Raw genomic sequence first — 121,896 nt, forward strand, 5'->3', positions numbered from 1 at the left:
CCAGAGGAACTGTGCACAACCACAGAGAAAGGGAAAAAAGTCTAGCTCAACTGGGAAACAGAAGAGCAGAACACAGAAGAAAATGCTGAGCAGAAGAACCCACGTTTCTGATGGGCCAAGATGAGAATATCTAATGCATTGCTGTGTATTCCAGTGTGTCACCTCAGCCTTAGGGAACACTCTCCAAGAAGAGATTTTACTAACTGAAGATGTTGAGAGCCAGCAGCAGTGCTCCCAACAGTCTCTCCATTCCTATTTATGGGCTTAGTGGTTTTTCATTTGTGTGCAGCCAAGGGAAGGCTGATTTAGTGTCCCAAAGCAGGGCAGTAAGGGGGACCTCTTTTGAAAGGCTGCACAGTTCCTGCCCAGACTAGCAAAACAAAGATTGAGAGGGAATTCTAATTCATCAGGGAGGACAGAGAGCTGGTTATAAGGAAGAGAATTTTTGGCAGCAGAATAAAGGGGGCTAAACTTGTTATGCATAAACTTCATGTATTTTGGGAATACAAAGGGTTACAGCTACCAGAGAAATCACATATTGCAGTCATCTTATACTAGGAGCTGGAAGGGAAGAAATCCCATTTATGATGATACTTAATAAATATAGAAAAGGGATTATCTGACATATAACAGTATTACCAAGGAATGCTTAAGGACCTGGCAGACCCTTCATAGTCCTCTGCCTTCTGTTCCAGTCCTCTTTTATTTTCTTACTCTTTTATTTCCCAGTCCCGATCACAACATACTCCCTCAGCCAGAGCACTGCAGTTTGTCCAAAAGCTACTAGATGATTTTTAATGTTTATCTCGGGTTTATACTCATCATTTCCTTACCTGCCACTGAAACTTCACGGCATCTGACAAGGTCACTTTTATTGCCAACCAAAATAATGGGGATATCTTCTTTCTGGCGTGCCCTGCGGAGCTGTATTCTGAGTTCAGAGGCCTTCTCAAAGCTTGCTCGGTCTGTGATGGAGTAGACAATCAAGTAGGCATCTCCCACTTGCATGCAGTGGTCTCGAATCCATTCTCCCTCACGCTGTTCAAATTGGATGGTCAGACATCGTTATGCCCAGAGCAGATTTTACTTAGAAAGTAAAACATTAGAGAATCCAAATGCATTCCTGCTGTAAACTGTAATGGGTATGGTTTGAATCACAGTTATACTACAAGTAATTCCAATGTGGTGATGGTATGAATGCTTTACCACAAAGGAGGGCAAAAACTTGCCCCCAGATAATTTATTGTGCTAGCTTTAGGCTGGAATGAACATGGTCTGGAAAGAAAGCTTGAATGTTTTGTTTTATCATTAAAAAATTGAAGACTTGCATTTCTTGGGCTCACAGTGCAGAGCCATTAGGCATTCTTGCCTTGATGTGGGGTTGGGTTAATCCTATATCTTGACTCTGATGTATGGAAACACCTATTTTCTTTCCCAAAGGAAACTTACTTTTTATATTAGCAGTTATTTATATACACTTTCCTTTCAGCATTGGCTAGAACAAATTAAAGTACCTTATTATCCCACATGTCGAGCAGTACAACAGTCGCACTTTCCCCATCCACCATCAGAGTTCTTTCATACGTGTCTTCTGGAAAGACAAGCAGAAATATATTGTGATATATTATTCTGTGTCATCGTATACATTACAAAAATCCAAGTTGCTGAATGTGGGGGATTTATTCACAGTGTTATTGAGCCAAATTTTAGGCCGGCTCACATCCAGTTCTTTCCTCATTTCCATCAGCACTGAATCTGCACTCTGTTCATTATTGGTTGCCTTACTTTCCATGATAGATGAAGGAGGCTGAAAGATCAGGAAACAAAATGTTCATTATTTTGGCTGATAGTCTCTTTATCTTATGTGGGAGAGAGAAAATAGAACCAGTGGAAGAAATAACCAAAGGCTGAACATTTGCCCCATGGGAGCAGCAGAGTCCAGCAAGGCTGAGTAATGGAAAATATTTGCTTTCGCTTTAGCATGGACAATTTACGGGTGAACAGTCACTGCTGCTGAGAGCAATACAGCAAACAGCCTACCAAGTGAGAAGGACAGGGTGTTGTGAGACAACAGCTATTGAGCTTGAGAAAGACAGACTTCTGTTGCACACTCTCTCCCATTACACAGTTTCCCACATCACCTCTGATGTCAAACAGCAGAAAAATTAAAAAAGCACAGGTCAGTTATTTTGTACTGCAGCCATAAAAATTCATACCTAGATTACAAATGCCATGTGGCAAAATTCTGCTTAGATCTAAGGGGTCTGTTGCCACTCTGAATTTTGATCAACTCTTGCTGTGAAATCTGCTTCAAACACCAATCTTTCTTCTTTTCCTCAAAGCTGGGGACATTAGGATGAGCCGTGAGGGGTTTGGACCCATTTCTAATCTCACACTAGTGGTCAGTGAAAAAAAAGCTAGTCCTAAGGTACTGCAACATTTAAAGGATCTGTCCCAACCACGCTTTAGATTGGGCTGTCTCTAACCTGTGCCTCGTAAGACTTCTGTGTATACTGATGAAGTGAACTTTCCCCTAAACTGTAATCAGAGCCTTTCCTCAAAGCTAGGGATCTACATCCCAGGAAAAGAATAAGCCAAAAATACTACACATTTAAAATAAAGTCAAACTGAGCCCATGCTTAAAATGTCAAGACTAAAAAGACAGAGATAATCATTTGGAGTGGTTTCCCTCAAGGTCCCAAGAGTATGAGGCTTGTGTTCATGAGTTAGCTTCATCTTACAGTCAGCAGCAAAACCTCTCCACAAAAGCAGCTGTACTCCTCTGTGAGCCAGCTACCCTGAAACTATCCTCTCACATAATGAAATTTCCAGTGTGTAAGCTAAAGTTCCAGTTTGTAAAGCTAAAGTAAATAATTTCTTCAAGTGACCAAGCGTCTGTGTGAGAAAAGGCTCCAGGCACAGCAGAGGACAAAAGAGTCCTTCTGTGCTTCATTACATATAGAGAAGCTACAAATGCACAACCACACTCCTTGAAAATATAATGCCTAAATAGTCATATTCAGCACTGATTTGCACCTTGGTCAGTCCTAAGGAACTTCCATATAATATAAAACACTGAAAGTGAATGCTTAGCTCATTTCATGCTGTTTTTGAAGCTGAGACTAAATAAGGAGAGGAGATAACAGCAAGAGTTCCAATTATCTCTTCAGAGCTGGCCTTGAAAATCTGTCACTGCTATACTCCAAGCAGTGCTGCTGGGAGTGCAATGGAAAGAGGAAACCACATGGCTTCACCTGAAGGAAAAGAAAACTGCCTGACAGGGGTGTGCAAAGCAAATCGGCTGCACTTTCTGATGGCTTGTCCAAGGATCCTACCCTACTTCCGTCATTTAGGACTAGGAAAGCTTTTATCAGAGATGCTCCAGGCTGAGGAGCTGGTAGAACTATGGAAAAAGTTGATAGCAGAAGCTGAAGGCAGAGCACACCTAAATCAGTGAATTTTAAATCCCCCAAAGGCACAAATCTCTGTGTACCCAGTCTGAGACAGCAAGTGAGGAAAACATGAGTTTGACCTTCCTGACACTGGGATTTTTTAGATCCTGGGCAAAACTTCCCCTAGCTGGAGAGTTAAACACACAAAAAAGAAGCTGTCCTTCCTGTGTCCCACTGAAGGCTGGAAGAGAAGCCCAGAAATTCTCTCTGGTAGCACTGGCACCATCACACCAAGGGAATACAGGCAGGAGACAGAAGGGACATGGGGGAGACAAAGAGAGCCCTGCATGGTGACAAACAAAACCCAGCAGCAAACTGCAAGTCCCCTGAAAGCAGCAGCAACTATGTCCTTAGAGACACAGCAGATTTCTGTGGCAGCACAGCCCTTCCACATCAACATCTTGCATACAATATAGTTCAGGGCTTGGTGCTGCAGCTTCACCTTCTGCGTGGTCTGATCTTTGGGGTTAAAGTACACTTTGCAATCCTAAACAAAGCAAGGGGGAAAAGCAAGGGGGAAGCATCAAAGAGAATCCTACAGCTTGTGTCTTTCCTCCAGGGGCAACAGGAGTTTTCCTACTCTATTGAAGGACCTTTATTTTTTTTTCCTCCTGGAGAAGACCATACTGTGCAAGTACCATGAAACAAGTTTTTTATTCAAAATTTTATATATTTTACTCAGAGTCCATTTAGCCTGTACTAAGGCAATGTGATTATACAGAAAGGCTGAGATGGCCTTCAGATGGATAGATAGATAGATAGATAGATAGATAGATAGATAGATAGATAGATAGATAGATAGATAGATAGATAGATAGATTTCTAATGGTAAATCTTTTGGAAGTGGCTTTTTCTTTATATATGATTTTAAAGTATTTAATTATTGTAAATCATTAGGACCTTCAGTTTCTCTCCCAAAAGGAAAGCTGGAGTCCGCCCTGTGATGCCAGTGGTGACACAAATGTTGGACCAGCATGAAAGCTGATGCAGACTCCTGTGCAGTATCATCACAGGCAGGAATGAGGCAGTTTCCAGCAGGTGTTTTGGAATAAAATAGCATGGGACTATTGAATTGCATTCTTTCAGGAGCTTTCAATCACTGTTGGAGAATATCTTACTCATCTTATTTTGCTTTCTTGCTCTCTTAAAAGAGGTGATTGAGTTCAATCAGTTTTGATGATCAGACCCAAAAGTTTGTTACTTTTGGTTTATATTAAACGGCCTCTCCCTTTTTCTGTGCCAATTACTAGAGGCAGAGCTGACTGCAAGCAAACCACCACCCCAGGACATCATTACCTACCTCCCAGCACCTCACAGTCACTGTCAATGCTGTCATGCACCCCTGCAAAGATGTTGGCCAGCGAGGACTTGCCCACGCCGTGCTCCCCGATCAGCACCACCCGGTAGCAGCTGCTGCCAGACTCGGAGGAGATGACGGAGTCGGATGACTCCGAGGACCAGCTCCTTCTGTAATATTCATCAGGACTGATGGTGTATCGTTTCTGTGGGTTGTACTCATTGGAGTCTTTCTGGACCAGCAGATTCTTTCCATCGGCAGGGATGCTCCATCGCTGCTGCTGCTGGTGCAGACTGCTGTTGTGGGTGCGACGCATGGTAACATTGTTCAGAGTCATTTTTAACCCCTAGTGAGAAATAGGGAAATCACAGATGTTACCCACAAAATATTTAGAAATGCTCCCTCACTAGCTTCAAGGGGAGACATCATGCTCCTCTGTAGGGACCTAGTATGTGAGGAAAGAAAAATTAACCTTTCTGCACTCTTGTGTACTTGGTGGTGCACAAAGAAACATTTCAGTTATTAGCTAGTGAGACAGAGCCTGTTTCCTAGGGATAACACCACCCTCACATGCTCAATCCTGTCTTGTTCAGCCGTCACTAGCTCAGGGCTGTGCGAGGTGCAGCCCTGTCCTGGAGAGAGGGAGGCATTGCTGTGTCCCTGGAGGAGAAGGAAGGGACGGTGCTCACCACACCGGTCCCACACAGCAGCTGCAGCCCTGCTGAGAGACTGCCTGTGGAACAGGCAATGTCCACCTCCTTTTGGCTCGACTGGGGACAAACAGACACTCGTCTCAGTTGCCTCCCACTGCCAGTGCAGCTGGGTGTACAGCACCTTTCTCCTTGTCTCAGCTAGAAGCTGGAACTCTTGGAAAGCAATAAGGCATTATTCACTGCACTCTTAGACAAAAAGTCATGCAAGCAAGTCCTGCTGTAATGGGGTGGATTTGAGTCTTATCTGTGGCCAGATAAACAAAGAATGATTCTGCCTCAGACAGTGACTTTTTGGCTGGTAAAAGGGAGGATGTAGTGAAATCCAACAGCTTTTCTCCGGAGGTACAAGTTATAGCTTCTACAGGAGATATAACTGGGAGAAAAGGCTCATTAATTTACAGATATTAAGTCAATAACTTCATTACCACACAATTAATTAGATAGGTTGGCTCTTCTTATATAAGCATAGCTCTTAATTACATTTTACTCAACAAACTCTATTTTGCCTTGCTTGGAGGCAGAGAAGAGTGATGTCATTCTCACAGGCCAATAGCTACCATTTTTAGGAAAGTTACTTTGAAGAATTCCAGCTCCCAAAGTGACCATTATTTAGACTTTTTTTCTTTTTGCCCCATATCTGATGTTTCTTGACTCTCTCCTCCATATCAGTAAATAGTAAAATTGTCCATAAAATTCACCCAACCACTTTCACACCTCAATAATAGGTGATGAACAATAAAAAGTGCAGTAAAGCAACATGTAAAAATTACTATTCTTCTTACAAAACTGCATGAAAACTTCTGTGAATAAATTCCCAGCAGGACCTAGGAGAAATATATAGAAAAAGCACTGTCTGAACTTACTGCAGCATGCACAATACTTTCTCTGTGATGTGCAGTACTTTGGGGCATAATGAAATCGTTTGCATGGTCCTAGTCACATAACTTTGTCAGCAAGGAATACATCTAAAGAAGAAATCATGCACTAAGCAAAGGCTGCTTCACAAACAAGATTCAATATGTACTGTGGTTGAATTCTAAAATCACTTTTTCCTTATAGTATCCACATTGAAAAGACCAGATGAACAAAGCCAGATCTGATTCAATCAAACAGAGAGTAACTCACAACCTGCAACAAGCAGTCACTCACAAAACCATTACAAACACAAACATTTTACAATTTAGCCTCTAACAAATTGCCATCCCTCATTAAGAAAAGCCAAACGAGTCCCTGTCACACACTGTGCTCCAAGTTCAAACTGGTTTTGCTACCCCATACTGCACTTAGCTGCCTGGGTCTCCAGCACCTCCTGGAAAAGACTGGGTCCAAATCCACTCTTACTTGTGCCAGGCTCCTGCAGCCAGTCCAGTGCTTTGCTCCCAGTGCCCTTCTCTCTCGGTGGGCTGTGACACACTGAGCAGCTCTGCCGAAGTAAATCCTCTCCTGCTTTGGGGCTGCCTCTTTAATTCTTCCTCAGCAAACCTGGTTTATATTAAGCCCATCTGATCAGAGACAGGGCTTTTCCGTGACGTGGCTGGCCTCTCCATACAACAGCCAGCCCCCAGCTGGGAGGAAGCAGACATGCAGAAGAAAAAAAACTTGCAAACAATCTCAAAAGACTTACTCAAAATCATGTGATTGTTTTAATGTTGCCAGTAAAATAAACACTTTTGGTTCTTGCATGATGAAAACAGGAAAGTGGAACAAAAATAAATAATACATGGCATTTTGCCTCAGACAGCGTTTAATTCAAATGTTATCAAAATTAATGATGATTTTAAAATTACCTATGTTTATTTAATGCATGACATTCTGTAAAAGTATCTGCTCTCTGTCTGCAAAACACAACCTCCTTGCTGGACAAAACATTTCTCTGAAATAAAATATCTGAATGTTATTTTGAAATTTTTTAGAAGTAGGAATATTATTCTAGGGGCTTTGTTGGGGTTTTGTTTGTTTCTTTGTTTTTAAAGCTCCAATATTTACACACCAGTTATTAATCTCTCTCAGCCTCCAAGTGACTGTACCCAGTCTCCTGAACTGCATAACCATCTCACTTCTACTTCAATATTTTACTACCAAGGGCTTGAAAAGACATCCAGCTATGAATTTAGTGTTACTGCAGCTGGATGTTGGCAAAGATGCATCAGAACACAAAGTCTGCACAAAGTCACACAGTGTTGATGCTGTGCACAGGAACAATCACTATATAGTGTACATGTCACAAGCCCAGGGTCTGGTCCTTAAATTTTTATAGCCTCATAGCTGCTTGGCAGAAGAAATTTTGCCAGAAGGAAAAAAATCCAAACCTGTTGAAACTTGTAACAACATACTGCTTCATTAACAAAGAATGAGAAACTGTGACAGAACTACTTGCTAGGGCTACCACAACTTTTTTATAAGTATACATAAACTCTCTAGTCAGCTCCAAATTATCCAGACTCTGGATTAAATATAATGAGGTCCTACAGCTTTCTTTTATATTTACATATTTACATTTTATATTTACAATTATATTTACAATCTCCTGGTCCCTGAACCTAACAGGACAAGTTCTTATCCTAGAAAGCCTGAACAACTTTGGTTTTAAACAGAGGATTATATTTTTTTGTGCTACAGGCCAGCAAATCCTTAATTGACAATGAACCTTTATTGAAGGGAACAGTGACATACAGAAAACATCTCTTGTTAACACTGCAATTGAAAGCTCCTTGCTTTGTTTCCTCTTTGGCTTTACTGCATTCCTGTGTCTTTCATGAGGACTATCAGGTACCTCCTGAGCCATTCTCAAGTTTTAAAAGCCAAGAGCTTCTCACAAAGTAATAGGTACTCATCAATGTACATGGAAATTATGCACATCTACCAAGGGTAGAATTTAGCAAATACATGCCCTGATTTTCCTTCACCTGTATTTCAGTGCTTGGCAGCAGCTAAACTGGCCCCAGGTCCTCATCTTCTCCTCAGCTGTCTCTTACACATCAGGCTCTGGGGCTCTGCTGCTGAGTGATAATCCCAAAGAGCACTAAGTGCCACATCCCTCTGTGTAGGTTGTACAGAGAGGCTTGTAATTCTTACTGCACAAAATGTAACTACATCTCTCTCCTGGAAGGTTTGTGGCATGGACAGTACTTTGTAAAAACACTTTTTCTGTTGGCATTCTCAGCTGAAACTGCTTGGTTTCTTGAAACATACTGAAAACCATGAAGGTGAGTGGGTGGTTGGAGTACAATGCTCTGCACCTCAGGTTTGCATAGCTCTCTATAAGTTGTCTGTAATTTGTCACTGTTGAGTAAAAAAGCAAAACCTGTCCTCTGCAGGACTGGAGAGATTTATGGCCAGAGTGATTGCAGCAAAACTGCAGGCTCTAATGTCTCACCCAAATGTTTAATATATATCACAGCAGAAAGTGCAGACAGAAGAAATAAACCAAAGTAAGAAAAGCCTTTGTGTTTAGTTGCAGTTACTGCTAGATTAGGAATCGTTAGAAAGACACTGAGTATCATCTTTCATATCCTCTTCATAAAATTCAAGGCAGACAAAGAAAACACATCTCTCCAGAACCACACAATATATCTCTTCCATAAAGCCATCAAGAAGGGTTGTCCCAACATGGCATGAAGTGCTTGTACTTGGGAACTTCCACACATGCTTTCCTTTGTACTGTCTCTTCTGAGCCTTTCTGGTTTTTGGACAATTAACTCTCCAGGTCCCATTCTGCACTACACACCCACAGGATGAAGCATTGTTGATCCTCACAAAATGCCATCAGCACTCATGAACTTCAGTCTGTCTGTGGGGGAAACATTTCATTACTTGCTTTTAAAGCTGGAGAGAGATGAAGCCTTTTTAGCCTCCAGGTACTTACAAGGGATAGCAGCAGATTGATTACTGAAATATATGAGCTGAGTCCTTCTCAGGGACAAAAACAGTCCCACAGATCGATGGAGACTGGTGCAGTCCTGGTCTGTTCAGCCCCTTTGCACTCTTTGCTGGTCAACACTTGTGCAAATCTTGTGCCTGCCCAAGACACAGGCACAAGAAGAGACAAACCATAAGGCCAGCGCTGTCACAAAGCACACAAGTGCTTGAACGTAACTGCCTGCTGCAGCATTGAAATTCAGAGACTTTGTTTTTCTTCCATCTTATCCACTCTCTGTTTCATTAATCACATCTTAAAGGAATTCTCCCTACAGCCAGGATGAAGTAAACATTGCAGAGTAGCAGCTCTGCAATCTTTCCCCAGCCAATTACAATTAGACCAGGTGATGCCCAGAGCAATTAGGCAGAAATTTTCCATTGGATATAAAAGCAGTGCAGTGGTTTTAGCTGACACTTAATTAGCCAGTTTTAATTTATTTATATTGTGGCAAAAATAGTTCCTCAGATTTTCTGGTGTAAGGGTTGTCCACAGAGAGGACATAAAACATGTTGGAATGGGACAGAAATTCAAGGGAGGAAAAAAATTGTAAAAAGCGGGAAAAACAAAATTCAGATTTCTTTAGATGAAAACTGAATGCAGCATATTTGAAAGTGCACTTTCTCCCTATGTATCTATCAGAGGAGTTCACCTTCATCTTTCCCCTCAGAAGGCCTGCCTTAGTAGACTCAGTTCCCAATGGTGAGTTGCCTGCACAGGCAATGAATGAGGTCTGCCTGCCTTACTCTCCTCCAGACCACTGTGCCATTCACATTTTGCTCTGCTTCTCACATCTGGCAGTGCTAGCAGGCCCCTGGCTGTTCTCAGCCCTACCAACAACAGAGAGCTACGGACAGAAATTAATGTGGGTGCTGAGCTGGATAGTGCTGGACACTCTGGGAGTGCCCACAGTCACCACATGCCCAAGGGAAGCTGCTCCATTGTCACCATTCCTTCCTACTGCACAGGCAACCACAGGCAGCCTGGTGAGCAAATGTAGAACAAAAGGCAAAAGTAGATGTGGGGTGAAGCAGCATTGGGCCCACAGCAGTGGGACTGCTGGATTATTTTCACCAATTTATGTCCACAGCATTGCCTTTGCCTATCCCAACTCACCACCAATGGCTAGGTATGAAGTTTCATACTGATTGTAAAGGTACAAGGGATCAAACACTCTGAGACTGGGATGTAGGAGGTAGGGAAATGAAGGATTATGTGCCTGAGGTAAATTATTGAGAGACTTAAGAGGGAGACAGTGCAGAGAAAGACACTGAGAAATTAAGGAATAATAAAATATTGATTCATTTTAAGGGAAACAAACAGAAGCACCTGAGAGTGCCAGCATACAGTCTAAAAAATAGCCTTTGCTCTTTTCAGTTGAGCAGATTTAGTAGACCCTGTTCCTAGAGTTGCTTGCAGAGAGTACTGTATTTGTTCCACCACCTTCTTTCCTTCCACATCACAGCAAAATTTCTACAATTCTTTAACTGAGCACTAAAAGCAGAACATGACCTTTTGGTGATGAGCCCAAGGATAGGGAAGAAGCACTGATCTGCACTCCTTGTGCACAAGTTAGCTGTAAAAGCCAGCATTAGAGCTCTTAGGGAATAGGATTGCCTTTAATCAGCTGACTCATTGGAGAAGCCCTTATTAGTCTATTACTTGCAGATAATCTGGATTCTGATGTACCTAAAGGAATGTGTGTTCTATATCTGTGCACTGCAGAGCTTTGCTGACTATAACTGGTGTCCAAAGGTATCTTCCCCATTAATGCATTAAGCCAGCACAGTGGAAGACTCAGCAGAAAATGAGAAATGAGCAGCCAGGGGAAGCAATGCAGTTCAGCTCATAACAAAATACAAGTTACTTTTTAGTCTAGTTAACTGAAATTATAACAGCTGTCAGCTTTGAGGGGAGAAAAAAAAAAAAAAAGCAATGATAAAGAATAAATGGCAAAACTGGATTATTTCAGTAAGAGTTGCTTAGCAAAAGGACTGCCTATTTCCCAGTCTAGCTCTCAATGACGTTAATGAATTCTGCCAGTAATTGTCCAGGGAATGGGATTTAGTCATGTATGACATAAATAAATGTGCCTTTCAATGCAAATTTTTAAAAATTATAATATACTAATAATAGTAGGATGTGAGCTAGCCATAAATGTTCTTCAAATACTGAGCTAAAAGAGTCTTTAGATGCATGGCACCAGCACAGAAGATTTTTTGCAGCTGGGATCTTTATAGTATGCCACAGACCTCAGTGCAATCAGGTTCAGGAGCTACTGTGTCCTTTGCAGCTACAGGATTCACAGAATTTTACACATTGATTTTATACCACTAAGTGAAGATGGTAATTTCACAATAGGCAACTGCTGCATCAGCAAACCATGAGTTAGGAACTTCAGCAGAACAATGATCTTGCTCTGATCTTCAGACCTGTTGAAGGGAGATACAGAAAAAGGTCTTTTGTTCCAAATGCAATTTCTTCTTCACTGTGTTGTCCAAGACTCTTACACTGAGTACAGCCAAAAATAATTATAAATACTCAGGCATACTCACACAGAAATACAAAGGAAGCCCTCAAAACCCTATCAGTAGAAGCAAATCTACTTTAAAATTATTCCGTGTGGTGGCCAGATCTTCACTTTCAGGTCCTGGTTGCATTTTTCTATACAGCAAGCCAGCCTGGGATGGCACTGAGCTCTCTGACCCACTTTGACTTGCAAAACACCTGTTTTGCATCATCGAGAAATGTTTTGGACTTGTTGTCTGAATGAAGTCCCATTGCTGGGTTGGGGCTGGCATGGGGTCCCAGGCAGGGTGGAGGAGCCCTGGAGGGTGGGCAGGCCTGTGGGTGTCCTCAGGACACCAACCCCCATCTGGTGCACTCCTTGAGGAAGGGTGATGGCACATGATTGAGGCAGAGGTGAGTTTGCTTGGGCTGGTTCAGTCCAGGTCACACCAAGTCTGTTACTCACATTTGCACCAGGAGAAAAGTGACATGCTAAAATGCAAATCACACAAAACACATGGCAGTGGCTAAAGCATCTCTTCCTCCAAACATCAGGTCCAAAACAGCTGGGGTGTGGTGTCTGGGTGTCATATCCTTCCCCAGCTCTCTTTACTGTGCAGTCAACCAGCAGAAACAAAACCACAGCTAAATATGGTCTTCTTGGAGGGAGCTCTCATCTCTCCCCGTTTACAGTATCGTCCACCCAATGTCCCTGGTTCAGCGTTCGGCTGCCTGCTTGCCACACTAGCACCTAGTAAAATGATGCTTCATGTGATTGCTCAGTGATTCACTGCCTTGTTTGGATTTTCTGGCTCCTGGGCTCATGTTTATCAGCAAAACACACACTCTCCAGTGTCAGGCTTTAAGTGGATTGGAGCCATACAAAATGCCTTTGAGCAAGGTGCTCTACACAGTCAGGCGTAAATAATGTCTATTTAATTGAACAACAGCACCTCTTTTATTTACATGCCCTTACCCTTATGTCATTCATCATGTACTTTCCACTTTCCAAAGTGTAAGATGTGATAATGAACATATAACTGAAAATATGTCGTTTATTTTCTTTTTGAAGATCTAATTCTTCATCTCTGTTGTACTGTGTTCATGGCAGGTCAACTGATCACTGGGCCCTGCAGGAAGCATTCATTTCACCTCATATAAACTGCTTGCCTTGTTTCTCAGAGCAAAACAGACAGGGTTAACCAAGCAGCTCCAGGGTGATTCATCTGACACAGGTTGCATGAATCATGGAGATGCCTCTCTCCTCACTGACAAGAGAGGGATGGGGAGATGAGTCTCTCTGCACTAATGTTGGTTTTAAACTGCACTGTCTGAAAGCTGTACTGGCAGTCAAGTGAAATGAAGAAACCCCTAATGGCCTAAAGGCTAATTTTTACAATGATTTTTATGATGTCCTTTTCAGGTGAGCAATAAGTAAGACAAGGTTTAAGTTTGAATCATTGCACATGGTTAGAACTTTCCTCCTCATGTACAGAAGGTGCAAAAAAACCACAAAAAACTTGGCTATAAAACAGGAGAAACCCATGCATGTGCCATGTTCACCGCAGATGGCAACAGGGGTCCTTTCCCAGTACCTGCTGAGATACTTCTGGGGAGGAATTACTTCTGCTGCCATCCACAGTGACCAAGCACCAGCTGTTTCTTCACAGCCTCAGACATTTGGCAACATGGCTTGTGGGGTTTTCTGTCCTGCTTCTGCAAGCTGGTGCATGCTGTCAGTGCTTCACTACAAACATGTCCTGCTCCATCCAGCCAGCCTCCTGAAAAAGGGAGATCACAGCCAGCATGTTTTTCAGGGAACATACTCAGTAAAACAGCAGCAGTTACAATGCTGTCAGCTTCAATCTTATGCTGTGAAGCCAGTTCCTTGGCACTGAAGGCTCTTGCATTCTGTAGGAGGCAGAAAGGGGTGGCAGAACTGCAGCAGGATCTTCTTGAGCCCTCTAGCTAGGACACACACATGCACACACGTATGGTGATGCTCAAGCTGCTGAGTGACCTCCTGCAACAACAACTAGTTTGTCTTTTGCTGTCTCCCTGTTGTTTTAATCAAGTTTATTCTGTTTGAAAGCAGGCAGTAAACAGAAGAGTTGGGCAGAGAAAAGAAAAGCTATCATTAATAACTCTAATCAACCATCTTGATGACTAGCAGAACTTCCAATAATTTCACTGCATTGTGCTCCAGTGCAAATCACGTTTCTGCAAAATGTGCCTCTCTGTGATAAAGTGTAGGACACCATCCTTCTCAGCAGTGGACTCTGCAAGGTCTCTGTCATGTTTTTCCTCCTTCACAGCAATTAACACATCATTTAATACTATCTGAGCATTTTCTACACTAAAGTTTCCCATGAATAAGGGAGAACTTTTTCTCTGGATCTCACCAAGCATGCCACTGATTAAACTAGACTACACTAGAAAAGAAAATGTGTCACTTGTGTGTCAAGCCCATTTCTCAGGTGAGCTGCTCTGAACTGGATACCTGACATGCATTGTTCCTGTGAAGTACAAAATTTGAGAAACTGATAAGAGAAAGTTTTGCTTTTTTGAGCCTGTGGAAGTAGATAAAGACCTGTTTTTCACAAATCCTCTGTGTTACTGGAAGTTTAACCAAAGGTCAGGCTGACAGTTTTAGAAGCTAAAAGCAAAATAGCTAATTCAAAGTCACCACCTCAAGGAATGTATTTCTAGCATGACTTATAAACTAGATCTGAGTGCTGATGCTCTACAAATCTCAGTTCTATGAGCTCACATTTGGAGCTGAGCAAACGAGGCAGACACATGGCCCCACTGTCCCTCCCACCACACTCTGCCCTCTGCAGCCCTGGCCTGACAGATTTTAAACAATTCTGTCACACAGTAAAGTAAGAGCCACAAATATGGACTGAGATGATAAAACATATCAGAGTGAACAAAGAGAGAAGCAAGGGGGAACAATACAGACACATCCCAGTGCAAAAGGCAGAGAAAATATTTTGATCTCCTAGTTACAAGCCCACTCCTGGTTGACTTCTGACCCAAGACTGCTGCTGACAATTACATCACCACTGCTGGCCAGTATAACACTGCCTCCAGTAGCTCTTGCCTCCTTTGCAGGGTATGCAGAAGAGCAGCTTCATCTCAGTGGAGGGAAATGGGCTCCTTCAGCAAGGAGAGCAGAGCAGCTAAGGCAGGATTTGGCACTGGATTGCCTCCCGCACTCTCTCTCACTCACAGCTTAAGGAAAAGATGGAGCTAAAATGAGAAGCATCCTTAGGGTACAAAATGTTATTTCATTAGAGGATCACGTGGAAAAACCCTGACAGCACACCTGAACATCTTCAAATATCTGCTCCTATGAAATATCTCTTTCTTCTCTCACACTAGTGTACATCAGAAACCACCCTTAAATTTAGTCAGTTAAGCATAATTGAGATTTAAAAACATGTCCCAGTTATGGAAAGGCAAAAGAGCAGTAAAAGGCCACATGTTCCAGAGGGGGTGAAGACTCTGTGCCCCATATACCTGCACATTTCTGGTTCAAGAATACTGCAGAACACCTGTGCTGGATGCTCACACTTCTCACAGAGAACAGAATGTATCTACTGCCTTTGCTACCCTGGACTGTCTCTGCTGTCTTTGCTCGCCTCATTGGAGGGCTTCAACATCACCTCTGGATTATTTTCTGAATACATTGTGAGTAGCTTGTTAGCTAGAAAAGTCACTTGGGCTGACTTTATGATGCTGCATTGTATCCCCATTCATCTGTTTAGCCCAGGAATAAGTTCTGCACCTTTAAAACTAGATCTGAGAGTGAGAGGGGGGAGAAAGAAAAGCAGTGGAATTTTTTACAGCTATATTCAAAACCTAGAGAGAGGCAAGCAGTGCTTTCGGAGTTCTCCACTCTGCAAACGATTGGGAAGCTTTCTCTTGCTGTTTTAGATGGTTTTTCTCTCGTTAGCTGAGGCCAGAATGTTTTTTTGGAACTGTTCAGCCACTGTTCAGTCTGGGAACACCAGGACTATCATCCAGGAGCCCCCAGACTGTGCTGAGGCTGGGGCACCGGACCCGAGCCCCAAAGAGACTGAGAGAAAGCCAAGGCCACATCCAAGAAAAGGACTCTGAACTACAAAAGGACTCTCTCTGAATTTGCCATCTCCTCAGAACAACGAGAAGTTCCATTGTTTAATATTATTCATTTTCTCATGTTTGTGAATGCTTGGCTTGTTAAATAAACCATTTTTTCCACTTTTCTCAAAGAAGTTTTATCTCCCGAACAGGTAGGGGAAAGGGCCACTTGAATTTGCTTTTTGAGGGACCCCTTTGGAGGTTTCCTTACAAATTTGCCCTAAACCAGGACACTTGTTAACCTTCTACTTGAATTAAAAAATAAAAGAAAAAACGATGGAAGAGGTCAAGAGACAGTCTCAGAGAGACACATCCTACTCATAGAATAGATTTCTTGAGACCATGTAGGTTCAAGAACTGTCCCTAATTTTCAGATAGTGTATCATTTGCATAGTGTAACTCACACTTTTTATACTGGAAGGATCCCAGGAAAGTTCTCTCTTTGGAGGCCCTGAGACTCCCAGTTCCCAGTGTCTCAGTGCTCACTGCTTACAGACATCTGACACTACTGGAGCCAAGCCTTCTGATCCCAAAGGAGCTGGGGGAGACCTAAGTGCTGCACCACTTCAGCTTCCCAAAGTGTTCCTCAGCCATCACTAACATAACAGTTCCTTTTCACCTAGCATACAGGCAGGGGAGGTATTTCTTCAGCTTCCTGATAAACCACAAGTTTCCCCATGGATATCCTTGCACTGGCTGACTCCCAAACCCTGACATCTCTACCTGAAGAGACCATCAGCTGCTCCGATCACATCAGGCGCTGTGAAGGAAAAGTACAAAGTCACGTGTGGGCTTGTTCAAATTCAACAGAAAAGGGAACCTGCACATTTGATCAACCTGAGGCTGAAAGTCTGCAGAATTGGGATAAAGTGGGGATGAGGATGTGGACATGAGGACAGCCTTCATCAACAGTTTTTCATCAGTGATGAGGGTTGAGACAAGATGAGGTTATTTCCCCCTCACCCAGGAAGCAGTCAAGATTTGGAGGTACCATACACAAAGTGCAACTTTCTGTCAAGGATGTGCCTGGCTGCTTGCTACTGGTTTTTGGATTTATTTTTTTTCCCCATGTTTCTGAATTTTAGAAAAGTGCAATAAAAAGTCGTGGCAGTGAAAGGGCAGACACTTAGCAGACAACAACGTGAGAAGTGAGCTATTTAATGGGCTGCTCAAAATCTTGAATGTACTCGGCAACACTCTGCTGTTGGCCTGACCACTCTAATTTCACCTCCAGACCATATCAGTGTTACCTCAGTGTCAGCTGCATGTATCACTGGTCCCTACTGAAGATGCCTCTCCACTTCCACCAGTTCAGCACCCAATACTAAGGGAGCTGCCTGATCCAGGTCCTGACTTGGTCCAGAAGTAATGGAAGTAACAATCACATATAATTTGTTTTAAAAAAATTTAAATCCAGTGACAGTCATAGTCCTGTGTGAAGACTGACAGCCACACCAGCTCTGTGCATTCTGTAGCAATGAAAAAGGCAGAATAAACCCAACTCAGACATGAGAGAGTAAGATATAGTGCCTTGCAGAGTCAAATGCAACGCACTGTCTCTAATATTAATTACTAATTATGTTAGAGCTGTACAAATCACCTGGTAGTAACCTTTTTATTTATTTAAAGTCTGCGTCACTACTTTAGTTATTGTCTTTCCATGATGCACTTGTGGAGTGTATACTTTCCTGCAAATGGAGCAGCAAGTTCCCAAAACCCACCTGTTTAAATACACAAACTCTCCTATGTGCATTTGAGGGAAAAGTGATTCATCAAACACCAACATACATGGAGAAATTCCTGAGCAGGTTGAACAGACCCTCCTGCTTGCTGTCACCTTGCCAGCTGCAGTGGAGGGAAGGAGCTGCCAAATTCAAAGCTTCATGAAAACACTCACAGCTGCCACAGGAGTGGGAGGAGTGCAGGGCTCAGGCAAGACAGGTACTGCCTGACTGGGAACATGCAGGAGGTTGCAGCTGAGCCAGGCCAACCCAGAAAATTTGGGGTCATCATCACATCGTTACATATTCAAGCCAATGTGGCTGTAAGTGACAGCAAACATAAAAAAGCTCAGTATAAGCTTTTATTTAATACAGCAAAGTCTAAAACATCTTAGCGCTATAAATAACCACTGCTAATACTTGGTGTTACCCAACAGCTGAACTAGGTTATACTGTTTTTTTGGTTTAATTGGGGATAGCCCAGTACATAAATAGATTGTTGTTATGTTTAGCTGGGAACAAGGATTAGAGGCTTTATACAGAAGTAGATCCTGATTTCCACTTTGGAAATAGAAAGAGATTAACTTGACAATAACAACAGAGCTCACACAGAGTGACGAACCAGCGCATCGTGGATTTCCCTGCTCAGGGTTTGTCATTGACAGCGGTCTGACATCTGTGTTGTTTGTGTCATTTCCTGTGCTTAAAAAGGGCATCCCTTAAGTATTACAAGACAGGTAAATACTCCAAGGGAATAACACTGAGGATTAATTATTGCTGACTCTGAGGGCATATGCCAGGTATTACGTGGCACCTGTTGTATCCCTTGTGCTGCCCCTCAGTAGCAAGGCACCCCCTTCAAAGCAGCACTTGGATTTCAGTGGTTGTACTGTGCAGTTTTATTCAGACATCTGGAGCAGATCTCTGTATCATTAGGTCTTTGGCTTTAAATCAGTAAAATGTCACAGCCATAACACAGTGCTTGTGAGAAGTATTGGAAAAAGCACTTAAATTATTTAAAGAAATCATAACTGATGTGGAAAATATTGTTTAAATAATAATTTGTTTCTAACTGTTTAAAAGAGGGCTTCTGAAATAGCTACAAAGCTGGAGACTAAAACAATTGGAAACAACATCATTATTGGTTGACATACACAGTCAGAGACCAAGCTGCATTGTGCCAAGCACTATACAAACATATATCAAAAAATATAACCATTGTCCCAGGCTCATTATTAAACTGTCAACCTCATTATTAAACTAGACACATGGGAAACAGAAAGAAACAAAGAGAGGGCACTGGTCAACAGGAAAGGCAATGGCCAGAGCAAATCAACATCACAACAAGCATCAAACACATTCAGAATAGTCAATTACTTTTGTGCGAACTAACAGAAGTAAATAGCTCTGTGATCTTGTAGGGATCTTTAAGGCATAAAGGACAGCAGACAAAAAGGTATGGAAGAATGAAAACTGTAGATAAATTCTCCTTCACTGTTATGGATAAGAGATTTTTTTGGTAGGGGAGCAGAGTTGAGTAGTTTCTAATACAATTTTAAATAGTTTTGGGGCTTTTAGGACTCCTTTACATTACCTATAGAATTTACCATCCAGTTTCAGGCCATGTTTGTAATAACACAACATTTGGCCTCATACAGTCTGTTAGTCTGAGTCATGCTTGGATTTCTCAGAAACAGAAATCACAGAAAAGAACACCTTGCCACTATTTAGATTTTGTGCATTTGTTTGGGGTTTTTTTTCACTTTAAAGAAATGTTTAGAACACCTTAATCTAAGTTTCCAGAAGTTAACAGTAATTTCTTGATGTCCTTGTACTTTAATACTTTCTTTAATTCCTTTCTTAAATCTTGTACCATAGAAAAATGAGTGTCAAAAAATTAGGTTTTTTGCCAAGCCTATTGAGCTAGGCACAAAAACCTGTGCCTGGAAACATAAAATCTTTTCTATTAAAAGACCAAAGACTTCCCTATGTAAGAGCACAATGAAACATAAAAACAACCACAATGGAAAAAATGGAATAGATTTAAAGTTTTAAAATAGCATGCATGATACATAAGTTCATGTGTCTATTTAAATTTCAGAAAAAAAACTTGGTTTTTTTCCTTTTCATTATTGCAGAATGCATTCATTGTGGGTTTTAAATGCCTCGATTTAGAAGTTGAAGGCAATTTTTATTAATAGCACATGTAATCCCAATACAAGAGATTCCTGTGGCAGATTCATTGGCTCCTTAAACAGACATCCTTGGCATCAGTAGACAAAAAGGGCTGGAAAGAACTGCTTGGCAAGGGGGGATCCCCATGGCAGCGGAGTCCCTGCTGGCAGTGCCACCTCAGGCTCTCCCACAGGCAGCCTAGGCTGGAAACTTCCTGAGGACAAGGCGTGGGTGGAAGGAAATTCCACACAGAGATACTCAGGAGCCACGAGGCTTCCTGGGTCTAAAACACCTGAGGCAGGAGGAGCTCAGGATGCTGTGCTTCTCGAGAGGACAGAGTGAGCATCATGCTCAGTGGATTGTGAGGAGGGAAAGGCCACCTTGTTGGCTGTCACTGGCTGTAGCTGACAGCTTTAATCTCTTTTGAATAAACCCTGTTTATGCTAAGAACTGACACACAGCACGTGCTGGCAGAATAGGACTGACACCATCCCTGCAGTCCCTCTGGTTACTATGTATGGATTCAATTTGTGTCAGCCTTTTCATGGAAATAGTTCTTGTGAGCCAAGCAAGAAGAAAAAATATACTCTTCCCACCTTCTTGGAAAGGCAAATAGCCACCAGGAAAACCCTCTGTCCAGTAGAGCTTGACATTATGGTAAAGGTGTAATCAAAATAAATGTCTCACAATTCATTTTATCAGAAGCCCTGGGAGATGTGTTTCCTGAACTTACAAATCCCCAAACTTCCCCTCTCAGAGACAGCTACCTTCCACTGCATGGTCACCAAGACAGGAAACCAGCTGAGAAACTGCTGTGGGCAACTCACCTCTTCTAAAAAAAAGACAGGATTCTATTAGGGAGCCCCGATGTTAAAAGGTAGCTATTAGTCCACAAGGCACCAGAAAGCTCTTGGGTAAATTTTTTAGACAGGCAAGGAACAGTGAAAAAGCAAAGGGAAGGTTTTAAGCAGACCATCATGCAATTACAGAGAGAGGGTGAAAGAGAGCCCAGAGCTGCAAAGACACATCTGTTCCTATGACTGTCCTTTGAAGGAATTTAAGGAATGCCAGAAATTAGTCTGATACTGTACTAAATGTTTATTTTTCTTCTTGTTATATACTTGATGCTAGAGTGATATCTGGTCCTAAGAGATTACTTCCAAGCTGTCCTGAAGGTAAAAGGGCAAGAACTGTTATTACCAGTGGAGTCTCTAAAATGAGCTACTTAAAGACTAAGAGATGAAAAATTCCAGCTGCTGATGCTCCCAGTACATAGAACAGAGTTGTCATGAGGTACAACAGCTCTCAGGAGAGGGGAGAGAGATGCCAGCATTGCAGAACCTCTTTACATCAATAATTTTATGTAAAGTTTCCAGTGGAAACATTCTGGCACATCTGCTCTTGAAAATGTCTATAAAAACCTTGCATGAAACATGTTTATGCTTTTCAAACTTTCCTCTCTTTGTCTATTCTCCTAATATCTTGATAATCACCAGTGATCTAACTCCAAGGCCATTCCAGTGTTCCATAAACCAGCAAGGAGTGAGGGAGTTTTTCTGTTGCTGTTATCACAAAGAGAATTCAAGGTAACTGCAGCTCCCTGGCAGGGATCTGAATTAATGTGGAATTCTTTTACTGATGCTCACTGCCCAGACATCCTCTGCTCCTTAGCAGCACAATTGCCTTCTCTGGTCATGGCATATATTGGTAGAGGCAGCTCTTGCTCCTAAAAAGACAGTTTTTAAAACTGTTTTTCAGTTCTCTGGAGGACCTAAGGTACAGGATGCCCTTGTGATGGAGGGGGCTTGGGGAGACGTCGCCCTGTGGCCAGGTCTGCGGCAATGTGACAGACACTGGAAAGCAGCATAGGGAGCCCCAGAGGCTTGCTTGGCAAATGGGAGATGGCAGAGGAAAAAAAAAAGGCAAACAGTGAATGAAAAAGGCACCTGCTGCAAATTAGGCATTGCTAAGCATGGAATAGTGTGGAGGGCAGTCCCTCCTCACCCAGGGCAAGAACTGGGCAGGGTCAGGGAGGGCCCTGCAGCCAGAGCACACAGCAGGGATCTTACAGACATGATAAAAGCTCAATATGTGCCAGATAAGGCCTGCAAGTAGAATAAAAGATCCATAGTGTCATGAGCATGACACTGTACTAAATGTATGCATCATTTTCCAAAGCCTTTCCAAAAATGACAAATTATCTCAATGCAGATGTTTCTTTATGTATTATTCCCTTTTCATATGTCTACTTTCATTCTTACAGGCATTTTCTGGCACTTAGGTAAATGATTAAGTAGATTGCAGAACTGTCAAAGGCCCAGGCAGTTGTCATGATAATAGAGATAACAGATATTACATATTCTTTTATCACACAGACTGTTCTCATGGACCTCACTGGTGAGATGAGTGTAAAAAAATACTGCATAATAAAACTAACTGTAAAAGAATTAAAAAAAGGAGGATGACAGAAGGTCAGAATAAATTGTGTGGAAGATCAATAAAATGTCACAACAGAAACACTTTTCTGTGTTTGTCTTTTTATCAACAAACACTTTTATGGGCAGTGGAATATTGCATCCCTTGGCTGCTTCTGAACCAGTGCTTGAGCACATGGGCTTTGCATGAATTTACATGTGCAGCAATGAATGTGTAAAATGAGATTTATACACAGTGGTATACTACGGTATGTGGGGTTTTTTGGTTTTGGGGGATTTCTTTGGAAGGCATCTTTTTTCCATAGTGCTAAAAGATGAGTAGAAGAATCTGTTAGCATTATAAAACAAGACATATAAGTGAGCTCATAGACCTAAAAGCTACAACTGTGGGCCAGAGGCTGGAACATATGCAAAAATATTTATATATTCATGTAGACACAGTCAAATTTCCATTCTAACTTTTCCTAAGTCAGAAAATAAAGAATTTCAACCAATTATACAGATATATTTGAATAGCTGTTCACTTTACGGCTTTCCGTTTTCTGTGGTCTTGCTTTATTTCATGTGTGCTGTTTACCACCTCCTGTTGCCAATGGTTTGGAACCCAGCTCTAGGAGCTTTCTAGGAGTTCACTGCTGCAGCAGGCACCGAGCAACAATGTTGGCTGTAACAGCACGTACACTCAAGTCATGATTCATTATTTTTAGTTCCTAAGAGTATACGTGATCCTAATCAAATTCATCTGTAAATGAGTCAAGTGTGCTTGATTAATGCTAACAAGGAAAATCTGAGGGCAGATAGGCATGTAATTTTTGCTTCATTTAAAAACATACTGGAAACTGAAAACCTATATTGGTGCAAAGCCTATTTCTAAAACATTAACTGTATTTTGTCTTTCTGCATCTGTCAGCTGTAAGTACTGGCAGGTTAGGAGCACAGTTTCTCCACTGCTGTGGCAATGTGATTTTTCTTGTGGAGATGTACGTGTGCCTAGTTTTGCAGCCACATTACAGTTTGTCCCTGAGGCCATGAAATATTTATAGGGATCCTTCTATGTATTTGAATTGCAGCAAGCAGAACAGTCCCACCTTCTGAAAAAATTAAATTTAGACATTATGTCCCCACAGATTTCAGTAGCAGGAATCTAAATTACTTGCAGAATCAGGGCTACCATCACTTGCAGAAGAGGTACAAAGCAAAAAACAGTTTGCAATCTTCTGCATTAAAAGCCACCATTAGCAGTGGCTGTTGGACCTCAGCAGCAGCATTGATCAGAGTTCCACCAGCCCCAGCTTTACCATGACCTTGGCATGATGTGTGTTCCCATGGGTGGGCATACAGAAACAAGCCCATTAGGTGTAGGTAACCACAGGTATGAAACAGAAGCTTGTACAGTAACAACTCTCTTATGTAAACCTCTTGCTGGAAGCCACGGTGCCCAGAGAGAGGTGCCAGCACCAGTGGGGAAATGTGTTATTCTGGCATCAGCATAACCTTCTTTTCCTGGAAGTGAACACGTGACTCCACAGCCTAATTTATCATAGCTCCAGTGCCTGCTCTGCAGGTGTGTGACTTCTGTCTCAAAGCATTCCAGTAACCCTGCTCATTACAAATAGCAGAGAGTGTCGCTGCAGGCTGAGGAACATCTTATCACAGGAGCAACACTCTGCTACTCCAGTGCTGCAGAGCAGTGAGAGCAGCAGCTGGGACATGATCCTGCAGTGCCTGGGCTCAAACCCCTTGCAGGGAACAAAACAGAACCTGCTCAGCCTTACCCCTCTCAGTTTTAAGCAGGGAGTGCTGCTGAGGAATGTGCAGCACACAAGAAGGGAAGTTACAGCTAGCACTTGCATTACTGTGAATACAGAAATGAAAATGGGGACTGTATCTGTCCTCATGTTTAGCAAGGGTACAAGGGAGAAAAATGTGTGCATGAGTTCTTACATGTAATACAAGTGGGAATTTGGGACACCAACACTAGTAAAACAAGCTACCAAACCCCACTAGAATGACAGTACACCTGAGGTATATAGGGTTTTGCCTTAATAATATTCTCAGGTGCTTAAGCTTCTGCACTATATGTGCCCTCAGGTGCTACTGCTGTGGCCAAGATTGTCATAACTTTTCTGCTGAGAATCACAGATTGGTCACTGTCATGACAGCCTGGTCCCTTAGGGACTCCTAGCACACACCTAAAGTATTCAGCAATATCCATTTAGCAAAAAAAACCATACAAAACCCCCACCCCAAACATTAGTCATTTTTGTCCTGAAATTAATTCCAGCAGGGTTTTCATAGCAGCCTTTTGGACACAGCATTCACACAGGAAAGGGAATTCCTCTCTTTCCCTGGAAGGGACTCAGAGCCATGTACACCTTGGGCTGCTGCTGCTCTCTACCCCCAAGGAAATTACACAGGCCCCAAAGAGGAAGCTCAAGTCCTCCCTTTCAAATCTTTTGATCACTACACTACATTCCTGCTTTTATAAATTAGACTGCTCCCATGAAGATTATCAGCCCAGTGTGTGAGTTTTGGCATACAGCTGCTCTAGGTCACCTGCAATTCTTCTATGAACCAGGGTTCAGGCATGCTCCTGAGAAGAGGAAGCCTTAGAGCTGAATTCCTTCAGAATATGGAGCTTCCCTATGGACAAATTGTGAAAGGAACTGACTGTTAACCAAAAGGTTGCCTTACCTTCCATGCAGATCTCTCTTTTCATGGCTGAGAGAGACACAAAGATAACAGAACAGGGTTCACACAGGTTTCAGGTGTCATTTTGTGGGTTGTTCTATTAAGGCTAGGCTCCCGTGCTTCCCCTACACTGCAACAGAAGAGTTCCCATGCTCATTTTTGGATCCAGCTTTCTCCCTTTCTGACACCCCCAAAAAGTGCTGGACATGCTGCTGTGATTACACTCAGTTAGCTTTTCAGGCACCAGAAAACACTGCTGGGGGACTCTGAACCCCAGTCTCACACAGCACTTACCAGGCATCACTTCTGAGAAGCAGTACAGAATTAGAGCACTCAATAGGGGCATATTGAATATGGGATGCTTGGGGCCAGGTATCTTGAAGTTCCTCATGCAAATTTCACTTTGCAGTTCACCTGAAAAGGGCATTTGGAGTCTGAACACTGTGCCTGCCTTCCTTTTACACTCTTCTCAAAGAGCTGAGCAAATACCAGACTTCAGCTGAGGGTAAATTAAATATTTTTGTTTGCATAGTACCTCCCAGGGAATGGATGCTTGGAGACAACTATCAGCAAGCTTGCTTGAATTTAGTGTCTAAAATCATTTAAAAGCTGTGTGGATTCAATCCTCTGTGTGTGTGTGACCAAGACTGTCTTGTGTCTACTACTGTTTGGAGCTTTGGGCACTCATCACTGTCGTGTTGAAGAGACTGTTCCAAGCTCCATTGGGTTTTATCATTCTCTTCATGGATTTTCTGTTCTGTCTGCTGACTTACTGTTAACTCCATCTCCTTCCCATCTATTGCCTTAAACTATATGGGTGGAACTATATCAGAAAGTGACCATCTGGGCAGCTCAACCAGCTACAGTAAAGGACATGCAACCTGAGGCAGCATCCCTTGCTCTTGCAAGAAGCAAGCCAAATCTCTTACTTGTGCACTAAGAAAGTTTAGGTTGTTGCTTCAAAACCAGACAAAAAAAATCTATGAGCTAAATATCAGCCTTTTTAACCTGTTTAGTGCAATGGGAAAGTCTTTTGGTACAGCAGCCTCAGCTCTTTCAGTGTTACTGCTGCACACAGCAATGTGGACAGAGGAGCAGCCTAGAGCAGACAGAGCCTCTTGAGGGCCTCACAGTTTAGATTTTTCCCTGTGCAGTATTTTGCAATGACTAACTTTTGCCACAACTGCCTTAATATGTGTTTCTATATGTAAATCTGTCAGCCTGACAAGAGTCCATCACAGCTTTTGGCTTTGAAAATCTCTCTTCTGTATCAGCAATGATGGCAAACAGAAGGCACAACCATCCTGATTAATTAATCCCCACACAGCACCTCCTAGCAACCCAAGGCTGTTATGATAACACTTCTAGCCAGAGTTTGTAAGTGTATAACTTAACCACATGGGAATGCACTATCTCACTCTCATGAGCTCAGAAGGCTTTACAGGAAACCTTACCTACCTCAACGCTTTCTCTGAGATGCCATCAGTGTCTGGACACACAGCATGACCAACAGACAGTCACAGCAGGCAGGAAGAGAAGGTCTGACACTAAAATACGTAGTTAATTAGCAACTCTTCCGTTCTTCCAAAAGGCTGATGAAGCCACACACTCAGTCTTTAGCTCTGTGTCCACTACAGCAAATGACAAGGAATTCCTCTTTGAAAGGCACCTAAACCACTGAATTTGTGTCAGTGAGTTTGTACAGCATTAAGTGCTGATAAACAACTGGACACATGCTCATCCAGGATGCAGGGCAAGTCACAACTTCCATGGATTTTTGTCACTCTGACATAAAGTATGAGAGAGGTCTTCAGGCTCCATATTCCACCACCACTGGAGCTTCTCAGATGCACTTGTGAGGGCAATGTCACATCCCACCACTTCCTGCAATAGGAATTTACATTAAATCCCTCTGCCTGACTTGGCATCGGCAGGTTTTTAAGGTGCTACTTCAGAATGTCTGCAACCTTGTGGTTTTAAAATATAACTTTTACTAGAAAATATTAGCTAAGCAAATTTAGCAGAGAGAGGCATCTCAGCCATCCTAAAGTCTGAGAAGTATCTGTCTCCAGTGTTTACACTTGAGACAAACCAGGGGACTCTGCCACCAGTGCTGTTGATTTCCTTCCAGTGACTGCTTTACATTGGAGTGCACATCCACCTGCAGTGCTGCCCCAACTAAGGGAGGTCAGTTTACATATCCTTTGTTGAAATGAATTAACATGAGGAGCAAAAATTCAAATAGCAATTAATTAATTTTCAACATGTTACATTACCAGAAAGCCCAAGGAATGTTTATAACCAATGGATCTCCAGGAAATAAGAATATGCACAGAGAATATTCAAGATTAAGACTCCTGCCTGGCATTACATGCTGGAGCATGAAATTGCACCTGACAGAGTGGGACAACTTTAACAGCTGCAGATTAATTCTGTGAGCCCAGAGTGCATAAAGGGGTGTGTCAGGAGTCCTCACCCATATTACCACTGGTTATAAATTGATGTTTCTGTTCTAACACTTGCAAATAATTTTTAAATTCTAGAAATCTGGTTTTTTTCAAGTTTTTCATTTAAACAAAGTAAAATTCATTTTATTGTCACCAAACTCTTCTCTGGTAATGAAAGGCAAAGTGGTCTAGGAAATGCTGGAACCCCTCCCTCCAGGCAGCATTTCACTACCCTCTTAGGAGCTTGGCACGGCTCCTCATCAGACTTGTCTTCTCTGAGCAGCGCATCATGTCAGTAGCTATAATGTCATCTTCTCTGCAGGTCTCCTCTCACACACATTTCCAGCACCACAAATGTGTGTCTCCCCTCCTAAAAAAGGCAGAGACCTTTTACTGTGGATAGCCTGACAAAAGATGGAGGAAAGTTGTTCTTTCCCAAGTCCAACCACTCACAGCAGCAGCATGTGGAAAGCCCGAGGTGGGCATGGGAAGATACTGGGGTGGGTTTTCACAGTGGGGTGTCAGAAAGCAGCAGCCACTGCCCCTGGGCTGGGATCACACCAGCAGCATCCCCACACAGCCCCCCAGCCCACTGCCACAGGTTAACAGGGATAGGGGACAAGGGACTGCTGCCCTTACTCCAAGGCAGTGCAAGATCAGAGCTCCTTATCAGCACAGCTCACCAGCACAACTGCTGTTCATTACAAGTCACATACTGAATTCTTTCACTCAGACTCCCTAAGGACAAAGGTCCATATGTTTCCTGGCCTGACAAATCATGTGGGAAGCTGGAGGAGGGGGTGAAATTGCTTTGAATATTGTCTGATTGAAAGGCAGCCATTACCCTTCCTACCCTGCCTTACTCTGCCGTGCCCAGGGCTGGCATGGGTCTCCATACCCTGACCTGGGTGCAGCTCCTGCTGGCCATGGCCACAAGAGGAGGGGTGCTCACACAGCCAGACAGGGAACTGGAGAGTGTCAAAGGAGCTCAGCAATCAAACTGCAGAGTTTCCAATCTAAGAGGAACACTTTCTCATTGAAACTTCTTATCCTCTCTCATTGAAACTTCTTATCCTCCTTCCCAGCTCCTGATTTTTTGCTTCCTGACCTATTTCCTTGTACGAAAGGACAAAGGAGAGAGAAAGGGTTCCTATTGCAGACATTCTGCAGGGCTCAGTAGAAGCCTGTAGTGGGTCCAGACACAGCTCCTGCCACTCTGGTAGCACAACTACCCTCAGCCACACCAAAATAGGACCTGCTGTTGACAGCTGCTGGTAGCAGCCAGGGCCTGGGCATTGGGTAATTAATTTTTAACTTTTCATTAAACTACTCTGTGCATTAGCCCCATGGCAGAGACTGTCTAAGAGTTGTACTCAGTCAAACACAAGCTCTCATCAGTCTCAGCTCCAGGCAGCTCAGCAGGTTCTCAGGGATTTGGACAAAGAAGAGCATCACACAGCTTTGGCTAATAATGAACAACTTCTGCAAGGGATTTCTGGTCAGCAGAAGTTATCTGCCCAGCATACTGCCAAATGAAATGGAAACAGCACCCACTTTGGTAGGCAGTTATCAGTGATGCAAGAGAATGTTTCCCCACATTTTACCAGACCTTTTCCTCATAAACTTTCTCAGGTGGTACTTCCTCAGTTCTTACAAATACACTTCAGATGTCATCACACTGGAATCAACTCAGTTTTGGTTTGGATGCTGTGGAAGATGTGTCTTAGTGGGATGTGTACTCACCACATGGTGAGCACCTGGAGGTGGAATAAAGTGGTCATGTCTGAGGAGACTAAACCAGCAAGACACAGTAGTTTCAGATACCTTCCACAGCAGGTCAGCCACCTGTATCTTGAATACTGTTCTATTTGCAGCCGAGCACTCCTAAGGTGCAGTGGCACACAGGTAACAGGAAAAAACAGCTGGAGAATGCCAGGCTTGTTTGAACTGACTCTGGGCACATTCATGATTCAGCAGAAAAACAAAAGGCCAGACTTGAAATATTGATCCTCTTATACTCACTTCTTACCCAAGGATTTAAGAAGTGTGGCCTGAAAGAAATTTTGTGTGTGGTCTCAAGATTTTACTGTCTAACTGTAATGCAGTAAGAATTAATTACGTCCCATGGGACTCTGACCCTCCCAAATGAAACTCCAAGATCTTGGATCCTGATAGAATGATGCAAAGTGGCCAAATTTGGTAATGGATAGTGTTGGGACCTTCCACGGCCTTAACCAGCACTGAGGGAAGGTCTGAATGTTATAATGTTGTGATGGAACAAATTCTTCAAACTATTACAATACATTGTAATTTATAGAAATGCTCAGGCTTAAATCACAAGATCCTACTGACTTCTGCTGGCTCTGGAAGTGAAAGGAACAGAGCAGTTCTATGCAGTCATTTCTACTTTTTCCTCTTGGCTTGTAACCAAACCTTGGAGAAGGATGCCAGCATCAGCCAGATGTGCAGAGACACAGATGCTCTGAAACTCACTGTTATGGCACCAAGATTTTCAGAGTTCTCCCCACTTTCAGAAATGAAACTGAGTGCACAGGCATACTCTGCAATGCCTGGGGGGAGCTGAGTACCTCAGCTGGGGTCCAAAAATGCCTACAGCATGAGGAGAAAGGAAAGACACAAGAGCATTTTAGTCACGGTGCCAAGTCTTTGACAACTAAACACCGACCTCAGATTATCCTCAGGGAATTTACTGGTTGGGGTAGGTGTTCAGTGTGTTCTGATGTCTCACAGCTCAGCCTGCAGCTGCAAAGTGGTTTCAGAGTTTTTCAGTGCCTATAGCAGGACTAGGGCAGTACTCAGGTACCCAAATTCCTTTGCTTCTGTAACCCACAGTGTCTGCCTTGTTACCTGGAGCTGCCAGGTGCCCACGGCCAGGTGTTGGCTGCAGCTTGGATTTACAAACTCTGGTCATTCCCATCAGTTATCAGCCTGTGTGGCTGGACTGTTCCTCGCCGGGAGGTATGCTCCCATCCTGACTCAGGACAGAGCCGGCCACCAGATCGAGGTAGCAGTTTTCAATGCAGAAACAGAGAGACTCTGCTTTACTGCTGCCCGGAAGGAGCGATCAGATTCACACAAAGTCTGCTTTATAGCAAAGTCACCCTCCTGGTCGCAGGCTCTCCCGATGCAGGGCTGATCTTTTGTCACTTCTGGAGTTCCCCCGGGCCAGGTGTCCCTAACCCGGCTCCCCCCGGCCAAGGCTCTGCCGCCTCCTCCTCGCAGCGCTGGGACCGACGGACCGTGAGCTGCTGCTGCCACCCTCAGGTCACCCTCTCAGGAAACCTCGCCTTCTGCCTTCGCTGGAGGCTCCTGAAAAGAAAGGAAATGACAAGCGAACGCAGCAGAGCTGCTGCTGATTGGACTCTCGCACCTCATCGGAGTGCTGGCCCCGCGTCCTGCGGACGCACCAACAGGTTTAATCCAACATGTTCTGTGCAGGAGCAGGAGCAGACGCATCTCTGACATAAAAGGGCGGAGCAGGAGGACCGGCAGGGCCACAGTCATGGAATCATAGAATTGTTTATCTTGGAAAAACTCCCGAGATCATAAATTCCAGCTATTAACCTGGCACTGCCAAGTGCAGCAATAATCATGTCCCCAGGTGCCACTCCACCCCTTTCCCAAGCAGACTGCTCCAGTGCTTGAGCACCCTCATGGTTGAGTTCCAGGTCCAGGAATGGGGCTGCAGTGCAGACCTGCAGGCAGGGAGCAGCACACAGTCCCTCCCTGCTGCATGATGCCTCAGCTCTCCCAAAACCAGCCCAGCACACCTGGGCAGCCAGCCAGGCTACTGCATCCAGCCTGCAGGAGCACACAGTTCAAAACAAGCTGTGCCTGCTCCAGGAGCGTGATATCTGCAAGGACTGGAACCGCAGGAGGGAAACTGGAAACCAGAGCTAGAGGTGGCCTCAAGTCACCTTAATTCTCCCATACCAACACCCCAGGTAAATCCCCAGCTGAAATTAGACACTCACACCCTTACACTTCTCTTACCCAGCAATAGTTTTGCATTCGCAGCTATTACTACTGCTGTGGCCAAAGCTGGACAAAAGCACAGCATCAAGCAATCCTAATTGCTTTTTAACTAGTGTTTTGCTTGCATTTGTGCCACCAGACATCACCTACATCAGCTTGTACCAGCTGAGGGGCATAGGCCTTGACAAAGGTGAGATGAGAGAGCAACAGGGGAGAGAACTTCCAGTGCTGTGAGGCAGGGTATCACTCCAAAGGCAAGAAATGCGCCCTCTCACTTCCAGAGCTGCTGTGCTGCAGGAGGAGGGATGAGCTTGGTGGAGAGAACTTGGCTTATGGCAGCCCTTTGCAGCCAGGGGCTTGGCTTTTACTGCCTAGCCAGTAAAACAAAAAACAACTTGAAGGTGAGCCAAATCTTTGCTCTCATTGCTCTCCTGCTATATCTCTGGTCTTTTCAGCATTGTGATACCTCTGCAATTCTCCTAGGGAGAGGAAAAGGAATTGTCTGAGGATAACTTTTACAGGTACATCTCAGTGCAGAACTAAATAAGCCATGTTCTGGGGGAAATTTCACGTCCTCTTGACAATGTATGCTCAAGCTGAATGCTGGTAAGATTTTTCTTGGAAGCTTCTTTACAGAAGTTGCTTGTATGCCAAAGTAGGGGGAAAGCAGAAATTATTTTCCAAACAAGTTTGTTCATAAGAGTGTCAAGTTCAGCAATATTTTTACCTCCATCATGTTCTTCCCTTCTAATACAGTATCTGTTGGTTTCTGAGACCATCAAGGTAATTTTGGGCTGTGTTTAGCTTTCAAATCAAAGGTGAGATGTTTTGCAACACTTCAGCTGTTTCTTCAACAGCTTCTCAGACCATTAAACCTTGCAACATCTTTGGGAGGAGATGCACAGATTACTATTGCTTTTGAGTTGAGCTTTATTGTACAGCTATGCAAAACAACATAGTTTTCAATGGCTAGACAAAGAGTAGAGTCATTGCTAAAAGCCTCTTGATGAAAGCTGGTGCTACAATTTCAAGTGGCTCCCGGGTTTAGGCAATCTTCCACTGTTCATCTGCATGCCGCAGGCTCCTTGGTTAACTCTGGCTTCTGGAAGCTGCCAACACACAGTAAAAGACCTCACAAATCTTTTCAGGCTGCTGATTTCATCCTGGTCATATTGAGTTTTCCTCCACAAAGCAGGATTCCTGAACTCTTTCATCATATCAGGTTTTAAAACCTCACTCCAGAGCAGATTCTTTTGTTCTATGCCTATCACAGGCTTTAGACCCCAAGGAGCCCTTGACAATAGTTGGTGACCATTAGTCAGTCACATGCCTTGCTGATCTGTACTTTCTCCATATTCCTAATATAGCCCAGGAGATCACTTACATTGGAAGGAGCCTTAGGAGGTCCTCTAGTTTAACCTTCTACTGAGAAAAGGACCGACTTCAATATTAGATCAGGTTACTTGGGATTTTGTTTCAGTCTGGTTTTAAAAACTGCTAAGGATAGAGCTTCCAAAGACTTCTGGGAGGCCTCCTTCTATGTTAATACATTTTGCAGTGTGGGGTGGTGGTTGTTGTTGTTATTATTATTATTAATTTCCAGTCAGATTTCAGACTTTCTCATTCTGCAGTCAATAACTGTCTCCTCTTACTCTTCTGTTGTGCACCTCTGTTAAGAGTTCAGATCCACCTTCTCTCTAAACCTCAGGCTGATTACTGATTTCTCCCATATACAGCCAAGTGTTGCATGGAATTTGACTAATTTATCTTACATCACTGCTATCTGTTGAAGAGTTCCTAACTGCACTTATGAAGTGGGGCATAGATACTTAAAACAGCAATTAAAAGTCACAGAATCACATAATAAACTGAATTGGAAGTCAGCATCAAGATCAGTGAGTCCAGCTCTTGGCCCTGCACATGACCATCCCCAAGAGTCACACTATGTGCCTTAAAGTGTTTTCCAAACACTTTTTGAATTCTGTCAGGCTTGATGCTGTGACCACTTCCCTGGGGAGGCTGTTCCAGTGCCCAGTCTTCTGGGTAAAGAACCTCTTCCTGACATCCAACTTAAACCTCCCCTGACACAAATTCACACAATTCCCTTGGGTCCTGTCACTGGTCACCAGAGAGAAGAGAGCAGTGCCTGCCCCTCCTCTTCCCCTCACGAGGAAGCTGCACACTGCTGTGAGGTCTGTCCTCAGTCTCCTCCAGGCTGAACAGACCAAATTACCTCAGCTGCTCCTTCCACAGCTTCCCCTCTAGGCCCTTCACCATCCTTGTTGCCCTCCTTTGGATGCTCTCTATTACTTTAATATAACATTTCATATATTGTGGTGACCACAACTGGCTAATTTGGAATGACCACTATGAAATGATACCAGATTTCTGTATATGTAGAAAACACCAATTCCATTCACATCAGCTGCAACACAATTTGTTCCCAGGTTGCTGTCCAGCCTCTTAGCTGGATGAAGCAAAGAAATAGAATAGGTGTTCACACAAGATTTCACTCTGATGCATATGTGCAAGGCCATTAAACGTCCACAAGGCAACACTAATTCTGAATGTCCAGAGCTTGCAAAGCAGTATCTGTGTCTTTTAAGAGGTCATGCTGCAAGGTTGCAAACTTTTTCACCTGGATTATACTTTCAAATTCCCAGTGATTCACAAATCAGTAGCAAAGTCAATGACTCTAAAAGCTTACAGACATGATGAAGGAAATTGAAACTGAAAGGAAACAATTGCTTTGCCAGTGACCCCACTGGTGTACTGGGTTTGAGTAGGAAGATTCTGGCAGCAGGAGGGCTCCAGGTGTGACTTCTGTGAGAAGAGCTTAAAGCTTCCTGCATGTCTGATAGAGCCAATGCCAGCCAGCTCCAAGACAGACCTACAGCTGTCCAAGGCTGAATAAATCAGGAATGGTGGTGACACCTCTGGGATAATGTGTTTAAGGGCTGGGGCAGAAAGGAAGGGTCTGGAAATATAGAACAGCAGCTGGAGGAGAGAAGTGAGAGCATGTGAGAGAAACACTGGCAGAGAGGATGAGGACGAGGTGTTCCAGGTGCTGAAGCTGAGGTTCCCCTGGAACCCATGGTGCAGAGCATGGAGGTCCACAGCAGAGCAGAGATCCATCTGCAGCCTCTGGAGGACCCTACACCAGAGCAGGTGGATACCTGAAGGAGACTGTGGCTGCCTGGAAAGCCCAGGTTGGAGCAGGGCCCTGGCAGGACCATGGTGGGAGCAGCCCTTGTGGAGCATGTTTGCTGGCAGGACTTGTGACCCTGCAGGGGTCCAACACTGGAGCAGCCTGTTCCTGAAGGATTGTACCCCATGGAAGGGACCCACTCTGGAGCAGTTTGTGAAGAACTGCAGCCTATGGGAAGGACTCACATTGAAGCAGTTTGTGGGGGATTGTTTCCTGTGGCAAAGACCCCACGCTGAAAAAGGAGCAGAGTGTGAGCAGTTCTGTCTCTGAAGAGGAAGGAGTGCCATAGACAATGTGTGATGAACTGACCGCAATCCCCATTCCCTGTCCCCCTGCACTGCTGGAAGGGACAAGGGAGAGAAAACTGGGCGTGCAGTTGAGCTCAGGAGAAGTGAGGATGTAGGAAGTTAAGATTTATTTCTCATTAACCTATTTGGAATTTGATTAGCGATAAATTGAATTGATTTCCACAAGTCAAGTCTGTTTTGCCCATGACAGCAATCAGTGAGTGATTTCTCCCTGTCCTCATCTCAACCTGTGAGCCTTTTGTCATATTTTCACACCCCTGTCCAGCTGAGGAGGGGAGTGATAGAGCAGCTTTGCTGGGTACCTAGTCTCCAATCAAGGGTAACCAGCCACAACAAGCATTTATCGAAAGCAGAATGTGAGACCAGGAATCATGGAGTCCATTACAGGTCCTGGAGGAAACCACTCTCATTCCTTTCACCAAGCTCACCTTCTTTCTGTTTAGTATTGGTATCTGGTTCCAATCTTAATTATTTATTTATTTATTTTATTCCCACACAGTCACCAGGTCACCATTTAAGCCTTTGTTTGCCCAGGTCCTCTCTCCTATCATCATCTCCTTGCTTTTCTAAGTTCCCTCCACTTCCTCTTCTCTCTCCATGACAATCCCCATCTCACCAGTTTCCTTATCCCCTACCACCTTGGCTAAAGTGCTACTGCAGCAAGTGACATGGTTTTTTTCCCTCCTGGAGGTGGATGGGATGGCTGATTTAGGACACAGATGAGATAGTTCCTTGTTGTGGCCCTGTGCCCTGCCCAGCAGAAAGCAACTGTAGTCAAGAATTGTAGAAAGAATCTCTTGAAACAGCTTTGGTCAGACTGCATTTAGTCACTCTGTCAGATGTGGGGCATTCAGGGCCTGATCATTGGTAAAAGCTCTCAGGGAATGAAGCTTGCTCAAACTGATAACACTTTGCAGTTCTGAGTCTCATAAAAGCCTAGTGTAGAAGAAATCAGGGAACATTTTAGCTGCTCAAAAGAAAGAATATTCCTACTGCCTGTTTTTTTGCAAATATTTATAAACTGGTGCAGAAACTAAGGAGAACAGTGAAAAACATGCTAGTGCCAAAGCCATGCCTCTTCCTCCTATTTTTTCCCACCTCTATTTTAAGTCCTTATCCAAAATATGAAGGCAAGAAGGCATTTCAGCAGAAGGGTTTCTAGTTCTGGAATAAGAACAAAACAAAGTGGTTTTTCCTACCCACTCTTAGGAACAGATCACATATTTTTTGCTGATGGTTTTGATGCAACACAAACATAAATCAGCCTGAGAGCACAAAACTGATGGGGGAAAAAAGAGGAAAAGTTTCATAGTAGCAAAGGAAAGAGGAAGGTGGTGTACAGCAGGAAGTCCTGGCCAGCCTTACCATTAGGAAGTAACGTTAACTCCTCCTACATTTTCAATATATACATCAAATGTGACATTAGCATGAATAACACACAAAGGTTCTTCTACTTAATTCATTGTTTTGGGAAATGAATTTAGAACTTGGGTCTGCGAAGTTTTGGATAAGCCTTGACTCCTGCACACAACTCTGTTGACTCAATGAGGCTGTGGAGACCTGTGTGTCCAAACCACTTACAGGATGCAAACCCCATCAAAGGCAACATGTTCCAAGTGAAGGAAGGAAATTTCAGACTGCACTTCTAATGTTGAGCAAATCTATCCCTTAAGAGGAATCTTGAAAAGTCAAGGGTCAAGAGGGAACTCACATGTCGTAACTAACACTCTAGAAAACTAAAACCTGGGCCAAGGTAGTGATACAGAGGGAAAAGATCTATGACTAGTTGACAGAAAACACCCAAAAAGCTAGCTCACAGGGCTTTTGTCACAGTGACTGACATTTTGCCTACTTGGAAGGAAATTAATTAGAGGAGAATAAAGAGTATATGTTGTCAAGTGGGTGTAAATCAAACTAAGCAAACAAAGGAATACAGGGAGAACTCAGGCTGACATCAAGGCTGAGAGAGAAGAAAAGGCTGGAAGCAGCAACAGCCACAGAGGCTTTTAGACAGACATGTTTCCTTCAAATCTGCTTCTATTTCCACATGTTGATGAAAATCTGGGAGAAAGGTAGCAGCAACCAACGTACCCGAGAAGGGAAATTTCTAGCACAATACTCACAAGTTGGTTGCAGTGTTCAGGATTACTTATCTGGTCCTGACTGGTGCTGCTTGTGCAAACAGGTACCACCTTGCAGTTGTGGAACACTGTACCATACATTCTAAGTCCTGTGAGCACCTATGCCTACAAAAGCAGTCTTGCTTTTGTACCAAGGAAAAGCACACAAGGCCTCGTTAAAAACCGTTTTCAATTCAGCTTATCCTTCAGTTACTCCATAAAGCCCAAAGTGGTTTTTCTCATTGTTCTTTACAGCCTTCCCAGATCTTCTAGCCACAAACACATAATTTATTTAAGCCACACATAAACAACCATGATTTACGTCAACTTTTCATTCAATGGAAAGCACATGAAAGAACTACTTTCCTTCTGTGTGTTACTTGCCTGGAAGGGCTGGAGCTTGTCTTTCCAAATTCCTGGTGGTAAACCCAATCAGTCATCAAAGCTTGTTCCATATTTGGCATTTTAAGAACTTCCCATGAGGTTTTTTTTCCATTACAGAATCATTCAGTCACCATTTGGCACCTCTCCGTACCAGATGACAAGTGAAAGAACTTTATGACCTCTGAAAAAGGCAGACCCTTAACCAGACTCGATGTCAACCTCTTGTCAGAGTGCAAGACATATCTATGCCAGTTGCCATATAAACTTGTATGGCACCCAAGTGAATGGAGTTATAATTCACCTTGCCCTTCTTTAAGTGAATAATGACTAGGAGTCACAATCTCAGTGACAAGAAAACTCATGCCAAGATGGTTAAAAGCTGAATCAACAAAAACAGTCATATGAAACCCATTAAAAAAAAACAACTTTGCTACAGTATACAGAAATAAATAAAACGCCACTCCTTCTGCTTTTTAAAATCAGGGTTGGTCTCAGGCAGGAACACACAGTACACTTGTCTCTCTGGCAGCATGCCCTGTACCAGAAGTAATTGAAATCCTCCAAAATCCCCTCCTCCCATCTAAGACCTGGAATGGAACAAACACAATATTGATTGCTGTATCTGAGGACTGGCTGACAGGCCTCTCTGCCCAGTGTGATTCAGAGACCTGCAGCAGCCATTCTAAAATTAGCAGACCATTCCCTAAAGAGTGTCTTCCTGATCTCTCTTCTGGCAGGATGAACGCTCCTCTCTGGGCCTCTGGTGAAAACCAGCTCAAATCAGTGTTATTCCAGGGAATAACAGGGAGTTATCAGAGTTCCAGGGAGTGCTCTAAAACAATCTCAGCTCAGATGCAGCACACCCTGATCTGATAACCCTCATTATCTCACACCTATAAAGGCACTGGGATGTTTAGCTGGCATTGTACCCACCACCTGCTGCCCCAGGCATACCTCTAGACTGTTCCCACAGCACTAATAAATGTCAAATACTGGCAATCTTTGCTCAGCAGCTGTTGAAAGAACATGCAGCTTGTCACTGTGCTTACACCTGTAGTATCTGCTGTTCTTCATACTGCAATGAAGAGGCAGCATTTGAGACCTGTTGTTAGGCAGACTTGCCTTGCTCCTTGGCATGTGTCCGTAAGAACTACCATTTGGTGGATGAATGCTTGCGTCCTTCAAAAACTGGGAAAGGCAACCAAGTACATTAATTAACACCTGGTATTTCAAGCATTGCACTAGAACACAGCCATTGCTTCAACATCCCTTGCCTCCTCCTTTCTGCAGAGTATGTCTTTGATCTGAGACACTAAGGCTGATTTGTGAGACCATGCAACATAAACTACATAGGGTTCTAGAGCTGGCGTCACTGGCAAGGAATCCAGAACCTGCATCTATGACCATCTGCTAGACCAAGTATCAGGTCCTCCTGATATTTGTCTTTCAGCAGCAGCCATCTTCCCCGTTCTCTAGGGTTTCACACTAGCTACAAGAAGGGGCAATGTGGCATAGCTGGAGCCTCAAAATCCCCCATATACCTTACCAGTCAACAGTTAGATTAGGGTAAATTCACCATACGGACTTTTCCTAGGAGACATTTTTCTCCTAAGGATGAAGAAATTCACATGTCCACTTGCTGCTGTCTGTATGGAAATGTTGATTATACTGTGATAAAACATGAGCAGGATGGGCTGGTCTCACTGTGAAGGCTGTTACAGACTACTGTGAGAGAATCACAGATGGCACAGTAAATTGGAGTCTGTATTCATGCTTCCTATATATTCCTTTCCCACAATGTATTCTTCCAGTGAGAAACATAATTTTTCAGGATAAATAAAATTTCTGAATCAGATTTTCAATCTGCATCACGTGTCATGCCATGTGCAACCTGCTACTTGGACAGTGCTGTCTTACCCACACAAGCAAGAAGCACATGCATACTTCCATCATGCCCTGAAGTCGTGACAGGTGAGGGAGGAGACACACTTGGCTGGCAGGGTGGATGCTGGAGGAGCTGTCCCCTGAGCATCTCCTTGCTGCCACTGCCAGAGATCTGGGGCGGCTTGGCATAGCTGGGCACAGACAGGGAATTGTACTGAAGCTGTGACTGGCACTGAGTGTGTCTGTATGGGCTGTTTTGGCCTTCCTGACCTTGAAGCAGCATTACTTAGTGTGACAGCATCAGCAGAAAAGGCCAGCACATGCTCCTACAGACAGGGACAGGAGCAAACTTACAGAGATTTATGGGCAGCACAGATCTAAGTATCAACAGCCTCAGATAATTGCTAATTACAGTAACCATCATTATACACAGTTCCCAGAATCTCCACCTTGAGTTACAGAGCTGCAAACCTTGTCCTTCCTAAGCAAAATAAGCTGTGTGAACTTTGCCTGACAGCAAATGGGCAGCACAGCAGCTGGTTAAGTGTGGCCACCACACCACCACTCACAGGGTGAAGAACAAGCTCTTTAGCAGCCAGCCTAAAATGTTAAAGATTTAAACTCTACCTATTAGCATAATTCTAATTACTACCAAGAACACAGTATTCATATTCAGAATTGGTGACATTCTCTTCGGTCTTTATTACTTCCTGGTGTCATCCAGCATTAGAGTCAAAGGAAGTCAAAAAACCCACTGAAATAAATATGGATGGCAAATAGAGGTCAGTGCACATGGCTTTCAAGATCCAAAACTGCATCAAAATGCAAGGAGAATGTCTGATGATGGGTTAGAATGGGCTGTGAATTCAATGTCAGTTTAGGGAAATAGGTAGTACTAACAACAACACAGAGAATAATTTTAAATGTTTCTGAAATTTGCTTGGGCAATTAGGCTCTGTTGTCACATATACCAAATATCATGATGTGACACAATGCAGGATTATGACAATGGAGCCCTCTTCTTGCTCACGGTCTTTCAAATTCTGTAAATTTGCAGTATTTCTGATACTCACCATTCTCCTGCTCTTGTGAGCATTTCAAAGTACTCCATGTAAAAGCTACAAACTGATTTTGAATGTTTGTGTCTTCAAAGAAGGGAAATACAGTCATTAAAAAATATACCATAAAAATGCTCAGTACTTCAGTCTGGAAAAACACATCCTTAAAACAAAACAAAGATAATCCTGTACTATGTATGTCTGAGAAATAAAGCTTATTTTTCTAAGTAAAAGCAATAGAAGAATTTTAGCATATTTTGACACAATATCAAGCTGTGCCTTAGATTTTTGGACATCAGTGATACTGCTCTGAATTTCATTAAATTGTAAATTCAATGAAAAAAAAAATCTACCTAGTAATAAAGCTGCATTTATAAAGACACATAACACTGTTGTAACAAAAACCCAACCAGAGTCTTGTTAACAACATATACATGTATATGTCTAATTTATAAAATTTGGCTGAAGAGTTGCCAGCTTTACAAGCAATAAATCATTATGAGCAAATGAAAACTATAAACCAAATTAGACAGTAGGAATGTGCATAAAATCAATCTTATTATATCAAAGGAACAGAATACTGGAAAGCGAAGTTAATGATCTGTATTATAATTACATCAAGTATGATTAACTTAGTAATAACTGCAACTTTGTATAAACATCACAAATCACATTTACCCAGAAACCTCATGAGAAACACACAATCCAGAACTGGGCAAAAAGAACAATAGGTAACTGCACATCACTTGTTTACAAGGCCTACAACAAGGAGGATGCAGAAAAAGACACTCAGGTTTTATTAGGTGGGGAAGTAGGATTGGTTACATTCTGGAAAATGAAAGAAACATTCTCTTTTATCCTTTCAAGGAAAGGATCAGCCAGAGTCTGATGTTGCCCAGAGAAATGCTTCCATTGCATCAACTGTGACATGGAAAGTGGTTTCCTTGAATTAGGCTTCCCATGGTTTTGTTCAAGCTGGCAGCTTCTAGATATGGAAGGCTTTTCTGAGGAAGTATCTGAGAAAAACGATACAGTAGACTAATCAGAGAAAACTAAGACAGAAAATTTTGGTCAGAATCAATAAGACAGTTGGTGATAACAAATGAGGAAAATAGAACAGCACATATAATCATTCTGTACCAACAAAATTCAAACATACAACGACAGTAAGAGAGGGAAGGCTGTTTCCTGCTCAGTGATTGAGGTTATCAAAATTACCATATGCTAGCATAAAGACAAATCCTTTTACACATGGATTTGAAAGGAAATATCTTATCTGCTAATTTCCTTTCCTCTGTCTTCCTAATTCTGTGACATGTGGCCTGCTCTCATTCTTTAAGTAAATCTGAATCTAGATGTATGTTGCAGCAAAATTCACACTAGCTTAAATTTGTTCCCAGAGGAATCACTCCAGCCAGCTTAGAATAATTTGAGTAGCTGTTTCATTGACTCAGCACATTAGATCTGTACAGTCTGTACATCCAGATTATGCCAAGTTGTTCAATATACACAATACTGTATCTCACAGTAAGGAAAAGACTATTGCTGTGAGATTAATTCACTTTTAAGAGAGAATCCTAAAGCCCCAAGGACCAAAAGCCCAGGTCACTGCAGTCCACATCACACATTGATAGCTTTAGGATTCATCCAATGCATGGGATAAATGAAGAAATAATTTTGTATGGAAAAAATGGCATCATTATTGTTACTGGTATAAAACTTATCATCAAATATTTTCATAGCAGTATTATGTGCTCATTAGGAAAGACCAGTGATATGAGCAGCATGACTCAGACTGTTCCTGGTCTTTTTAAGTTTCTGGGAGCTCATAAAGACTCATAAACACAAAACTTTCCTTTTGACTGACATATGATGTTTGAAGTAGATTTGAAATATATTTTTTTACTGACCAGAAGAAAATTTAGAATAGATGCTTTTACAGATTCTGCCTTCCTAACTCCTAAAGTACACTATGATCAGGGAAAACAACAGGTTTAGAGCTTTGTAGCTGATGTGAATGCCAGCAGAACGGCAAACAACCCATCTGCATGATCCATGCACAGGAAATTTCCTGCTTTCAAGACCCCTGTAGTTTTCTAAAGATGTGTGAATGGACCACGGGAGATTACGGTTGTGAGACCTGTATTATATAGCTTGGCTCCTCTTTAGTTTATCTTTTGAAACATACTTGCTAGAAATGGAGGATACAAATCACTGAAAGTTCCTGGCTTTTCTGTGCAGCAGAATCTATGCCCAGTAACCAGGAATCTGGTTCCTTGATGCAGTAATTTGACAATTTTCTGTTCTTAGGAAAGGCAAAGAGACCAGCTAGTGGTAGCTGCATTCTGGGGTGATTAAACTGAAGCCCAAGACTCAGAACTACTGGACTAGGGAGACAATGAGACAGCTTGTCCTCTGCTCTTTAGGAAGTCAAACCTTCTCCTCACTCTATCATTACCACCACTTAAATCTAATAATTGCCTGTAGGATTTTCCTTGATTTACTGCCAAGGTTTTGTTCACTGGGGCCAGGAACTACCCTGGAAAAAGTCACAGAACCCAATAGGCCCCAACAGTGTTGTGACTGAATTGATGAAACCAAAGTGTGTTCAAGGCATATGATAAGAAGTCAAGATGTTATGACAGTTGTAAGCTCCTAAATAAAATGACAAGCACCAGTGTTCATCACAGTAGCAACACAAAATTTCTCTGGATTTCTGCAATCCAGGAGCCACACCTGCCTCACTACATACCACTGGGAAAACGTGGCTAACATTTAACACAAAAGGTGCCTTTCCCACAAAGATCCTGTAATAGTACCTAAGTGTAGTACAGTAAATTCAGGAAATCACTTATGCAGAAACAAAAGGTCTAATTTTTCTATCATTAAAGAAAGACACAAAGATGATTTAATCAGCATATGGAGCAAAAAACAAGGAGATAATAAAATTCTTATGGCTACAGAAGCCCTATGCTATCACTAGCCAAGTCCTCCCCATTTTGGGTAGAATGAGATGAGGAAGTACAAGTCTAACCTATTACCTGGGAACATGCAAACCATCAAGCAAAAAAGTATTAGGTTTGCATTATTTTTTCTTGCCCTGCCTATTGTGAACACATGCTCTTGTACCCATTTCTTGAGTTCTAAAAAGAACTGAGGTTTTTGTGTGCATTTACAAAGATATCAGAATTGGTACCACACTATCACTCCTGTAACTAGTGTACAAGGATATTTCATGCCCCGAAAGAGGGGCACGAGTATGTTTCAAAAGAGAAACATACCAAGGCAATAGACACTCTTTCCTTTAAGAAACTACATGAGCTATAAAAACTAAAATGGATAAGATGCAAACATAATTTATGATCGTTTATTTTTTTTAATCCTGTTTCCAACTTAAATCTATATACATGTACACTGCAAAATATGAAAACAACTTTGATATGTCAAAAGAACAAAAGACAGAAACGACAGATGTGAATATTTGCTACTTGCATGATAAATGAATTGGTTGTTACTGCTAGGAATTAATCTTCTTCCTCCTTCTTTCATGAAGGACTCCTATGGATTAGATAAATCAGCCAGTATGTGGAAGATTCCGTCATGAACCTCATTATTTCAATCCTCTTTTACTGAGCATCAAAGTTTTCTCCAGAGATAGACTATATATTAAGAATGGACTCCTCAGGAGTGCCAGAGATAATTGAAAACAACTCACTTTGATGGTCAATCTTTCCCATGCAGTCGCACTCAAGCAAGTCATGAGTAACACAGCTGGAATCTTCATGTAGAGTAAAGAGATTTTTAAGCTCCTCAACAGAAAAATGTGTGTGTTCAGATGTCTTGGAAAGGTCTACAACTGCCCCAGAAAGGTCTTGTTTGCTGATCTGTCGCTGATAAATCTTTTCTTCTATTGAGCCTGTATTGAAAAGAAAAACAGATAAATTGGGGTCATTTTTGACCGATATTTACAAAGAAGTCAAATCCATTTCTTGATAACAATATACATAGGAAATGCTAAATCACTATTTTCAATTCTTCAAGAAAAAGCAAAGCAAAGGCAAGTGAATCAATGTGATGTCTCCATCTTAAAACTCAGAACAAATATATAATTTTAAAGAACAAATAATATATATTTTTAAAGAACAAATTATTTCCAAAAACATTTCCTCTCTTTCTTTTATGGACAAAATGCCAGCATCTGTCTCACTCTGGGTAAGCTGAGCACCATCTCTGACCTGTGGTTAGCAGCCTGTAGATATGGACAGTATGTTTCTGACCATCCCTCCACACTCTAGCCATTGCCTGAGGAAAGAAAGAAGATGAAGAGCATTAACAGCCTGCTATACAAGGATACTTTACTAAAGCCTGTAGCCTCCACTGATCAAATTGTCAGTTCTGCTCACTTGTTCAGAGAGATGTTTTCTGGATAATGCATTCCCCAATAACTCTCTGTGATTGTGTAAGTTTTCTGGTATTAATTGTAAACAGTTTTGAAAATATAATTTACTTTCTGCCATTTATGCTTCTCTTCCTTTCTGTATACTTAGAGTAAGAAAGTAGGTGCTTCAATTATTTCCCCTTTTCATATTTGTTTTCCAAGCATTAACAACTATTTAATATTTCAGGAATACTGATCATTCTCCCCCATCTCCAAAACTGCTTTTTTTTTTGCCACAATACATCTTTGAAAGGCTACTTTTACATTTCTATTGAAATTCTAAAAATGATTGTTTGCACCTCCTTTATTTCTTAAACACACAAAATATAAATCTGAGTACTGCTATATGATTTTTTTTCCAAAAATGTATGGGTTACACCTACATCCTTGGTACAAACACACAAAACAGGGTTTGCAGACTCTCGCAACCTGTAGCAATTTTATCTGATTTAGCAGACTTTTTCAAGCAACAAGACAAGTGGCCACATGAGGGTACTAATTCACCCTGGGAAGAAGAGCAAGGCCAAGAATCAGGGCTTGTTTCAGGTATTAAGGACACAGCATTACTCCACAATAAAAAGTTTCTTACTCAGCTCATAAAAAGATTTTTTTAATTGTTATTTTTAAGTAATATTTTAACTGAAGACTCTTATGCCAGCTAAATAATCCCTTGAGGCCAACAGTGCCTTTACAAGAACAGCAAAGCATTGGCTTTCTTTTCTTTCTTTTGGCATCACTGCCATGTGATTTTCTCATTCTTGCAATTCTGATCAGAGTCTCTCCCTTTTTTTCAGGGATTGCAAATCAACGGCAACATTCGCTATGCAATCTAATCCCATTTTCCTTTGCTTTTTAGAAACACAGCAACTCTCCAGATAAAAAGACATCAAGAGACAAAGAGGATACATGACTCATTCCTCCTAAGAAACAAGAATTTAATCTTTTTATGTTTTGCTGCAAGAAGACTTCTACTGATCCAAATATATATAATACGACAGAGAAATATTTCTTCTTTTCTTCTTCAAAAGAGTTTTCCCTCATTGTTGTACTTATCCAGATACAATGTGATAAGTGGTAGCATTAAGACATGTAAAGCCATGCAATTCAAAATTAATCAAGAATTCATTTGATGCCCATCCCAACCCACATGTACACAGTTGTTACCAGACCTGAATATCTGTAGCTGGATTCCAGTCGATATCATAGAGGACCAAATGAGATGCTCCAACCAGGTTCAATCCCACTCCACCAGCCTTTGAACTCAGCAAAAAGATAAAAGCTGGGCTGAATTTACTGTTGAAAGTATCAACAATATGTTGTCTCTGGGAGACAGGAGTATGTCCATCAAGTCTAGTATAGGAGTATCCATAATGTTTGCATACGTCTTGTAATACGTTTAATGTCTGAGTGTAATTGGATACCAACACAACTCTGTCAAACAGTAAAACAAAGTCATCATCCTAGACCTTGGTAATATTAAAGTTCAGTTACAAAATACTGAAGGTATCTAAGATAATAAAGTAAGAGTGAAAAATGACACATCAACCCAGGGTTACTTATACTTTCTGTAAAATAAAACATTTCCAATTAATTAGAAGCACATACCAGATCTGGATGCCTTATATCTACTGTCAAGCTTTCAAATGGTAAATAATTAATGTCTCCTTTTGTGACAGAATTTGGCATAATGCACAGATTGCAGGCATTCAGAACCAATCACAAAGATAGATTTATTTTTTTTAAATCTCTGTTTATACAAAATAACTGTTGTTAAGACAGCATTTGCAGAGGATGTTGTAGGAGCTAATAAATAATATATATATAACTCTACTTACTGAAAAAGTTACTATGAATTTCTACAGAAAACCTCAGAAAATTCTAACAAAAAGCATAACGAAAGTTGAGTAGGAAAGCAAAGACTCTGTCCTACATTTCATGGTTGAAAACAAAGGGGATAAAGACTAGTACAAGATAGACACTGGGATTTTTTAGAAAGCAAAATCAGTCTGATCCCTTACAATAATGGTCCAAGCTGTGTTGGTCTATTTTCTCTGAAATTTTGCCTAATTAGGTTTCAAAGGTCTGAAAATCTAGCGTTTCTATTCTCCCTAATATAGAAGATGATTCTAAGTACACAAATATCTTTTGAATTTAAGCCATAAGTAAAAGAATTGGGCATTTCTGCCAGATCTCATTTGGAGGTCTTTTGTAATCCAAACTAAATGCAATATATTTCATTGGTTTTTAAAAATAATTATACATTTCATTATTTTTTTTAATAATTTTGATTAAAAACAAGTTCTGAAGAACTACACAAATAATTTCAGGGTAAAATGAAAATATTAACATTTTAGGAGTGTTTTAGAATATTTTTATTATTACACTTTACAACTGAACTACTCCATGACTCCAAAGCAAAAACTCTTGTTTGTAAAGACTTTGCAAGATTTATTTTTTGGTCAATCAACACAACATTCACAGCTTTGTCTGCACTCAAAAATAGAATATAAACTGTAGATTAGGACTGGAATTGAGTGTGTATATTGCAAAAATTATTTAGTATCAATGAAAGCAGAGAAACCAAAGAAAAATAAACATGAGCTGCACTGAATTAACACAACAAAACTTAAAGGCATAAAGTAATGCCTCAACTCAGCAGCTCCTAAAATACTGCTACAGAGATACACATCATACTGACAGCCCTGGTGTCACCGACCTACATGAAATAAGGCAAGTACATTAAGATATTAATCTGTCATTGGTTTCAATGGATGGTGAGTATATAAACTCCAGCAACAGGCTCAACTTTCTGATTTGTAAAAAGAAAGTATCTTCATATTCCATTACATCAGTGTCAAGAGATCTGCTGTTACTTCCTGCTACTGAATTACAGTGTGTCCTATTTAAACATCAGTTAAAATAAAAGTTAGAAGTTAAATACTTTTGGAATAGTTGGGCTTTAAGGCATGAGCCCATAAAAAATTTTCCTGGGCCACCAAATCATATGAGATTCCCACAAATCAGCAATTGCACAGAAATTAATCATTTGCATCCTATTACCCCATGATAAACAGAAGTTTTTCTGCATGTCAGTGGCATTTACCACAGGGGAAATAAGCGGTTCATGGGCAAGTTCTTCTGCTGAGAATGGTTGTCCTGAACTTTAGAAAAGGCAGCAATCAACAAGAAGTTAAATGTGATTAAAGAGGAAATAATTCATAATCTAATAATGAAAAGATTTCAGTGCAATTTAATAGATTAATACTTCTTCTCATGAAGATACAAAGCATTGGAAAGCCTTTCAAGTATAGGGTGCAGTACAAGGGCTGTAGCAAACTATCTTACTTGCTTTGTGTAAAAAATACAAGTGTCACTGCAAAAAATATGAAGAGCATATTCAAAACTTATATGGGCTGCAAATTCTGTTTGACAGTTTAACAAGAAAGCCAGGACTACAACGCTTAAATCAATTTGGTACCCCTGCAAACACCTGCAATACTTTTATTTTGAATGTTACACTCCCATGCATTTGAAAAGCAAATCAATGTCCAGAAGGTCACTCCCAATACCTCCCTTCTACTTTTTTTTCACACTTGCCTTTCAGAAGAGTTGAGCTCATGGATTGCTGCTAACAACTTCACCAGCACCTGCAATTTTCCTGAGTCAGTTTCAGAGAAAGTATCTGAAGTATAATCTTGTGGGAAGACATCTATTACACCTTCATAGAGGCTGGACTCATCATATTCCTCAGACATAGGATCACAGCTTTTCTCCTATTGAAAATAAAAGGATTAAAATTCTATATCCCCTCTAACCTATTTTGTTTTTAAGATTGCTATAGTTTTATCACAAAGACAAAAGGAGGCATAAAAAACTGCCACAAAGCAATGCATTATGTGAGCATGGGCATGACAACCTCCCAACACAGGACTGAAAGCAAAGTTTTAAAATACTTGTACTGTTAATTTTAGTTTACACTCTTTAATTTAAGACATTGTTTGCAGCTAAGTAGAAAGTTGAAATACTTAAAACTGGAAACTGTGTACAACTTCTCTACTTAACCACAGAAATGTATTTCCACAGTAAAGATATATTTAAACCTTGGTAGTGAGGAGGAAATCAATACAGTGTTTATTTTTTCTAAATCCCATAATATCTTGTTATGATACTTCCCAATCATTCACTCTGCTTAGGAAAATACAGTCATTAAGATTAAGTTATCCTACTGGAAATGAAGAAAAGCTAGCAAGAAAAAACCAACGAAATAGCAGAAATACAAGGTAATATTTTGCTGTACTTAGAAAATCAATATTTCACAGGGAGAAAGAAGCCAGACCACTCAAATGCCAAAACCACAATGGCCATAAATGACGTGCACATACAGTCCTCTTCATCCCCATATTTAATAAAGGCTTGTGTTCTTGTGTATGAAAAGTTTCTGATGTTTATATCATGAAATAAAGTATAAAGTATATGAAAAATAAAAAGTATATGAAATAAAGTATTTGGCAGCGCTGAAAGTTACAGGGATACTGCACTATGGATGTTCCACCAAAGTCATGAAGTCTTATAAGAAAGATTTACATTTTCAGCCACCTTACTTGGACTTCAGCCAGCAGCCATAGAAGTTACTATTACCAAGTTCTAACTATCATACTATTTGCCTATAGGAATAAGAGCATTTCTTTATGTACAATCCCAGGAGAAGTGGTAATGGAGACGTCTAATACCACTGACACCTTGAGCCTGCAGTGTCATTAAGCCTGAAAAAGTGAAATTATCATGTGGACAGGAAGGTTTCAGAGAAACCAGCAAAGTACATACTAGTAATCTAAAGTAATAATCTCTAGTTAACAGTGTTCTTTGTAAAATTCACATTTATATGTATTTTTACAAATATTCAGAGACAAGGTTAAGATGGAAAATATATTAAGAAAGAGAAAACAGCACAAGGCAAGAGGAAACTTGTGAGATACCTTTCCTGAGTATATTAGGATTTCCTACCACTTGTGCTTTTCAAAGCAGTCTTCCTAGAGCAAGTTGTACGTGAGAGTATGGAAATAATCTTAAGCAATATGTACATTGATAACACAGTTTTAGTTACCTGTGTCTGCTGAAATTGCACTAACTGCAAGCACACACCCCCATTCAAATAGATACCTTTATAGCTTTAAACAGAAGACATGGATGATTGCAAAGTTTTTTCAAAGCTCCTATACATATTAGGTGTGGACTATTTTCCAGCCTGCCTTGCAGACAGGATGTAATAACACGAGAACTAAGCAGTTTTCTATACAATTCAAGCTGCAGAGCTGTTGGTCGGCAGAAGATTATGCTCTCCTTTTTGGGGGGCAGAAATTTGTTTATAACCTCCTGTGTTCTTCTTAGAATAAAGAGTCCAGTGAGGCGTGTGAGTTCTGCTGCTCTTTTTTCTCCTAATTCCTTTTCTTCCTAAAAGAACAAAGCACAAAATTAATTACAAAATCCTGCATTTCATCAGAACAATGTTCTGTATGATTTTAATTAGGTATTTAAATAACCTTTTAAAAGTATGATACCACTTTCTGGGACTGTAATGACCAATTCTTCTCCAATTAGTATCACTGCATTAGTCCTATGTCTGGTTTCTAAAGTCTTAAACAAAGGAAAACAATGTCCCAGATGACATCCAAGCCTTGGATTATATTCTTGAGATGCAGTGAAAGTGTGCAGACCTTGCAGTACTGTAAAGAAGCTAAGAATGAATAAAGTATCATCACACAGTAATGCAAATGGCCTTTTGAGGAATGCAGGTGTTGGAAGCATAATTGTTGCCTGATAATTAATAGGCAGCCAAAATGAAGTGATTTTAACATATGTTCTCTTTCTGCTCCCTTTGGAAAACAAGTGACTTTATGTCAAATAGGAAGGTGAAAAGCTTCAGGTACTATTAATAGTCCCAAGCTTCACTTTACTACATAGAATGCAAATTTCACTTTACTATGAATTTTCTATGGCTGAAATTTTTAACCAAATACCTCTGTTGCGGAAGGTTCTCTAGATCTGACAATTGGTTCCTCATATATCTTTTTATATGTGGATAAAGAACCGAGTATTCCTGGATTCACAAACTCTATTAATGCATAAAATTCTTGCAAGTCATTTTGGATTGGAGTACCTTGAAAGAGGAAAAAAAAATTCTGAAATTGGTTATTTTTTTCTTTGAACTGATGGAAGTACAGATTGAATGCAGAGTTTAATATTGGGAATGGATGTTGAAAACAGATGTTTTATTTCAATGTGAATTATTCAGAGTCCTGAATTGATCTAAAACTTTACCATGAATAACAAGATACTGTACTCCTAACTAAACAGACTGCAGATATAATTGTTCTGACAAAGGAATTTAAAGAGTCAAATTCTAAATCAATTTTATTAAATAAGTACAAAGGAAAACACTGAGCGTATATAGAGTCCCGATTCCCTTACAGAAGATCCAAGGATCCTTGCTTGCCCCTGAAGACTGACAAATTTTGCCTTTCCCAAAAAAAAATTGAAAATAACCTGTTTTTACAAGACTTGAGATTTCTTCATTTAATATCCTTTGCCAAAGTTCCAACTGACCTCACACTGTATTCAGAATATCTTTTTCTTTTACCCCAACCTAGCACTATCAACATAAAAAAATATTAGAAGTAACTATAGATACTAACCAGTAAGAATAATTCTCCTCTCACAAGATAGACTAGTAAGGGCTGTAGTTGTCTTAATAGTGCTATTTTTCAGACGATGTCCTTCATCACAGATGAGGAGGTTAAATTCTACAGCCTGAATTTGATCCAAAGATCGCAACAGCATCTCGTAACTGATTATCATAACTGAATAAAGTGGAGAACCCATGAATTCTTCTACTTTGTGGTCCTGCAGGAATAAAGGAAAATACATTGGAGATCACATCCTTAAAAATCATCACATTCCTTAAAAATCCAGTAACTACAGAAATTTCTTCTCACATGACACAAGATATTTACTATCTCCTTCATGACTTAAGATTATTGATTCTTTCCTAATTTTCAGAAGAGATCTGATACAGCAATTTAGACTTTTACCACCTCATTAAAAAAAATTTATTATTCTTTTAAGCCTTCAAATTCTCTGAGACACATTACCATGAAGGTGAAAAACACAGAGTTCCTGTAATAGCTTCTCACTGCTGGCATTTGGCTAAGCTTCAAATGAATAATTAAAGCCAAGATAATGAAGGGCCACAGGTAGCTCCTTGTACATTCACTTTGGGTCTCAGCCTGGTAATGTCCAGTAATGTCCAGTAGGAAGTTACCACATTCTACCAGAATTCCCATTGTAGTTTTTAACTGAATTTTATATTATTTAATATGATATTATATTAATATTATTTAACCTATTGAATTGTTTCTAGGTATCAGATTTAGAAGAGCAAAGTTCCACTTGCTCAGAGCTCAGCTGGGAGGGATTCTGCAGGGAGCTTTCATGGAGGCCAAAGGAACTCCCAAGTGCTGGGAGTTTTTCAAGAATGCTCTTCTGGAAGCATGAAAATAGTTCATCTCCTTCAAAGAAAAGGGAAACAGGTGGAGGAAAAGACCTCTTGGCTTAACTGCAAGCTTCTGAGTCAAAATTAAAACCAAAGTTTGAGTCAAAAGCATTACCAGTGATGGAAATGTGGATAAATACCTGTTGAGATCTACAAGGGCATTTCCAGGGCCTGGAGAGATGCAGACAGAAAACCAAAATCTCAGCTAGAAATTATTTTAACCAAAGATGTCGAAAACTGCATGAAACAGCTCTTCAGGTATGTAAAACTCAAGGAAAATATTGGCCCACGAATAAAAAGGAGAGATGAATTAGTCAGACCACCTTCTTCACCTCTGTCTTCACCAGCACTGCGGGTCCCCCGCCCCAGGAACAAAAATCCAGGCTAATGCAAGTAAAGACCCACCAGTGTCAGTGAAGGAAAAGTGGGGGTCAGCTATTGCAGGAGCTTGACCCCTAGGCATTAATGAGCCCTGGCATTGCCAGGGGTATTAAGAAAGCTGACTGACATCATTGCAAGGCCACTCTGCACAACTTTTGGAGAAGTCAAAGGAAAGCAGGGGAAGTCCCAGAAGACTGGAAGGATATCATCATCCCCATCTACAAGTAGGGTTTAAAGGAGGAACTTTTAAGATATGGGACAAATCTTCATGGGAGCTATCACACATCAGATGAAGCCTGGAAAAGCCAACACAAACTCACCAAGGACAAATTGAGCTTGACAAACCTGGTCACTTTCTGTGACGAAGTAAGCTCAAGCCATTTTCCTTCAAAAGGCACCAAGAATTTTCATGTCTATCGAAGGAAATGGACACACTAAATACTCACTGTAATGGGACAGACAGTCTCCTCCAAAAAAGTTTCCTAGAAACAGCTGCATTTCTGTGCAGACTTGTAAATGTACTAGGATTGTTTACCTGTCTTGCAATTATGCATAAAACTGGAAAAATCTACTGTGGGCATGTCCCTTACCTTTCTACTTGGCTCCAGATGGCAATTTCCTGAATGCTTCTTCCTATGTCCTAACAGTGTCTACTAACTAAGCAGGCTATGGGTGCAGCTGACAAGCTGAAGAACCTCTTTAATTGTGAAAGCAAATCAGTCTAGAGTCTTAGAAGGTATTTTTATTTCCAAACAAGATCAGTTACCAAACACAGACAACTAAGTCTGCAGCCAGATGGTGTAATACATTGTAAGAGCAGCACCACTTAATTATCACAACCTTTAGAGCCTCCTAGCAGGCGATTCAGATGAATCTATGGGATGAATCCAGCACATTAATCTCACAAAGATGCAGCAGCTCAGTCCCCCACATTCTGCTCATGATGAGGCCCAGAACATCGGAGGAAGCAAGGAGTAGTAAGGACCAGGTAACAAGGATATGCACCCATTTCTCCAGCTGTTTGGGACTGGACTTGAGCTCTCCTGTTGTTTCCAGGACTGTAGTTAACTGCCTGTTTTCTTGTTGTATTTTTACTACCATTTTAAAAACAGGAGCAGAAAATTTCCCAACACAGGAACAGAGACACAGAGGAGCCCTGTAGGAAAGACGCAGTGTTGTCCCAGCCCAGTATACAGGCTCCACATTGTCTTGAAGACAGAGGCAATGCCTCTCTGAACTTCTCCTGACATGGTCAAGCATCAGAAGATGCCCAGGGTTCAGAAACCATTTTCTTTTCCTACGCTTTCAGGCTGTGAGCTGAGATGGGAAAAGTGCTGAGGCACTGGGGAACAGCCACCAACATCCCTCCCTTGGAAAAATATCAGGTGTGCAGGAGAGTTTGAATTCCTTAAAAAAAAAAAGCAGAAGAGTCCCTTACTAGCCTCCTGCAGTCAAATATAATGTATTTCCTATTGTATGTAACAACAGCAGTGGATGATGGATGAAAAATTAAAATAAATTTACAAGCTAATTTCAAGTAATTAATTCCTACTCTTAACTGGCTGCAAGATATGTCTATATTACAGCCTCCATTTCAACAATTACCCAAAGTGACTTGACAGGTTTAAGTCAGTTGCCTGGAGCCACATATGGAGCAATTGTCAATCAGTATTAAAGGTCCATAATGTCCCAGACTTCCTATTTGAACAGAGCTTTCTTTGCACTAGTTCAAATCCAATGTAGCTGTAAAATGTAAATTCAAAAATGTTTAATCATAAAGCAATGTAGGCCTGTAATTAATTATTTTTCCAGATATTTTGACTTAAAAACCAAATCAAAACAACTCCTGTAAGAAGTGATACTCTGCAGACAGATAAAAGAATTATTCTCTCAAACACATTGCAAATGCATATAATTGGAATTAACAAGACCTAAAAGCAAACTTTGTGGGGATGCCTTTATTTTAAAAGCAATGTTCTCTACATGGCATTTGCATTTTAACATAATTAAACTGTAATCACATTTTAAAAGCAGATAATATCCTGGTGTTTTAAGAAGTCTATTACTGAAGGGTTAGGATCAGTTTGTGGTGTTTCAGTGTGAAAGTGAGGAAAACATTTTAAAAGTCTACCAGTCCTCTGAATGCATTCCTTATAGACAAGAACAGAAAAAATGCTTGAGACAAGCTCTTCCTTTTAAGTTATACTGGAGAAATAACTGTATAGTAATTGCTGTTTTTCCAAAGAAGATAGACAGTAAATTATTTTAAAATACCTCATTATATCCCAGGCAAGTCATACTGTGCCTTCCTTTTGCATGACAGTGTATTCTGTGGTATTTGGGAACACAGTCATTAAAGTGCTGCTGAGTGTCCCCAATCAAATAGGTCCAATAAAATGAGTAAGAGTTTTAAAGTTATTTGGATTTAAAGAAAATTAAAGCTACTGTTATTTTGGGGCATAATAGTTGTAATCAAATTCAAGCTTTCTCCTCCCAATATTGTTAAAAAAAAATGTTTAATTATCTCTAACTAGCCTTTTAGGTTAAAATGTTGCCATATTCTATTTTGCCTTGTATCCATTTCTTTTAGGAAATTTCGTATGTCCCATCCTAACCTGTATTATATTACTGTTCCTGACAAGTCAGTTTGATTCATTTCCATAACCTGAAACAAGTCAGTAATAAAAGAAAATGATGCAAAATGCACCTATTACACATGCAGTGTCTTCAGTGGAAGGTCAGCAGTTTCAAGAGTTCGGCAATAATGAGTCAAAAGAAATAATTATTGTTACAGAATTTTGTACAGTCTACCAAGAAGTAAACTTTCATTGAAAACTTCTGTTTCATCAGAAATGCTCATTCTTCCGCTAAGAATAATGCAAGAAACTAAAGGCAAATCTGATTGATATAAGAATTGGATAACCTTTAGAATGAAGGTTATTTCTTTCATCAGTCTACCTGTACAGAATTATTAGATTAAAAAATAATTTTAGAATATAAGTATCCTTATCTTTGTTGCAAGCACCAATGGAGGTGCTACAAGCTCTCCACTTCCCTGGAACTTGTGAATGTTAATACCAGCAGGAACAGCTTCACTCTAGGAGGGGACAGGGATCAGTATCATCCTGCTTCTTAATAAGATTTGTACTTGTCTGCACTCTACTAGAGATGAGAAGAGACAGTCTCATTACCTAACACTGAGACTCTAGGCTTGGTAACTCATGAGACTTTAAATCATCCCAACAGAAACTCTTGAAAGTGACAGTAAAGGGAACAACCTTCTGAAGTACCCCAAAACAGGCAGCCAAAACAAATCATAAATTTTCAGTACACAACAAAAGCAACTTACCATAGAAAAAGAGTACAAGGCAGATGCTTTGGTATGTAAAGAAGGGTAGGTGTGCACTTTGATACCTAACAGAAAACTCCTTAAGCTGAAGAGGTACAGGGAGGAGCACACCACCTTTACAACTCCACAGGTGAAACCAGAGGAAAGATAAGACAGGCATATGCTACACATGAGCTTGGGTTATGACCTGGTGACTGACAGCAAAATACCCATATGGACAATTATCTGAAGAAATATAGTACTACAAATAAATATTAACAGATAATTACTAGGCTTGGTCTCTAGTTGTTTGGGTTTTTTTTAAAAAAAAAAAAAAAAAAAGAGGAAAAAGCCCCATAATTCCTATATTTTGAGCCAAAAATGACCAAATCCCCTTTTGGAAATAAATCTTACCTGATCAACTGTAAAGACTTTGATCCTTTCACTTCCCAACCATTTCTGAAACTCTTTTTTCCAGTTTTTCACCAGACTCCCGGGGGTGACTACCAGTGCTCGCTTTAGTACAGGTTTGCATCCATAGGGCCCTTGACGCAGAAGAGTCCAGACAAGTGCAATGCATTGCAGGGTTTTTCCTAAGCCCATCTCATCAGCAAGAATAGCTCCAAATCTGCCACTAACTCTGCAAGATGTAATGAGGTGCTGGTAACGTTTTATAACACATATCTATAACTATTCGCAGGTGCTTTAAGGATTTGCTTCTGTGCTTGTTTTCTGAAGTATAAAGAACCTATTTATACTTATTATGTCTACTGTAGGTTTTTACTCAGTTGTACTACAAGATCTCAGAATGAAAATTCTCATTTTCTACAGTAACTCATTAGTCCTCTAAAACTAAAGGTTAAATCTGCTTTAAGAACTAGAATTATTATCCAATACCTTAAGGAATCTATTACTTGAGAAAAGACCTTCAAAAACAATGCTGTAATTTTTTTAACAGGTTGAAATAACATCTTTTTTATTCTAAATGCCTGAATTATAACTTACATTAATAATTCTGAATTATATGAAATATAAATCCCAGAAAGCAGTGTTCTTCAGCATGGCTTTGATTATATTTGTGTTTGCAAAATTTGGTATGTAGAAATTACAGGCCTTTGGGTGCACTAGCTTCTCATGACATCTGGCAAAATCATGGCAAGTGTAATGCTACATTTAGGTCAGAAAAAACTTGTGCAGCTTCTTTTGGGAAAAAATTACTAATATTAATTAACTGAACAATTGCTCAAAACTTCCCAAAATGTCACATTTCAAACATGAGCATAAAAATGTTCTAGGTATTAAAAGCCAAAAGGACAATTATTACCTTACCTCATTCCCATTACACATTCATATAGAAATATAATTCCTTCTTTCTGATGTGGGCGGAGATTACTTGCAATGTAAGGATCTACAACTACATCCACCACAGGTAAACCAGCCTTATTGAACATCCACTGATGACTTCCATTTGGTCGTGGCATAACTAGAGAATCTTGAAGTTCAAAGCATAATCAAGTATTACATAAAAGCATTACTTTTAGTCTGTTAGCAAAACCTGTTAAAGTCAGTGATATAATTACTGCTAAAAATACTGTTTATATTGACATTCTCAGACTGAAAATACATTTATAATTACCTAGATTGCCTTCTATATAAAAACATTATTTTAAAGATGTTTTCCAAATAGTTTGTATTTTTCTCAAAGGTAAAGTTGATAAACTGAGAAATACGAGGGTTTTTTTTCTGATGAGGTGGAACTGCCTACCTAATAAAAGTTGCTTGATGCTTTGAATTCATAGAGTTAAGTTAGAAGTTCCAAAATACTTCTGAATTGAAAGTCTAAGAAAAAAACCAGAACAGGGACCCACATAAAATCTAAATACCACATTTCAAGGGGATATTCTTGCAGTAGAGAAGACTTCTTTGCCCAAGAAACAAAGATAAAAGCCACTGAATTACTAAAGAAAAATAAGGAAGAATTGAATGCAAGCTGACAAAGACTGCCAGAGTGCATGAATAAAAGAAGTTGACAAGTTTGAAGACATACAGAGGCAAAGAGAGAATGAAGCATTAAGCAACATCTGAATAACAGTTTTGCTTGCCATAATCTGTTTACAAACATTACACTTTTGCTAGACAATATCCATACTGGGTTGCTTCTGCTGCTGCTACACACCTTCACTGAAAAATTGTATTGTCAGAGGACAGAATGAGTAAGCAATTTATGGCTTCTGGTATTTTTATGACACTAGAGTAGATCTATTCTGATTCATTCATGGGAATAAGTTGTTTGAAGGCTTATATCAGTCAGGGAGATTTTGTTTCCTACTGACAAAAAGCCAGCTGAGTTCTGATGGACTAAATCAAATTGAAAGGTGTATATATTTAAGAGCCAGTGGTGACAAAAATACGACTTTTCTGACAAAAATTGGGATGAAAATGAGAACAAACAAGGCTTGGATAAACACTGGACTAAAAGCTTAGAAATCATATGTGGAAGACATAGCTTTACATCCTTGTCACTGTGCTCTCTTCTGCCAGCTTTCCATTCTGTAGAAGCTACATTTTAATCAACTATAATCATAGACTTCAACATGAAAACCTCTGACTGTTCCAATATCAAGGTCCTGGTCTTGTAAAGTATCTCAGTAACTGCTGCAAGAGATTATGCAATCAGGCATTAAATAACATGATTCTCCTGTGTAAGCAAACCTAAAGACTGAGAGAGTCCAGCCTATTAAAGCGTTGAGAGCTCCCGAAACCTGACAGGAGGTATTCAAATTCACCTGAAGTCACAGAAGACAACTAGAATAAAATGTAAGTTCTTAACAAACTGGTGCAGAAACAGCAGAGAAGTTAATTTACGTGCTGAATATATTGGCTTTTTTTGGTCAGATTTTTGGTTAGAATGCTAATGCAGCATCTTCTTGCAGCCTCAGGAAGGAACATTCTTAGATAAAATGTACTCAAATTAAGACCAGAAGCTGGTGTTAATAAGGATGTTCTACAAAAGGGCCAGTGATATCATTAATTACCACTTGTTTAAGATTTCATTGTTTATTTACATAGCAGCCAGATAACAGCTTCAAAAAGTCTCATAGTACCAAGATATGAGGTAAGAACTCGAATTGAGGTATTATAGTAAGAATGCAGAAAAAAGTTGTACTTTTTTAAATAAGCATTGCTCTGCTTAGCAACATATTTTTTATCTTTTATCTATCTTTTATCTTCCATCTAAAAGATAGAGCTACCAGCAGAATATAGCTCCTAAATGGTTTGTAGACAAAACAATATTTCTGCTTAGATAATCAACACCACTTCCTGCAGCTATCAAATGTTAATAGGCTCCCTCTTACACAACTGCTTAACCAGCCTGTTCCTACACAATATGTGAACTCTTAAGGCTCTTCAGCACACAGAACTTCTAGCACTATAAAACTAAACATTTATTCCAAAACATGTCTGGTTGAGTTTGTGTACACTAGTTACACTCACTGGCTGTGAAGGATCAGGCACTGACAGAAGCAATTCTCTCAAAGTGGCACAACTTTTCTATTACTGATCCTCCATTGCAACTACTGCACTGCCACGTTATGGCTGTATTTCACTGACCCCAGTGGAAAGCTGGAACTCATCTAGAACTTCTAGTATGATCAGTAAACTCATTTTCCTTGGCAAAACTCTCAGAAACTAATGTGTTTCCACAGCCACCTGTAACGAAACTATGAAAAACTATGCAGTGCAGAGTATTTCACTAGTTAGAACACACATGACAAAATCCTAACATGGTTAGACACTACTACTGTATCTCTGAAGAAATTACTGAAGAAATACTTCAGTAATACACTGACCAACATGAAAATTTTGGTTGCACATTCAATATTTCTTGAGAGCCAGATGATGTTTAAAGTAACTTAAAAATTTCAATCTTACTTGAAGCGTTTGGATCATGGCGAGGTTTGCAGCTTTGAGAATCTCTGAGCATATTCTCCTTAGTACTGGGTTGACAGACATTTTTGAATGGTTTACAGAATGGTTTTGTATTAGTCTGAGATAATGCAGTTGCATCTGTGTCATGAGTCCCTATTCCAGCCTGAAAACACCTGCCACTGCTGAAATCATCTGCTGAAATTACACCCATCACTTCAATTTCTTTTCCGCCAACGATCAGTGTTTGACCTTCATTGAGATTGTCTAGCTCTTTTGCTTTATATCCAGTACCTAAAAGAACATAAAAATGAATCAATTAAGACAACACAGCACGTACTACTTCCTTAACACCAGTACTCATCCACAGGAAGGAAAAACTGTGAAAAAGTAACTGATTCTGAAGCATTTAATTGTTACACACAACGCCTTTATGTCCTTAACAGAGTGGCAGGCGAGTGCTAATAATCAGAATTAGATAGCAAAGTATATGAGCAAAGACTCAGTCATACTCATCACCAACCAAATCTACTGAACATTAAACAACTGTTCAAGAGAACTTTTAAAAATTAGCCCCATATGATAAAAAACAGCAGTTTGCCTTAATAACCATCCTATATATTTTTCCCTTTCTTTCATGCCCCAAAAGAAATTTCCTAACTCCTCCTTCTATTGATCTAAACAGTGTATTCCACTTTTAAAATAATTCTAAATTAGTTTTTTTACACTTAAAGATTCAGATGCATCTGAAATCTTCACTTCTACATATGCTCTGGAACTTGCTCTGATTTATTGACAAGATTTATGAGTAAGTTCCATAGTTGTTGGGCTCAGTCAGGTGGGCATTCTCAGTGCAGCTACAACAAATATTACTGGTCTCATTACAAAATACAGCTACAGCTGCCACTTCCTTTTAAGACAACAGTGTAGGAAAGAGTGGGGGTTCCTTCTTTTAAACAGCATTCTATTGGTTGAAGCTCTCACATAAGAAACAGAGGACATATATAATTTATTTTCTTAATTCAGAGAGGTCAAAGCCACATCTCTGTTTCAGAATTCTTCACCTCAAATGATGAATTTGTGTAAACTTGGATAAACAGGCTTGGATCCTCAGTCAGGTCAAACAAACAAAAAAAAAAAAGGCATGACTGTGTAGGCCACCACTTAAATCACTCAGCTGTGAAGAAAGAAGCAAGGCCTCCCAAGGCACATTTTATCCAACAAACACTTTATATAAAGACTCCTGGAAGCTATTTGCAAAGCTCAGGTCTGCCTCTTCTAGGAATGTGAAAGATTGGAAGGTGAAGGTCTGCATTTGAATTCCTCTAAGAGGAAAAAATTACTGAGGTGTTTCACAGTCGAAGCAAGTGCTGAAAAACAGTGGCCAAAAGGGAAAGAGAGATACTTTTCTTACTCTCCTCTGAAAGCATTCAGAAAGCACACAGCAAAACTCGTTTGGCTCTTGAAGGAACACTTGCTTTCAGGAAAGAGCTGAAGAGCCTGAACACAAAAGAATACATGTGTCTTCCTAAATAGGATGCTTAGAAAGAGCATTTATGATCTCCTTTGCTCTCCTTTTTATTTTTTTTTAATCACCTCTACATAGCTTCACGCTTAACATATTGAATACAGGTGTATCCCTGTGCAGATTCTGGTCAGAAGAGTCTAATTCTAAGACAGGATAAGATTTAAGGGTAGATGTAAACTGGGAAGGATCAACTGTTTTGTAGCTGCCAGAAATAACTGTTTCTGTAACATACAGCAATTTACAAGGAAGCGCGTCCTAAATTCTTTGCAATGCATTATTAAGGAATTAGGACATTGCAGGGGAGAACAGAAAGATGTTCTGCTGCCTCAAAAATGAGCTATAGTCTGTGCTGATTTTAGGTTCCCTTGTGCCATCCTTGATCCAGCCCTGGTAAGCCTAAGGAAAAAAAGAAAAATTCTTCCTTTGCCTTTTTCTTCCCATTTAAAAATAATAATCCTGAAGGCTCATATGCATTCACTATAAACTTCCCAGTATTATATACAATTTTGGAGGTAAGCACCACTACTGGACCTTTCCTTTCCACTCAGTGAGCTAAATAATTGCAGAAATTCAAAACTCACACTGCTTAAATTGGTCAATTTATTATTTTCTTAGAATCAACAAGGATTGAAAGCAACTCTGAATGGGCAAGTTAGCACTAATGACATTTGTATTGTGCTCTCTGACACCATCAAACATGGTTAAAAAACTTGTACCAGAGAAAATCACAATGTTCATTTTTCTATTGTGTTTGCTGCTAATGCAAGAAGACAGGACTTGAAAAAACACAAGAACAACAGGGTGGTGGCTGATGCATTCCAGGCATTACTCTCTTTCACTCTGCCTTTTCTAAAAACAAGCAAGTCTGTACATATATTGCTTTGCTATAAATAAATTCAAATTAACTTCTAAGCCACAGACTGATTTGCAAATCAAAACTGCCTGGTCCTAACAAGGCTCACAGTGTCATGATTATAACAAAAGAGCAGAGAAGCCATCTCTGACCTAAAATAAATCAAATTATGCTGCGCAGAAACATTGTCCAATGTACTGTACTCCCTTACAGAATATCTTTGGTTCCATTAGCAAAGTTAATTCTTGCTTTGCTTTCAGTAAAAAATTACTGCTACAAGTTGACGGCAGCCTATGGTTTGCAAGTCTTATTTTTAACTCTGATATCAACCCAAACTATGTCTTACAGCAGCAGCTGCTGCTAAAACTACAAGACTAAAAATTGCTACACAGTTGACTTTGGCTGGGCTGGAAAATGTTGCTGTTTGCCTGTCTTTCCAACAAAGATAGTATTTTTAGCTTTTTGACTGGCTGAAAAGTAGAGATCCAACGTCTGAAATTCCTGATTGCCCTACTGCTGACTGGAATATCTACAAGAAACTTACCTGTATCTTTTTCCCTAATTTTAACTCCTTCACTTTTGCATTATGTGAACAACCAAAATCAACTACTCATCTCTCATTTGGCATTTCTGCTGAATTAGTACAGCCGCTGATTTCCAGATCCTCTCTTTGGACTAGCATTTGGTGTTTCTGTGAATTATGTTATTCAGCCTGCTCCAGCCTCCCCCATGCATCTGCCTTATATGTAATAAATATAAAGCTTTTTTGCAGTCTTCCCCCCACCCTGAGAAAAAAGACAAACCAAAAGCAAACCCAAAATCTCTACTGTTTTTTTTATCCTGTGGTCACCATTGGTATCAAGAAATATCTAAAGAGCTGGGTCTCTGTTAATTCAAAGCACAGTGATTTTCTGCCAGGTGTTCCCTTGAGCAAATATGCAAATCTACAGTACCTCTGCCAATGTCTTTGCCTTCCATATCTTTCAATATTACTGACTTTCCTTTTGTAATAAGAATAGCATCGCCTTCCCACTTCTTGTGCTTTTTCTTTGATGCCTTACACCACACGACACTGAAATATTTCACAAGGCAGTCAGGTGCTTCCTGAACTGCTTCTTCCTTTGCAGTCCTTGATGTTGGCAAATACAGTGCATCTAAAAGGGAAATAAAATAACAAAGAATATCTCAGGGTCTCCTGATAAAGCGTATAGTCTTTTGCATTTCAAAAAAAAAATCAAGGACTATCTATACATTTTGTCTCATATAAACAAAGTGGTATATTTCCTGTCCTTAAGGTAAGTTTGGATTGAGACAGAACATCACATACGGACTCATCCTGAAAAAAAACCTGAAACACCAAAACAAACCAACATTACATTGTTTCAGAAAGTACCTACTTCCAGGGAAATATGATTACTTGTTGCATAATTAAGTGACCTCCTAATTCGACATATATACAACACCATAAGAATGGGAAAAGAATAAAAGGAAAGGCTGGAAAAAAAAAAAAAAAGAAAAAGGGAAATGACCACAGGAGCAAATGAAAACAGGGTTCTCGTGAGATGGTGCTGGGTAATGTTCTGAAAGCAAGGACAGGAACATAGAACCCAGAAAAAGGAACAAAGGAGTCCAGGAACCAAATCCAGAGCTGAAACCATGTGTACTAAGTGGCAGAATAACCATAACTGTAATAATACCAAATATAATTTCAACTCCTTTCCTTATACCCTTCAAAAAGAAGTAATTGTGAAAATCTTGAAACAGACCATCTCTTGAGTATGCACCAATTCAAACACTGTTACCAGGCTTAGATTGATTTAGATTAGTCAGCAGTTATAAGTGTCATGGATGTAAACATTAATAGGCAATGTTTAGGTTAATAAGGTTAAGAAATGATAATAGAATGGACAGCAGTTGATTATAACATCTATTAAGAACAAACACATGCTTCCAAGAGTTAGCAATCTGAGACAAGTAATGGTAGAGAAGTCACCAGCATTACCTAAAGGAATATCTGCAGCATTCTTTTTCAGCACATGCACAGCTTCAAAAGGAAAATCAGACTAATTTTCATTAAAATACCCTTGCATGCTGGTTAAAAGCTTAAATCGGTTTGCTCCATTGATTCCATCTGGGATTCAACACTATACAAATCTGTTACAGAAAAGCACTTATGGCACAGACTAACCTTTCCAAAATTTGCAAGTGTGCTGGTATTTAAAGGAGAAGCAGCAAGAAGAAATTCTTGCTCACAGTAATAGTCCAACAAAGGAGCAGCTTTACCGCTTCTACATCAAGTCTACATATTCTTAAAACTGCAAAATACTTCTAAGTTACACGCCTAAAATGAGTGTAATTTTTCAGACTAGTGTTTACAAGAAAGGTATTATCTAAACGAAAAATGCTGTATTTATTAAGTTGAATTTTCTTTCCAAAACACTCCAGAAGTTGTATTGTCTGTATAGAACACTATGCTAATGCAGTGCCTAAAGCAGACAGGATTTTCCAGACATAGATGTTTCTTCAGTGCATTAGCCAACATCTGTAGTTTCATGCAGCAGATGTGTCCCCATCTCCAAGGAATCACAGAGCAGCTACTGAACACTGGCATTTCACAGAAGGATAAGAATATGGAACAGAACATTTTTGAAATGTAGGGAATTCTTTATAGATGAATTTTGGTAAATTAACCAGACAGTAACAAAAAAGTCCTTGCAGCTCTGTAAAAAGAGTTAAAAGGCTCTATTGAATCTTCAGTAATCACAAGTGATAAGACATAGAGAAGTGAAAGAGAGAGGGGGGAAGAGAGAAAACCTGTACCTTGCAAAAGATTAATTTTATTCTATATTGAGCTTCTAATTGCAAATTGAATCAACAGATAAATACAAGTTGTTTTTCTTTTTGTTTTTCAAATAGATTCTCTTAGTTTAATCAACAATTATTTTCCTAATACTAAGATTTTAAATTATTACTGCAAGAAATGGAGATTTCACTGTAGAATTTTCTTCTCTCTTGAAGGATGGCCATCCATAAACAAATGACCACTTCTTTGTCTCCTTCACTGACCTCCCACATAAGTTTGGTGACCCCTGAGATCTGTTTTATGGTCATTGCTCTTTTACTCAAGGCATCCTGAGGTATTATCTGAATCACCAGTAGCTTAACTTTCGAGTCACTAACAAGTGTTCAAACTTTTTTTATCACTGCTTTATTCAAAATAATTAGGAAGCCAATAGTTTAGAAACAAAGCTGGAAATTTATAACCTTTTGTTATAAATAGTGACTTTTGCTGAAAAATATTTCCAAAGTGACTTGTCCCCAGAAGAAGCAAACTGGGCTCCAATATTCCATGCAATACTACCATGTTCCTATGGGGAAAATGAAAAATTATAGCCTCTGCAGAGGCTATATGTTCAGATTTCTTCCCTCAATTTGTCTTCAGAATTACCATAACTTCTGTTTACAGAAATATGCAATAACAATTTGTTTCTATGCTACATAAATGATCTTCCTTTTACCAATAACTACAGTATAGTTTCAAATAAAGTGTAAGGTGTTTTTTTTTTTAATTAAATATTTTTATGTAAAAGTAATTACATCCTCTTAAAATTATCTTCCATATAATTTCCTTGCATAGAAAACCTAAACCTATTCACCAACAATGCTGATTAGGTACTTGCATTCAACCTTCTTTTTATCTTATCATTTTGTTTGTATTCAGCTTCACACCTATTTAAAGTTATTATTTCAGATTATTCCAGCGCAATAGCAAAATATTAAGATTCAATAAATGCAGCGTCATGAGCTTTTCAGGAATGGAAACAAGAATGGTACATTATGCACAGGAACAAAGTTCAGTGTTTGATATAGGGGTACAGTGAGCAGTGGATTCAACAGAAACCCCCTGCTCAGAGACCACAGACAGTATCTGAAATAGAGCTGGATTTGCCTCCACCCTGGAAGACAAACTGCAACTGTACCTTTTGAGCTCTGCTGTTAATCAGTTCTGAGTGAAAATAATAAGTAACCGCAACCGTGCATGCACCATGGTATGAAAAACATCAGGAAATCATGCCCACTCATTTCTCTCCGAGTCAAAAGCCCAGCCTGGCAGTGAGGCTTGCTTTACCATGAAGAAACAGTAGCAAGAGGCATGGCTCTCCCCCAAAGGAAGGGCTTGGGAACTTCAAAGACATGGCTAACAAGGCCCTGAAAAGCTTCCACAAATAAAGCTTTCTCTCTGAGGTTGAGAAAACAAGAGCTTAGGTTTCAAGATATAAACCTCATAGCCTCACTGATATGAGGAAAAGTTTCAGCAGCCTCAGGAAGGTGATGATTTACAGAAATCAGGACGGGATCCAGGAGAGGGGAAGGGGAACATTCCAATGGCAAACTAGTTTAACCAGTTTCTGATGAGCAGGATTTAGAGAAAATGCATCGATTACGTGTGTTAGGTTACTCCCAATGCAGCAAGAAAGCAGCTGCATTATGAAAACTACCCAAGGTAACTCAAGCGTTCATTTCCAGGGCACTGTGGGCTGCAGCACCGTAAGTACACACGCGTTGCCGAGAGGAGCTGGGCACTGGCACCTTGGCCTGGGTGTGGTTTAATGGATGGCTTAACCCCATCCAACTGCAGGCTGCTGCCAAAGCCCACGAGCTCACCTCTCCTTCCCTCTCCCACTCTGCTTCTCATCCACCAGCTGCAAGAAAGCCAGCTCAATGAATCCCAGCACCAGCTACAGTCAATATGGGGAAGGGGTATGTAGACTTTGGACCAAGGAGACTGGGAGGCTGCCCATTTTCTTCTAGAAGCTACTGTTAGGTTGGGGTGATTTTAAAGCCATGGGTCCTGTGTTACCCATCACCTCCACACCTGAACCTCCATGACGTAAGCATGTATAAAATGACTGGCAAGTTTTCCCTCAACCGCGCTGGATCTTCCCAATAAAAAGTACTGTCACAATGCAAAAATTACAGCTTAGAGAGGACAGCGTTGATTCAGGTTCACTCTGTAACACTAGGGAACAATTAAGAAATAGAGGGAAGAAAATAAAAAAATCTGAAGTTCAGTAAAAGAAGACTGGGACTTTGAATGAATCACAGACCAAACTCAATGCCAGTGCTCTGCTGCAGCCTCTGCAGTGACTCTGCTCAGGTGCCATCAGTCCGCTCCATGGAGCAAGCATCATCTCTTTCTTCTGAGCAGAGGAAGTAATTGAAAAGTTCCTTAATTGAATTAATTCATAACATTTTGAGAACAGACGTTTACATAGCAGTTAAATGTCTAGATGCCTATGAAAGATCTATATGTCACACACTCCTAAGATATCCCAGGAATATTTAAAGAAATATGAGTCAGATAGCATTATCTTTCACTTGCAAAGCTATTTCAGTCTCATCATAAACTTAATACTATGCTAACATGTAAATGTATATCAGTGGGCCTCCAAGATGGAAAAATATGTAATAATTCTTCCCATGGGACTTCTGTGAGACTTCAGGAAGAGTGCAAACAGTAAGAGTCAAGGCTTGCCCTAAACCTACAGGAATCAATGACAGTTGGGATTACATTTCAGAGTAATTTCATTAAAACCCAGTGCTTTGTACCTCTCTTTCCAAGACAAAATGTATTTGTAATTAATTTTGCATGTATGAGCACAGATAACAAAATCACATACAGACTGATATTTCAAGGAGGAATATCTTACTTGGAAAACAAATCATTGTTCTAAATCCAAAATTATTTTAAAACAAAAATGCAAATGATAAATTTTTAAAATATTTTTAATATTTTTAAACTTCTGTTTCAAAGACACTTAATAATCTGAAATGCCAATCAAACTGGCTTCTAAATTCCTAAGCATGCAATACCTTGGGGATTTCCTTTAGTAGATTTTATTTTACAAAGCTAGTAACTTTGCCAGGCCTTCATGAGTCCATAGTACATCTTCCATGCTAGCTGTCTCAGGTTAAGCACACATATTCACACACATGCACAATGTCCATAAAAATTGGCGCTGAAAGAAAAATCACTATATAAAAGAAAAAAAATCACAGATGAATCCACTCTTAGCTACAATGAACTCTCATTCCTTGTAGAAACTCTACTAACTCAATACTCTGGAAAAGAATCTCAAAATCTGTGGAGGAGATAACACCTTTTTTTTTTTTTTTTTTTGGCTAAGGTAAAACTTTTTCCATTCCTGAAAGCTAAACAACTCTCTTAGAAAGAAATGCAGTTTTCACAGTCTCTACAGCTTAATTTCTTGAGGATTACACACTGGACATGCTCCAACTGAGGCTGAGAATAGGTTTCTCTGTAGTAGTCACAGCTTTCACTGCTCAGACCAAAGTTAAGTTCCTTCCACAGTTCCAGAAGGGAATTTTTCTACAGTCCTCTCCTTCAGACCACCTTTCCCTCTCCTGGCCCCAAACAAGTAAGGATGGCAGAAGGGACAAGGAAAAGCAATTTTGGAGATGAAGCCTGACAAGGAAGACAATTGCTGGAAAGGAAGTTTGATGCTGAACCAGTGGAAAATTTGCAACTGGGTAAAAGACTGGAAGTCTGAGCTGGAAGCAAAGCATGCAGGAAAAGGCTAGAAACCAGACAGGGAGTAAAAGAGTAAGAAGGCAACAAGATATGTTAGGAGGATGGTTGGGGAAAAAACCACTTGGGCAGACTGGGATTGGGGTCCAGTATGAGTCAATGACCAGATAGAGTTGGAATTTTCTGAGTAGGAGGTGGTGCAAAAATAACCTTTCTGCCTCTCATCTCTGACCCTCAAAATGCAAGATTCACTATGGAAATGTACAGCTGGCAAACACTGAGGGAAATCACAGGACAACTTGGGAGGAAAAAATGATAACAGGAGCTGATTAGGCCAATGACAGGGAAAATAGAAGTGGAAAATGATAACCAAAGAAACCAACTAAAGACAACATGGTACTGCCACATAAAAAATGGCAAGCAGTTGAGCACAGAAGAGCACTGACCGCACAAAGGCATGAAGGGCACTCACATAAACAACGTTCTGGTAAAAAAGGCCCATTTCCCCCATCCATCAACTTTTTCCCTAATTCAATATTTAAGACTACCACAGCGGTCTTAAAGGTAGTAAACTTAAAAATACTGTAACTATTACATTGTTCTATAAAATTTTACAGACTCAGGTTTGGTAGATGCTCCACAGATGAACAGGGCTGCAATGGAAGATTTAGGTGCAACATAAGAGATGGAGCTAATTAAGCTCCTGAGCCAGATTCATTTCACAGATCATTCCCTGCAAGACAAACCCAAATCAACTCTGAGTTTAGGACCAGCAGAAGACCCAGAACTTTCCTTTAAGTCCCCTCAGTACCTTTTGCTCTTCAACCTGAAAAATTTTCAGTCTTTCAATTTCTTTGCTGTAGCAAACACATGCAAAACCAACTGGGCAAACACTGCAAGCCTTGATATTAATAGTTTACACTGAATTCAGTGATGTCTTAATGAAGTAGTTTGCTTTATTACTTTAAAGAGGAAAGATAAGGTTTTCAACCCTCACTGTCTTACATAGATGAAAATATCAAATTATATGGAATAATCTGTTTAGAAATGTTAATTTGCTGCAAAACTCAAAAGATTAACAACTTTGTGGTACAAAACCATGCTACTCACCTGCTCACCACCCCTATGACCCATCTTCCATCAAGTGAATAATTCTAAGGTTGTGAAGTCAAGCAAAGTTTGAAGATGTCAAAAATAAGGTGTTCCAATGACCTGATCTGCCCCATTGTGCATATACATTCATGATGAAGTCTTTAGGGAAAACAAGCTGCACTACACTGCCATGGGACCGCTTGCTCATTCAGTGCAGAGAACTGAATGCTGGAAAGGCAGGAAAAGTGGCATGAAAAAGCTGCTGTTGCCTCTGCCATCTCTGCACTGCTTTATTGTAAACTGCAAAAGGTGTGGGATGGACGAGGCTACAAGGACAGATAGTCCAATCTTGTGGTTAGATAAGATGAATAATGCCTTAAAGAACTGGACTTTACTTGCATGTCTTCCGGAGTTTCCCTGTGATGTAAAGAAAGTCATTTAACCCCAACTTTCAGCAATAAACATTTGTCTAAGCACCTGACTTGTGATTCAGTCTCATTTGTACTAAGAGTGAACACTCATGGGTGTAACTGGAAGTGGTGGTTGGGAAAGATTAACTGCACAGTATCCTAAAGCACTGAGACAATGCTTTCATGATTCAGTCTGCACCTTCCATAAAAATAGGGCTTTTTTGTGCTGTTCTCCCTGCCTCAACTTGCGCTTTATCTCCTAGAAAGTGGAGATTACACCAACTTTTTGTCTCACAAAGATGTTGTGAAACGTAATTACATCTTGTAGGCACTCAGATACTATCACAATGAGCACCAGAGGAAAAAAAATTAGCTAATTAAATAAAATAGTTTGAAAAATGTGCTGAGAACAAGGCGTAGCTCTATAACTGAACAAAGAGGTGGAAAGAAAATACTGAATAGTGACTCACTGAGTTGACAAAGTCCATTCTGTGAACTGGCAAGGAAGCCTACAGAAATACAATCCTTAATAATGTACTTAATGACTATACCCAACAGAATGTGAAACGTGGTTCAGGTTGTGCTGTTTGTGAGTTTTTGAACACTTGAGTATGTAACCTTTATTATCAAATAGGAACCTTCTATATTCAGTAACAGAGCTGGTATATGTATTTAATTCAAACATGTAGGAACAATCCTCTCATCACCATTTAATGAAACAGCTGTAGAGGAAGGAGGATGGAGAGCACATACTTTCAAAATTACAGCTCCACTGCAGAAAACTATTCTTCCTAAACCTCTCAGCTGTCTAAAATTCCAACTGACTCCAGCTTTCACTGTAAAAATTTAATGAACTAAGCTGAAAGCTTCTGTCAGGTCCACAGAAATAGATGTGCAAGTCCTATTATCAAAGGAAAAAGCAGCATCATTGAGAATTCTAAAAGGCTGCAGGCATCATTCGGTGCAGTGAGCCAGATCAACTCGGTAAAACATTGGAACCAGTCAAATGCCATCCAAATCGACTGTTTACTATACTTCTTAATGTTGCCATCCACATTGAAAGTTGTTGTGATTATTTTGTCAAGTAAAGGGGTTTTTACCTCAAAAAATAAATGCAGAAGTGATGCCTGAAAGCAAAATTTATTCTTCGGTTCTGTAAATATTAAATGGTATTGCAATAAATTATAATGTAAATGTGATATGAAAATATTCAAAATATTTAAATTATCAAAAAACCCACATTATTTAAAAATGGTTAATAGACTGTTACACAATCACAGGCTAATTGTAGCCTTCTCAAAAAGCAGTCATTTTTGGAAGCAGTTTGCAGAGATATAAGTGCTCATCCTTTTGTGTTTAAATGTAAATGGAAGGTACTCAGCTAAACCCATATGTGGGACTTTGAAACTATGCGGTTTGACATTCTCTTAAGCATTTCTTATTACTTCTGTCATTTTTTTAAGCAAAATAAAACTATTTATGTATTGTTCAAAATCTCTGTTTCTAAAATGCGAAGACTTAGATCTGTAAAAAAAGCAAGCAGGCAGAAAGGGATTTATTAAGATTACATATTCTTCATATTAACATCTGTTTTAGCACATACTGGAAGTAAAAACACTTTTAATGTCCTGTTTGTGTTTGTTAATGGCTATCTTTGATTTCCCTGGATTACAGTAGAGTCCTTAAAATACAAGTAATCAATAAAACTTGTGCCCACTGTCACAAGCAAGAAACACAACATATTCCTGTCCTAAATTATTTAAACAGGACTGCTTAAAATTTATGACATTACCCTGGGAAGAGGCACACAAAGGATGAGTCATATTTTTTAGAATTTTCATGTGTTATGCAGCAATGATTACTTGCAGAGTGGCTGACGAAATATTTGGAAAGGGAAAAAGTAATCTTTCCAAATCAAGTTACATAACTTTGATTTACATAAATGTAATCCATTCAGTAGTCCAAGCAGAAAAGTAATATTTATTGCCCAAACACAAAAACCTAAGCTTTAGTTGTAATTCTTACTAGGAAAGCAAAACAGAACAGGGAAAATGAAGGAGGGAAGAAAAGAAATTCATCATTGTGGAGGTACAAGGTGTTTACTGTGCTGCCTTTGCTGGGTCTGGATGTAAGAAAACTGAATACAACTTAAATTGCATAGAAATTCCAATGCAAATTAATAAGATGATTCCATGTAGGATGCCTTTAACAGAGCCTACTTTATGTCAACCCTGCCTATTTTTGGTCCTGAGCTGACCACTTATATAAGGAAACGCTAGAAGACATGGAGATGTGGCAGCTTTCCATCAGCAGACCGGCTCTACTTGCTATTCCCAAAGGACTGCTTTGACCCTTGGTGTCTCTGGAAAGCCTCTGCAGCACATGCAGCTCTTCTTATCAACTGCCCCTATGTGTATCTCATGCTGGGCCTGTGAACATATGCATGGGCACACTCAGAAGGATGAAATTTAGAAAAAATTAAATTTATCTCTATTTCCTCTGAAAACAAGCTTTAGAGATGCCCACTAGATCTTCAGAGCTAAAGTAGCTGAAACTCTCCAAATATATTTAAGTTCTACACTGCTGAAAAACATCTTTAGTGCCATCTCAGAAGTTTACTTAGGAACTGTGTATTTTCAAAACTCAAGTACAGCAAATTAGCATGTACAGTTACATAACAAAAAATATTCTGAAAGGAATTTATTTTATCTAGCAGAAATAATTATAAAAAACAGTGAAGGCTAAATTCCCTAAATGAACTTAGTCCAGGCCTTTTCTGCACACACACTATGCAGCACTCTGAATCACAGAGATGCAACCTGTATTTTCCAGGCTATTGCTGGTCTTTTTGCAAAAGAGCTGGGCCTTTACCTATCCAACTGGACAGTTCAACAGCCCTGAAATCCTTACTGTCCTGAAAGATGGGCATATGGGCTTAAGATTCTTGTCATCTGCCACCCTCTGGATCTAAACAAAGTGGCTTCCTCACTGAGGCTGTTTGTGCCATTACTGGCAAAACTGGAGACACATTTTCTTGCTTTCATTCAAGGTGTTCACAGCTGAGAACTTCCTGATCCACTCTCAAGAGTGCAATGTGCTCAGGCTGGATAGGCTTCCCTAAGAATCAGTTGTTATGGACTATATCCAAAGTGTAACAAACTTGTTCTGAAAATGACCACCTTCTGTGTTTGTTAATGATTAACAAATTAAGACAAACTTGACTGAGGTTTTATAGGAATGACCAAAGACCAGCTTGATGCCAAGTTTCAAGTACTTTTTTCAAAAGCACAGGGAAACTGTAACACTGCAAAGGAAAGATTATAAAAATTCAATATATGCTAAACAGAGTATTCTCCCTGCAATTTGTTTCACAGGAAAAAGATGAGTCATCAACAAACACATACACAGAACACAGGCATTACAGCCTGAAAGGAGGTAACACAGCACAAAGTAGCTTGGCCAAATGGAGAGTTAATGCTACTAAGGTCATCTTGTCATGTACAACCTACTGGCAAAGCAATGCAAACATTACTTGGTTGAAACCTGCAGTGCTTACAATTTTGTTTGGGGGTGGCTCAGAGTGCAGCCCAAAACAAATGACATATTGCAATAGAGAACACAGCAATAGCAATAGTAACATACTTACTTTAATCCTGTACCTCTGTTAGGTACCACACACAAATGTCTGACTTCACAAAATGGTATTCTTAATAGTATGGACAAGTGACCTTACTTCTTTCACATGACATATTCAGTGATTAATAACAAATAAAACTTGACACTACTACAAGTTTTTATCAGGTACAATGCAGGACACAAACAATATTGTAGCATCTAACCACATGCAGTCCAACATCCCTTCTCCCCATCCCCAAACTAGATAAACACTTTGTCTAATTGCTTCTGTTAAATGAAAGCTAAAAAGAAAAACTTTAAATCAGGTATTTATAAACTGGTTTACTTATTTCAAGCATGTAGAAAGTTCCAAACTTTGAAAATGCATACATTTTGAGAAAGTGTTAGCGACACAGACAAGCTCTTACAACAACATACAAAGCAAGCAAATGGTGACACACAGAATACTGTAAACAAAATGACGAAGCCTTAGCCAAACTGGGTCCTGAAGTCAACCAAATATGGAGAGTCAATGTAAGCCAGTGGAATTATCTTTTCATGATATTTATGTCAAATTATGCTAATTATTGTGCCTAACTATAAATTAAAATCAAGAGCCAAAAGGGCATGGCCAGAAAACAATGACTTCTGTTCAAAAAAATATATAATTGCATATGGAAAATACAAAAAAAAATCAGTAGCATTTTCCAAGTCTGCGGTTTTGTTAAAGAGCAAATAAAAATCATGAATTATTTAGAGTAACTGCTAATTAAGTATTCAATTAAAATTATACTATACTCTTCTTGTGTGAGTAATACAGAGTCAAACAAGGTGTTATACTAAAGAGATATTTGGATGCATCAACAATCATTCTGCATCATCACTACGATAAAACAGAGTGAAAATCCCACAGCATGGAAGAAAGGCAGAGGCAGTGGGGAATGCCAATGCCTACAGATGGCTGAGCTTTCCTTGGGTTCTCTGACCCTCATCCACCTCCCCACATACACGAATCAAAAGCAAGGTTTTCAACTATTTTTCCACTAGACAACTGTAGGTTTTACAAGGAAGAATTCACATTCTGTTAGTTAGCATTCAGTGGAACTTCAGGAAACTGCATCTTTAGTATGGAGAAAAATTTTACTCAGACAAACTGGATGTCATTTAAGAGCAGGCATCACTACACACAGGTTGACACCAAGGCAAATACTTTTGGTTTTAGCAGAGATAAAACAGAGAAACAGAGGTCACAGAATGATTGAAATTTAGTCCTGTGTTATACAGACAGCTAACAGACATTATTTTAACTACTGTAAACCTTTTTTTTTTACTCTAAGACACAGGCAGTAAGACTTCTCAATTTAAGACCTGGATATTGAAAACAGAATAATGGTCTTACTTGTTAAGAATACACACTGAGAAGCTGTATTTAATGCATTTTAATACTAAAAGTGTTCTTCTTAGAGGCTTCTTCTTATTTTCATAGGGAAAATGGAAAACTAATCAACATCTTAGGAAAACAACATTTTATCACCTTCTTGAGTAGCCATTTTAGTATTTTACTGAAGTTAAAATTGACATGGAAGCATCCTAAAGCAGTTTAAAAAAAGGCATAGGAAATTTTAAGACAGCTTAGCCAGGCAGCCTGGATAGCACGATTATTTGTTTCTTCCTCACACTCAGAAACAACTATCACTTCATTATGAGGAACTTAATGGCTTTGACTATTGGAAATCCAGTGAGCACAAGTTTGCCCAAAGACAGTATGCAAGCTCAAGCTTATGCATTTTCATTGTATGGGGAGAAATAATCCAAAGTCCGAAAATGTGTAGACATATAAATGAAATAAATAAATTTAAGCTAGTTAAGTGGAAAATGTTAGAAAACAAAGGTATGACAAGTACAACTAGATACAAGCAATCTCTCCCAGTCTTGGAGTATTCTCTCTTACCATTTTTACCTGATAAGAATTCTCATCTAAGGCAAGCATTACACAAGAATCAAAAGCTTACAGAGGGAAGCAGAAATTAAAAAAAGCAACTTAATTAGGTAGCAACGATGAAATTATAGACTGATTGCTAGCCAGTTGCTTGGATAGATGAAATTACACAAGATGCTATCACAATTCTCACAAAGTTATCACAAGTACAGTTTTTTATTCTAATCCTAAACATAAATCCATTAGATGTCTGGAATTAAGTTACTCCTACAGCCTGTTTATTGCAGTTATCTTAGCAGAAGAACATGAACATATGGTAGAAATTTGTCCTTGCCTAAAATTACTCTGCTTGTACTCTGTACATTATAAACATGCAGACAGGGAATGGCACTGCCAGATGTAGCGAAGGGAGTAAGAGGATAAGAATGAGGGTGAAGGAGGAAAGGGCCTCCTCCTACCATCCCTCTCACACACACTAGCACAGTATCATTTGCTGGAACAGTAAAAATTATAGCACTTCATGGTCCAGAAGGACCAGCCACAGCTGTGCTGCATGTACCCAGTATTAGGAATACATGGAAAAAAACCAGGAACAAGCACGGAGAAGTGAGAGTCTGACTCTGAAAGATAACCTGATACTGTAAAGCAGATGTGGAGTGAGAAAGAAATGCAAATCCACCACCACAGAGAGGTAAAATATATAGTCAGCACCACATTGCACTGAGAGAGCAATACAATGGCACTGAAGGTTCAAGGAAACACTTCCCTAGTTAAAGGAAATAATCATCTCACTAGTAATGAAAGGAACGAGCTCCATGGGCACTCAACAGATGTCTCCCCCTTTCCCAAGCTCCCCAAAAGTCAAAAGAAACAAAACTGAGAACACAGCAAATGAGATAGATGAGATCTCTGAACTAGAGGTGCTGCTTGCAGATAAGAAAGTCTTCCACTAACAAGTGACACAAAGTCAGAACAACAAAACATGGAAGAACACCAACTATAAGGGGACAGTATATTTTATTTCTTTATTCATTTTCATCCTTCCCCTTCCAACATCAAGAACACAAGGGAGACTTTGCTCTACGCAGAGTCCTATTTTTGCAACTACTTTGCCTGCCAGTTCAGAAAAGACCACAAGCTTTCCAAGACTGAAAATTTCTCTAGTTCTAGTCCTCAAAATAAAAATACCAGTAGAAATCCTGGAAGTCACCTCTTCATCTAGCATCAAAAGAAAACATTCTAATGACCCCAGAGCATTTTGGTGGCCAGTGTTAAGAGTACCTGTAATTCAAAACCACTGCAAGACAATGAGCTGTAAGGGAATTATTTTATAAACTAATAAAAACTTGTTTGTTTGCATAACATATAAGAACAGAAACTAGAAATTAATTCCTTACCGCTGGAAACCAGAATTCTGATTTTCAACTGAAAGGATAAGATCACACATTTGCAAATTACAAGACAACTGCAGATAATTTAGTGCTGTTTCCCATTTCTGAGAAGCAGAACAAATAAAATCTGCATTTATTTATTAAAGCCGGGATTTTGATTCTTGTAAACTCAGAGAAGTGAGTATCTCCTTGAAGCGCTTCCAGCTACACAAAACCAGATCAATGTCCTTGAACTAAGAAACACAGCAGAAAGCCAAGGACTGTACTGGAATAAAGGCCACTTATCCAGGCACCATCATTTTTAGTACACAAAAATTCCCAGAACACTTACAGTACTCTCTTCTCAAAAAAACAATTAAAGAGTATTGAGGAACTCCACATTGTCAACACCTGTTCTCATTGTTCTATATTTTTCCTCAGTTTGTAAATAAAAGACTTGCTTTCTTTACTTTTCCTACCTGAAACCTGTTAAAGTTATCCTGGGCACTGACAAGTCAAGATTATCATATCCCAAATTTTAACTGTAATTCTTTAAGCTCCATTAGCTCCTCAACTACACTTAAATGCTTCCAGTCTTCAGTTTTCAATAAGTACCTACTCCTGTGGTACCTGATTTACTCTGAAGACCAACAAGGAGGTGTGAAGCTTACCTCACTGAGAGTCTGCTAATGCAGACCACTGCCCCACACTTGCATGCACAGGTTTGTGGGAGTGGAGAAAATCAAATTTTGGAAAACAGTGGTGACAGGAGTGAGGAAGAAATAGTCTCTTCCTATTGCTTTTGTTCAATCTGTTGTTGGGGCCCTCTGACATGGGAGACACCGGAGGAATTACATTTCCATTGTTCTCTCTTTTTCCTTGATGCTGTCCTTCATTTCCTTTTCTTGCTGTAAAGGTTAGAGGAAGGGGAAAGTATTGTTATGGGGAGCAAGGAGCCAGAGGTCTAAGGCAGTTGTGGATCCATTCACAACAGGCAGGAGACTAAGAGTTATGAAGAAATTAATCATCTGGGATTTATATTTTCCACATTTTTTTCCTCCAGTTATGAACGCTGATCATAACTACAGAGGAAACAGCTGCTACCAGGACAGATAGAAGAATCAATTTTGTTTTCATTTGGGGCTTTTTATTTGAAACTAATTGAAAGATCGGAACAACAGCATCTATAAAAGGGACTCAGAATAACACAATCTTCTGATGATTTCAAGTCACATGTTACACACAGAAACTATTTTATTTCAGTAGCTTATAGTCATAGTGATATTGATCAAAGGCACCTGCAACTGTCTTGGTTGCACATGCACTGTAGTAATTATGCATGCAAATTAGCAAAGATATTTATGTGGTTGATCACCAGTATAATTACTATAACTGAATACACAATTGTGATAACTGTACACATAAATTACACATGCATGCAGTTTTAAAAACCAAGTGTTGCATTCATTGTCTCTTATTTTGATAACATCCTATGGAAACACTTCTTCACTGCAAACAATTAAAAAGTATTAACTTTTAAAAAGATGTACATTTATTCAACTGTCTACTGAACATTAAAAAAATATAACAATCCAGTAATTTTGTTTTCCAAGCTGACATATCAGAAAAATGTCACTACTGTCATAAGATTGACCAACTTGAAAAGAATAAAACATTTAAACATAGCCTCTTATTTCTCCTTTTATGCATTTATTTACCTGCAACTTCATTAAGATATTAAAGGTGATTATTTGAAAAAATAATGCATATGACCAAAATTTATAACAAGAGCTGAGTTAAATTTCCATTAACTCATCACAACTCTAGAGATAAATGGAAATATTTTTAAAGTTTGCATTTTTATTAATCTAAACACTTAAACATGGATTTGATTATACTTTAGACCAGAAGAGTTGGTGCATTCAAACCCATAACAAAGTATTTTTCTAAGGTACTTAAACAACATGTGCTGTCATGTCTTAAGCCCAGATTTTGATCCATCCATATTAACAAAAGAAACAATTTTGCATTTATTATTAAGTATCTCAAAGAATGTGACAGAAGTAATAAAATATTTAGATACTGCTGTATTCTGGCAGATCACGGCGTAGTCGTATTGCCTTCAGCTTCTCTACTTTGATTTTTGTTCGCAAGAGTTCTTCTTCCAGTTGCTGCTTTCTTTTCAAACCATCCCTTTTTTCTTGTACATAAAGACCAATTTTTCTTTGGTTTTCTAATATTATTTGATGCTCCTCTTTCAGCATTTGTAACATCTGTGGGTCATAACCACACATTGGTCTAAAGCGTTCTCCAACCTCAAGCCTAAAAAACTCATCTCTTCTTGGTACCGGGGAAGGAGACATCATCACCCTCATATCAACTGAAGACACTGATGTTGAAGGAGACCTTTCCATAACATGCACCAGCTGGTGTTCCTCCTCTTGTTCTAAGTTCTCATTTTGCTGTGAGTCTATAATCAGAGAAGGAGGAGGTTTGACATCCTCTTCCAACTGCAAGTCCATCATGACTGTCGCAGGATGGTGATCCAACATTGCCTGTGGTGAACTGGTACCAGCAATTGTTTCTTTATCGATACTAGCACTAGAACACACAAAATCATATTTAAATAATCCATTAAAAACTATTTTAAAAGGCATAGCTGTAAGTAACCAAAGCTTCATTTGAATACTACTCTGCTATCTATGCCCAGGACTCTTACTTTCATTACCTGAACACCACTTATGCCCCTCTTTCTTTCCACCACATACACACAGCCCTGTCTTACTCAGATTTTATTGCTCTAAAGGCAGTACAGCCAACAGAGAACTCGTCTGGTAGGCCACTCTGACACTGAAGAAGCAAGAAGGGCTATTAGTGATAAATGAAAATATTTTTTAAAAAGCAGCACCAAGTCATGCAAGTAACAGAGGGGAAAGTTTATGTAATATAAAAGGTTTTTTAAAAGGACATTAATTTAGATGGAGTGGACTATGGCAGAAACGCTTCCATCTCTCACACGTATTTGTCTCCCCGTTTTAATGTGCCCCCCATTTCTGATGCATGCACCCAAGTATTTGGGCTTTTTTTCAACGTAAAATAATCACTAAATAAAATTACACAAAGAGCCTTGGGAAAAGAAACCAGAGTCTAGAAGACAACCCTTGCCAGAAGATTTGGGAACCAAGTTAATCCCTGCTCCTTCCCTTTTGAATTGCTGGCTTTAATATTTCTTCTGAAGCTTCAAGACACAGAAATGTTTCCATTAAGAACAGCCTATAGCTCTATGCATTTCTTTTTTAAAGAACAACACCCACTTGACTCATCTGTCTTTGTGTAAATCCCTGAGTCAGCAGCATCTCAAATCATGATTTGACATTGCACTGGCTTTGATGATAATAATGGCTCAAGCTGTTCCTGACACTTGTCTACCATCAGTTGTGTTTGAAACCCTACACTTCTGCACATCACTCCTTTATTCAGGTAATGCTTTTTTAAGCCACATCAGCTTCTCGATCTATTACTGCACAGATCTATAAAGAATACTTGCAGCATGACTGGGAAGGCAGTATAGAGTTACATGAGAACACGAATATATTAACTTGGGATTGACAGCCAAGCCACTGCACTCTCATGGACAGGACTGTCTAAAACAGAGCCTATATCTGGTGGTTGCAGATTCAAGACATTTCTGAACCCTTCAAAACCTGCTGCTAGCACTTAAAGGCAGTAAGTAGATCCATGATTAACATAACATTCACAGATGCTCCCCCTATCCTGGAGAACCTGTCCTAAATTTGGAGGTGAGCAATGGAGTTTTTCTACACCTTAAAATGCCTTCATAGCCCTACAAGCCACACTCTGAGAAGTTATCTGATTATTAAATCACCATCCTGGTTAGTAAGAGATGTGGGTTCAAATTCCCAGAAGCAAAGAAGAAATGCAATTTATACATCCTGTTCTCACAAAAATGCACTAACTCCTTAATGAAAAGGTGGCATGATCGTAACTCCTGGATCTCCCATGGTCTTCAAAACTCCTGGTTTAAAAGAAATAAGCAATCATAGTTGCAATTTCTGAAGGACCCTGACCTAGCCTGCCATCCATTAACATGAAAATACATTTTCTATAATAAAAGCATGAAAGCTCCTCAGTACTCAGTTGCAAAAAGGCTCATCAGGGTGAGAGCAATATATTTTCCAAAAATAAAGCCTGTCAACCACACAAACTATTTAAACTAAAGATTCTTTAAAAACCACCATCCATCTGAAGCAGGTATTGAAAACTGACCTTTCATTAATCTCCTGAAGAAAAAACCAAGATAATCTTAATTCAATTGACTGCTACCTGAGCTCCCTATAGAGTATCAATTATATCACCTTACTCCCCCGTCTACCTCATGCCACAGAGCTTCACTTTTTCCTACATGCTTCTTTCTCATATTGTTTTAGTCCTCTCAGCATCGGAAGCATTATCCTGCACACAAATTTTCACTTGTTTTCCCCTGTGCTGAGTGTAATTCTGAGTTTCCCCCCTCTTCACAACCACAGCTTCTAATAAAGCTTCTCTCCTTATTTGCTGGCTCCTGGCCAGCTTCTAGCCTGAGAAAAGTGGAAACAACCAGCAGGAGAAGCAGGTCATTCTGACAAAAGGAAATGGAGAGAGAGCAGAAAGAGAAAGTAAGAGAGGTTAAATAGAAGAAAGAAAGGTAAGATTTTGTGTAGCATAGACTAGAGCCTCCAAACAGTGAAAAAAAAATCCAGCTCTTAATAGGGTAATCCACACAGAACTAGAAAAATTACCAGATCTTCAGGTAACTCTGATGAGGCTTTTTTTTTTTTTTCCTTAGTCAGCCTCTTAAGAGGAAAACAATTAGACAGCAAAGAGAGAAAGAAGGAATTGAGAAACAAAAGAACTGCCTCTATGGTGGTTACTAATGTTGTTTCTGACAACTTGACTGAAAGAAAGACAAACAACAGTTACCACAATTGGGGCATGGTGTTTATAACCCTGCAGGCACCCATGATTCACCAGGTTTTGTTTAATCACAGTGAGCTAGAAATTGCTTAAAGGTGCGATTAAGAATTTGGGCTCATTATAAGTCATATTTCCCTCCTCCAAAACCTAAGTCATATCCTGGTGAGCTAAAACCCAACATCGGGTTTATAAAACTGGGGTAAAATGCAATTCAGAGAACTATCAAATAATTATGTATTTGGACAGGGAAAAAAATAATCTTTTAAATCATGCTCTTTTCCTTCAGCCCACAGTGTAGTGGTTGTTCCTAGGAACAACGATTTTGGGCAAGCAGTAATCAAGCCAGTGTTCCCAGACCCATAAAAAACTGCAGAAAATGTTTAAATTACAGGAGACAAACTATGGAGATCATTAGCTCTTAATCATTCACTAAAAGCGTCAGTGCTTTTTATAAGCCGATCTACAAACTAAAGTTCTCACACTATTTTTTTTTCCCCCCTCCTTACAAAAGTTGGTAGTCAAGACACTGCAACCTTTATTAGCGCAATTAAAAGCCTCATTTTGTTCCAGAGAATTCTTTGGAATGGTTCCTCCAGGGGCATTCACCAGGAGCAGCAGCACAGTCCAGTTGCTTTAGACTTCTTTACGCAACGGACCCACAACAGAATATTTTTAGAGCATCTGGCATGTTGGGATTTAGACAATTGTTACCATTCAGTTCAACCAGTGGCACCATGAATCCAATTCACCGAGTGTGCGCATGCCAGCTTTTCTTAGAGTGTTACGCTGCTGCACTCACTATCAGTATATCTGATTAAAATACGGAAAGTTCACTTCCCATTAATCTGCTTGGGAAAATAAGAAAAATCAGAGCTTTCTCAAGGTTGCTGGTGAGTTATTTGACTTCCCTCCCCCACTCCCTAGCTTAGTTTTTGTATCTGGAGGAACCAAAATCCGACCCAGGCATTTTTTGATCCCTCAAGGACCAATACAGAACCAGCAGAGTGTTGCAAGTCAGATATGAGGGGCATTAGCCAGCTGTGGGAGAAAGCCTGCACAGTGCCTGCCTGTATTATGTCTGGCTCAAATCTAGACAGTGTGTCTCACTTTACTGAGCAGCAAAAAAAAGAAACCTCGCAAAAAAAAGAAAACTTCTAGTGCTGTACCTCTCAGTTTCTCTCTGTATTTAAATAGTCACATAAGACACAGAACTGCTTGGAGTTTGGACTGCAATTAGCTTTGCTCCAGCTTCAGGGAACCACCGTCAATGCAAGTAAAGTATAATTTAAAAAAACATTTGCACTCACAAAGGCACTGCAGTATGGAGAATCAATCTTTTTTTCTTTAAAGGGTTGGGATTAGTTAAAACATAACATGCAAACACCAAAGTAAATGAGAGAATAAAGGTGAATAAGGTTTCTTAGCTCTGTGAACTAACTTTATTAAAAATCCTGTATAAACTGGTAACAGTTCCATATGTTGCAAAATGACTGCAGTATTACCTTAAATGGAGGAGAATAGCCATCACTTTGCCAGTGTTTGAATAATCTGCCTATTAAAAGGTAGGGGAGGGGTAGAGGTTGGAGCTACTATTTCTCTTTGATTCTCTCTTAACCCTCACTTTCCAGAGTATCACAAAGACTCTGAAACAAGCTTTGAAAGAGCTGAAAAAAATCAATGCAATGCTAAGTCAACATAAAGCTTCTCATAAAACAAAAGCAGTATTATTTTTGTCATTGTTTCCCATTTCTGAATTTTCTCAGATAAACACTTCCTTTAGGTGCCTGAGCACAAGCAAAAGCGTTACAAAGTAGATAGGAGGCGCCATAATTTTCATTCAGCAACAAAATAAAAAGAATTGTCTCACCTTTGAACACCGCTCCTGTCTCTTAAACACACATTGGAAATCTGTGGAATCATCTCCACAACTTTCTTGGTTGGCTCGGAAAAGCTGCTTTTACAATCTGAGTGAGTCTCCTTTTGCTGCAATAGCTCCTGTTTGGCATATTCTTTGAGCCTCTTGTACAGCGTGCGCAGGCCCTGTGCAGTACGAGGAGGGCGATCTACTCCGATGGCATTGTAGTTATCAGCTATAATATCCCAGCATTTGTTTTTTTCCACTATTACAGAATGCTTATTGGTATGTTCCTCGAGAATTTTAACATACGGCTTCACGAGTTTTAGCAAATCGAGCTTTTCAGATAATGTAAAATTAGAAGATCTGGCCTTTCCAACCATTGTTATCTTTGAATTAAGGAAGCCGTTCCTGGAGCCACCATGCAGTCCCTAGCTCTGCTCAGCTCTTTTTCACAAACAGAAAAAGATCAGGCTTAACTAGGCTAGTCTCATTTAGGCCCACGCCTACAAGGGAGGGTTTATTAAAATTCCTTCAGCTTAAGCTGACGCAGGTTCAGGAAATCTGCTTAAGCCAAGCCTGACCTACATAAGGCTTCAGACTGAAGAAGGCGAGAAGAAACAAGCAAAATACACTTTTGTATGAGGAGACCAGACATACGCAGGATTTAAAAACATAAAGGTTTAAAGATTAGCACATTACCCAGCTAAAAATTACCTAATTTAGCTGGAGTAACAAGCTCTGACACATCTCCCAGCTCCCTCACACAATCTCAAACTGAAACCCTGCTGGAGATGATTTTACGTGTAACGACGTCCCCCCCAAAAGCAACAATTGCTTTGTGCGAGGCAGGGCGCGTTACGGGGAGCGGGAGGCGAGAGGCGGCGGCGCGTGTGGAGAGAGCCCCGGCAGAGCCCCCGGCGCCATTTGCATAGAGCTGGTCCTGCTGTCAGTCACTGCGGGGCGGCATCTCCCCCAGCCGGCTGGTTACGCTCGGGCTTCGCCGCAAAGCTCGGCTTCTCCCGTACTTGGCAGCCGGCGACAGCCACCGGCACGGGGGCTTCTTAAAGAGCCCGCTGCGCTCCCCGGCCGAGCTGCGGCACCGGCAGGAGCGGCACGAACGCCTCGGTGCGAGCGGGCCCCGAGCGCCGCTGCGCCGGCCCTGAGGCGGCTCCCGGGCGAACCTCGGCATCGGCCCTCGGCCGGGGCTGCGAGGCGGCACCGCAAGGGCTGGGGCCGCCCGCAGTCGTGACAGATTTACCGAGTGCGTTACAGCGTGCGGATACTGGGGTTTTAATAATATCCACCAGCACATAACTGAATTTTATTATATTTATCCAGGCGTCTTTTCAAGATAAAAAAATCTGATTTTTATTAACAAGATGTGCCTCCATTTCTAATGTTTGCTCAACAACGTATCACCTTAAAGCAAGCATTCACGTAAAAACGCATGCAAGGCTTTAAATTTCAGTGGTCTAAACTAGAGCAACAGATCAGAGAAAGAGCAAACCCAGCAGATATAATGAAAGATGTTCTCAAGTACAAAAAGCAAAAACTAAGTTTGAAAAATGACGTATTCCACTGAAAGAGTCCGGAGGGTGGAAACAAACACCACTTGAGATAGTGGCAACAGCTTCCTAAGCTTAACATGTCCAGCCTTGAAAACAAGGGAGCCTAGAAGCAGGAGGAAGGAAAGAGAAATAATTATAGCTTGAAATATCCTAAGGCTATAAAGATCTAGGTATAAACTTGTTTGCTCTAAGGGGAAAAAACCCAAAGCAGACACAAGCCGCATTCAAAACAAGAAATTCACACTAAACAAAGGGAGACTTTTAACTGCTAAAAATCAATTAGCATTTAAAATAACAAGCACTTTTGGAACCATTTCTAAGACTTGGCTTGTCAGTACCACCTAACAAAATTGTGACCAGTCCACTTCACTGGCATTGCTTTCAAGACAGGATTAAATAAAGCATTTTATAGTTTGAAGCCTATTACACTTAAATTTGAGAAACAAAATACTCCTGTGGTTAGAAGCACTGTATGAAAACCATTACTTATAAACACCTAATCCTTTCCTATTTACCCTCACTTTGCACTTTACTAATATTAAGAATTTAAAGCTGGTGGTTAGAGTTTTGGGGTTTTTTAATTTCTGTTCTTAGTTGTTCTTCAGTAACTGAAAAAAAATTGGATGTGCTTCACACAGTTTAGACTCTGGGTATCAGCACTGAGGAGTCTCAGGTGAGCCTATGTTGTACCCTGCACTGTTGAAGCAGTTGTGCAGTGCTCACCCAGACTCTTGACTTTTTAGTGGCAAAAAAAGGTGAGTGATTAAAGGCTCCTCCCCACAGACACAAAGAGCACAAATGAACAGTGCGTGGCAGAGGAACCCAAAGAAACCAAGCCCTCAGTCCAGCTGCTCCCAGGCCCCAGGGGCCAGAGAGACCCAGAGTCTACAGGAGAGGCTCTCTCTAGACCTCTCACCTCACACACTCAAGGAGGGGTTACTGCCCACCGGGTATGGGACTCAGTGTGAGATGCCAGAGAAAGTATTTTGGGATTGGAGAAGGCAGTACAAGATATTTAGAGGAAGAACTGAAGGCAAGACAAGGGATAGTTAATCATGAAAGTATGCTTGGGAAAGAACAAGCATAGGAGGATACTGGGAGGGAGGGAGGGAGGGAAAGTGCTAACAGGGGCCAGGTGCATGTAAACAGGTAGTTCAGCCATCCCCTGGGCCTGAGCCCTGCAGATTGTCCTATCTGCCTGTTAAACTACATTTGTAACTGTTTTCCTGGGTGAGGGAAAATATCCATTCGGTGTGACCATGTACAGAAACACAGATGCCAGCAGCTGGAGTAGTACTGCCACAGGTCACAGGGGCCCAGGGTGCTTGAGGCACCAGAAGGCAAAGGCTGGAGCCCAGGCACAGAGCCTGGATACCTGTGTCAGTGTGTGACCTCGGGCAAACTCCAAGCCAGACTAGCCATGCAGAAGGCTTGGAAGCTGAGTGACCACGAGTCTGGGCCAGATACTGCAGAGACCAGAAGGTCTGAGATTTGGCTACTGGAGGGACACCAGGACACCCGGGACAGGCCAGTGGTCACACCAGCTGCCAGAGAGACCCAGTGCATGTTTGTGTGTCAGCTGGGAGACCAAGGGATCCAGGGACCAGTAACTGAGCAGAGTAAGAATTTAAGGCCACTTGCTGGAGGATCCATGTTATATACGCAAGCATTAGCCACAAACAAGCTTTCTTCATAGTCATACAGTGAATGGAAAGGATGATGCCATTGAAGCTGCTTGTTTTTGTGTGAGTGCTGAACTTTTTGATGTCTGGCTGTATATACACATATAGTGTGCACATGTGCCTGTTGAGGATACATCCTTGTGGTCCTGGCCATGAGGAGCTGCACCACTCTCCCCTATAATGGGCTACCAGATGCAGCAACTCCCAATATTAGACTTGTATTATCTAAACTTGTATTACCTTAGTGTTTAATGTTGCTAGAGAGACTAAGTTTCCACACTAATGTAATTACAGCAAAATACTGCTATATAGTTTTCTTTTGAGCAAATGTCTGATGAACTGCCTGAATTACATATTGTTCTTCATGAGTGTAAAATAACCCTCGTAAAAAACGAAGCTGGCTGCCAACCAAGATTTTTTTTCCTTCCTTTTTTTTTTTCCCATTTTTAAAATAACTCTGTACATCAGCCTAAGGTCGTATCAGTACTTGATGAGAAATTGCAGAATGTGAAAACCCTGGATATTAATGATACATATAGACATCTTTGAGCTAAAATAATAGGTGTAGCTCCAAGACAATTACAAAAAACAAAGATATTACCACAATCCACCCTTCATCCTACACCTTCCACCAACACTTGCACTTATGCAACACAGTGCACAGCCAGTTCAGCAAGATGATCTAGCTACAGAATAATCTATTCATTTTGCAAGCATAAAAATTTAATATGAACTTAATAATTGGTTTAAGCCAACATAGATGTGGGATTTTGTCAAAACAGTCATTTCTGCCTTCCCCCAACTGTGTAATGTTCCTGCCCTTTCACTGTGCTGATATGAGCACTCACAAATCCGGACAATGCATATTAATCTTTTTTTTTCTGAGCTGAGTTAGTTTTAATCACCAGCAGTTCCCTAATCCAGTATGCCACAGGACAAATAACTTGCAGAAAGAAATATATTGAAAAAAACTTCTTCAGACTCTATCTGGATCATTGTAGAGTGAATTGCAGACCATATTCCTAAAGACTTGTATTACCACAATTGAGGGGACAGCAAACCATTGGTAGCAGGAGAGAAATTCTGCTCACCACTGTCAAAAATAAAGATACATGCACCCCTTACATCACTTCACTGCCTTCTATGCCTTCTGTTTTTGCTGTGAAAAACTCTAGAATTAATACCACAAAATGATACAAACAGTGCATCCTGGAGAACTATTGAAATGAATGAATTGCAACTATAATACAGTCAGGAATTAAAGTCACTAAATCACTATGAATTACTGAAAAAGCTCAATGGCCACAAATGTGACAAGTGATAGGCTTGTATAACAGCTACTAACTGCATCAAGTGGCCCATGTAAATTTAGATGCATTATAAGACAGAATATCGTGAAAAGGAGAATGTCTTAAATCAGGGGAGCATTTTGGACAATCAGGGAGGATTATTTTGTCACACAGAACTGACGAAGAATCTCTCCATGACAGACTTAAAAAAAGAATCACTATAAGGTTCATGAGACAAAGGGAAAAAGACATCTGAGAAAACTGAGGATGCCTACAAAAGAATGTGTCTTGAAAGATACCATTTGGAACAGAGAGCAAACATGAACTTTGAAAGGCGTGACACCAGCTTAAGTGATTCAGGCTGGGACCTTTTAGTGCAAAACTATCAAATCAACAGATTGCTGAGCCCTGTGAAGGTGCTCTGCCCAAAATGGTAGCCCCAGGATAAGTCTGAAGGACTTCTGTTCTTATTTAGTAATACATAAGCAAACCAGCTCTGCAGAGACATGGGGCTAGCATTTGCAATCACCTAGAAGCCTGAAAATCCTCAAGAACAAGAGGGTGATTGCAAGACTTGAATCAAAGCTAAAACAGAAACCTGGTACCCCTGTACTTACAAAAAATGTAGAAAGATTCAGCAGCTAGGATGGGTATGTTACACATCTCTGAATATACTGGGCTATTATGGCAGTGGAAACATTTGGCAAGTATCAAGGCAGTTGCTCACCCTTGCAAATGAATTTGGCAGCTGCATAAGATGAGAGTGTCTATAGGTAGCAAGGGCTGCAAAACTTCCATTAGCTCATCATATAGTCTTCTCTACTGACATGACAGCAAGACAGTGCCAAGTCATTTGATCTGCCTGTCTTTAAGAGCCTGCTGAGCAAAGGGTGGGTAAGAAAATTTTCAACTAAGAAGGTTTCTCACAGAGACAGTTGTTTCATGGGCAGTGTCTAAAGCTAAGGGGTGCAGGCATTATTTACTAAGAAGAGGGTTGAAGATGACAAAATCTTGTGAACTAAAAGTTGTAATACAATTTCACCTGGAAGTTACAGTGCTTAAATACATTCACATCAGACCCTTTAGAAATAATACTTTTAGATCATTTGTGTTTCAAATGGCTTTCTCATGTCACTTGATTTTTTTTTTCCCCTCATCTTCATCAGCACTTTCACCATCAGTTTTATACTATAGTGTTCTTATCTTTGCTGTACCTGGACCTCTCAGACCGCTCCTTTCCTTTCTCCTGCACAATTATTTCTAAACCTCTGTCCTGCATGGGAGGTGAGACAAATAAGGCAAAGATTTACCTCTTCTCTTTGTCTCGCATCTATTTTTGTGATCAGTACCTACCAGGTATTAACTTCTAACCTCTAACAGTTATTGAAACTGCTGCAAGAACAAGGGTTCCAGCCTGCTCCAGAGCTCTTAGCAGCTGAAATTCCAAGCATAAAAGATAAGTATAATTCTGTCCCCTCTGCTGATATAAAGCATTCTCTCAACATTTAGCCCACTGAAATGGGGAATACATGAATTAGCCAATTAAAATGCCCTCCATGCCAAATTTTAAAGAATTTATCTTCATTTCAGTGTGACATTCCACCACCCACACATTCAGATCAGTAAACATCCTTCAAACTAAGTTTGGCTTAAAGCTACGGGAATGTGTAATACTGTGTGACTGTACAGCTCCATGAATTAGCTCTTCGCCTTATAAGTTGTCTCCTTAAAAATAGAAAAGCTTAGAGCCCCACTATTTACAAATTAAGAAGTGCATCCATTCCTAATACATTCTTATACCTTCTCTGATCCTCTCTTCAACAAGCATTTTGATGACTAATCAGAAGCAGCTGAGAAATACAGAAATGTTTGAAAGTATGATTTTCCCAGGATATTTTCCCAGGATATTTTCCCTAAATTCTCACATCTTCACTAGCAAGATAGCCCCTAACAACTGAAATAATGTAAGAGAAGCAAAGTTTTTGCAAGTCTCTTGTTTTGTTCATAGAGAGATTAAAAGTTTGGAGACTGTGCTTTTACATACTATCTTGAAAATACTACCCTCTGCACGATTCTCTGCATTTAACAGAAAAACAGCTTTCTCCATTCTTCTAATCTTGCTCAGTGAATATTTGATGACAGTGAGGTAACCATCTTATCATTATCTTGTTGGCTCAAGGAGTGATCCAAACAAAGCTTCTGTTTCAGGGAAAACTTAAGTCTAAAGCCAAAAGCTGGGACTGAACTCTAGTTAGGCTGACGTGGCAACAAAGGGAATCTAAACAATGAGCATAGCCACAAAAAGATTTGATAACTAGCTTTAAAGGCATCCAGGCCTAGTCTGCCATAATACTCATGATAGCTCAAAAAAACCCTCCCAGTTCGCTTTAGTAAGACATTTCTTGTCCCTCTACATGACAGCTGTGTTCCCTCATCCTCCCTTAAGTCCACCCTCATATCTATTGGAGACAGGAGAGCTGGGAATATATACAGTCACCAGCTCCCCACACTCCAAACTAGGACTTTACAAAGAGTGAGGGAAAGGAAAATAAAAACATGTCAGAAAATGTGAATAGCCATTTCTCTTTTTCCCATCTTGCATTCACATAGCCTGATAACAGATTTTGAAAATCAAAAAAGAAGTAAGAAGAAGCTATGTGTACAGCTCCCCTTAGAATAGATGAGGGAATAGAAAGAATTATTACTGATAAACCTGAATCCTTTAAGATAATCTCTATGCAGGGTATTTTCCAAGTTCCTCATTTTTAAAGTTACAGTATTAGATAATTTCTTTTTCTGTATATTGCAGAATGTGTGTTGTGTGCTTGCATGCAACTCTAGGGAGCTAAACTGTAATAAATATATTGGGATAGTAAGTTCATTTCCCAACACATCCCCTGCTGGCCCTTGGAAACAGGTGTTGGCTTTATATCTGCAGTTTCCAAGTAGACCTCTCTTCCTGCATGAGTATTTAAGTCTTTCTACTTATTTGTTTATAAATTTTCATTTTCAATAACTTAATACCTTTTTTCAAAAATGAAAGAATGTCATCTTTACATGGAGCACAGCTTTCTTCAATAACAGATATATCACTGCTCAAAAGTAAAGAACCTGATAATTTCTATTTTTCATTGTAAAGAAGCAGCCACAGTTCCATTTAATAGACAAGTTACTACTGTGAAATTTTCATTTTAATCCCTCCAACTTCTCTGGGAAATGTTAAATATGTTACATCTAATATAATTATTTTTCTTTATTTTCTGATCATATAATACCCTTCTGATTTCTGGTTTCCTTCCCCTCTCCTTCATTATCTTTATTAGTTCAAATGCAAAGCACATTTAACTGGGGCAAATTAACAGTACATTTCTCTGCCAATTCACTGCTCTTTTCTCCAATGTGTGAATATCCTGGTTATATCATCTATAATTACATAAAGCCTAGTTATTCATATGACAGCAAGATATGATCATACCAAATTATAAATTAGGTTGTACTAACTGTGGAAATATCCCACTAGAATTAGGCAAGTCTGGATTTGTTTGACAGCAGCATTGTAGATGGCTGCCCCATACAGGAAAGCAGTTTTGCAGTTGCTGAATATTATATAAGATGTTGCCTTTAGTGGTGAAGCTGCTGTAAAGTTCCTTCTTTCCATCTCACTCATGGCTGCTAATTCTAGTAGCACCATGTATCTCAGCACTCTGCTGGTGGGCATCCCAAACTCAAGATGAATAAACACAGTTAGGAATGTGAGAGCAGCCCAGGGGAACACCTAGTGTGCACAATCAGCTGGGAAAACACTAGGGAACGCCTCAAGACAGCAGCAGAGCAGAAAACATCACACCCCAAGGAAGAGCACCAAGTAAAAGGTGTTGTCTTGAGGAGATGTCAAAGAATCCCGCAGCTACAGACCAGAAAACACAATACCCACTGTGACTGGTATATAAATGAACACTTCTGGAATCAGCATCCAATCAGATATGTACAATTTATCTTATGATGTATTGACATCAGTTCAGTTATATTAACCAGTCCCCATCTCTTGAGAGGGACTGATCAAACAGGCACAGATGACACTGAAACAGTAAAGAAACTATCCTGAATTGAGAATAAACTTGTCTATAAATTTGTCTATTCACTATTTTAAACTATTCTTCTAGAACATTGTAGGAAGAAGGAGAACATTTCAAATCATATACTGTTTTGAATAAGAAATTACAATTAATGTGTAGACTTGTAAAATCTTCCTTGCAAACAATGCAGTAATAAATTACTTACACTCAGGTATCCAGTCACGTCTTAGCTGTTCTAAGGTGTGCTTGGTAATTATTAAGAGCTACAGATGATTATGGAGTATCTTTTGCCCAAAGACTTAACTGCTTTACCAGCTGTTTATAGAAACATTTAAATGACACACAAAACTGCAGCTACACATGCAGATTCACCACTAAAATAGACAGACTGAAATATCTTTTCTAGTTCATCTGTGAAGTGCAACAACAGAAATTAAATTAATACTTGTACTTTTGCAGATATCAAAATAATTCTAGAAATAATCTACTTCATTATGAGATGCCAGGCATGAATGATTTCAGCTCTGTTACTAGAAACCATAAGTAGGCAGATTGAAACTGGACAATATGAAAGCTCTGAAAATAATTTTTTTTTAATCCTCTGATTAAAAGTGACAGGTAATTGATTGCTACTGTTATAAATGAACACTGGATATTCACATTAATTGGTTAAAAGGATTTTTTAATACCAAGTGATAAGAGGTATCAGATAGACCTGTAATGCTCTAGGAAGCTGAAGGAACCACATTATGAAAAATATTTAATGCTTAAATATGCAAAGCATCCAAACCTTACAGACAAATGTAGTCAGTAAACATTAACATTCCAGAGAAGATAGAGAAAATGTATTCAAAACTATATGCAAATAATAAGTACAGTTGACATCATCAGCATGAAAGACATTCAGAAACATCTATTTAGAGACATAGGGTGAGCACATTAACCCCATTATGAAATACAGTTGCAATTTGTGCTCGTTGTTAGCTCAAAGATAGTATCTGACCATGACTTCTGGCAAAGTTCCACTTGGAAGATGCATTAGCAGATGTTAGTGATGGATGAAAGACAAGGTACTCTAGAACCAAAAAACAACCAAACAGGAGATGAGATGCAACAGAATAAAACTCTTTATCCATTTTTTCTATTCACTTACATCCAGTTCAAACAATGAAATCTCAGTCCAACTGGAATGTTGTGTCTAAGTGTTCAGGTGAAAGAGCTGTTCATTTCCACAAAGAAAATAGTAAGCCCAAAGGGCAAAACACAGCAACATTCCCCTATATTGAAAGTACCAACAGAAAGCAAGCTGTAAACTTAGATAATAAACATAAATTAAATTATGTATACTTTATATAAATAAAATAAATCTATATTGAAACTTTAAATTGAGGACAATGTGGGTAAAAACCTCAGTTCTTGCCAATCCTGCTCATTAACATTACTGAGGAGATATTAAGTATAGTTTAGGGATCTGCCTGTCCATTATTTCTTTAAGTGCAGATTATTTGTATTTTCTTGTTATTGCTAAGAGACCCTCAGATTGTCATAAGGACAAGTAGAAACGGAGCATTTGAGAAGTGCAATAATATCCTTCCAAACGCATTTATGGTTTTGTTTTCAGTCACTGGTAAATAGTTTAGGAATGTTTAAGTAATTTTCATTTTTAAAGAGCATGCACACTTAGCTGAATTCTTTGGAGGCATGTGAGAAAAAGTATTAATGACAATGTCAAATAAATCAACTCCCTCCCAAAAATCCATTGTGTGAACAAGGACTATATTCTGAATACAAAACTAAGGTACCTAAGAGATTGTCATGTTCATTCCTCTTAAAAGCAAGCAAATACCAATTCTTAAAGCAGTAGTAAAGTTCATTTTCCTACAGAGAAACACATAACGTTATTTTCCAGTGTTCAGAACTTAAAAGGACAAGTTGTAAACTGCCCAATGAACATGTTCAGTATCTTACAGTTCTAACATTCCTAAAATTACAACACATAAGTATGTTTCATTCAACTGTTGCTACAAACTTACTAAATGTCTCTGGAAATACCTCATCTCACAGAATTTCAGAGTCCCTTGCACTTCACTTTTATTAATGACATTTTAGGAAAAAGTTTTTTTTCAAAAGAAGCTTAAAAAACCAAATATTTTTTAAGCCAGATATGCTATAGTTTTGAGATTGATTCCTTCTAATAAAATCCTTACTTGCCTGCTCCAAGAAATGGACACCAAGTGTAAGATAACTGAGTTTTGTTTGGAGTTTTTTTGAAAGAATGCACAGCATTTTCAGGGCTGGGTTTCAGGAAGATTAGGTCTATGAACAGTGCAGTTGTCCAATGGTTCACAGGTGTTTCAAAAGAATTTCAGTGGAACCCAGGGTATTTATTTACACATTCCACTGCTGCACTGGAAACCCAAACACAGCAGCTTTGAGTGTGATACATAACTATCAAACTGTTTATCATCTGTATTAAATGATATGGAGACAATAAACCAAAATAATGCATACACACAGACTTTTTCAATCTTAAAATTATTTTAATGCCCCTTTAACAGAGAACTATGAGGTTCTAGAGACTGACAGTCAAATATAATTTCATTAAAATATTAAATATAATAAACCCCCCCAACTGACTCTGGCTTTCACAACTGTTTTCCATTATTTCTGAATTTCATACCAAAGCCAGCTTTGACAAAACAATTTAACTTCACATTACAAAGAAGGTTATAATTTACATAATCAATGTAATCACTACATTAGCTGTAATGAATAAAAGGCAAAAGTGACGTGAAGGGCAGAAACTGTCTTGAAAAAATCTAAGTTATTAAGAAAGTACTTAAGATTTAAGGAAGACTCAATACAGGATAGTTTTCTCACTACAGTGCTTACATCACCAGCGAACCTGAAGACCATAGCTAACATTGACATTAGAATTTCTTCTTTTATATGACAGCTTTTCAAAGGCTTGCAGGGTTAGACTCATTCTGCAGGCATAGAAAGGGCTTCAGCACAAAATGCCTTGTTCAGAAAGGCAACAGCACATCAACAGTAGCAGCTCACCGTTTCCACAAGTTTTTGGTTATTTTTGTAAACTCATCACAGAGGACCCACACCAGCTGCACCCAGAAATCATGATACAGAAAAGACATTTAGTATCTTTTCCACTTCATAACATTTTTTGCTGGAATGCCTGCTGATTTCCCAGATTATTTTGGAATTAAATCCATAATTTATCTTTCAAGTGCACTGCTAAGCAGAACTAGCAGATACAAATTTTTGCAGATGTACCTATAGGGAAGCATGACACCTCAAACAAAATAACCCATAGACACTGAAAATTTTCTTGAAGTGCAGGCTTCAACTGGAAGTTTCAGCACGCAGCAGATAAACATGAAAGCTGTAAGACTTAAAGACATACAAGGAATCTGAATTTCCCCACATTAGCTCTGCCAAACAGAGTTCATACACTCTGGGTCACATACCATGCCAGTGGCAGCATCCTATCAGGGCTATTACATTCCCATTTCCTGTGTCTGAAACCCAGAAAGAAGAGTCAATGGGAAAGGCTCTCCAAAGCACCTTATGGAATGGAGGGGGTTGCTGCCTACCAGGGCCTGGAATTTGTGCAATCTCCAGATGCTAGAAAGGGCTTTGATGGAGAGAAAAAAAGAATCAAAAACTACAAAGATATGCAAAAGGGACAGACAAAGATGGTTCAGGCAGGAACAAGCACATAATAATAAAAGGAAAAAGGCAGCCTTTTAAGACTTTTATACTTTAGACAGATGAAGATCAGTAGGCTTACTCAGCAAGGAATGCACTGTATCCTATGGCTAGACCAGGTCCCATCTTCCTACTAAACTACATTTCTAAATATTTTCCCAGGTGAAAGCTGGAGGGGGACCATGCACAGGTTCTAGAGCTCAGGTACCTGATAAGCCAAATACTGGACTAGCCATGAGTCTGAGCCAGATATTGGAGAGACCAGAGGGTCTGAGACTTGACTACTGAAGGGACCAAGAAATCCATGCAAGTTACTCAAGAGACCAGGACATCTTGGGAGGTGGCTCCTGGAAAGTTCAGCTACCAGCCAAAAATGTTTCTACGTGTGCATCTCTTGGGCACAAGGAGTCCAGCAGCCCACCACTAAGTAGACCAAGTGGCTAAGACACTGTAGGTGAGACCTACAGTGTTCTTGTACCTGTGGGAGTGCAGGTCTGTGTACCATCAGCTGGACTGGGTGCTGTGGGCCTCTGTGGCTCATGTGCCCACATCTGGGGTGTCCAACTAAACAAGGAGCCAGCTACTGAACAGACCAAGTGCATTAGGTCAGTTACTGGAGAGATCTAAATTCTCTGTGTGCATGTGTATTTATATATAGATACATGTGTATTTATATACAGATATATGTGTATTTATATATAGATACATGTGTATTCATTTGTTTTTCCACAAACAGGCTTTCACCCCCAGCAGTCAGAGAAGGAAAGGGATGTGTCCATGGGCACTGCTTGCACTTGCCCGAGTGCTGTGTTCCATATCCATGTTGGCCTATGTGACCAGTTGTGTATGTGTACATAGGACATATGTGTGCTTATTGGGAATAATTCCCTTTTGGGAATTAGCCTCACTATTGGCTGGACCTTGGGACACAGAGCTATGTCATTTTTGCTTCAAACAGGCTTTAAGATTTAAATGTGATAAGTGGCCCTGAGTTGCTCTTTTAAAACTTCACTTACTACACAAAGTATTATTAATTAAATGAACCTTAAACCATCATTACCAGTGTAATTAATTTTGAAGAAACAAAAGTGAAATAACTGTAAGACTTAAAAATGCCTGAGGTGACTCCAAAAGGAGAAATTTTCAACCGTCAATGTTAGTAACTCAGTTCAAGTGCCAGGCTTTCCAGATATACTTGGCTCTGGAGGTAATACACTTGCTTTCACACAACATAGAACTGTGCTGCATCTGTGGTCAGGGCACACCAAAACTGGGAGATGAAGACACTCAGCCCCACTTTGTCATTCAGGTCCATCCAAGTGAGCTTGCTATAGTTCAGACACTTTAATGTCTTTGCAGTGTTTACTACCCTAGTTTTTTGGAGGTATTCATTACCAGGGCACAGCTCTGATGAAGTGCATGCCCACAAATGAGCAAAGCCAGTTCTGCTTTGTGGCTAAAGTTGGCTTAAACCTTAATTGCCCACTGGAGACAGTGAAGAAAAGAAACCCTCATGAATTCTGAAAAAAACCTGAATTCATTCAGAATGGTTAGCTTTCTCTGCATGAGGTCAGCAAGGTCTCCAAATTACAACACTTTCCCACTATTTAAGGTACCACAATTCTTGTATTGCACCAACTGTAGATTAGATTGGGTTGACGGTAAGGTTCTTCCGGAAGACACAAACCTGAATAGCAACACTATCAACCAGCTTCAAAAACACGTTCTTTCCTTTTTTATTAAAAAATTTGTTTAACACTTGTTTCTTTCACTCTGTCCAGTATAACACCAAATAATGCCACCACTGAACAATGCTTATAACAGTACTTCATGAAAGTTTAGTATATGCAGTCTATAATTCATATGCTTTAAATTTCTCTTATGATACATGGTAGTAAAAAAGAGCATCTTACCAGCTTTGGGCACTTTCAACATTTTCAATTCTGCCTTGTTACACTTGTCAGTGCTGGAACATACTTTTGTCTTTACTTTTCCAGTTGACTCCACAAACTGTGTAAAATTTTCATTTTGATTCTGGACATTTGTTTCAGACAGCAATGAAGCACCTCCCTCTTTCTCATCTATCTGCAAAAGAGAAATAAGTTCTTAATAGTATTTTCTTCATGCAGGTGAAGGGAAATAGAGAAATAGAAAAAAGATCAACAAGAAGGGATTTCAAGACATACGAACTGTCATTATCAAATTGTTACATAAATACATACATCTCTGCAAAACTATATGCATCACAACAAAAAGCGTGTGCACACAATACCAAACACTTCTGTAAATACTTTATGAATTTAATTTAATAAAAGTCTTCTGTAGATAAATAAATAAAAATTGTGCTGCTTTTCTGTTTCAATATTAAAGGTTTCAGAGAAAGTACCTTTGCAGCAGAACTGCAACCCAGCATACTGAGACTTCACAAGAAGTATCCTGGCTTTTTAACTAGTTCTACCAAAAAAAAAAAAAATCCAATAAATCCCATGCCAAGATGCAATCCCCACCTCCTTCACATTTGAGAATTGCATTTGGGCCCAACACTGATTTATTTTATTTATTTGAAAAACATTTTTCTGCAACCACTCCACACTGAGAGAAGCCTAACCTAAGAAGCAAGATCAAAGGTACCAACATCGCAAAGCTATCAAAATTTCTTCCGAACAGATTATTTGTGGTGAGCTCAGATGTTATCTTTTAATCACAATACTGTACAAAATACTTTTTAGTGCACTGTTCAGTTTACCTCCTTTAACTTAATTTCTTGGTCCATCTCCTTAGTTTCATTCTTGAGAAAAGCAGCAATACATTTTCCTGGTGGTATAAACCTTGGCTTTTTGCCTGCATTTCCTAGGACTTGACTTGGAGCTGCAGATCGCCTCATATTTAGCTGTACTGCTCTGCAGGGTGGACAGGAAGGAAGGAAGCAGGTAATGATAACTGTAGCCAGGATAGGCTTTAAATATAAAAATGTATCCATAAATGACAACAAAAACACTATCTCAAAACATGAGAGCATACAGGATCTTCAAATAACAATATTAATTCACAAGCATAATAACATTTAAGAAAAAGTACTGTTGCAATGCTTTGTTTAAATTCTAAGGAAGATCAACTACAGCAAATTCTGCAGCTGAACACCTCAATTTTCATTTAAAAAGCCACTACTGCAATTCCCAAAAGCAATAAATGCTCTGGATATGCACAGTATAGGGCTATTTAACAAACTTACACCAGTTTATAAAAAGAAAGACAATTTTAAGCAGAAGTTACTATTCTTGAAACATAATTTTGAAAAGCCCACTATTAGTGCACAATGAACAATGAATCATGAAAGTATGTCTCATACCTGGGACCACCATTTTGCATTTAACAGTCAATTACACTGGTCATTCAGGTTCACCATAATAAGAATAACATTCAGCAGAAAATTATCTCAGAATTACAGTGGATATTATTGCTCCATGTTATGTCCACTTGGGAAGGAATATATTATAGATTTTCCCTCAAAATGTAAGACCATTATTACCCTGAGCAACCGTAGGACAAAACCAAACATGTGCCAATGTTAATATGACAAAGTTTACTTTCCACCCAACAGAAAATTATAATCTTAATTCTTCAAAGTAGTAGACAGAAATCAAATAAAAGAAATCTCCAATAGAATAACACAACAGCTAAAATGAAGAAGGCAAGAACAGCTTTCGCCACAGGTCCAGGTTTAATTTTCCATTTACAAACGTTTATTTAAAATGATTCCCCCAACTACTACGTTAAAAATAAATACAGATTGCAGAATCAAACTTCTGTACCATCCCAAAAGCATGTTTGCATCCTGCTGCAACAGACAGTGTTGCAGTCTGTTTTTGGTGCTACTCTGCACTCCAGTGGCTTCCTGGGGCACAACCACCGTTCTTTCCAAGGTTTGCACTGAAGTAGTGACAGAGCAGTGCCAAAACTTCGCAAACATGCTGAGACTGGTAGCAGTACTGCTCTCTCCCCAGTATCTGCACCATTAGCATATATCTATGTTACTAGACATAACATAAATCTCAGGGGCAAAATGGCCTCAACTGTTGATGCTTCCACTGTGGCTGTTATTAACAATGCAAGGAGAGAAGCCTCTGACTGTATCTAGGCAGTTCACTTAAGTTAGACTTGCCTGACAACAGTGGTAACATATGCATTTTAGTTAATCTTATGCAATAAGGGACTCGTAGCGGCTTGGTTATTACAACAGGTGTGTCCGTAGCGTGAAAAGCCACTGTGAACACTGCAAAGGTGTCCAGAACCTTCTGAAGGAGCAGACTTCAAGTATCAGTGCTCTGATAAGCAGAGCCAGCTTACAGTGCCATGTGAATTTGAACAAGTTCTCTACCCAACCCTACACTGCACAGTGATGCTCGGAAAGACAACACAAGACACCCCACGGCTCTACATGAAGATTGTGCACAGCATGGCTGCAGTGCCACACTAACCCTGCCCACTGCACTCCAGGTGTTCTGTGTTCTGTGGAACAGAGAAGCTGCGCAATTCATAAATTGCGCATATCCATGATTAAAGTGCTCTGGTTCCCAAATCTATTTGGCCATTACACTGTCATTTTGTCTTAAAACATAAAAACAGACTCATTAGGAGATATGAAAATTACTAAGACATTTGAAGACACTACCCTTGATAACTCAGTAACTTCACTGTTACCAGTATTACCTACTTGCACTACAAAGACCTTTATGGGTTTTGGGTTTTAAAATTAAATATTGCATCCAGAAATACACCTTTGTCTTTTAAAATAAAGCTTTTGTAAAATATAACATAAGTATGTTAAAATAATAACCAAAATGTTTACATTTTGTCCCTTTACACTACTACACAATAGAAATAGAACCTCAGGGAGGTACAACAAACCACTGATATCAGATCTTTCAGATAAGATCAGAGTCAGTGTAGCAAGGCATACAGCTCCAGACTACAACTAAATGAAAGAATATGCAAATATGCCCTTTCCTCAGGGCAAGCACCAATACACCAGGGAACCTTGTACTTGCTTTACTGTTAAGCCAGCTGCAGGGAAACAGGTGCAAGCAATACAAAAAGCATCGCTCCTAGCTTTTATTAGCAACCAGGCCTGACCAAACCCGGTACACCACAAAACCACAGCCCAAACCGTCTCATTAGTGCATCTGGTTTGTCAATTTAATTCGGTTGTACTTTTGTCCTTAAGGGTGCATTGGTAGCTGCATTAAAAATTAAATACACATACAAAGAATGTTTCAAGATTTTACATATCCAGCTCAACACGGTGTGCACGGAGCCCTGCTAAAGGCAGCCACAATGCCCATCTCGGCCCAAACTTAACAGGCTGTTCCCGGAGTGTTTGAAGAGGCCCTGCCGGCAAAGATGGAGAGGCACAACAGGCGCTGTGGGCAACTGCAGAGATGTGACACAGCATCAGCTTTTACTCAGTTAAACCGCAGGCAGCGAGTGCATCGCCTTGAACGTTAACATTACTGAAAAATCGCTTCAAATCAGAAGCAGCTGTAAGGAATTTTTAGAAGAGCATGTAGTGATACAAGGGGGAATGGCTTCAAACTGAGAGCGCAGGTTTAGATTAGATGTAAGGCAGAATTTCTTCACTCTGAGGATGGTGAGGCACTGGAACAGGCTGCCCAGAGAACTTGTGGATGCCCCATCGCTCAAGGCCAGGCTGAATGAAGCTCTGAGCAACCTGATCTAGTGAAAGATGTGTCTGCCCACGGCAAGAGGGTTGGAACTAGATAACTTTTAGAGTCTTCCCCAAGGTCGCTTCCACCAGGCCCTCCACCCATGGCTCCCATGGCTCCCATACCTGCACTCCCGCCGCCGCTCCCACCTCTGCGCTCAATTGTCCCGCCGCGCTCTCCCGACAGCCCCACCGCGCATGCGCCCTGCGCAGCCTGCCCTTTCCGCCGGTGCGCATGCGCCAGAGCCGTGCGCGCGGGCCGTGCCGCTGGAAGGGACCCTGGAAAGGCCCTTCCCGTCCTCGGGGGGCGCTGCCATGCGCATGCGCAGTGCCGGCCCGCGGAGCCTGTGCCACACACAGCATGGCGAAGCGGCTGTCTGCCGCGCCGCCGTCAAGTGAGAGCGGCCGTAAAGGGAGGCTCGGCTGCGCGACAGCGAGCGGCGGCGGGCGGGGTGAGTGAGCGGGGCCACGGCTTCGAGCGGGCCGGGGGCGAGAGGCGAGCGGGGCCGGGCAGGGGCAGCGAGGTCCAAGTGGGGATGGGCCCGGGGCGGGCGGCGCTGCGCGGGGTTTGTGCTCAGCGTTTGTGCTCAGCGTTTGTCAGGGCCCTGTGCTGGACTGGCGGCGGCATCGCTGGCGCGTGGGGAAGGGAGTGGGAAGGTTGTGTGCAGCTGTAAGGCTGCCTTGAGGCCGCGCAGGTGCTGTTTCTTGGTGTCGGGTAGCTTCTTCAGATGTTCCCAGGCCAGCTCTGTGCTCTGTGACCAGGATCATTGTCTCTCCCTGAAGCGCCTTTCCAGGCCGAATCCAGAGGCCTTTCCCCTGTTACCTGTACAAAATTCCCCCTCCCACAGCTCCGAGGGGAGAGAGCTCCTCTGACCCTGACCTTGGCTCGGGGTGGCTGAGCCCGGCCCTGCACAGCCTCGAAGATGGTGTCAGAATTAATTAGGTTGGAAAAGACCTCTGAGATCGTCAAGCCCGTTCCAATGGCTGACCACTCTTTCTGTGAATAAATACTTCCTGCTGTCCAGCTTGAAACCCAAGCCCCGGCGCAGCTTGAAGCGATGCTCTCTCATTCTGTCGCTGGTCGCCTGGAAGAGACCAGTTCTCACTTGGCTACGGTCTCCTTTCACCGATAGGATCCCCTTTGAGCCGCTTTTTCTCCAGGCTAAACAACGCCAGCTCCCTCAGCCGCTCCTCACAGGATTTGTGTCCGGATCCTTCACCAACTCCACTGCCGTTCTCGGGACAATGATCTGTGCAAGGCGGGTGATGGATAGAACTGTTGTGAGTAGGTTTTGCAGGACAGCATGTGTTGTACAAAAATGTTCTTTGTCAAAATAGCTATAGTTTGTAGCTATGTAGTTCCTGGTAGAGGCCTTAAATTGTCTCATATTTTTTATATAAGCTTTTTTGAAAAATAATCAGTTGTTTACATCAGTGTAATGTGATGTTGCTGTTCATCTATTCTTACCCTCCTCTGTTCCTTTTCTCTTACACAAATGTTCATCAGACTCCCCAGTGTACCAGTCTGGTGAGCTGAGGTGAAGGAGTAGCTCTGTGGCATCCTTGACCATGGACTGCTGCTGTCTGTCTTTCTTCCCTTTCTGCCCTGGCTGCAGTTTCATATCCCTGCTTACATGCCCAGGTCATGCCATACTTACACAGTCCCTGGAGCTTTTACTGAGCTACCTACAAGAAATTCTAGCTTAACAGATCAAATCAAGGTGTAGTCATCTGTATGGTGAGTTGCACGAGCCAGTTCAGGAAAGGGACAAATTAAATGTTCTCACTAATTCAAAGGAGGAGGTGGAGGGAGGTGGGGAGCACATTAATTTGTGGATAGATAGGCTAAGGCTACTGTAAGAAAACTGCCAAAGTTAATTTTTTTTTTCCCCAGTTCAGTCTTAAAACAGGTCAGTTAGTGACTGATGCATCAAGTGCCTGATAAATAACTTCTACAGTCACAGCTGAAGGGGTGATTCTGCCCCTTTGTGCATTGATGCTGGCTTGAAGTGGTTTACAGCGTAAGAGTGGCAAAAAACACTAAAATACTACTCCTGTATAGCAGGATCTAAAGCACAGTGTGTCTTTGTGAGAATAAAGGCAGAAGAAATGTCATGTCTCAGTGTCACCTCATCCCTGAGCCCTGCGTAGGACTCTGTTCCTCCACTGTTTCTGAAAATGCTTTCTTAGCCATGCACATCTGTAATTCTGTCATGGTTCACTCCACCCTTTTAAATGCTTATGCTTTGTTTTGTCACATGGAAAAGAAGCACAATCAGAAGATATGGCAGATGAAAAAAGGAAGGTCACTAATTTCTCATCAGGGTCCTGACTTTCACAGTGGAATAGCTTTGATTAGTGCCAGACATTTAGCAAGCTATGTGATGACGTTGTTGGAAACTACATCCTGTCTGCATTCTGTTATCATATCCACACCAAATCTCAAAAGTTTGAGATAAGTGAAGTCCACAGCTCAAGGCTGGTTTTGGATGTGCGCCTGCCCAGAAAACAACATGGGATGACAACAGTTGAAAAATCACCTAATACCTGTGAAGTCTGGAGGAGATTTTTGCTTGTCCAGAACTGCAGAGAAAAATAAAATATGTGAAACAATAAAAAGCAAATAGCATGCCATAGTTTGTGTGCTTTGTCTTTCAAACAAAGAAATCCCTGCACAACGATACCGTTACAATTTATGCACTCTCCCCTACATGCTCTTCACACAACCCTTTTAGTCCAGCGGTGATTTTTGGTCTGGGGTCTTCTAACAGCTTATTGGATTCTCTTGCCATGTCCATGCAGGCAAGCTATTAACTGTTCTTGAGTTGCAGCTTCTGCTGATGACCATCAGCTCTTTATCTTCTGGTTTGTGCTACTTGTGCACCTGTTCCCCAGTAGAGCATGGGAAACTAAAATAGTGTCCTAGACTTAGGATAAACATTACTTAGCAACAGCTAAAACATTGGTGTATTGGCAACATTCTTTTCATTCTCAAGGCAAAACACAGCTCTGTAGCAGCTACTGGGGAAATTGCTAAGGAAATTAACTCAGTTCCAGCCAAAAGCATGTCTAGGCAAAAGCCCACAGCTTTCAGCCTAAGGCTTCCAGCAACCCAAGCTACATCTGCTAGGAAAGTAGATATAAGCAAATAACATTAAATCACACGGAATTATAATTATAAGTGATTTATTCTATTTAGAAGTTACTTGCTTAAACTAAGCAACTGACATCTCCCAACAAAATAATGTAATTTCTAGGTATACTCAAAAAAGGAGTGTGGCAGTTGGTGAATTGTAGTAGAACTGGGGAAAAAAAGTTTTGAGGCCAAATGGAGAAGAGAGAAGTTTCTGGGGATAAGCAGAAACTGAAAATTATCTCTTTTTGTGGTGAAGATACTGGGTAAAGTGAACTGTACTGCTAAAGCGCATGACGTTCATCAGAAGCTCTCCCTCTGCTTATCTCTTGACTAAGGTGCATCTCTTGAAGTTGATAACTTCTGTCTTGACAAAGTCTCTGGTTCTTCAGGTTGGGAAACTCCTACTGGAAAAATTCTGGGACTTCAGTAACAGCTGTTGTCATAGGTCCCAGATCCATGGCCACAAGGGTTCCAGCACTGTGTTGTGCTGCTCCAACATGAGTCTTGAAAATGTGCTGAAGAATCCCCTTTGATTGTATTTTTTGCCTCAAAGTTCCCATCCCCTCTTCATTTGAATTCCAGTTTGGCTGAGGCTTTATACATCCATACGTATTTGTATATAGAGGCATATGTATATAATACATGTATTTTGTTGGTGCTGGTGCGCTTCATTTCTCTGTTAAGAACCAATAAAGTTTTTGTTCTCCATTTGATAAAAATACTCTACTCTTTCCTGCATTCTGTTAGTCTTCAAACTTGCTAAAATATGCCCAAGAGTGTCTTGAAGACTTGGTCCAAAGGGACTAGCAGTGTTTGTGCAAAATCTAGTTCACAGCATCCCAAGTTCCAGTAGAACAGAAATTCTAGGAAAGTAAAAGTACTTAGTTTTGCTCTCTTATCTCTCTTTGAAAGTTTTTTTCAAAGCAGAATGCTCTGGGATCCACCAAATCAAAGCAAAGTGTTCGGCTTACATTTCATGTTATCAAATCTATATATGCAGTTTACCTCCTCTAGCATAAGTTAAGGCATTTAAGTAATGACATCTTTTATGTTTTAAGTGAGCAACCTTAGTTATGCTACATAACACAGCAATGATATTTGCCAATACAACAAACTTGACTGTAATAGTTTTCTTGTAAAAATGAACTGCCTGTCATGACTGGGTAAGAAACTTCCATCTTTTTGAGGAATATGATTTTACCAGATTTCAGTTGCTGCTTTTCAACAATACTAAATTCTGTTGTCTTCAGTCTTACAAGCAAAACTGTCTTCAAAAATGATCATCAGCAGGGTGTTCAGTTTTGTAATAAATATCTGCATCAGTAGTAATTGAAAGAGAGACTGATGATTTTTTCACCCTAATCTAGTTGGTTTTTCTTTGTTGAATTGTAGGTTTTCAGTGGCTTGCTTTGAAAACTTGGTTTTAATGGGCTGTTAGGTCAGCATCTGTTTAGTAGCTGGCTTGTTAGACATAGCACTCAGTAACGTAGGAAACACTACCGAGCCTTACTCTTTCTAATTATTCTTATAGGCATAATAAAGCAGTGAAGAGAAACTGAAGGAAGTATTACATGCCTTACTGATCAGAAAACTGTTTCTGAAGTATTTGGAGCAGACTACATATATATGTAGTAAAATCTACAAAGGTAAGGTATCTTCCTTTTCTATTTTACTTTAAAAACCTCACAACTAATGAAAACCTCTTTCTCGAGTCTCAGTGGGCTTACAGAAGTAACTTTATATGTCAAGGAGCAGTGTGGAGCCTAAAACTTACTCTTTTGAGCAAGTTCCATGGACTCTTACCAAATTCCTCAAGGTTTTTCATGATAGGATTTATATGGAGATTGCCCACTAGTTCTTCTTCGCAAAGCTTTCAAATCCAGTCAGAAGCTCCTCAGTTTTATAAAATAGATCATGTAGGAAAAGACAGTAGCTCTTCATGATTTCAGGGTTAGCTGCAGTTTTGACTTCTTTAACTTCCTGAATATTAAGTATGTCTTTAGGCATGTGGAGATTTCATGCTGTTCCATCTGAAACAGAGGTCTACAGTGAGTAGAGAATCTTTCTTTCAGTATGAAAGCAACATCTTAAGTGATGTGCAGTTCATAAATCCAGGATCTGTTAGCTGAAAGTGCTGCAGCTGTTGTTAGTAAGAATACTGTTTTGTAAGTTTGTTAGGCATTACATGAAAGGTATTAAAATTGGAAAACAAATGATATTAAAATGGAAAGCAAACACTTGCATTTGAACTTCTGTGATGTTTCTGCTTCAGATAGAATTCAAATAAATAGCAACTGTATGCTTCAAGGTGGCTGCTACAATTATGTTCAATAACAGCACTGAGAAGAAGGGCAGCTCAACTGTGCCCAAGTCAGAATATCTTGATGGAAAATTATGATTTTGACATCCAGCAGCACAATTCTCAAATTCCCACTTAAATCTGAAAGTCTCTAAAGTGTATGTTTGTTTACATGCACACATTCACTTCTTTATTCACAATAAGGTCTCCATGCTTTTCGGATTGCTTTCAGGCTTCTTTGTGGATCTACCCATACAGATTCAGCACAAAAATTGCTTTATTTCTGTGTGTTTGGGGTTTTTGAATAGGTTGCCGGTGTGGAGAGCATGGGTTATGATATTGAACGCTTCGTGGGCTATGTTAATGAAGGGCTGTTGTGCTCCATCTGCCGAGACGTGTTGGAAGACCCGCTGCAGGCTCCTTGCGAACACGCTTTCTGCACTGCCTGTATCCATGGGTGGCTTGTTCATCACAGTAACTGCCCTGAAGACAGACAAGTGATTGATGTGTCTTTGCTACGACCTCTGTACAGGTATCCAATAATCTTGCTGTGTGTTGAAATTACATTAATTTAGGATTTCTCAGTTTTGCTTGCACAGCTTCATCTGTCAGTACTGCCACGCAGGCTGTCTTTATCCAGTGTGCCCATGGTAGACACCAACTACTTGCATTGAAAGCATTAGCATTTTCTATTTATTATAACTAACTTTTAGGGTGCTAGGATTTCAAAACTGAAAGAACACTTGGCTTGTTCTCCACCTTTTTATATCTTGAATGCTGATTCTAGATACCTGTCTGGATATTATTCTGAATGTCCTTTATGGCATCAAAACTTTTCCATACTTTATTTTAGAGAAAGCAATCAAAGCAACTCTTGATAACAGTCACTACATACACTATCTTACTTTTCTTTTCAGTCTTAGCTAGATGCTATAGTGGGGTTTGTCATTAACAATTCCTGGAGATATGAACAGAATTTTTGACCTTCAAGTCCTTATTGAAGAAGATCTTTAGACGTAGAAATATCTATTGTGAACTGCCTTGTCATGTAAAGCAGGCTGTTTTCTATAACTAGTCAGACAGTTGGACCAGATGATTGTTGTTGGTCCTTCCCAAACAAATTATTCTGTTTTTAAACTGTTAATTCCTGCTAGTATCAGAACAAGAGAGTTTCGACAATAGATATTGCTTGTTATTTAACACCTGCATTATCTAATCTTGCTCAGATTAACAGTTATGTATTTAAAATCTCCAGCTACAGTAAATTTAATTTGGTTAATACTCACAACATAATTTTTCATTCATGACATTTTACTATCTGGAAGTTAACTACAGTGTAGACAGAACACTAGGATTTAATTTTTAGATTGTTTTGTCTGCATCACTGTAGTCCTTTAGTCTGGCATGTTTAGAAACACAGAACTTAAATGGCAAATGAGTAGCCCTGGTGTTTGTTATTGATAATATCTGCTGAGCCAATGAAAGGACACAGTTAAAAAGTATTCAAAACTAAATATTTCATTTGCATATTTAAATTTGGAGACTGAATTTTCCATTAACATTGTTTCTTTCAAACTGTTTTTTTCTGATATGGTCACTTGAATTCTTAAAAAAAATAAATAAATTAAGCTAGTTACGTTTTTTTCCTAATGGAGATTAGAATCTTGCTTTCTTTTCCCAAAAGTTGAAAATACAAATTTTTCAATAATGTTCCCAGATTTAAGAACAAATTCTTTTCTTTGGTTGTAGATACATGAAAAATGATTTAAACCGTCTTCAGCTACATTGCAGAAACAGAGAGTATGGCTGTGAAATGGTTTGCTCTCTGGAATCTATAGACAGGCATGAAAGGGAGTGTGAGTACAGTCAGATACCTTGCTCCAATGCTGGTGAGTAACATTCAAAGAAGCTGAATCCTTTATATTTTAAAAACACGTTTGCCATCTTCCCATTAACAGAACTGCAATAATGGCCTTTATTTTCTGACAGAAATTCAAAGTCGACCATTGGCATGACCTGCTCTTTGCAGCAGTGTTTTTGAACAAAATACAGTTCCAGTTTATGGCAGTCGTTATGATTAACAACTGTTTCTTACCCAAAAAGTAACCAAAATGAGTATGGTGAGCTTCAAATGTATGAAAATGTAGTACTGCATTAGTTTTGCTTTCTATCAAGTTATGAGTTTGTTTTCCAATACTGACAGCATGATCTGATGTTTGAATGCAGTAGCCACTGCAGAAGACTTAGGGGTCATAATTTATTTATAAAACACCTAGTTTCTTAGTGCATGTGCAGCTGCCAACTCTGTGACATGGTTTTAACAAGAATGTATCTTGGAAATAAGAATTATTCTAAGCTAAATTCTTGTTAGAGTTGTTCATGTTGAGATTTTTATTTAAAACAAGGCTACAGCTCCTGAGAAAGAAACATGCCTCTAAAAAGGAACAAACTGTTAAAATTTCCTAGTTGGTTTCATTTGAAATGTTGTATGTTCCTAGACAAAGTTAATTTCTAATTAATGATGCTAAGGGCATAGTTCAGTCTGCCATTGTAATTAATTATGAGATGATAAAGGTACTAGAATTGCTCTGCTGGAAGTTATAATTTCTCTCAGAAGTAAGTGACTTCTGCAGATTCTCGATTCACCTCTTCTACTTCCTACAGAAACCGTAATATTTTACAGATTTATGTATCTTACAGTGTTTCACAGATGCATGTTTTTACACCACACTGGGTGTCTGGTGTTTGGGTTGTGAAGGCTCTTACATCTCTTTAACTCTTTCCCAAGAGTACATAGGGTGTATTTCGAGTGCCTCGATTAAAACTCATTTTATTTATTAATAAGACACTTCTAGAGAACTTATTTTGGTATGGTTTGTTGGGAAGTTTCAATACTTGAAACTTTGTTTCAGTTTCTGAACATTCAGTTTACTGAAACATTGTTTCAGTTTCCTTAAATTGATATTCTCTTCAAATTAAATGCAAGTGTGTATTTCAACAAAGTGATACTCAAAGATTTAACTACAAACTTCCTAAGTTTGACTTCATAAGTTAAGAGTACAAACTTCAATTTTAGAGTGTTAAATATAGCAATAATTTATATAGTGCTTATTTTTGATTCTTTGCATTCCACTTTAATCACTACAGAACTGCAAAGTTTGTATCCTAGAAATTCTGTGGAAATATTTCTATCTTTTTATGAGTTATTAAATGTTCATAAATAAATGTTCTGACTTATTTATATGGTCTAGTACATTATTTACAAGACAAACAAATTATCTGGAAAACAAGTTTACATTCCATCTCACCCACATCTCTCTTTACTACATCTTTGGACTTTTTTCTAAGTTTGATAGCATAATATTTTTTTACACATGTGTATTTATCTATTCCAGTCATTGCAATCTATGATGGTAGCACAGGCAAGCTGCTAGTGTCTTAGCTTGGCATCAGGACTATCATTACTGAAGTTGATTTAATGCCAGACCAGCAGTAGAAGACCTTACAAAAATACCTCCTTCCAACCTTTCAGTATTTTCAGTTAATGGATATGTACCTTAATAAGACCTTTTAACAGCATTGTATTGGTAGCTATGTATGTGTAACCGTCATATTTCCTATCCTAAAGAAATCACTTTTCTCAGCTTCCTTTCTTGAGTGTTTTTGTTTGGAAAGACTCAAAATGCTTTTGTTGTAAGTGGCTGTCTTGCCTTGCTCTCCCTTGCCCAGGCTGTACGGTGCAGATTGAGCGGCGTAACCTGGACGGGCACCTGGCGGTGTGCGAGTACCGGAGCCGGGAGTGCCCCAATGGCTGTGGCTACACCATCCTCAGCGCAGAGGACACGCAGCACAACTGTGTGGCAGAGCTAAGAACCGAGCTGGAGCTGCTTCGGTACAAACCTTCTGTTTCTCTCCTGTCTGTGTTGGGCTGGGCTTAAAGTCACTGCATGAAGCACTTTGAAATACTAGCACTGGATTCTGGGATGTGTTAAATGGTCCATTAATTACTTGATGCTAGCAGGACAGAATTTTGTGTCAGCATAGGCTTTAAACATTTGCTCTTTTGACTCTTTTGTTGTTGGGTTTGTTTTTTTTTCCAAGTTACTATAAATTTTAAAATACCATCGCTTGCAGTTGAACAGAACTGTGAACTTAACTATTTAAAATGGCAAAAAACCTAAGAAAACTGAAGTTGGTAATTTAATTTTTCTATTGGCCTCTTACAGACGCAAAGTCACATTATTTAATAATTATATTTAGATTATGTTTTTACTGATTTAGAAGATAAAAATCTGTAATTATTTTGGTAGGTACAGGTTGATTCAACTACTGAAGGTCTAATTTTGATTTTTTTTAAGTCCTGGTAGATTAACAGCCAGTCAATGACTCTTCTTACCAGCATCCTTGTTTTCCTCTTATGTATGCTTCTCTAGTTTTCCCTTTTCAGTATATTCCAGTTGGACTTCTTTTTTTCCCCCTTCATGCCCCTTCCCATTTGTATCTTTCAGCTCCTAAGTGTTGTGTTTTTGAACACTGCTGTGAAGGTAGGCTCAAATACGGTTTAAATGTGTGGAGACACAAAGGATTCTGCTACCTGGTTTCTGAACTCAGAAGGTTATTGTAGTGCCATCTGGTTTTGCCTGTGGAGCTGTGTGAGTGACTAGGCTGTAACAGTTTGCTGCATACTGTCATTTTGTGTCCACCATAAAAGTGAACAAGATTACACTGAACCATGGAATCATTTACATTGGAAAAGAGCTTTAAGATCATTGAGTCCAGTAGTTAATCCAGCACTGCCAGGCCCAGCACTAAACTGTGTCTGCAAATGCCTTCCGTGGCCACATGCTCATGCTTTCTCACTTCCTTACATGTTTAGTATTATAGGATTCAGACTTTTTATCTTGGCTGCCTCTATTTCATAACACTTAGCAAGCACATACTGTAGGCAAACAGCAGAAAATCACTTGAAGTCATAAATACACCTTCTTGAGCTCATGGAATTACTTGAGGATATGATATGATTGTCCCTCTATCAGCTCCTCATGGGCACTTTAGTGCCCCTGGGCACAATGCATTTCTTTATGCCGGTTTGTTGGGTTTTTTTAATGAATAAATCATGCCTCTACAGGGGCATCCTGTAGAACTTGATGGGAATCAGTTCAGTCTGTTTGGCTGCAAGAAGGCTTTCTGGATTTTGAAGATCATTATTTTCTCTGCTTACAAGACTTAACAAGGAGAAATAAACTTTTTAGGTCAGAAATGATCTGCAGAGTGGAGGAGGCAAAACATGAGATGGAGTCAAGGTTAGATTCACAGAGAAGGCATATGGTCCAAAAAGAGAGTATTCTGCAAAATGAAATTGAAGAACTAAAGGTAAATACAATCTTTTTTTTTTTTTTTTTTCCTCTCTCTTAACAGTCTAGATTTTTGCTTTTCCCAGTAGCAATTTCTTATTTTGTAAATAAAGTCTCATACAGAGGAAAATGGCGTTAAGTATGGGAAGCAAAACCATCAAAGCTTTGCCAGGTTAGTTCTGTGGAGAAGCAGGCTGGATGTTGTATTCCTGTGGTTTATCTGCTTCAGGTTCACTGGAGTTCACCTGGGTGCTCCATCCGTGTTCTCTGTGTGCGTAACATTGTCAACAGATCAATCTGGAACTGATTTCAGTGTCTAAATGTAGAGTAGACATCACAAACTGGATGTAATTAAACATCCAGCTCAATTTTTAATTGCTATCCAAAGTGGCTTAGTCCAGAGCTGACACAGAGCCTTACTGCCAACAGTGGTATTTGCACTGTGATCAGAAGGTTGACAAGGTTCACAGTAAACTTCATCAAGTAACAAGCAAGGCTGTCTTATCCTTTTATTCGTCCTGTTTGTATTATATCACAGAACAATGATTTTTAAAGCAATAGTTTTTGAAAGCTTTATGAAGTTTTTTTATAGTTTACATTTTTATTTTTACTGGATTTAATTTTAAATCCTCAAAGAATATATCTGAACAAAACCACAACCATGTTTTGTTTGGATTCTTGAAATAGAAAATAAAAGCAGCAAGTGGGTAAATTGGCTGTTTCTTATCATACTTAGTAAGAAACAAAATATGAAAACAAAATATTTTTGAAAAACATACAGGAATCTTTAGAACAAGACCATCTCAGAAGGTGAATGCTGGATTGTGTCTCAAATTGTTTACATTTGTTACACTATCAAAAAATTATTTCAGTGTTTTTTATTCCTAAGACTCCATCACCCTACGTGCATGGCCAGTTCAACTTCATTGCACCATCATTAGAGGAGGGTTTGTTTCTTGCAGTAAATTTGTATTTGCTATTTCAGAGTCAGATGTCACGAATGATGTCAGATGTACGGTCTCTGATGGCTGCGGAGAGACAGCACCGTCAAGAGCTGGAGCAAGCAGAGCTGGAAAAACGGGAGCTAATGGAGCTGCTGAAGGGGCTGCAGAAGGACTGTAGATTAACTACTACAGAGGGAAGCAGGAAGTCAAATTTCCGTCCTTTGACACGACTAGAGAGTGTAAAAAGAAAACCTAGGGAAGTTACAGTTATCTAAATAGTACTAAGCTCAAAAAGCATTTTCTTCAAATACTGGCTTCTGGCAAACTACATCCTTTGAATGATTGGTAAACTTAATATAATTTCCAATTTACTGATTTTCTTTTAAAGTCTGAATTACAACTATATTTCCTTTGGGGCCATAAAAACAAACAGATTTTTTTTCTGAGGGAATACTGGTCATTAAAACCAGTAATTGGAAGACATATTTTTAGCTAATGTTTTTATAAAATGGTGAAGGAGACTTGATTTATTCTCTCTTTACTGCATCGCTTACAGGATTCTTTCAAGACTGAAAGCTATAGCTTTTTAAAGTCAAAGATACAGACTATTATGGATCAGGAAGAAAAAAACATTTAAGTATCTATGTTTCAAAGAAAAAAGCAAATGTGTGCATTTAAGATGTACTTAATTTGGAGAAAAGTGAGTAGTAGAATTAGTAAGTCAGTAATAGAAATTAATGAGATTTTGTTTGTTTGTAGTCTGTAGAAGGTCTTATTTCAAAGGTGGAAAGCAAGCACTTTAAATTGTAATTTTTCTGCTGTGTAACAGAGGTGAGGTTGACTCTTGCTTTAGAGCTTCTTCTCATTTCCCAGGCTGATACACACTTAAGAGACTAAAGTCCGAGATAGTAGAACAGTCTAAAACCCTTTAAACAGATGTGAGAATAACTTTGAGTTTGTGGGAATGGATCTGCTTCTTATTTAAAATTTTGAAGCTTTTATATGTGAAAGTATCAGGTATTTCTACAGGATCTTTTAAGCATAAGACCAGTCCATTTGGTACTCAATGTCTTTAAAGTATATATAAATACCTAGAGTATCCATAGTTTTCTTGTGGCAGGTTTAAGACTACTTGATATGCACAAGAGATTAATATTTGCACAATCACTTGTGCTTCAGACATCTGTGTTAATGCTCAAGCAGGCTGCAGGGAATGCCAGAGCTTGGCACTGGCATCAGAGGGTAACAGAACACCTCTGTGGGTGTGAGTAGGTCAGTGATCTGCTCTGCTTAGCAGTTCAACTCAGAGGGGAGGTGGAAGGGTTAAGGGACATTAGAGCATCTGAGATTGACTGGTAGAGCCATTCTCTACCTCCCCTGAGGCAAATGTATCAGTCAAATGCACCTGAGAAAGTGGAGGGTCACTAGAGATGAACCTAGGGTGGCAGGTCTGTTATATGGGCAAACTGTTGGGCCGGCTAAAAAGTGCATCTACACCAACACACAGCGAGGGCAGCAAGCAGGAGGGGCTGGAAGCCGTTGTTCAGCCATAAGGTGTTGATGTTGTCACCATCACAGAAACATGGTGGGATGACTCATGATGGGAGTGCTGCAATGGCTGTGTATGAGCTCTTTGGAAGAGGAAGGCGAAGCAGGAGTGGTTGGATAGCACTGTACAATAGGGAGTGTTTTGATTGTATTGAAATTGATGATGGAGATGACACAGTTGAGTGTCTCCAGGTGAGGATCACAGGGAAGGTCAACAGGGTAGATGTCATGGTGGGAGTCTCTTAGAGACCACCCAGCCAGGAACAGGCTGATGATGTTCTACAAGCAGCTGGCAGAGGTGTCAAGAGTCACCAGCCTTTGTACTCATGGGTGACTTAAACTTGCCAGATGTCTGCTGGAAATACAACAGAGAGGAAGCTGCCTAGGGGGTTATGGGAATGTGTGGAAGACGGCTTTCTAACTAACACAACTGGCAAATGAACCTAACAGAGGAGGAGGGACACTGTTGTTTATGGGCAAAGAAAGACTGGTGGGTGATGTGATGGTCAGTGGCCATCTTGGGCAGAATGACCACGAACTGTTAGGGTTTTCTATACTGGCTGAAGTAAGGAGGGGCACCAGCAGAACTTCTGCTTTGGACTTTGGTGAGCAGACATTTTGGTGAGACAGGCCTGCTTAGGACATTGATTGATCAAGTCAGTCCTGAAGGGCAAAGGAGTCCAGGAAGGCTAGATGTGTTTTAAAAAGGAATTGTTAAATATTCAGGAACAGACTGTCCCTATGTGTAGAAAGACAAGTTGTCAAGGAAAAAGACTGGGATGTTAAACAGAGAACTTAGGCTGGAACTTAAGGGGAAAAAAAGAGAATGTATCACCTCTGGAAGGACTCTCAGAGGACTATAAGGCTGTCACAAGGTCATGTAGGAAGAAGATTAAAAGGGATAAAACCCAATAAGAACTTGCTTTGGCCCCTACAGTTAAAGACAACATAAAAAGTGTCTATAAATATGTTGACAGCAAAAGGAGGGTCAAGGAGTGTCTCTGTCATTAGTTGAAACCAGAGGGTGGTGTAGTAACAAGGGTTGAAGAAAAGTCAGAGGTACTTAATGCATTCTTTGCCTCAGTCTTCAATATCAGGATCAGTTGTCCTCAGGATACCCAGCTCCCCGAGATGGAAGTTGTTGATGGGCAGATGAGTGAAGCCCCCATAGTCCAGGACAAGATGGTTAGTGACCTGCTATGTCAGTTAGACACTCACAGCTCTGTGGGTCCTGATGGCATTCACCCCAGAGTAATGAGGGAACTGGCAAAAGAATTTTTTGCCAAAACACTTTAGATCATCTATCACAGTCCTGCTTAACTGGAGAAGTTCCAGCTGACAGGAGATAAGTAGATCCCATCTACATGAATGGTTGGAAGGATGATCTGGGGAACTGCAAGCCTGTCAGCCTGACCTCAGCTCTGGGCAAAGTTCTGGAAGAGATCATCCTGAGTGCCATTACATGGCATGTGCAAGACAACTAAGGGATGAAGCCCCTTGAAGACAGCATAGATTTAAGAAAGGCAGGTCCTGCTTGACTAATCTGATCTCCTATGACTAAGTGGTCTGCTGAGAAGATGAGGGAAAGGCTGGTGATATTGTCTGTCTTGACTTGAGTAAAGCATTTCACACCATCTTCCACAGGATCCTCCTAGAAAAACTGGCTGCTTGGGGCTTGGATGGGCAGACTCTCCAATGGATAAAAAGTTGGCTGGTTGTCAGGCCCAGAGAGTGGTAGGGAATGGAGCTAAGTCCAGTTGGCAGCTGGTCACTAGTGTGTACCTCAGAGCTCAGTATTTGGGCCTGTCCTGTTTAACACCATTATTAAGGATCTGAATGTGGGGATTGAGTGCATCCTGAGTAAATTTGCAGACAGCACCTCATTGGATGGAGTGTTGATCTGCTCAAGGGTCAGAAGGCTGTGCAGACAGACCGGGACAGACTCGATCAGTGTGCCAAGGATAACTGCACGAGGTTCAGTGAGGCAAAGTGCTGGGTCCTGCACTTGGGTTGTAGCAACCCCATGCAGTGCTACAGGCTGAGGGCAGAGTGACTTGAGATCTGTTCAGCAGAAAGGGATTTGGGTGTGCTGGTTGACAGCCGGCTTAATATGAGCCAGCGTGTGCTCAGGTGGCCAAGAAGGCCAATGGCATCCTGGCCGGTATCAGAAATAGTGTGTCAGTGACTGTCCCTCTGCATTTGGTACTGGTGAGGCCACACCTCAAGTGCTGTGTCCAGTTTTGGCCTCTCAGTTTAAAAGGGAAATTGAAATGCTGAAGGGCAGCATTTCAGCTGTCCAGCAAAGGGCAACAATGCTCAGGAGAGGTCTAGAAAGTTTGACTTGTGAGGAGCAGCTGAAAGAGCTGAGTTTGTTTTGTCTAAAGAAGAGGGTGCTCAGGGAGGACCACTTCACTTTCTACAGCTCCCTAAAATGAGGGTGTAGGCAGGTGGGGACTGGTCTTCACTACTGTGTCTCCAGTGAGAGGACAAGAGGAAATGGCCTTAAGCTCAGACAGGGGAGATTCAGATTAGATGTTAGAAAAAAAAATTTCACTGTCAGGGAGGTCAAGCATTGGAATAAGGTGCCCAGGGAAATGGTGGAGTCATCATCGCTGGAGGTGTTGAAGACATGTCAGGATCTGGGGCTGGGCAATGGTTTAGTGGTTTAGGGGTTGTAGGGCTAGTTCTGGGTTGACAGTTGAACTTGGTCTTTTCCACCCTTGATTCTATGATTCAAAGTTAGCAATAGGATTTTTTTAACAGAGCACCAAATCAAGGAGGCATTTATCTGTAAGCACTGCATGAGAAATCTGTTCAAAGACTTTCTCCAAACTTTTTACACAGCCCATTCATGTTGTTTTCACTGGTATAACTAAGCCATATTCTCAGCTAATCAGTGGACTAACTATAAAGATATCTGGCCTTCTGTTTACTGAATGTGTTCAGTTTTGAAGGCTAGGGAAAATGTGTGCAAGTTCAACAACCAGAATATGTTCATTTTATAGTTTAGAAAGCAACTGCGTTACAGTGCATGCCTTGCTGTCACTCAGAGCAATGCTTTTATAGCTAATAGCATAACCAAAGAGAGAGGCAGCAATCTTCTTTAGCACATAGTCTACATTATGAAGATTTGTGGTCAGAGCTGCCTGTATTTCAGGCATTAATAAATCCTTCTAACTTGCTGTTTCTTTAGTACCACTGAGGCAGATGTGCACATATTCAGGTCTCACATATTTAAAAACTGGTTCTGTGTATTTAAAAATGATATAAATAGCTGTTCTATAAGAGCAGAGTGTTTTCAGGGAAAAAGCCCCACATTCAAAGTAATTGAGAGTATTTGGGACACCAATTCGTGCCATAGCACATCTCTTAAGCAGCCGTATTTAATAATCTAAAACAGTAAACCAGTAGCTATAATTTGGAAAGACCTTTATTTACACTAAATGTTCAGTGGTCAGTTCACTTACATCAGTGTGTGTATTAAAGCAATAGGTAGAAAGTAAGAATGCTGTTGTGTGTACTCTCGTGTTCTAAACAAGCAAGCTGTGAGTGTCTGTGCTCTGCGTGACATTATTGCAGCATTCACGCTAATTTTCAAGCTTTTTGGCAACACCAGATTTCATGCTATTAGATTCAGTTAGTACTTTTCTGTGTACTGTAACTGTGGTTGTGATGTGACTTTATCTACTTTGCCTAATGTAAAGAAAATTACTTCAAAATCCTTTCGAACTCAGTGAACTAGATCATCTTTCCTGAGTCAGAGGGCAGTAACCCAATCTTTTCTGTTCTGACCACAGAAGAAAGCAAGTTATTAGCTCTATGTGTTCCCCATAATGGGATCTCTGCATTTGTTTGCTCTAGAAACTTCACACACACATTTATGACTAAATTTCTCCTAGTATGGGAAATAGGGTTTATTTAATGTTTACTTACCATTTGGTCTTCTGTCTTTTCCCTGAGTGATGGACATGAGACTGCATGAGAAAACATGTCCTAGGTGATAAGGAAGGATTTTCTGCTGTGCAATCAAGCTCTGACAGTCTGAACTTCCAGTGTGGAAATGTGGCAACACTTTGGCAACTGGCTGCTGGAATGGGCTGTCAGCTTGGGTTTCCTTTAGCAGAAAAAGCACTTTCAGAGATGTTTTAAATAGGCACAGAGTAGCTAATGGCATCAGTGACTCTGGTGACTTTAAGCTTTATGCCATTCCTCTGAGTTGATAACAGTTCAGTCTCTCCTAATGAACCCCCCACAGGGTGGCATTGCTGAAGTATCGTCATCACTTGACCTGTCTTACAACTGACTAGACTGACATTAAATAGCCTGTTATGTTAATATTTTATCTACTTCTTGCTTTTCCACTCTCATGTATTATGCAGCTCTTAATAGCAGTTGGCAGCAGCAAGGGATTTTTTTTCTTTCTTTCAAATAGTCTGTAAGTCCAGTTCACAAAAACTAAGACTCCAAATATTGTACTAGACTTGACAGAATTTAAAGACATTCACTTGGAAATGCTACTTCCCTAGTCATGATCATACTTTAGCATTGTATGAGACACTGCTAAAAGCGCATTACAGGAGGATTCCAGCATGGAATTACTGGTATTACTATTCTCATACTAAATCACACTTTAATCAGTTCCATTTCCTCCCAAATGGAACTGCTACTCCAAGTGGACCAGTAACTATGCAAATTGTTGTATTTTGAGTTGCTGTCTCTGGCTCTTTGCAGCTATAAGAGGAAGAGCAAAGAGAGAGAACAAGTGTGGTGTGACTGTTCCCTCAGCCCAAAAGCAGAGATGTGGCTGCACCAGCTTGGTGCCACCAGCCAGCTTACCAGTGTGAGCTGCCAGCGTATGGCAGGGAGTTAACATGGCATTAGAATTAAAAGGAGATTAAGTCTTTATCCACACTTAGGTGGGTACACAGTGTCACAGTACCAAGCATGGGAGATTCAGAAACAAACTCAGAGAAAGCAAGTGGTTAAGGTATGTGGAACTTGCATGTTACAACAGTTTCTTGTCAGCATAGAAGGGAAAGGAATGCACAGTCAAGCAAAATACTTGCTATAGTGATGTATTTTGACTGGCCAAAAGTGGCTTTATCTGAAATGTTCTTAGGTGTTTGTATGAAATATTATATTAATAGACCCCAGCTGCAAACAGTTCCTACAATTTATAGAAACTGGTAGCCTTGCAAATGAAATTTTCCATGTGCTGTCCTCTTGGATGTTTCTGGCATGGTGCTTCTCTACAGCCGCTTTCCTTAGAAGTGCTGGGTAGTATTGACACGGAGCAGTACTAGCCTTGCCTTTCTCCTGTACTGTTGTCAGATGGAGTACGTTGGTCAGGGAGATTTTACCACGTAGAAGATGCCTTTATAAAGACCTACAATTCTATGCAACTTTCTATTAACTGAGTAAACACTGAACTGTCTTCCAGCATCATGGGTCGCTGCCAGTCTATCTACATTTTCTACCTTTATATGCACAAGGATAAACCAGCCCTTAACAGATCTCAATCTCTGGTGTGTATAATAAATGGTAATACTTTGTATCACTTTGAAGTACACTTTGTATAAAAGTTGAACTAATAAAGGGTCTGCACCATAATTAACACACTGGTTCACTTCATTCTGTACAGAAGTTTGAGTACCCTCTTTATCAGACGGAATAGCGACACTTAGGTTCACTGGCCTGCAGAGCACAGGAGTCACAAATGCACTGCAATTACAGTCTTGGGGCCCTGGACTATGTGAGGCTGCATTTTTTCCTCCTAAAGGGAGCAATAAACAAAGCAAGCAGTGTTCAAACTATCCCTTCTCCAGGATTTCCCTCCCGCTTCACAAGAGTGGAATTTCTGGATGGGATGAGCAGCTGCTTGGAAAGCAAAGCACTGGCAAAAATTGAGAATTCCTGGAGTACAGCATTCCAGTCCTGCACAGACAACAGGACAACGAAGGGGCAAGAAGGGAAAAATACATTCTCTGTCCATCAACTGCAGGGATCTCACCCCTAAGGCAAGTTTTTTTATGGCCACTACAAAAACTCAGGTGGGAACATGTAAAAAGAGCAAAACAACAGAGCTGTTGTATTTGCTTAAACATGAGCAATCTTGACATGGGGCACTCAAGCAGCAATTTGCTGCATGCAGTCCTCTGCCTCCACTATCTAGACACATTCTCTTACCTGATGGAGAAGTTCCTCAGCAGAAAAATAAAGGCTGAAAGCCAACCAGAGACCTGTCCAGGATCTGGGCTGACAACCTGTTTATCTCCTACACCTCTCACTGTGCACCTGACCCT

At 40.1% G+C, this 121,896-nt stretch overlaps 4 protein-coding genes across 7 annotated transcripts in view; 1 reads left to right on the top strand and 3 right to left on the bottom strand.

Moving 5' to 3' along the window:
• Nucleotides 1-6,968, bottom strand: part of GEM (GTP binding protein overexpressed in skeletal muscle) — an 8,993-nt gene extending 2,025 nt beyond the window's left edge. The window contains exons 1-4 of one of the 2 annotated variants that reach the window (XM_015620153.3): nt 6,804-6,968; nt 4,753-5,095; nt 1,515-1,591; nt 834-1,038 (exon numbers count right to left, since the gene is read on the bottom strand). In XM_015620153.3, coding sequence (XP_015475639.1) covers nt 834-1,038; nt 1,515-1,591; nt 4,753-5,086 — 616 coding nt within the window. In that variant the 5' untranslated portion in view covers nt 5,087-5,095; nt 6,804-6,968. Of the gene's footprint in view, nt 1-833; nt 1,039-1,514; nt 1,592-4,752; nt 5,096-5,221; nt 6,756-6,803 lie in introns of those variants that run through there. The other variant, XM_033512344.1, reaches the window with a different exon arrangement.
• A 33,090-nt stretch (nt 6,969-40,058) lies between these two features.
• On the bottom strand, nt 40,059-102,538 carry RAD54B (RAD54 homolog B). Of its 3 annotated transcripts, none has more exons than XM_015617942.1 (15): nt 102,440-102,538; nt 99,338-99,491; nt 98,505-98,676; nt 63,396-63,596; nt 60,068-60,355; nt 57,464-57,626; nt 56,549-56,774; nt 51,569-51,776; nt 50,894-51,033; nt 50,037-50,327; nt 48,474-48,649; nt 46,046-46,307; nt 44,674-44,740; nt 44,154-44,354; nt 40,059-41,454 (listed from the first exon to the last, which is right to left on the bottom strand). In XM_015617942.1, exons 2-15 carry the CDS (start codon nt 99,473-99,475, stop codon nt 41,228-41,230), a joined length of 2,760 nt encoding a protein of 919 aa, XP_015473428.1. In that variant the 5' UTR covers nt 99,476-99,491; nt 102,440-102,538; the 3' UTR covers nt 40,059-41,227. The 3 variants fall into 3 exon arrangements, with proteins under 3 accessions (XP_015473428.1, XP_015473429.1, XP_018861171.1); XM_015617943.1 differs by lacking the exon at nt 102,440-102,538 and adding an exon at nt 98,978-99,045 and having other exon boundaries at nt 99,338-99,429; XM_019005626.2 differs by lacking the exon at nt 40,059-41,454 and adding an exon at nt 43,591-43,996.
• Nucleotides 78,655-84,695, bottom strand: FSBP (fibrinogen silencer binding protein). The gene is made up of 2 exons (XM_015617945.2): nt 84,260-84,695; nt 78,655-80,019 (listed from the first exon to the last, which is right to left on the bottom strand). The coding sequence occupies exons 1-2, from the start codon at nt 84,628-84,630 to the stop codon at nt 79,494-79,496; spliced, it is 897 nt and encodes a 298-aa protein (XP_015473431.1). The 5' UTR covers nt 84,631-84,695; the 3' UTR covers nt 78,655-79,493.
• Nucleotides 102,539-102,622: 84 nt separating the features above from the next.
• On the top strand, nt 102,623-121,208 carry LOC107200034 (RING finger protein 151-like). Its single transcript, XM_015617946.2, has 7 exons — nt 102,623-102,765; nt 106,981-107,095; nt 108,057-108,280; nt 109,498-109,637; nt 111,478-111,640; nt 113,001-113,121; nt 114,088-121,208. Exons 3-7 carry the CDS (start codon nt 108,075-108,077, stop codon nt 114,319-114,321), a joined length of 864 nt encoding a protein of 287 aa, XP_015473432.1. The 5' UTR covers nt 102,623-102,765; nt 106,981-107,095; nt 108,057-108,074; the 3' UTR covers nt 114,322-121,208.
• Nucleotides 121,209-121,896: the final 688 nt, after the last annotated feature.

Source organism: Parus major, chromosome 2 (assembly GCF_001522545.3).
Source record: "Parus major isolate Abel chromosome 2, Parus_major1.1, whole genome shotgun sequence".
Lineage (NCBI taxonomy): Eukaryota > Metazoa > Chordata > Aves > Passeriformes > Paridae > Parus > Parus major.

Coding starts and splice junctions, on each gene's coding strand:
- LOC107200034 (XM_015617946.2), top strand. CDS start 108,075: ATGGGTTATGATATTGAACGCTTCGTGGGCTATGTTAATGAAGGGCTG. Junction 111,641..113,000: donor ACCGAGCTGGAGCTGCTTCG/GTACAAACCTTC, acceptor TAAACTTTTTAG/GTCAGAAATGATCTGCAGAG. Junction 113,122..114,087: donor ATGAAATTGAAGAACTAAAG/GTAAATACAATC, acceptor TTGCTATTTCAG/AGTCAGATGTCACGAATGAT.
- FSBP (XM_015617945.2), bottom strand. CDS start 84,630: ATGGTTGGAAAGGCCAGATCTTCTAATTTTACATTATCTGAAAAGCTC. Junction 80,020..84,259: donor GACAGGAGCGGTGTTCAAAG/GTGAGACAATTC, acceptor TGTGTGTTCTAG/TGCTAGTATCGATAAAGAAA.
- RAD54B (XM_015617942.1), bottom strand. CDS start 99,475: ATGAGGCGATCTGCAGCTCCAAGTCAAGTCCTAGGAAATGCAGGCAAA. Junction 63,597..98,504: donor GTTGAAAGTGCCCAAAGCTG/GTAAGATGCTCT, acceptor TTTCCCTTTTAG/ATGCACTGTATTTGCCAACA. Junction 44,355..44,673: donor CTACAGGCTGCTAACCACAG/GTCAGAGATGGT, acceptor TTTTCAATACAG/GCTCAATAGAAGAAAAGATT.